The sequence below is a fragment of the Nuphar pumila genome, chromosome 8 (assembly GCF_984573655.1).
Source record: "Nuphar pumila chromosome 8, dmNupPumi1.hap1.1, whole genome shotgun sequence".
NCBI lineage: Eukaryota > Viridiplantae > Streptophyta > Magnoliopsida > Nymphaeales > Nymphaeaceae > Nuphar > Nuphar pumila.
Window position 1 is genome coordinate 13,120,497 of NC_143256.1, and position 129,312 is coordinate 13,249,808.

Here is a 129,312-nt window from a genome sequence, read left to right on the forward strand (position 1 = left end):
TAGCATGCCTGAAGCTCCACCCACTAGATGGTACAATGGCCGAACTAGTGAGTAAGCAAGCCAGGGGCAACAGACACGCTGAAAGTAAGAGAGGGGAAGCAGGTAGGGCTTTGCCCTCCCTTGCCGAGACAATGAGACAGGGAGGGAGCTCGATCCCTCCCTGACGAGAAAGAAAGAACATGTGAGAGTAGAGGATCTCCCCTCCCCCACCTGCTGAAAGCACCATGGCGGCAGGGGCGTCACCCCCTGTCGACTTGTCAGAAAAATTGGCAGGGGCTTTTAGCCCTTGCCGAACAACCATGGTTGTCGAAAAGAAAGACAAGTAGGGTCTTTAGCCCCTGCCGATCGAAAGGAAACTAACAAAAGGAGAAGAAGACACAGGAAAGGAGTTACCTGCGAAGACGGCCAGTGATGGGTTGCTGATGCCAAGGCCACGGTGGCCGAAAGCGCGAGACGAAGGGGCGACGCGGGATGTCAGGCGATCGTTCGAGATCTCAGCAAAGGGGAACGAGGCGAAGTCGACAAGGGTGTCTGCCGAACACAGGGAAGAAGAGGGCGACCAGGGTTGGTGATGCCGACGATAGTTCCGGTGAGGGTTATCGCGACTGAAGGTTGCTGGCATGATCACCGACGGCTTTGGACGTCGATGGCCACAAAGAAAGGGGAGCAGGTAGAGAGGAGGAGAGCGCACGGGTGAGGGCTCCAGCGCACGGGTGAGGGCTCCTCCCTCACCCTTGCGTGCTCTTAAAGGCAGGGGGTTGGTGAGCAAAACGGGAAACCCTCAAAGGGTTTCCCTTTTCTGAAAGGGAGGAAATATGCAGCGGCGCGGGGGAGAGGGTTTAAAAGAAACCCTCGCCCCTGCGAGTTTTAACCCTAATGGGTTATGGGTCCGGGTCGGATCCGACCTGGGTCCGAAAGTGTTTTTTTCTTCAGGAAAAACTTGGGTTTTACATCACATATCTTGGAAGGTGATGTTTTAGGACATTCCAGGACTTTTGGTCTACAATTTGTTATTTTGGTAGTAGTTTGGTTAATCATGATCACCTTATCAATTAGTTCTGCAACTGTGAATTGTTCTGTACATCATCCAAAATATATTATCGTAATACATTAATGTCTATAATCTTATGAACTATGAGCATGGGATGTAATTTAACAGAAACGAGGAATTGAGGACAGGCTTGAGCCCAATTTGCTTGCAAAACGAAGGGATTTAGCTCAACAAACTTTGAGTTTCAATTATGTGCCTAATAGCAATTGTGCATGCTGAAAAATCTTCACTTTTTCTTATCAAATTCCGTGGGCACCATGCAATTAGTGCGAACTACTATGTATCCCCTTACTTTTTGTACGTTATAACTGCCTAAACCTTTTTATTTACCAACCGAGGGATCATCAAATCAATCATTCGTATCCAAGAAAACGTTATCAGAATAGAATCAAATCGGCTTGAATCAGTCGATTTGAATCAAGTCTGTTCACCGATTTTATAGAGAATAGGCTCAATGGGTTTTCCTTTTATTTTTTAGTTTTTTATAATGATTATAATAATCACTGACCATCTGATTGTTTAGGCATCAAATGCACATTTTAGAATTTGATCAGACCCTATAAGTCATCATTTGCTTTATTTCTGAGTTTCATAAAATTTTCTGATTCAGAATTTGATTTATTTCCGAATCGGCTGATTCCCTGAATCTTCTAAAAAAACAATTGGGTAGAGAGGATGGATCTATTGCAGCTAACTAGTGAAATTTTGATGCCTAAGAAAAGTAGTGAAATTTTGATTTTGTTTCATTTTCTTCATAAATTTTTTGAAAAATTCTGATTTGATATACATGTGCACAACTCTTCTTAGGGGTGGACTTGGATGAAATTGAAAATGTAGTAGTGTTTAATAGCATCTAAGAAATGAATTTAATTTTTGGAGCCATTTGTGGTATTTGGAAAAGTGCTACTGGAGTGCTGTGCGATCGTAGAATGCCATTGCGGTTGAAGGGAAAGTTTTATAGGACGACTATTAGACCCGCTTTACTATATGGTACGGAATGTTGGGCTGCCAAGAGACATCATATTCAAAAAATGAGTGTAGCTGAGATGCGGATGCTTAGATGGATGTGTGGAAATACAATAAAAGATAAGATTCGGAACGAAGAGATACGTAAGAAGGTAGGTGTTGCACCCATTGAAAATAAGATGCGAGAGAATCGTTTACGGTGGTTTGGACATATTCGGCGAAGGCCTAATGATGCTCCAGTTAGAAGGTTGGAGAAATGGGAAAATATATTAGTTAAAAGAGGTCGGGGTAGGCCTAGGAAGACTTGGATGGAGATGATAGGAAAGGATATGAATGCTTTGAACCTCACCGAGGACATGGCGTTGGATAGAAATGATTGGAGGAAAAGGATTCATGTGGAAGACCCAAAATGAATTTCTTTTTTGGTTCATATCGCTGACCCCAATTGTTTTGGGATGAAGGCGTAGTTGTTGTTGTTGTTGTTGTATTTGTGGTATTTGGATGCAGGGCCCTGTTTGGGCGCCCAGAATTGGAAAGAATAAATTCAGGAAAGAAAAAGACATCAATGGACGGTGATTCTCAAATATCGCAGAGGATAAATTCAGGAAAGAAAAAGACATCAAGGCATTGTGAATATCTTCCCTGGATTTTTCTACTTTCCTTCTTTTTAATGGCTGCAGCCCACACTCGAGCACTGAAGAGAGCAAGATGAACTATGGACGGTGTGATACAAACCGTCACAGAAAACCATGAAGGATTTTATGGATGTAATGGAGATGGTTGTTACAGGAAAGAGTTGCCAACAACCATTGTATACCACAACCTCCTGGGATTTGGCAGATACAGGACACCAAAAAATGGTGGGAATTGCTGATTCCGTGACCGCCCCAGACTCTATCTGAGTACGGGCTCCCAAACAGAGTTTTTTACATGCAAGAAATCGATTTATCACCTTACCTTACATTGTGAATACAAGCTAAGACATACACATTATATTTTCAGCCATAATGCCTACATACGAGAAACATGACAATCCCATAAAAGAGTCAAAATTCAAATGAAACTACAGTTTTTATATTTTCAACCACGCTTAGATATAAGAAACATGATAATCCGGAGACAGTGCATAGTCAAAATTCACATGGAAACCCGGTGTTAAATTTTCCAGGTCTTTACCACCTACCGAAACGACTCTTAAGACGACTCTAAATCACAAAACTAATAGCCGACCCACGGAAAACATGCAGCTCTTAATCTCCCTTCTTTCTGAAGGAGCAACCTTCAGTGAGGCGAGCTTTCCCCCCTGTTGGCTGGCAGAGAACAGTTTGGCAATTCCCACACACCACCACCGTTTGTGAATGACTGAAGACTGTTGTGCTGCAAAAAAAAATTCTGATAAGCAGTCTTGGAATTCAAAGACATCAACGTCAGGCTGTGAACATGATGATCAATACAGAGTAGATCTACTCTAATTCAACCAACCGCAAGATCCTTAACTCATCTTAGAACAGGTAATACCATTTATATCATATGATCTAGAATCCGTTTGTACATCAAATAAAGATGAGTTGATATGAAAATATAGTAGTCCCCCTTCCCTGATGTAAAATATACATAAAACAAATATAAGGTGTAGATCTATTTCCAAAAATTACAGTGTCTGGGTGCCCGAGTTTGAGTTCAATACTTGCCTCTTATATACACTGGTTCACGTTACTAGATCTATTTCCAACAATTTAAAACATTCATGGATCAGCCGACCAATTTATTGGTGGCTCGCAGCAAATTTGAGCTGAATCCAACCTACTCCCCAACTGAATCAACTTTTACAAAGCCATACCAAGGAAAACAGGAAAATAATCAGGTCAAACCCTAAGGGTGTGTTTGAAACAAGGGCCCAGATTGCGACTTTTCCCCCTTGCTTTTTGGGGGAAACTTCCCCCTGAAACGACAGAAAAGATGGGGGAAGTTTCCCTCGTTTGGCGGGTGTTGTGAGCCCTTCTCGAAAAGGATCCCTAGTGTTGTCAAACGCACCCTAAATCTTGTTCCAGGACCTACTTTCATCCATTCAGGACCGCTAGTGAAATGACCAGAAACAGTTTTTATTACACAATCACTAACATCTTCATAAGGTTCTCACACAGGTAAAACAACCTTTACACTTCCAATGACTTGGAATAAATTCTTATTAAATTTTAATTTTATGCATAGGTTTATTCCTGATTACTGCATAAATTCTTATTAAATTTTAATTTTATGCATAATTTACATTATTTTTTGTCGCATCCAAAATCCAGAAGCATCAAAATTAGTAATTTACTTAGAAAACTGGAAGGTACGGTAACATCTGCATAACAATAAACATCAAAAAAGATAAAAATCTTCCTGTGAGATACCTCCTTGACAAAAATTAACAATGCCTGACTCGGCTTCTCTGTGTATAGCACAATAAATTTTTTACATTTGTTGGACACCACTGGTTTTGACATGAAGAGTCATGCTATGACTTCTATTTTCTAGATCAACAAAAACCACCATATTGCTCTTTCCTTTCTTCAGGTCTTCTACTCCCACTACAGGGGGCTCAGATCTCTCCTTTTCATTTAAAAAAAAAACAAATTTCTAGACGAGATAAAACAAAGATCAATGCACGAAAAAACTGTTTTAGCCAACAGCAGCTGATCTTACCCACACATTTAAGAAGGTAACCAGAATAAATGCTGCATCCCAAGCCACCTGTCCTTGATGGAGTTTGCTGCGAAGCTTTTCCACTATTTTTTGCCAGATCTAAGAATATGTCCTTCCCACATTAAAAAAATCCAAGTATTAACCTTCTCAGATGTTCTGTTCTTTGTTTGTGGTTACTTTAGTTATTCTCCTGACTGATTCTTCCAGTTTTTGTTTTTTTGTGTTATCTCAAAATAAAATATTGAATATTGTGCAACTTACTTACAATGACTCCAAATTACAAAAAATAGAAATAAGCACCCGAGGTCATATGGCCAACATGACTTACCAAGCAATACTAGATAAAAATAGAAAACCTAAGTCAATAACGGTTTTTAAGTCTCTTGATCAACTTCATGGCATTCCTAGATCATGAGGTACTAATGATGAATCATGTCAAGAAGATTTCATCCCAATAAGTAAATACATAAACAAATATAAATATATAAATATATAGAGAGAGAGTATCTTATTTATAAATAAGCATACTTCTGGTTTCTATCTGTGTGTGTGTGTTGCAAGTGACAGGAATTGTGCAACATAAAGGAGAAATAAATTCTCCTCATACGCAAACATGACTAGCGCCGAACCTATTTTGCAGGTTGAAGTTTATGTTGATTAGACTATCCAAAATGCCCATGCAGATAAAAAAGTAGCAAAAACTTACATGTTAAAGCATCCTTGGCACTTCACATCCTGGAAAATAGAACCACCAGTCAGCCGAATTCTATAATCAGGTGGGACATAAAACAATGCCTGGACGGGAGGAAAGAAAAAGAGTGAATACCATGAAAAATGAATTGGGAGATTGAACAAGACGTTTCAACTTGTGCTTTCTCTTCTCCAACTCTGCTGGAGGGTGAAGGAGGTCAATATCATTCGATAAAACCTGCATCCAGGAAACACATAGGATGGAGTACAAAATGAACGATAGTACTATAAAGTTGCATGTGCATGGAGGCCACTATTCATGTAACAGAGATACGAAAAACCAACTTAACACACGGGCATGTGCACACACACACACACACACACACACACACACACACAGGCATGCAGTTTGCAAACGTGTGGATACATGCATGCAAAAACACATACATATCCACGGCCCACACACAACTGAAAAAACTTGTTTTGTTTTAGGTCCCCAAGAAGAAACCCTGGACACATTAATTCCTATGGAAGGTATTGGATCACTTTTTTAGCATGCATTGCTCACATTTTCCTTCTATCATAGACACAATCATATATAAAACCTTAGTTAAAAGTCCCAGAGAGTCACAACTAGATGGATTTCTTAGAAACCTCCAGCAACGAAACAGATGCCGATAGATAAGTGTCTAGCCTCCATCTCCCTAAAGAAAACCTAAATTTCTTTAAAAACCTGATCCAAAAGCAAAGCTGGACCCAGTAAAGGGATTATGTGAAAATCAAACCTAAGTTAACTGGTTATGGTCTCAGAGTGACTCTCCAAACTAAACCACCGACACACAAGAGTCCCTCATTATTGGAATGTCAAAGGAACTATCTTGACAAACCTGATACACAAGCACCAGATGGGTCATTGTAAACCAAATGCCACGCAATTTAACCTGCAATAGGGCTGGTAAATTGAAGCAAGCATCTCGCACCATATTCTATTCAGCTTGTTAACAAACTCACTCAGGCTTAAGTCTTAAGATGCACATATGAAGCTCTACAAGCATGTTCTACGAGCTTGTCATGTTTAACAATCCAAGCCCAAACAAGGGCTACAGGATCAGCTTGGCTCAATAGGCTTCCAAAGTAAAATATATAATTCTTGATGGGACATATGCCACATAACAATGTGGAGAGGAGCTGGTTGCAAAGCATGGCTTATATACAAGAGATGGAAGTCATTTTCTTCTCTTTTTATGCTTCAAATAAGTAATTGTTTCTCCAAAGAAACTTGGAAGTTCTGTTCTTCCTTTCCTCTCTCCCAAAAAATAGAAAAAAAAACTTTTGATTCAGCCAGTTTTGACTTCAGCTCCAAGCTCATCCCTACATGAACCAAGCTTGAACAAGGCAAGCTGAGCTCATTTGGCTTGTTTACCAGCCCTACTCATCAGGTTACAGTTGACAGTTCAACATGACACTAACACTAATATGGAGAGAGGCTATAAGAATTTGGTTTTGCTAATCAGAGGCTGATATACCAAAACGATTAAACTTCAGGTTACATTTCTTCGTAAATGATATGCATTCACCAACTACAGAAATTAGCTTCTTATTTCTTGTATAGATGTCCAATGCACCAAATATTCCAACAATGAAGTTTGAAACAAAACTTCCCTTCCACTACTTAATCAGAACTTACACCTATTTTAGGAACACATTGACCAAGCCATCATTTTCCTCCTATAATTTGCTCATTCCGTTCAAGTGAAGCCAAAAAATTCAGATTCTAATTTGACTTGCTATTTTATAGCAGACCACTCACGTTGCCATAATGTTGTGGTCAACTAATCAAACCCTCTCCACCACCCCCTTTCTTTTTCCCCAAGTTACCAAAAGTCTCTTAGATAGGTAGGGAAGTGTGTTTCTCGAAAACCCACTTCAGAAGCTCCACGCTCCCCGCTTCCAAAACATTATTTAGATCTCAATAATCCCAAGTTCCGTTCATACTTCCCATATGCCCTCCCGCACTTCTTTTCATGATTTCTATATGATTCCGCTCACTTCCCACTCAAATCCCATGTGATTTCTCTAAATTGGTAACCATCATTTTTAAATTTTGACAAAAATGTAATTCTTACACTAAAAAATAATGAAATTTAAAAATTCGTTTTTCTTAGTTTTTATTCACTTCCCATTAGATTCTCACATTGATTCCTTTTTCATTGTTGTTGAGAATAGGTGGTTTTAAGTAAAGCTATTTAACATTAAGATGCTTTTTGTAATTTAGTTCTTTATAATGGGGCTGTATTGTAATTAGGTCTTTAAGCCTCTCTCTATTTAACATAGAGAGAGGCCCTAATATTGATTAAGGTTCTGAGGTTTTTCTAAGCAGCCGTCTCTCTCTATCTCTCTCTCTCTCTATCTCTTCTCTCTCTCTAGGGCCCAGTTCATCTTCTACATGGTATCAGAGCCATACCGACCGTGGGAGCGTGATCGTGGGAGCGTGATCGACCGTGACGTGGGAGCGTGATCGAGTCTGATCAAGGCTCGATCGATCGTGGAGGCCATCGTGATCGTGATTCAATACCTAATCAGATCGTGATCAAGGCCACCAGATCTCTCAACAGATCCAATGAAAAAAAAAATAAATACCTAATCAGGTCAGCAATGTAAAAAAATTTTTTGATCTGTTGACAGATCTGATCACGCTGCTGGTCGTGGATGCTTGCTGTGAGTTCGCAGCTTCTTGTTTTTATCGTTTCATGACTACCTACTGTCTCAGTGGTATTTCCTGCCGTCAGTTTCGTGGCTACCTGTTGGGAGTTGATTGTTGTTGGTATAGTGTGCACTGAACATGTCGTGAGATATTGATATAGTTGTTGTTGGGAGTCTGATTACTGTTGGTGATTCTACATATGGTTGGGGCCCTGTTTTGTTTATCTTGATATCGAGGCTGTGGGGAGTTTAATTGGTGTTGGTACTATTTGCACTGAAAATGTCGTGTTTTCAAGTCGTGACTTCCTGTTTTTTTTTCTTACAACAATCCAACACTTAGTGGTGTTGCTCGTGAAAAAAAAAATGAATGACTTATTGTCAAACTGTATATGTCTGGGGAGCTGCCCCTGTTATGAAAACAAATATTGCTGCATATGCAGAAGTCGTGTTAGTTGTGATTCACTGAAGTGTTGAATTATCTTTCTGTTTGTGGGCTGCTGCTCACTACTGTAGTGGGGGTTTTTTTTGTTGTTCGTGAGTGAACAAATGCCGATTGGAATATCAGTTGGCGTGTGGGAGTAACACGCGGGTTTTTTTTTTCTGTTTAGTGTGGAGACTGTCCAGTTTTTTTTTAACCTGCAGTATGGCTGAAACTTCGAAAGGTGATTCAAAATTGGAACATATTGGAGAATATAAGGCATTTGCCAATCCCTTTTCGTACAGCTCGTCTGTAAGGTTAAATGAAACTAACTATGCCAGGTGGTCCAGAACATTTATGATGTCGGTATCTGGACATCGTAGAAAACATATCTTGTTGGAAGATGGACCCACTGAAAAGGTGGGAAAATATGTTACCTGGGATGAAGATAATGACATAGTCATGTCATGAATTATGAATAGTGTCGAACCCCATATTGCAGATGGTTTAATTTATTATAATACAGCCAAACAGATGTGGGACAATCTTCGAGATACATACTCACAAGAAACTAATGTGAGTCGTATCCTACAAGTCGAACAAGAAATATACAATTTACAGCAGGGAGATCAAACATTGGCCCAGTACTATGCCTCCGTAAAAGCTGCGTTTGAAAGACTTAATGCTCACAGACCTCTCTGTTGTTCGAAACAAAAGGATCATCAAGAGCAAACTATGGTTGCTCGGTTTCTTACAGGTTTATCTTCAGAATTTTCTGTTGCAAAAGTCCAAATGTTGACTGGTTCGGATGTACCTACTCTTGCTGAGGCATATAACCGTCTAAGCAGACTTGCTATATCTCTTCCACATTCTCAGCCTGTGACTCAGTCTTCTGCCTTAGTTGTCTCATCTGGTTATGGACGTGGAAATCTTCAGAACATCAGAGGACGAGGTCGCGGCCGAGGTGTGGGAGGCAAAGGAAAGCTTCAATGTACATTCTGTGGAAAATCTGGACATTTAGAAGATCGTTGTTGGGATAAGCATGGCCGACCAACCTCATCTTCATCAAAGTCATATGCTCCTAGAGCTAATACTACTTCTCTCGAGGCAACAAAGGCACAAGACAATATTTCTGCAAGTGACAGTAGTATAACCCTCAGTCGTGCTGAATATGATGAGCTGATAGCTCTTCGTCCTTTGAGCTCTACCTCTCCTGTTGCTGGTGTTGCCTATTCAACCGGAAATCTTCTTCATCCGACTGACAGTAAGTGGATTATTGATTCTGGTGCATCCAGACATTTGTGTGGAAATTCACTTGTTTTTTCAGATCTAAAGGATATTAAGGCTCAGCTTGGAGTTTCATTAGTCGATGGGAGTACCTCCCCAGTTGTTGGACAGGGAAATATTTCTATATCCTCCTCATTACAGTTGAAAAATGCTCTTCATGCTCCAAAATTTCCTCAAAGTTTACTTTCAGTGAGTTGTCTTGTAAAAGAACAAAACTGTAGAGTAATATTTGATCCAATGGATTGTCATTTTCAGGATTTGCTGACGGGGAAGAAGATTGGTGGAGGCTATGAAGAAAATGGAATCTACTACTTTCATCATCCCATGGGTATTGTTCATGCTGCAGTGGACCATTCATTTAGTCCTGTTCAGTGGCATCGTCGTCTTGGTCATCCTTCATTGTCAAAGCTTCGTTCGGTCTTTCCTCAGATTCCCTCCACCACATCATTTCAGTGTGAAGCATGTCAGCTGGGCAAGCATCATCGAAGTTCGTTTCCTTCGAGTCAGAGTCAGTCTAGTAATAAAGTCTTTGAACTTCTTCATGCAGATGTATGGGGTCCTAGTAAGATTCCTACTAGGACTCAGTGTCGATACTATCTAGTTATTGTTGATGATTTCTCTAAGTTATCATGGGTGTTTTTAATAAAGGAACGATCTGATGTTCCAAATATTATCAAATCTTTAATTCTTGAAATAAAAACTCAGTTTGAATCGAGTGTCAAAATTGTTCGCACTGATAATGCTCTCGAGTTTAAATCAAAAAGTCTGTTACAATTTTACCATGATAGTGGCATCCAACCCCAAACTTCCTGTGCCTATTCATCTCAACAAAATGGGGTGGCTGAGCGAAAACATCGTCACCTACTTGATATTGCCAGGGCCATTATGATCCAATCAAATGTTCCTGCGTTATACTGGGGAGATGCAATTACAATTGCTTGCTATCTGATCAACCGCATGCCTTCCTCTTCTGTGGGTGATCAAATTCCAATTCATATCCTAAAACCAAATACCCCCCTCTTCTCCCTCTCGCCCAAAGTGTTTGGATGTGTTTGTTTTGTACACAAACTTGGCCCTGACCGTGATAAATTAGCTGCTCAAGCTACAAAGTGCATATTTATAGGTTATCCCAAAAATCAAAAGGGATATCGATGTTATGATCCTACTTCTCGCCGAGAGTATGTCAGTGCGGATGTATCTTTCTTGGAATCCACTCCATATTACTCTAATACTGGTTCCCCGCTGCAGGCTGATCCAGCTGAGTCTTGTCCATTACCTATACCTCATTTTCCCTTGGAATACGTGCCCTCATTCCCGAATCACACTTCATCCTCTTCCATTTTTCATAATCCTCCATTGGTATATGTGCGTAGAGATCCACCTCCGCAAGTGCCTCCATCTTCTTCTTCCCCTGAGGTAAGTTCTACTGACAATAATGATCTTCATGATGATGATAACAGGCCGATTGCTCTACGAAAGAGGACATGACAATGTACTTTATATCCCATGTCTCATTTTGTCTCCGAAGCCAGAATTGGAAATCAGATGAAATCTTTTATTTCAGCTTTATCTGCTGAAGTTATTCCTCTGAACTATCAGCAGGCCGAGCTTCATACTCGCTAGAAGAGGGCTATGCAAGAAGAAATGGATGCCTTAATATCTCAGCATACTTGGGATCTAGTTGATTCCCCTGCAGATGCTGACATTGTTGGATGCAAATGGGTATATACGATAAAGTACAAATCTGATGGTTCAATTGAACGGTACAAGGCCAGATTAGTAGCCAAAGGGTATACTCAGACATATGGTATTGATTTCTTTGAAACTTTTTCTCCTGTTGCACGAATGGGTACCATTCGTCTTGTTCTCTCAGTAGTTGTGCAGCATGGTTGGAGCCTGTCCCAATTAGATGTGAAAAATGCATTTTTATATGGGGACCTATCTGAAACTGTTTACATGCAACAACCTCCAGGATTCAAGGTTGAGGGGGAGTGTCAGAAGGTGTGTAGATTGAAAAAGGCAATTTATGACTTGAAACAAAGTCCTCGTGCATGGTTTCAAAAGTTGTTTGAAGTAATGTCAGGTTTTGGCTTTAATAGGTCAACAGCAGATCATACACTATTCATAAAGAAAACTAGCTCTGGCATAGTTGTTATGGTGGTATATGTGGATGACATCATTCTTACAGGTGATGATGTGAAAGCTATTGAAGCCACAAAGGCTCATCTTCAAAAACACTTTGTTACAAAAGACCTTGGTTCACTCAGGTATTTTCTGGGTATAGAAGTTGCCAGAAGCCGTGAAGGGATGGTTTTGTCTCAACAGAAGTATGTTCTTGACTTATTAAAGGAAACATGAATGTTGGGAGCTAAACCAGCAAATATTCCCATGGACCATAAAGTTCAGTTGTTTGAAGAAGGGTCAAAACTGGTTGATAGCAAAAGCTATCGCTCCCTAGTTGGGAAACTACTGTATGTAACTGTGACCAGGCCGGATATTGCTTTAGCAGTGAGTAAAGTCAGTCAGTTTATGGACAAACCAACTGAGGTACACTGGAATGCAGCTATTATGATTCTCAGATATCTAAAATCTTCTCCTGGAAAGGGGTTATTGTTCAAGAAAGGTGGAACTCTTGATATAGTGGCCTATTCTGATGCTGACTATGCAAGATCTGTAGTAAATAGAAAATCTACCATAGGATTTTGTGTGTTCCTGGGAGACAACTTGATCTCTTGGAGAAGTAAGAAGCAAAATGTGGTTTCTAGGTCGAGTGCAAAATCAGAATATCGGGCTATGGCCCAAACAGCTGCTGAATTGATGTGGGTTCGTATTGTTCTTCTTGATCTCCAGGTGAAGGTTTCCTCTCCCATGACCATGATGTGCGATAACAAAGCTGCAACATATATAGCGAACAATCCTATATTTCATGAAAGAACAAAGCACATTGAGGTTGATTGCCACTATGTAAGGGATATGGTTCAAGCAGGTCATATCACTACCCAATATCTAAAGTCGGAAGACCAAGTTGCAAATATGTTCACAAAACCTCTTGCCAGACCAAATTTTTCAAAATGTTGTGACAAGCTGAGCATGATCGATATCTATGCTCCAGCTTGAGGGGGAGTGTTGAGAATAGGTGGTTTTAAGTAAAGCTATTTTACATTAAGATGCTTTTTGTAATTTAGTTCTTTATAATGGGGCTGTATTGTAATTAGGTCTTTAAGCCTCTCTCTATTTAACATAGAGAGAGGCCCTAATATCGATTAAGGTTCTGAGGTTTTTCTAAGCAGCCGTCTCTCTCTATCTCTCTCTCTCTATCTCTTCTCTCTCTCTCTCTTCTCTCTCTCTAGGGCCCAGTTCATCTTCTACAATTGTCATTTCGCTTTTAATAAATTATTCACTTCTCGCTTCTTATAAATTTTAAAATGCCTTCTTTTCTCGCTTCCCGCATCATTTCCCGCTTCCGTTTCCTACTCTAGCAAGCTTGTTTTTTCCTCTTGTTGGTTGGAAGAGTCACCAATTGCAAGACTTCCTTCTCAAATAACAACTGCCTTCCAAAGTGGATACTCCTATCAACTTAAGTGCCCTTCTTAGCAATCAGCATAACTGACAAGTATCAATCAGCCTAATTGACATTGTACTTGCAGGTCACATTGGTTGATTGAGTCTCCAGCATCCTTATAGGGGACAATCTTTTACACCATGTGTTCCTTGCAATCAGTTCAAACAACTTTAGGAACACATCAAGTCCCTCACACTCTCTACAGCCGGCAAGATATCATTTTGCTGGACATTCGCATTGGATCATCGCAATTTTGCAAGCCTTTACTGGCGTCTTTTAGATTATTTTTTCCTAAGAGAAAGCAACCAGTTGCTAGACCTTAAACCAGCCATTGCAGAGAGATGAGATACAGATAGAAGATGATGATATAAGTGGAACTATAGGAGTACTTTGACATGGATAATTAGGACCTACTAACAATATTGCGCGGAACACACGGTATTTTGACTGAAATGAATGTTTCATGGGTGGGCACATATATCCAGATTCTACTGCAACAAATAGCACAATAAGCACCGGATCTCAAAGGTTTACCATGTCATTAAGTCACAGAGACCCCTTGCACCTTTTTTGTTTCTGTTGGTAACTCAAGCATAGCCTAACATTAACCCCATCATGGAGAATATTAAGCTTTTTAGACCTACTTTGTGCCACAGTCGAGTGAAGGAGGCACACGAGGAAGTTGTATCGCATAATCAAGTTGCCAACAGTACTGCAGCCCACGGCACTAAGATTCAGATGGGGGTTTGATTTTACAGTATGCTAATCCAGAAAGAAATAACCTTAGTAGTTCACAGTATACTAATTCAGATGGAACGATTCCTCCGTGCAAAGTAGCCGATGTAAAGCCTCTTGTTATCTTTCCCAACACGTTCCAGAAAACGCTAAACGATCAAAAAACCATAAGAAACCAAATACCCAACAACAACTTGGCGTCTTCCCAACTCACTAAAAAACGAACAATTCAACAGGAACGGAGTACACCAAGATCGAATCACTAGCAAATATTATGACAGCAAGTTCCACGCTTGAAGAGCTATCAAAGTTACCATCCCAATCAATACCCACATGGATTAGGGATTCAGATAACCAGTAAACCAGACATCCATTGATCCATACACTTCGACAAAATCCCCCCGAATATGGCACCGGAAAAACTCCCAACCAATCAAACGCTAAAACAACCCTAAACTCACTATCAAACGATGCGCTCCATCAGAAAAGAAAACTAAAAACCAAAATAGCAACCGCAGCGAACCGATATCCCTTCATACCAACAAAAATCGCCTACATATGACGGTCAGAAGAAAACCCTAAGCCAAGAACCCAAGCTGTAAAGCTATTGCACTATAGAGAAAACAGATTCCCACACATACCATAAGAGAGAGAGAGAGAGAGAGAGATACCATGGCGACGAGGAAAAAGAGTATAGGGAAGCGTTTTCCCGATCGAGAGAAAGGGACTCGAAGCGGCGGGTATGGCAACTCCTATTTTGGTTTGAGAGTGGTGATCAGAAAATGAGAGAGAGGGCAGGTATTTATATACGCGCTCCTCAACAGAAAAGCGACGACCATGAAAAACGATCTCTGACTACACGTCTAGCAGACAAGGCTAGCACCCCACTACGCCAATTACCTTTGGGCAGTATAAAAAAGCTTAAAAAGCCTTATTTACATATGACACAGCGTGCTTAAGTTCATTTTTTCTTTTTCTTTTTTTCAAGGTTTAAAAGCTTAAAAAGCCTTATTCACATATGACACGTCATGCTTGTTTTCTATCCCAAAAAAAGTTCATTTTTTTCTTTCTTTAAGGTAAAAAAAAACTTAAAAAGCCTTATTCAAATCTGACACGTCGTGCTTGCTTTCTATCCCAAAAAGAAAGCCCATTTTTCTTTCTTTTCTTTAGTTTTGAAAAGAACTTAAAAAACCTTGTTCACATATGACACGTAGTGCTTGCTTTAAAAAAAGAAGGCCCTTCTCCTTTTAGGACTCGGACTCGGATCCGGTTTGCCATTATCCGGTTGGGTGCACGGTAAGAAGACTAAGCCGGATCGAGTACCCGACGAAAATCATAACCTAAACCCGACCCGCATATTGGATGGATTGAGTTCAGGTCCATCCGAATTCTAATTGGGTTGACATTTTTTATGCTCATACCCAAGAATTCGGGTTCGGGTCAGATTAGGTACCTGGTATGGTACAAACCCAACCAGTTGACAGCCCTAAGTCAGATTCAGTAAAGGCTTGCACTCGACGTAAATCCGAAATGTTTACATAACAATTTGTTGTGAATTTCCGATTTCTATTTGACCTATAAGCACTTCTCTAACAAGGCTTAATGCAAGGTCAAGTTGCTCTAAGGGTAGGAAACGATCCAAGCTGCTCATGGCTAGGCTTGTAGAGAGCTCACTTTATTCATCAAATAGCATATAACCTTTTGTTTTTTTATTTTTCGTTAACACTCTTATAAGCTTGTTGACTAATAACAAATATATTTTAAAAAAAATTTACATCATAAGTATTATATTAGTGTAGAACAAATCATTGAAGCATTTGCTTGGCAAGCAATAGATTTCTTCTTCTTCTTCTTCTTCTTCTTGTTCTTCTTCGAGTTTTACTCGGAGAAACCGCCCCCAGGTGTAGAGACCTAGCCATGCTGGCTCAGCCTGCCGTACTACGGTCTCTGTTCATGTCGGCGTAAAACTCCAAGGTCTTACCCCTCGACCCCAGGTAGTCACCAAGCTTCGGCTTAAGCAGGGGTTGATGCCCATGGGATTTGAACCTAGTAAAATACTATGTCATTCTCCTTGTAAAATATGCCTATATGAAATAACATATTGCATTTATCTTTCACCTCTTAAAGTTGGTGCCACCAAACAAAAAGAATTTGACAGTTCTTAGTTTGTAAGGATGTAAGCGTGGTCCTGTGCCAAGTTGAAGGCCAGGTTTGAATCCCTCTGCCACATGAGGCTTAAGAGATATCCGGTAGGGGTCTGCCTAACCCCAGCTCCCCTTTCAAAAAGAAAGATATCATAGTAGGATGCACATGGGTCGGATTCAGCATTTGGGTTTTGTCATTTTTGGGTTGTTTCAACCTGATTCAGATCCGACTCTCTCATGTATTTAGTTGTTCTAAGTCCATGCATTTTGGCAAACTTTTGCTGATGAGCTTCACTTGCTTGTGTACCACATTGAACATGATTCAAGTTGTCCAAATATTCCTTCACACTCCTAAGTCTCTAAACTAGATACCAGTTATGCACTTATGTCCTCTTGGTAAACACAGTAAGTGCATGACACAGCGGGAAGATCCTGATACATCGTACCTAACAGATTCAATAGTTATATTAAATCTCCACCACTCATCTCACTTGATGAAGATGTGCTTGGGATCCACAATCACAGTTGGGATGTGATTGCGTTTTCCAGCCACTTATCTCCTTTTCGTAGGGAAGTGGTTGTGTGTTCAAGCCGAAGATTCTTATAAGTCTTGGCAGTTTTAATAGGGGGCAGGAGGGCATTACATTGAGCCCCCTTCTTTAATGGGGGCAGGATGTCCCCTTTTTTTATAGGGTCTGTCAAACGTGTGGACAAAACACGCCCCTCAATATGCAGCCTCGAACACTGAATTTGCTTCCCTCACGGGTAGGGATGCACACCAGCCGAGCTTCAGCTGTTCAAACTCGGCTTGGTTCAAAATTACTTTGTTCAAGCTCGGCTCGAAGCTTGTAAGGCCTTGTCGGAACTCGGCTCAGTTCTGAGGTTGAGCTGAGCCAGGCTTAAACAAGATTTATTACAAAAAAAAATTGCCAAGGAGGGATTTGACCTCCTAACCTTCTTAGCGTTAATCAAGGGACCTATCATTAAAACAAAATATGCCTTTTGATTATTATTACTGAAAAATTATGTACTTACCAAAAATTCTCAAAAAAAAAAAGAAGAAGCATAAGGCAGGATTTGAACCCAACACATTCTTAATAAAGACTAACACCTTAACCATTACAGTATTTTTTTGCCAAGATATTGTATATATGGGGTTCGCAATGAACTGAGCATTATCAAATCTGTCGAGCCTTATCGAGCTCGACAGATTGTTCAAGCTTGACTCGACAGCTCGTCTGAGCTTCATACACTAGTTCAAGCTTGGCTCATTTACCAAGCATATGAGACCGAGCCGAGCTTTAACCAAGCCAAGCCAGCTTGGTTCAGTGTGCATCCCTACTCGCGGGACATGGTTGTGTGTTCAAGTTGAAAACTCTTAGGTGTTATAATGGGGGGAAGTACATTGTGCTCTCTCTTTAATAAGGGGCAGCCATATCTGCCTCCCCCTAGGTGGGCAAAACACGCCCCTACTTTCCCCACGAGATATGATTGTGTGTTTGGGCCGAAGACTCTTATGAGTATTCACCTTGTGCTCCCTCTTTAATAAGAGGGTGACCCATCTTTTATAGGGGCAGCCATGGCTCCTCCTAGGTGAGAAGAACATGCCCTTGAACATGTAACCCCGAACACTAGATTTGTTTCTTTCACAAGACGTGGTTATGTGTTTGGGTCGAAGACTCTTATGAGTCTTCTCCCAATGGGGGTGGCAGTATTTTGTGCCCAGTATTTAATAAATGAGGCAACCCCTTTTTTTAAGGGTAGTCATACGAGGCTCCCCCTAGGTGGGCAGAACACACCCCACCCAAACACTAGATTTGCCTCCCTCATGAGACGTGATTGGGTGTTGGGGCCAGAGATTCTTCTGAGTCTTCACCCTTTTAATAAGGGGCAGTACATGGTCACAGGTTTAAAAGCGAAGGCCCCCGCGACGTAGCTTTGCAGTTTTCCCATGACGATGCAATTCGGAACAGTACACTAAGCCCTCTTTAATAAGGGGGGCGCCCCCATTTTTTTATAAGTTGCAACCATACTTGGGCAAAACACACCACTGAGTACGCAGTTTTGAACACTGAATTGGATTCCCTTATGGAACGTTCATCTGTGTTTGGGCAGATGACTTATGAGTATTAGCGCATTTAACAAGGGGGGTAGTATACTGGGCACCCTTTTTTATTAGGAGGAGACGGGGGACTTTGTTTCTTGGGAGCAACCATATGTGACACCCATTAGGCAGGCAGAACACACCCCAGTATGCAACCTCCAACACTGGATATGCTTTTCATGGAACATGGTTGTGTGTTCGAGTTGAACACTTTTATGAGTCTTTTCCCTTTTAACAAGAGGGGGTTCACTGAGCCCCCATTTTTAACAGGGGGTGCCTCCTTTTTATATGGGGCAGTCAAATGTGATTCCCCATAGGTGGGCAGAAGATGACCTTGAGTAAGCAATCTGAAACATTGACATTGGATATGCTTCCCTCACAGGACATGGTTGTGTGTTCTAGCCAAAGCGTCTTATGAGTCTTTGGTTTTTTAATAGACAGAGGGAGTACTATCAACCCCCTCTTTAATAAGCGGTGTAACCCTTTTTTTTTATAAGGAGGCAAGCATAAGTGACTCCTCATAGGGGGAAGAACACACCCTTGAGTTGTCCTGAACACTAGATTTGTTTCTCTCACAAGACATGGTTGTGTGTTCGAGCTGTCCTTTTAATAGGGGGGAAGCCCCTTTTTTTTATAATGGAGCAGCCATATGTAGCTCTCCCTAGTTGGGCAAAACACGTCCTTGAGTGCGCAATCCTGAACGCTATTTCTTCTTCTGTGTTTGGGTTGAATACTCTTGTGAGCCTTCCTCTTAGGTGTGAAGAACATTCCCCCTGAGTACGCAGCCCTGAACAATGGATCTACTCCCCTCACTGGATATGCTAGTGTGTTAGGGTTGAATATTCTTATGAGTCTTTGTCCTTTTAATATATAGGGTAGTACACTAGGGTCCCTCTATTAACAGGGTGCCTGTTTTTTTTATAGGGTGCAGCTGTCACAAGTTCAAACTTCACCCTTGAAATTTGCATTGCGCCAGCACAAGGGTCATCGCGACCTCGTTCAGCCTCTTAGCAACAAAAGACTTTCTTTTATACAAGCCAAATGTAAAGAACCCCACACTTGTATTATTCACACCTATAATACAATCTCTCAGGTCTAGCTTCTCTTTGCAATGCCCAGACATTACATCTTTATAGATTATAAGAGTCATGCCCTGAAGCATCAATCGTCATTTGGGTCGCACCCCTTGTGAAAAGTGAGTGCCTCCTCGCCCAACGCCATCAACCGTCATTTGGGTCGCACCCCTTGGCGAACGTGGGCACCTCCTTGCCACACGTCGTCAATCGTCCGAACGTCGCGCCTCATTCTGCATGCCACACCTCGCATACTGTGCGCTGCATGTCGAGCACTGCCACGCACTACCGCGCATGTTGCTCATGTCGTGCATGCCACGCATGCTGCCGCGCCTAGTTTATTGAGGGCTTGACAAGCCTTCCCCACCAGATGAATTTGACATCCTCGTTGGGTTGATCTTCTTTAAGTAGGCTTGGATCAAATCCTCAAACTGTCATAAAGTAGTTTCATTCTCCCATGTTGCTTCCTCTATCGGGAGTCATTTCCATTTGACTAGGAAGTAGGTCCTCCGGTTCTTCTTGCTTTGGCCCTCCACCCTTCGGTCCATGATGAACTCAGCTTGCTTCTGAAACTGTGTTCGTATAATTGGTGGAGCACGTTGTTTCACCATCCACGAGGGTTCCTCCAAGTCTTCATGTTACTCCTTGAGAAAACTAACATTGAACACTGGATGTACCTTAATCCTTTCTGAAAGTTCTAGCCTGTAAGTTGAACAGTCAATCTGCTTGGTTACCTTGAAAGGCCCATCATATCGAGGAATGAGTCATTTGTGCGCCGTCTTTCTTAGGATCATTTTCCAAATTTGGGGATAAGTTTCAGACATACTCTTTCCCCAACTTGGAACTCAAGTGGTCGACGTCTCTCGTCTGCCCACTTTTTCATCTGCCTCTTGGCTCTTTCCAAGCAATCTTGCACCTCTTCTATCCTCTCATGTCGCGTTCTTGCGAATCGGTATGCCGCAGAATAGCGACCCTGGTTCTTTTGCTTCACTACCTCATGAGGAGTGAAGGGTTGTTGCCCAGTTGTCAACTCGAAGGGACTCTAACTCGTCGTCGAGGTCTATTGCAGATTATAGCAAAATTAAGCAATGTCCAGCAAATCCACCCAATTTCGCTGGTTGGACAACATGTAATGCCTGGGATATTCCTCCAAGAGAGCATTAATACATTCTATTTGACCATTTGTTTGTGGATGATTGTTTTTCGAGAAGTTGAGCGTAGAGCCCATCATCTTAAACAAGGTAGTCCAAAACTTTCCTGTGAATCGTACGTCACGATCACTCACAATGTTCAGCGGCAATCTCCAATACTTCACAATATGTTTCAGAAACAATTATGCAGCAATCTCTATTGTGCATTCCTTTGGAGCAGGAATGAACGTTGCATACTTTAAAAACATGTCCACCACAACCATAATTGATGTAAAGCCTTCCACCTTGGGCAATTCAGAGATGAAATCCATTGATATACTCTCCCATGGTCTGGTCGGCGTTGGTAGGGGCTCCAGCAACCCAGCAATCTTTTTCCTCTCTGTCTTGTCTTACTGGCATACAAGACAAGTCCTGACATATAAGTCAATGTCTTCTTCCATCCTCGACCAGTAATAACTGGATGATAGGAGAGCCATCGTTCGCTCCTGCCCGGGATGCCTCACCCAAGGGGTGACATGCACCTCCTTTAGTAACAACTTACGCAAGCCGTCACGATTAGGCACATAGGGTCGTCTTCCTTTAGCATAGAAAACACTATCCTCTATCCAAAACCGCCTTGTCACACCCTCCTCCACTTGCTTCAACAAGCGAATAGTGATTGGATCCTTTTGAGTTTCTTCCTTCAACCTCTGCAAGATATCTCCATATACTTGAGTGATTGAAGTGACAACCACCTCAGGTTCCTCCTTATAGCTTAAGGCATCAGCAACCAAATTTTCCTTTCATGGCTTATACTGTAACTCAAAGTCGAACTCTGCCAAGAAGTCTTGTCATCTAGCTTGTTTAGGCGTCAACTTCTTTTGAGTCGCAAAGCAACTTGTAGCAACATTGTCTTTCCGAACTATAAACTTTGAGCCCAACAAGTAGTGCCTTCATGTTTGTAGGCAATGTATTACCACCGTCATCTCTTTCTCATGAACAGAGTACCTCATCTCTGTATCATTGAGTTTTCGACTTTCAAAGGCAATTGGGTGTCCCTCCTGGACCAGCACCCCTCCTGTTGCAAAGTCTGATGCATCGGTGTGGACTTCAAAAGCTTTTCCAAAATTCGGCAACTGAAGGATGGGTTTTGACGTTACCACCCTCTTCAACTTAGTGAATGCCTCCTGGCATTCAACAGACCAATCCTAGGTCTTGTCTTTTTCGAGCAACTCAGTAAGCACCACCGTCTTCTTAGAGTAACTCTTCATGAACTTACGATAATAGTTCGTAAGGCCAAGGAACGACCATAGTTCTGAGACCTTCTTTGGTTCTGGCCAGTTCGTAATGGCCAGAATCTTTCGTGGATCCATCTTTATTGTGCTTTCTTCGATAATGTGTCCAAGGAAATGAATTTCCTTCCTTGCAAACTCATATTTCTCCCGCTTGAGATAGAGTTCATTCTCCCGCAGTTTGGTCAGAATCATTTTCAAGTGCATCTTATGCTCCTCAAGAGACTGGCTATAAACCACAATGTCATCAAGATACACTACTACGCACACATCGAGATACTCCCGAAAGACATTGTTCATTAGAGTGCAGAAACTTGCAGGAGCATTTGTTAGCCCAAAAGACATTACAAGGAACTCAAAAGACACATACTGAGTCACACAGGTGGTCTTTGGTTCGTCACCCTCAGTTATTCTGACTTGATGATATCCCGACCGCAGATCCATCTTTGAGAAGTATCGTGCCTTCCCCAAGAGATCAAACAGATCTTCAACGTTAGGCACTAAATATTTATTTTTGATGGTTACTTTGTTAAGAGCATGATAATCAACACACATTCAAAGGGATCCATCTTGCTTTTTTTGGAACAGCACAGGCGCCCCATACGGTGCCTTGCTTGCCATATAAATCTAGAATCTAGCAACTGATCAAGTTGCCGCCACAACTCAGCCAAATGTGGAGGAGGCATCTTATAAGGCATCTAGGCTGGTAGAAGTGCCCCTGAAACCAGATCAATCAGGTGGTCAATATCTCGCTTTTTTGGGAGCTTCTTTGGCAACTCATCCGGCATCACATCCGCATAGTCCCGCAAAATGCCAACCACCTCTTTTGATTGTTCTACACCATCTGATCCACCGTCTTCTATCAACGTTACAACATAGGTAGGAAGCTCTTTTCGGACTTCATCCCTAAGTTGTAGAGCCGACACCAAGCCCACAACTGGGTTTTCTTCTAAGCCCCGCACAAGACAAGGTATCCCTGTCCCTATGATGAGGATACTTTTTAGATGCGGCATGACTATGACCGCATTTCTTGTCAAGAATTTCATCCTCAATATAACCTGAAAGTCGTCCAATTGCATTGTCATCAGACTGCAACTGCCAACCCATTCCCTAACTTGCAGTTGGACATGGGCAATGCCACCAATCTGCAACGCTTTTGTGTTAACTGCCTTCACTCGACTTCCATCCTTGGACAACAGCAAGCTGAACGCCTTCACCTCTTTTGCAGAAATAAAGTTATGGGTCACCCCAGTATCGACCATAGCCTTTACTAGTTTTCTATTAATATTTGTCTCCACATAGATTAACTCATTTCGCACAGTAAATGTATTGAGAAGTTGGAGAGGATTCATACAGACTTGCTCTGTGGGTCCTTCCTCACTCACCAAAGCATTTAGTTTTTTCTTCTTTGGGCAGTTTCGAGCAAAGTGAGGCCCTTCACAAATGTAGCAACCAGAAGCCTTCTTTCCACCCTTATCCATCTTTTTGAAGCCCCCAGCTTCTTTGGGCTTCTTTTCAAACTTGCCCTTACCTTTGCCTTTTTCCTTGGACTTGCCCTTGGCATCTTAGTCATTTGAACCAGACGATACATCCTTATAGTCGACGAGTGCATCAGCCGCCGCTACTGCTGCCTGGAGATCTTTCTCCCTTTGTCTCCTCAACTCAGTCTGAGCTCATCCCTGCAGTCCAGACATGAAGTTGAAAAGTTTGTCCTCCTCGAACATGTTCTTGACGTCAAGCATGAGCCAAGAGAATTGCTTGACATATTCTCGAACAGAACCAGCATGCTTCAAGTTCCTCAAAGAGTTCCTCACCACCCATGCCGTATTGCTAGGCAGGAACTGTTTCTTTATTTTTCGAACAAGGTCCTCCCATGAGGCTATTGTTGGTCAGTCAGTTTCCCCAAACCGAGTACGCCACCAAAGCTTGGCATCCTCAGTCAGGTACATACTAGTGATAGCAACCTTCTCAGCATCCGGTGTCTTGATGTTCTTGAAGTAATGGTCCATGTCCCACAAGAAATTCTCCAACTCTTTGGCATTATGCACACCCATGAATGCCTTGGGTTCTGACTCCTTGATCTTCCTCATCTCAATGCTTGCTGAATTACTGAGTAGAGCTAGTTTTAAAAGGCCTACTCCTTCCCCCATGGACTTGACATCATTCTAAATCATGGTAAGAAATGGAGTCTCCCCGTGAGACTTCACGAATCTTTCTTCCCAAGACTTCATGCAGTCATCAATTTCAGTCATTCGGGTCTCCAAAACCGTCAACCGAGTGCCTAATGCATCCAGTCATTCCTACAAGATATCTACCCTTTCTGCAGTCTTATTCAACATGGCAGGCAAAACCTAGCTCTGAGTTCACTTATCACAAGTTCAAACTTTACCCTTGAAATTTGCCTTGCACCGGCACGAGGGTCGTTGCGACCTCGTTCAGCCTTTTAGCAACAAAAGACTTTCTTTTACACAAGCCAAATGTAAAGAACCCCACACTTGTATTATTCACACCTATAATACAATCTCTCAAGTTTGGCTTCTCTTTGCAATGCCCAAACATTACATCTTTATAGATTATAAGGGTCATGCCCTGAAGCATCAACCGTCATTTGGGTCACACCCCTTGGAAAATATGAGTGCCTCCTCGGCCAACTCCATCAACCGCCATTAGGGTCGCACCCCTTGGCGAACGTGGGCGCCTCCTCGCCACACACCGTCAACCGTCCGAACGTCGTGCCTCATTCCGCATGCCACACCTCACATGTTGCACCTCGCATGCTGCTCCTCGCATGTTGTGTGCTACGTGATGCGCAAGCCGCACACTGCCACGCACTGCCGCAGACTACCACGCATGTCGCTCGTGCCGCTCATGTCGTGCATGCCATGCATGCTGTCACGCCTGGCTTATTGAGGGTCTGACAGCAGCCATAGTGGCTCCCACTAAATAGGTAGAACATGCTCCCAAGTATGTAGTCTCATACACCGGATCTGCTTCCCTCGTGGGATGTGATTGTTTGTTCAGGCCAAAGACCCTTATGAGTCCTAGCCCTTTTAATGGGAGGGGAAGACAGTACACTAGGACCCTCTCTTTTATTGGGTAGTGGCCCTTTTTTTCATACGAGGCAGCCATACAAGGCTCCCATTAGGTGGGCAAAACATGCCCCTGAGTATGCAGCCCCAAACACTGGATCCACTTACCCCACGGGACGTGGTTATGTGTTTGGTTTAAAGACTCTTATGAGTCTTCACCCTTTTTATAAGGGTGCAACCGTGGGTGGTTGGCTCCATAGTGACAAAAGTTTTTATCGGCAATTTCTTATTTTTCAAAAACTCGTGAGAAATTGAAAAAATTCCATAAATCTCGCATTTCTTTCGGCAATAAAAAATATAAAAAATATTTTTATAAGAAAATATTAAAAAAAACATTTAAAAATAAAAATATAGGATTCTTTTCATGATAAATAGTTGTTTAAAACGTAAATATCGTGTTTAAATCACAGTATTTATGTTTTTTCATAAATCTCACTATATTTTGAAAATCTCGCGAAAAATTGCCGCTTTAAACTTTTAGGCAATTTCTTGTGATATTATCATGATATTTTCATAAATCTCGCGATATTTGTCACACTGGTTGGCTCCCCTTAGGTGGGCAGAACACATCCCTAAGTACGCAGCCCCAAACACTGAAAATCTGATGTGAGGATTGAGTATAACAATCAGTTATATACAGTATAACATCTGCCTGGGTGCAACACATGGGGCTTTGGTCATGTTGTCATTTTTTGATCGCCTACAATAATCCACTAAAATCCAGTAGGTAGATACCGAAAAATGCCATTGTGCATAGTTAGCAACATGTGAAACAACAAAAAAACATTCAATATTGTGTACGCAATCTAAAAGGTTTTGCAATAAAAAAGCTGGATATAAAATAGTATAAAAAATAAGCAGAAAATGAATGTATTGTATGGGTAATTTAACAGGATTCCCTAAAAGCCTTATAATGCTTGATATTCTCCTGATGTCCAAAATCGCAAATATCTGACACCGTTGGAACACTTTTACGCTTTGCAATTGTGAATTTAGGTATTTTTGCAATAAAATTGTACTGCCTGTCGGATATGTCCAACACCCACTTAAATCCATAATCACATGTCTTTTTATGTGAATTTAGACCTTATGAACTCGTATAAATTTATTTTCAAAAGTAGGTGAATCATGCTCTTTAACATATATTTCATGAAATTACAAAAATATATATGTGAAACTCCACTTACCACTTACCACTAAATTCACAAATATCATACTTTTTTGCATATACTTTCTAATAATGAACAAATTTAAGTGTGAAACTACACTTACGACCTACCACCAAATTCGCAAATATCTTACTTATTTGCATATACCACACAATATCACATAAATGCTCAGAAAAATGAAGTTGTAGATGAAATATGAAGCTACTATTACTTGATCTCTGGCTATTCGCAAATATCTTACTTGACCTATTAGCTGGCTATGAGGTTGTTGCTAACCTCAATGCCCAGAAAAATGAAGTTTTAGATGTAATATCACGTATGTTCATACTTAGTCATTTTCAATTTTTTTGGAAATTTGGTTGTCTGAGAAAAAAATTGTTTGAACCTCGATATTAAACCAATACTTTTAAGTCTGGGCTTGGCCTAGGTCTCATCAGCTAGGTCTAAATGAGTCATTTAAAATGTAAGAAATAAATTTATTTTTGACCTTTAAATTTGAGCAAAATTCAATCAAAATTCAAGATATTTTCAGGCAGAATTCAGAATTTATATTCATGTAATATACCGTCAGATGCGTCTCAGAATGTCAAGCACAACAATATGTTACTTTTTCGAATTCGAGTTCTAGTTGGCCCAGAAATCACATTTTTTTCAAAAAAAGTGCAATTTGTCGGTTTGGATCTAGAGTTGGATCAGACTGGATCTGATGGATTTGATCCAAATTAATATAGATCTGGACCATATCCAAGACCCATATTAATCTAGATTTTGTCCATTCTAAAATTTATTTGGATTTTTAGAAATAGATTTGGATCTTGGATCCGAATTCATATCCAAATCTTTGTCCAACAATTTTATAGCTTTAAATTCATTTAGGAGATTTAAATTTGAGTTAATTAAGGTTAAAAAGTCTCTCTAATTAATTTGGCTATTTTTAAAAAATTTAATAATTATTAATTATTTACTACTAAATAATTAATTAAATAATTAATAAATTATGCTTAATTCTAAATTTTTATTGTTATGATTGTTTAGGACTTCTAAATGGAGTCCTTAAACATACCTAAGAAAACTAAGGAAGGTTAGAGAAGAGACTTAAAAATTTAGAAACTTTAAAAAAGTTAATTTTTAAAAGAATTGGAAAATTTTGGTAAGGGAGAGAGAGAGAGTCCTCAAAAGAGAAAACTCTCCTTCTCCAGCCCATCTAGAGAGGAGAGGGTCACATTCCTTTTACTCTATTTAAGATAAAAAAAAAGAGGAAAGAAAGAAAAGAAAAGAAAAAAGAGAGAAGGAGAGGAAGAAGAAGAAGGAGGAGCCTTCTTCTCCAACCGTCCAACATTTTCACCATTCAATCCATATTTTCTTTCAATCTTTACATAAGGTATGGGTTTTTTCTCTTGAATCAAGTAAAAAATTGATTATAGATTGGATTTTCATGCAATATTTTGATGGAAATCTATAGAAAAAACACTTATATATATGTTTTCTCAAAAATACACGGAGGGTGATCCATGGATCTTCCTCCATGAATGTATTCTTGGTTCTTACTATCTTTTCAATGAAATAAAATTTTGTACATGCTAAAACAGAATTTTTATTGGTGGTAAAAGTGTTTATTAAAGGTTTCTTTTGATAGATATTAATTTTCATGGATGATATATGTATATATATATATATATATATAATGAACTGTTATATGCATGTATTTATGTGACAGAATGGTTCATATGCATGCATTCATCACAAAAAGAAATTGTATAATGGTGAATCTGAAAATACACATTGTAACTTTTGTAAGCTTCTGCCCATATTTGGATATGTGTTCTTACTTATGTTAGTTCTCATGATTTTAGAAAGTTAAAAACATGCTTATTATGATTTGATAATTTAGTTGTTTTGACTTCGGTGTGTGTGTATAGTATTTCAAATACTTGCAAACCTGTGTTTGTTCTCCTCCACTTATGATTTTCCCCTGCAGTATGCACTTTATTGCACATATTGGATTCCTACACTATACACCTTACTGCACATAGTGGGTTCCTGCAATAGGTACTGTGAATTGTAATTCCTGCAGATTTCTGCACGTTGGCGCACTTCTGAAATTTCATATGTTGGAACATCTAGAAAATTTTTCTAAGTGATTTATTGTTCGCTTCAGGGCTTCATGGTTTGACTGGTAGACCAGTCGAGCTTTGCTCGGCTGGCCAGACCAAGGCCATTGTGTTGCAGTCTCGTCAGGCATGTTCGTTACAGGCTTGACTCGAGCCTGCAAGGTCCCAACCGAGTGGGCTCAGTTGGGCAGCGAGTTGAACAAAAAAAAAAGACTAGCGAGTCAACAGTCTGGCCGAAACTATGACTCACTGTCACGACTCTTGCTGGGCCTTACCAGGCTGGCAAAACTGAGCCCAGTTGGTTGGTTCTGTCAGACCTGTTGGGCAGCAGGATTCTTTAAAAAAAAAACAATTAAATAAAAGTTTTAAGTAAAATATTTGAAAACCAATAAGGGTTCGATATGGCTGGCAGCCAACCGAGTGGGTCTCGACTGACTGCCAGACCTTGGCAATCTGTGACGGGGAATGCCCAGGCCCAATCTCAGCCATGTGGCACCCTGTCAGGCCCAGTCGACTAGGTCGGCTGGGTGTTGACCTGTTTGTTTTATAGCGTAACAAAAAAAAAAGTATATAATATATATATATATATATGCAACAAAATTTCTAAAGCTGGATTTTCGTCGGGTGACAAGTGGGTGGTTTGTTGCACCTAGCTGATTGGGATCAGCTGGATTGGGTTTTGAACCACAGCCAACAGGGTCGGCTAGGTTCAGGTGCCTTTTTGTGAAACAAAAATATAGGTATATTTTTACACTCTTGGGTTGGTTCAGATCTGAAATTGGAATGTGTAATGCATGTACATTTTCATGCTCTTGTTGATAAGTGTATGTATTTGATTTTAATACATGTTAAGAATAGAATTTCTCGTCTGCTTTGACTTGATATGACATGCTTTTATAATAGATTGTTTCAAAGTTGTATCAAGTGCACATGCATACATAAAATGAGTGTGCTCAGTTATGAAGTATAATGTCCAAAATTTGTTATTTGTTTATGATAATAACATTGACCCTATGCGTGCTAAGCGCGAAGTTTCTACCCGATAGATTTGAGTATGTCATGCCTAATTCAAAGTGTAGTTGCAAAGTTGTGTCAACTGCATGCGCATACATGTGATGGATATGGTTTGCATATGAAAAATCGCATGCATGACCCCATATTTAATGAGAATGATCCATGCATGAGATTTTACACATGTTCCTGTTTAACAAAACATACTTGCTCCTATTCTAAATGAGTTTGATTATCATATGCATACAGAAAATTATGTGTCTACAATATGTGCTTACGTGAGAGTGTGTTCTCATGCTTGCTTGATAAATGAAAATATGTGAAGGACATGAATCCGTGGATGCATGCATATGGATGTTTAGTTATGCACATTGTTAAATTGGCATATATGAATGTGCATGGGAAGTATGTTGACATTATTGCGTATATGGCATGTTGTTATGATTTTTGCATTTGATGCATCGATGATCAAAATGTATCATTGTACGCCTAGTGAGCTTTGAGCTTAGGTTTGCTTCTTCTCTACTTGTTTATGCATTTCAAAAGTCATATTGGCTATTGTGGTTTTAATTGCATTGTTCTATTGTTGTCATGGGTGATAGACTGTGAAGAGTTGTGCATGCTGATTTGCAAGCTTATGTTGCATGTTGATTTGCAAATTTATGGAATTGTTATTAATAACAAGATGAAAAAGAGAACAGTGTAATTAATGTTTTCTTGATGTTCTTTCTACGGAAAGGTAATCTTGGGCTTAACAGTTTGAGGACTGTGAGTATACAAAAACTTTGTGTGTGTTGTTATGCCCCTCAACCCAATATTGAGGTTCTTTTCCTAGCCACAATTTTAAAGAGTTTTCGCCACTTTGCCTGGAGGTGGTGTGTAGACACAGCTGTTGTTTTAGTATACCAAGAAAAGTGGCACTTGTGGATGGGTGGTCCCTGGTGTCACGACATTAGATAGGTAGTCTAATATTTCGAAGGCTATTTTGGTCAAGAACTAAGTTTGAAACTCAGTAATAAAATACAACTTATGTGCAAAGTTACCCTAGAAACCCTACTTGACCTTGAGAATTCTTACCTGTTTTGAGTATTCATGGGCAATGGTAATAATAAAAAGTAGAATTTAAATGTGTGTGCATTCTAATAGGGATATGCATATGAAAGAGAACTTGATTAAAGATAATAAATTATTCATGCATGTGCACTGAGATCGTGCATTTTCCTGTTATGCATTAGATCATGCATATATATTTACTTCTTTACTTGTCATGTATATTAATTGCATGATATTGCATCTTGTTGCATGATGAATATTCTTACTGCTTATTTGTCATTGTGCAATTATTTTAGTATCATCCTTCTTAATTATTGCATGAATCCTATTTGTATTCTTTATGCTTATTTTTTCATTAGAGGGATTTGTACGCAGAATTCATTAGATTTTGACGCCCAACTTTTGGTGTTTTCCGTAACCTCAGATGCTCAGTGAGGCGACTTGCTCATGAGAAGAACTACGAGGGGATCACATGACTGTTTGGCAGCCTTCTATGAACAGTGGGGCTCTTTCTTTTTATTTTCCTTTTTGCACTTTGATGTTCTTATTTATTTGTCTCATAACTCTATCATTTCTTAATTAATAAAGTTGATTCAGTTTGGGTTTGGATTGAAAGATGGAGTGTAAAATTCTTTGTGGTGTATCAAGTTTTCTAGTTGTGGTGGAACTTTAAACGCCTTGGGTCTCTAGAAAGATTTATGTAATTAATTTTTTTTTAAAAATCTGCACTTTTTCTTGGGTATGAGTTGAGGTCGTTACAGTAGATGCGGCCACCTGTAGTGGCAATGGTGAAAAAGTGGAGGAAGAACCTGACCAAGGGGCTAAGATTAATGTGGACCCTCCTTAAGAAGTAGATGATAGTGAGGGTCATGTGGTTGGGTCAGATGCGAACATCGCTTGTGAGTTCGATAATGTTCTCCATGCGCAAGAGAATGTGCATGCTCCGACGAAAAGATCGCAATGGAGAAGAAGGTCTGGTGCTCATGGATAAGTAAAAATTCATTGCAATTGACTGATTTTATTGATTAAGTTGATATATATATATAATATTCTTTCTATAATACATTAATGCAATTGATTGGGTTGTCATGTATATGTGCAATATATTATATATATTGTTACTATTCATTTTAATTGACTAAATTCATTGATTAAATTGATATATATATATATATATATATATATATATATATATATATATATATATATATATATGTTGCAACTATACATTAATGCAATTGATTAGTTTGTCATGTATGTGTTCAAAATGTATAATTTATTATAATTGACTAATTTCATTGATTCAATTGAGATATGTATATATATATATATCAATTTAAATTGCTAATATACATGAATGCAATTAATTAGTTTGTCATGTATGCATGCAAAATATAGAAATTCATTATAATTAACTGATTTCATTAATTAAATTGATATATATATTGCTACTGATTAGTTTGTCATGTATGTGTTCAAAATGTATACATTTATTGCAATTGACTAATTTCATTGATTCAATTGATTATATATATATATATGAATGCAATTGATTAGTTTGTTATGTATATGTTTAAAATGTATAAATTTATTGCAATTGACTAATTTCATTGATTCAATTGATATATATATATATGTATATATATCAATTTAAATTGCTACTATACATGAATGCAATTAATTAGTTTGTCATATATGCATGCAAAATATAGAAATTCATTACAATTAACTGATTTTATTGATTAAATTGATATATATATATATATATTGCTACTATACATGAATGTAATTGATTAGTTTGTCATGTATGTGTGAAAAATATAAAAATTCATTCTAATTGGCTGATTTAATTAATTAAATATATATATATATATGTGTGTGTGTGTGTGTGTGTGTGTGTGTGAATGCAATTGATTAGTTTGTCATGTATGTGTGCAAATTTTAAAATTCATTCTAATTGATTGATTTTATTAATTAAATTAAGATATATATATATATGGTTACTATACATGAATGCAATTGATTACTTTGTCATGTATATGTTCAAAATATAAAAATTCATTCTAATTAACTAATTCCATTGATTATATTGCTACTATACATGAATTCAATTGATTAGTTTGTTATGTATGTGTGAAAAATATAGAAATTTATTGAAATTGACTCATTTGAGTAAAATTGATTTGGATTGTAGGATTCTTAGTTAATTGATTCAGAAGAGCCAACATCTTGCATATAATGGCCCCATATGCGTAAATGTTGCCCATGAATTTTTACGTGTTGCAATATGGAGTCGATTATTGAACAAAGAGGGCTGAGATCAAAGATTGGTGGGTCCTCGAGTGTCATGGGACGACTACGCTGCATCACTTCGCAGGCTGACTAAGGAAAACGTAAGTATTGTTGTTGATATTTTGTATGTTTTTTAAATAAATGCATATTTATAGGTCTAACCATAAATGAAATGTAGGTAAAAATGGTGCCCCTAGCACATTCGAGGAGGAGGAGAATGTTGATATAGTTGTGGGGAAGAACAACGTTAGGAAGGACATTTAGATGCACAACATGAATGAAATTGAGTGCCAAATGGCCAGCTGGATCATTCGGTAGTTTGAGTTTGTTCAACAACCAACCAGTCGCCATCACGTAGTTAGCAGATTTTTATTGCATGACACGAAGGTTTGAATGAAGAATTACCCCGTGATATTTCTCTTTGAACTTCAAGACTGGCATGAGAGAGGCGAAGACATCGGTTTGTCATCAATAGAACACATCACCAATGACGATTTGTAGCCATACAACATGTTGCATGTTCTTCAACGGTAAAGAGAACCTTTCAGGGAGAGAAGAAAGTTGGAGAGAAGCAGAGAAAGACAGTAAGTAAATCGGAGGGAGAGTTGGCTCTTGCACTTGAAGAAATTTGCATGTTGAAGAATATGTTATGTATTCAAGAGAATATGATATGTACTCAAGCTGGCCTTCTGTAGAATTCAAATAAGGTCATCGAGGAACTACTATCGCAACAATTACAACATTCTCAATCGTAGAAATTCTTTTGATTGTTTTTTGTTTTTTTGTATATATTCGAAGATCAACATTGTAACGCATTGACTAAATCATTGATTTGTATATAATGTCATTTGAATATTTTTGTGAATGAATTTTGTTACATAAAGTTGTTTGTTTGTCATTCATTTGTATATAATGTCAATGATTGAATGTTTAAACGATTTGAATATAAAATTGAAACCATTGTTGAATGTTTAAATAATTTGAATGTTCAAACTAAAAGCATTGTTGAATGATTTGTATATAACATCATTGTTTATATGTTTTCAAATCATTTGAATATTTAAATGATTTGAATGTCTATTTGCTTACATTCATTGTTATTTAGTTTGTTACATGTAAAAATCTACAACGAGTTTATATATGATTCAAAATATTCATAAAAAGTATTTTTTTTTGTATATTTATTATAATTTTGTAAATATGTAAGTACGATATTTGTGATATCTGAAGATTTACAAATAACTTCATGTGAGAGCGTTCAATATAATGTGAAAAGTAATTTATTTGCAAAATTAGTGGTAAGAGTTTCACAAATGTATTTATGTGAAATATGAAATATATGCAAAAGAGTATAATGTTTACGAAAAAGTATGATGTATGTGAAAGAGTATGATATTTGTGATTTTGGTGGTTTCAATTTCACTGAGATTTCACAAATAAATTTGTGCGAGTTCATGAGGTCTAAATTCGCATAAAAAACCTGTGATTCTAGATTTAATTAGGTGTTGGACGAGAGCAGATCCCGTAAAATGCTAGGTGAGATTAGCAATCTCACCCAATGTTTACAGCCACAAACCCCACCCCTCTACAATATAAGTGGGGCCAGATACAATGAGAGGCCCCGTGTTATCGAATATGCTGAAACATATATTTGAATTTTCATGAAGAAAAGTTAAACCATAGGTTAGACTCAAATTCCTAACTTTTTGTTTATCTAATTTGGACCCAGATTCACATAGAACTGACCACATATGATCTCTCTCTCATATATATATATATATATATATATATATATATATATATATATATATATATATATATATGGGTGCTTCTTTGGTGGTACATACTTATTTATATAGATCTAAGCTCCAAATGCAAAATCTAACGATTGGATCATGTTTAGCATATTATATTTATTATTTTCATGTGTTGTGTTAAAGTTGACTCAAATATAACATTTTATACCAGTTTTAAACTACCCTTATTTTCATGAATTGTGAGCTGTTGAATTTTACTGTCTCAAAAATGAATCTTGTGGTGTATTAAATATGATAAAACCTTTTAATATAATAAATAAATCATGCTAAATATAGTTGTACGGTTAGATTTACAATTCGGTGGCTAGATCTATGCAACCAAGAGTGTGTACCACCATATGATAACAGTTTATTTACACTATTTTTATTATTTTTCAAAAATGTTTAAACATCAAGATTTTTCTGAAATTTATCAACTAAACCTATATTATTGCGAGAAACTGGCTTTGTTGAGACTGATATTTGTGACTATAGTTCAAACATAAACCAAACATCTTGTTGATTAGGTAAAATTCAAGCTGTGACATTGCTTAGGAGACTGAGGCATCAGTATCCTATTTCATTTCGTGCTGGTGCCTGCATGTAAAAGAACTAAAGAGATCATGACTAGAAAACTCCGAAAAAATCCAGATGTATCTAGAATTGATTGTGTATATTAGTCACTCGTAGAAGGTGATGATTGCAGGTAATACTTTATTGATTAAACCTTGTACATATTTTTGAGATTATTTGTTTTGGTAAGAAAAAATCTCTGAAACCAGTTGTCTACAGGAACTGGTTTTTGTTTTTATTGCTGTGAATTTCTGGTCTATTGTGGAATGTTAATTCCTGATCAAATTTAGAAGACCGTCTTCACATCAAACCCTCGTAATCTAATACATGTTTTTTTTAACGGCTAAAAAGAATAGTGATCTGCATGGTCAGATCCACAAAAAATTCAATGCAAACAATAGAAAATCAATTGAGGACAAAAGATATTACAATACCCCCGAGTGTAAGTAAAGCCAAGTCCCTTAATATACAAGAAAATCTTAATCTCAATAGCTAGGTCACAAACAATCGGATTGATCCATATTACAACTAGCTGAAGCATAATTACATAAGCAAGCAAAATAAGGGGAAAAAAACACGATCATGTAATCTGAACTATACTTGAAGAGCTTTGACACGTGCAGTCAGTTCTCTAACTTGATTCTTTAAACGTTCAGGATTACAAAAGAAATCCACAAAAACTTGTCTTTCTCTTCCAACCTCATGTGGATGATGTTTCACAATCTGCATCAAATCAGACATGCCATGAAACTTATGCAGCAATACTTGTCCATATGTCAAGAATACAGGCATTAAACACCAGAATGGATTCAAGCAAGCCTCTGAATACATTGAGGAAAAAAAACGCATGGATCAGGAGCATTTTTTTTCCATGAGGAACAAAGAAACCACCCCAAGAGTAAGAGACCTGTTCACGCTGGTCAGTGCCTGCCAACCTACGGTTGCTTCTCCGTGGCGTAAAACTGTGGCACACCCCTTGCCCCCAGGGAGTCGCCTCATTTCCGCATAATAACACAAGGGGTGACGTCCATGGAAATGGAACCTTGACCGCCTGTCCAGCGGCCTAGGCCCAATCCCACTGTGCCAAACCCCTTTGGGGCTGGATCAGGAGCATTAGCAGATAAATTTCATAAAACAGAAGAAAGGATGAACCTTTTTCAGGTTAAGCTCATAGTTTTGGGGGACTATTTTAAGGGCTAAAAGATAATACAACTTCACTCCCAGCAGATTTAGCCCAAATTTAGATATAAGCCACATTCAGATCATGGTGGCCCTTAGCTAACCTATGTTGAGTGCTTTCCAGCGTAATATAGGTACTTCTACCAGCCCTTTGTATCCTTATCATACCACTCTGGTACTTGGGTACTTTGGGTATGGGTCAACTAAGTTTTTGACGACTGGATTTATCCATTTAGTGACCCAATCGACATGTAGATAACACTTGGGATAAAAAAAGCTCACTGTTAACTATCTATGCTTTGATTATTAGTTATTAAATTGTACATCTTTAACATGTTTTACACTTTTTGCTTGTATTCACAGTACAACATTGTAGAGCATTTTGTAAAATATAGTAAGTCGTGCATTTTTTTTTTGTGTGCGTGTGTATATATGAATCACTAGAAAATGATATACATACATACATATATATATATGAATCACCAGAATATAAGAACTGATGTGTGAACCGCTATTTTCATGGATTTTTTGTTCTTTTTCATGGATTTTTTGTTCTTTTCTCTTGAATCTAACCGTACGCATGTGATCTACATGCTTGGATTTATAAGAACCCACTCTTGAATCATCCGATTTTGATACTTGATTTTTTTAAGGTTTTAAAATCAATGGCTCATGATCTTCATAAATATTCAAGCATTCAAAAATCACATTTTTTCATCGAAAATACATGATCCAATGGTTGATTCCTAGCAAATTCACCATGCCAAGCACATCCACATGGATTTGCAAAAAAAAAAAAGTGTTGGAAATACCCATATTTCTAATTCTCATATTATAGTTACTATATATATATATGACTGTAACCCTGTACCCATCCTTTTAGAAATTCCCGTGTTGCACCACTTACCGCACCCCCTATCTGTGTGACATAGGTGCTTTCCCTCGCTGAGAATGAACAAAACAGAAGCAATATTGTGGATGATCAACCATAGCATCCTCATCTACAGTTCTAAAAGTGGTAGCATGCAAAGGCGTTTAAACTCCTGCTTACACAAACTGTGGAGACAACAAAATTGCAGACGGAATCTATTTATGTTCCCGGTATTCATAAGCGGAAGCAGTGAACTGAAGTTTATGGCCCTTTTAAGATCCAAGGAAGACCAAAATACGTGATACAAAAATTAAATGAAATGCACAAAGTTGTGATATCTAATGATTAATGCTGAGCTATTTCCAGAAGAATGAACAGATATCAGCCAGGATCACCACCCCAACCCAACTCTGCCTTTAAAACCCACACACACACAAACACGGAATGTGCAATAAATAACCAGATATCAGATACACAACTATTAATAATACCTCAGCCTTCTCACGATGTTCACGTGTCACATCTTCAACTGCAGCTGAGAGTTGGGAGTTGACCTTCTCCATTTCTGCAAGTTCTTTCATCAGGGGCTGCAGCAGTCCAACAACACATGGAGAGGATACGAAGTCATCACCTTGCAAGAGGTAACTCAAAAGGGAAAAAATGAAAAAGTGAAAAAGAAAAGTGGCATATAAGGGATCAATCCTTCATTTAATTTCACACATATGATACCTGCTCATGAAAAGCATACCCAAGATATTGTAGAAAACAGTGTGGCCTTATGGGCCTATTTGTGATAAAGCATTCATCAATTTCCATTTTTCTTATGCATTTAGAATGTATACGTTATATTTATGTTACTTTTTAATCACATCGGTTGTCTAAATATTACTGGCTATGGTCATGAATGCTTTCTGGCAATATCAGTACACAAGAACCCAGGCTAAATTACACAGGGTTCATTAAGATTCCGACTTAAGTGGCAGCACAAGAACCCTTGCTAATTACAGTTGACAATAAGACCATGCAGTGGGTTGCTAGGCACACTGGTGTACAAGGGATTCAAACAAGTTAAGTGGGATATAAAAGTATAAGCTAAATATGGTAAAATAAGAAAAGGAAAACTAAAAATGATTAATGATATTTTTTCCTAAACAATATAAAAGCAGAAATAAGGGTAGATGTTGCCAAAAAAATTGATTGTTTACAACTTTACTAAAATGACACTTTTGATGTGCTACTTACATGGCTCCTTATGTTGCATTTTTTATACATTTTCAGATGAAAATTTTTCCAATCTGAAAGTCTGACTAAACTACTGCAGAGATCCTTAATTTGGCACCAACCACATTTCTGCTAAATTACTGCAGAGATCCTTAACATGGTGCCAAACATATTTCAGTTACTTATTCTAAAACACCACACACACACACACACACACACAATGAATACTCAACAATTTTTTTATCTTCCTTTTAACATAAGATATTCACAAGCATTTTGCTCATAAAATGCAAATGTGGGGAAAATAGGCAACTCTACTGCACCAGTGTGGAAAACAGTTACTTTCAATTAGAGTAGCTTAGCAGTTCTATTATGGATTGGCATGATATGTAAATGAAATTCTTCAAATAAAAGACCAAAAGAACACAAATATGCAGTAAAGAGAGAATGTTTTAGAAATTCATATAGAACTATTATCAAGTAGTTACCCAAGGGGTCAATATCGGCTGTGCAGTTGTCGAGGATGCAAAAAGCAGCTGCTGCATGCCTTGAATCAGAGTGCACCTAATAAATGACAGGGAAAATGCAAATATTTCATTCCAGACTGTGAAACTTGACCATACCATAAAATCCAGTAAAAAACCCTCAAGTGATTGAGAACAAGATAACCCAAGTCAGGACATACATGTCAACCAAACTTGTCATAGTTGATGAACCAAACAAGGTCAACACAAAATCTCACCACATAAATATGAATTAAACAATGCCACTTAATAACATAACGATATATATGAACAATGTTAAGAATCACTGGAGAGGCTCGCATACAAGTGGAGGTACTGGTACGAGTGCAAGACATTTAGGTCAAAAGGAAAGCAGTTATCATTTAACCCATGGATCTTGTACGAGTACATTTATGTCCAAACTTAAGATCTTATCCATGACAGCCATATGCAAATGGTGAGCAGTCTATGGCCCAAGCATAATTTCAGTCCTGATTGCACAATGACTTATTGTGAATATTTTAATCATGGGATGCTTTTTGTAAAACTTTTCATTAAGAATAGTAAGAGGACATGACACGAGAGAAAATTGGAGTATTCCTGTGATATAGTATACAATGGGCAATAAAAACTAACTCCTACATTAGACAACATGTGCAAACACTGGATAGCCATAAAGATACAAAATCAAAAGCCAAGATGATAGGCATGTTGACAGCTCACAAGAAGTAAATATTTCAGCCGTGAATGATCTTAATTTATTAGTACAGAAAGAGAAGACATGAACAGTTAAGGCATTAGAAATTAATCGAAGACATGCACAAAGAAATGCAGTTTTACATAAATACAACTACAGAATAATCAAATAGAAATTTGAAATTATTTTAATAAGGTTGGTGGCAGCACCAAAGATCACTCATATTGTTCAATACATTTATAAAAAGAAAAGAAAATACATAAAAATCTATATCCATGGAATATCAATCCATTCATCAGCTGAAATACATCTCAGGCAGGCAAGAAACAGCGTAAAGGAGTGGCTTCTCTTTTAGATCGGACATAAGCGTCATTGGCTAACTTACATATCATTAATGCATCCATTTCTATCCTCCGGAAGAGTATTCTCAAGATCAGACTGTAGATACATCAAGTCAGAATGCAATTCTTTAATATGATGAATGATGCCAGGTGCTGAAACATAGGCTGGCGAAACCCCCTGAGAATCTACAGAGAAGAATTAACTGGGCTACAGTTTCAAGACCATAAAAATAAGTATATATAGAAAACTTTTAATAAGTAAATAAAGGATGCAGAATGAGTTGCATGTTTACTTGTATAAAGACTCAATAAATCCCTCACGCTATGCAGAAATGAATCACGATCATCAACTGCCCCTTGCTCATGTGCTTCAGATGCAATTTGAATTAATGATAAGCATCGGTCCTTGAATTGAAAAATAAAAAAGAATTAATAGAATACAAAGAAGACAACACCATCCAAGTGAGAGATGGAACAACAAATCTTTCCATGATGGCATGATGGCCTTCATGGAAAAGGAGAAAAAAAAATGATAGATCATAATAGCTGTTGAAGGTTAGCACTAACCAAACTAGAAGAACTGTATAAAACAACATAATAAGAAGCCCATAAGCATTTATGTTAATCCAGAATAACAAGAAAGGAGCAAAGGATGCTTACAACTCGGCCACTGGTTGCCACAATGTAGCCATCCAATTCTGACTCAACCACCCTTAGTAATTCATATGCTTTGAGAATGGTCTTCCGCTCAAGATGGCAAGCAAACTTGAGAAACTGATGCCTAGCTAATTGATTAACTAAGTGATTTATAAACTGCCAAAAGAAATTTTCCATTTAGTTTCATGATTTTATTGCAGAACAATAAATTTTAATTACTATTAGTAATTAAATTTCACAACTACCTACATATCTAATAAGCACTGCAAACAATTTTGGTAAATCACAGAACTTTTTTCTTTTGAGAAAAAAGAAAATTTATAGCATGAAAGAAAAAGGAAACAAGTCACTAATGCACAATGTTAGTTTTACGTAATAGGGTCAGTCTTTGAAGGACAAATCCTGTTAAAGTATTATATATATACTCAGTTATGTGTATGTACATATATAAACCTATGTCACATGGGTGCGGGTGCGACACGGGTGTGGCGCGATTTTAAAATTTTTGGACACGAGGACTCGGCTATATATATATATATATTATTTTTTAAAAAAGTGCACAGACACAACACAGTCTGTGACAGTGCACAGTCAACAGCAGCACAGTCCACTGTGCACAGCATTGTGCACTGTGACTCTTTTTATATTTTTTTTAAATAAAAAATATAAAAAAATCAATTTTTAGGGACAAATGGACATTTTTGGACTCGGTCAAAGTTGACCGAGTCCAAAATGTGGACGGACTCGGCCTCAACTCATTGACCGAGTCTGACTCGACGTTGATCGAGTCCAGGCCGAGTCCGAAGCCTCACCCGTGTCGGGGCGTGTCGACTCGGGTGCGGCACCTCCCTAGCCGAGTCCGTGTGACTTAGATATAAACATATTAATATGTGTGTGTGTGTGTGTGTATGTATATATATATAATACACACACACACACAAACATATTAATATGTTTATATCTAAGTCACATGGACTCGGCTAGGGCGTTAACCGAGTCCAGGCCGAGTCTGAAGCCGCACCCGTGTTGGGGCGTGTCGACTCGGGTGCGGCACCTCCCTAGCTGAGTCCGTGTGACTTAGATATAAACATATTAATGTGTGTGTATGTATATAAATATAGGTAATACTCGTTAGGGGTATTTTAGTCTTTTCATTGCATGTAATTAGTTTTGCTCATTAGGGGCACTTTGGGTCTTTTTATTAAATCTGTATTTTTCCTTTTTATCTTGGGAATTATAGACTTTATAACGCCCTTGAAATAGAGCTGTTGGGAGTGCTCCCAAAAGCTATATTTCTAGGTGTTGGGAGTGTACTCCAAATGGCCTTAGTGGTCCACTTTGTGTACAACTAGGGTTGAACCCCATCTCATTTGTAAGCTTGTTTTCAAGCATTTCAACCCTCAATAATACCTATATTTTTACTCATGTTTTAGCCCTTAAGTGGGTTGTGAGGTTGTGCTTTTGTATTGTGTATGTTCTTGTGTTCTTTTATGCCCATAAGAGGCACCCACTTGTACCCTTTTCCATTTTCATTACATCGTATCAGAGCAATGGTGCTCTTGGATTGTAACTTGTACGTGAAGATCAAGAGGAGGATCATGAAAGTGTTGGTTCATTGGTTTGTTGCCTTCGAAAGTGTGCCATCATAGACAAGTTTAGAATTACATATGAGAAAAGGGTGGATACTCCTGAAGTGATAAATGTAAAACTGAAGATAGATGATGACACCTTATTGGCTCTCACATACTTGACGATCACCAAACCTGATATCTCACATTGCAATTCAAACAGCGAGTCAATTTCAATATTCTTCTACCACTGTGCACATGAGGGATGTTATGTGTATCATTAGATATTTACAAAATTTTGTTTCTAAAGGGATTGTTTTGTCTTCTTCCTCCCCACTTGAATCAATTGTTTATACTCACTCTGATTGGGGAGAAAATCCTAATGATAGATACTCAACTACAGGTTTATTTGTCTTTGTAGGTGACTCATTGGTGTCCTGAAAATGCAAGAAGCAGCAGAAAGTGTCATTATCGTCAACCGAAGTTGAGTACCGAGTCATGGATACTACAATATTTGAAATTGTGTGGTTGAGAAGATTATTGAAAGACATGGGGGTACATATGCAATCACCCTCAAGGTTATGTTGTGATAATAAAAATGACATCTACATAGTTGGCAATCACATGTTTCATGAGTGCACCAAACATATTGAGATGGATTGTCACTATGTTCGTAAAGAGTACTTGAAGAAGACCATTATCCTACCGTATGTAGCATCAGAAATTCAGTTGGCCGACTTCTTTACGAAAGCTCTTCCTTCTCCCCGGTTTCATTTATTGCTTGACAAACTTTCGATGATTACACCTTAAGTTTGAGGGGGTGTAATGAAATAAGAACAAAAGCAAAACAAGTGTCTCTTATGAACTTACAATAACACAATCAACCAATAAGAACACTAATTGATTGACCCAACCACCCACACAAGGGTAAAAAATAAATGCTTTTGTATTCCACAATATGCTTAGACAACAATACATTTTACAAGGGCTTGAAGCCCCAACAACTAGTTGGAGTTGTCCCATTCAAAAGTACCAAAGCAAAAAATAAAACAACAAAAATAATAATTACACAGTCATCCCCTAATAGGCTGACTTTTATTACAGATTGTAATGACAAAAATACCCCTAATGGGGTATTTCGGTTTACATAACATGGACATACATATATATTAATATATACATATAGATATATATGTATATATCTATATATACATATAAATATATATTAGAAGCTTGTCTTAACACCTCTCAAACTCACAGCGTAACAACCGAGAGTTTGCCAAGTAGAAATTGAAATCTAGGTGACGAGAGCGATTTAGTAAAGAAATCTATTAGTTGATACTCATATAGAATATAAGATAACGTGATGGTCTTCTTTAGAAATTCTTCGTAGACGTAGTGGCAATCCATTTCAATGTGTTTGGTTCTTTCATGGAATGTATGATGGTTTGCAATGTATATTGTGCTCTTGTTGTCACAACATAATCTCGAGGGTTTTGTAATATGGACTCCCAAATTTTCTAATAATTGTCTCAACCATACTAACTCAGACGTAATTGTCGCCATGGCACGATACTTTGCTTTAGTGGAAGAGAGAGACACTTTTTGTTGCTTCTTGCATCTCCATTAAATTAGAGAATCTCCTATAAAAACACAGGAACTAGTGGTTGAGCGTCTATCATTCACATCCCCTCTTCAGTCAGAATCAGAATATGCAATAACCTCTAACGAGGAAGATGATGAAAAAATAACTCTTAATTAATAGAATTTCTAATATATCTAATAGTTCTCATTACAGCACTCATATGTACTATAGTGGAAGCATGCTGAAATTGACTAACGAAATGAATAGCATAAGAAACATTAGTATGAGTAATAGAGAGATAAGACAAAGCTTCAATCATTTGTCTATATAGAGTTGGATTCTTCAGAAGTTCTCCAGCATCTTTCTTTATCTTTGCATTGATGACCTCTGAAGTATCAACTCATTTTTCATCTGAAAGTCCTGACCATTCAATGATCTTTGTTGCATACTTTGTAATAACAAATAACCACGAGGTGAGTAAGCCACTTTTATTCCAAGAAAATACTAAAAAAAATCAAGACTTAACAAATAATACAGTGACAGTATAACAAGATTTAAAGTGTTGTGTCATGACACTACTAAATCGATCATACCATACCTTGGGGGCTTACTTTAGAATATACAATGTTTTTTGTAACCAAAGAATTTTTTCATGTGCTAAATTTATACTTGGCGGGAGATACATGTAAACTTCATCATTGAGATTATCATTCAAAAATGCATTTTTTACATCCATTTGAAATATTGGTCATTTTTTAATTGATGCTATAAAAATAAGGGTTCTAACAGTAATCATTCGAGCTACTAGAGCAAATGTCTCATCATAGTCTATTATGTATTCTTGACTATATTATTTGGCTACCAATCTAGCTTTATATCTTTCTAATGTCCCATCACTTTTAGTTTTTATCTTATAGACCCATCTACATCTTATAGTTTTTTTTTCTTTAGGTAATGTTTGAATTTCCCAAGTTTTTGCCTTTTCTAAAGTTTTTAATTCATCATTCATTGTTTTAATCCATTCTTGATGGTTTTTAGCATCATGATAAGATGATGGTTCTACATATGAGTGTATAGCCATTAGACAAGCTCTATATTTAGGTTCAAAAGAGTCATGGGATATGAATCTACTAAGAGCCTTTTAAATTCTCATAGATTTTCTAATACTAGAGGAGTCTATATCTTGATTTTAAAAATATCTTTCTAAAGCACATGGTGGATGGTCTCCGGTACATCGAGTATAGGTTTGAATTTCATTATGAGATAGATTTGTATTATCAAGATCCTCATTCGCATTCTCATGTACATCATGAGTGTCCTCATTGTCACTCTCATGCATATCATGAATGTTATCAATCTTTTATGCTCGTTGATAAGGTCGAAGAGAAATAAATAGTCACAATGCTCTTGGATTTTCTCTTTACCAAATTCATTTTTGTTTTCAAGAAAAGTAACATTTCTCGAAACATATAATTTGTTCCTTTTAATTTCATAACATCTATATCTCCTTTGATTTTCGGCATAGCCTAAAAAAACACAAAGAATTGCTTTTGGGGAAAGTTTATCGTTTTTTTGGTAAGAACAAAGCATTTACAACCAAAGACTCAACTTTTTATAATCGGGAGATGTTTTAAATAATTTTTCAATAAGAGAAATATTTTCAATGGTTTTTTAAGGCAACCTATTTATCAAATAAACCGCCGTATGAGCGGCTTCGACCCAAAACATTTTTAGAACATTTCTTGATATAAGAAGTGTTCTAGTAGTCTCAACAATGTTTGCTTCCTTTCGGTTAGTCCATTTTGTTGAGGAATATAAAGATATGATTTTTGATGAATAATCTCATGTGAGTCAAACTCCGCCTGTGTATAACTGTTTAGTTATACACTGCCGGTCCCAAGCCCGGATAAAGGAGGAGGGTTGTGGTAGGCCTGTGACAGCCAGCATAAAAACTTTGTCATATCTTATGAAAATGAACCAATATGAGAATTTCGTTGGGGCGTTCCCTACTGAGCGACGCGCTGTACTCTCTAGGCCCGGAGGCAGTGATAAATGGGCAAGGGTTGCTAGGTCGTCGCCCAGAAGCGACGCGTCACACCGGCGCCCGGGTGTGGTGTCAAATAGGCAAGGGTTCCCTCACTTTGTTGGACGGGTGGGGGTAAAGAAGTTAGTCCAAGACCATAAAATTAGGTTAGCCACTTGGAACATAGGGTCTTTAACTGGTAAGTTGGTAGAGTTAGTAGATGTTATGTGTAGGAGAAAGATTGATATTTTATGTCTTCAAGAGACCAAATGGGTAGGTGAGAAAGCTAAAGTGATAGAACCTTGGGGATATAAGATTTGGTATATAGGAATAAATAGAAAAATGAATGGAGTAGGGATTGTTATGAGTCGTCAGTTTATAGATAATGTAGTTGAGGTCCGTAGGAAGGGTGATAGAATTTTACTTATTAAATTAGTATTAGGTACGGATATTATTAATATTATTAGTGTTTATGCACCTCAACTAGGTTTAGATGATTCCATTAAGCATCAATTTTGGGAAGATTTAGATGGAGTAGTACAAGGGATATCTTATGGAGAAAAGCTTTTCATCGGCGGTGACCTTAATGGACATGTAGGCATTAGTAGGGATGGATTTGAGAGTATCCATGGAGGCTATGGTATAGGAGAAAGAAATGAAAGTGGAGAAAGGATTTTAGATTTTTGTTTGTCCTATGATATGATCTTAGCAAACACTTGGTTTAGGAAGAGGGAGTCTCACTTAGTAACATTTAAAAGTGGGGTTAATACGAGTCAGATAGATTTTTTCCTACTTAGAAAGAGAGATAGGGGTTGTTGCATCGATTGTAAGGTTATACCAGGAGAAAGTGTAACTACACAACATAGAGTCTTAATTTTAGATCTTAGAATTAGACAATGCCGCAAAAGAGATAGACATAGGATAGATCCTAGAATTAAGTGGTGGACACTGAAAGGATCTAAACAAGAAATGTTTGTAGAGCAGGTAGTTAAAGAAGTTGATTGGTGTCTCGAGGAGGATTCAGAATCAATGTGGAATAAGATAGCGGGTGGCATGAGAAAAGTGGCTAAGGAGGTATTGGGTGAGTCTAAAGGCGGTGCACCACTAGGTAAGGATACATCATGGTGGAACGAGGATGTCAAATTAGCTATTAAGGTTAAAAGAGAGTGTTATAGAAATCTAAGTAAGAGTCGTGATAATGAGAATTTGGAGAAGTATATGATAGCAAAGAAGGAAGCTAAAAAAGTTGTTCGAAACGCGAGGGCTAAGGTATATAAGGAGGTTTATGACAAGTTGGATACCAAAGAAGGCGAGAAGGATATTTATAGGCTTGCAAAGATGAGAGATAGGAAATCGAAGGATTTGGGTAGGGTTAGATGTATCAAAGATGAAACGCAAAGGGTTTTAGTCAAAGATGAGGAGATTAAGGAGAGATGGAAAGATTATTTTGATAAGCTTTTTAATGATAGTCATGCTCAAGATCTTGGAGACTTCTCCATTCCTTTTCATGAGATAAATCGTGACTTCATGCGCAAGATTCAAAAGAAAGAAATTGCAGATGCTTCGAAGAAAATGAAATCAAGAAGGGCAGTTGGCCCAGATGGTATACCTATCGAGGCTTGGAAATGCTTGGGAGAGAAAGGTTTAGAATGGTTGACAAATCTTTTTAACTTGATTTGGCGAACAAATAAGATGCCTAATGAGTGGAGGAAGAGTACTTTGGTGCCTTTATATAAGAATAAGGGTGATATACAAGATTGCACAAACTATCGTGGTATAAAACTCATGAGTCATACTATGAAACTTTGGGAGAGGGTGATTGAGTCTAGGTTGAGGAAGGTTGTCATGATATCGGAGAATCAGTTTGGTTTTATGCCTGGAAGATCAACTATGGAAGCTATACATCTTCTTAGACAACTTATTGAAAGATATAGAGAGAGGAACAAAGATTTGCATATGGTTTTTATTGATTTAGAGAAGGCTTACGATAGAGTACCTAGGGACGTTCTCTGGTGGACAATGATGAAGAAAGGTGTTTCTCTCAAGTACATTAGTATAATTAAAGATATGTATGAAGGAGTAGTAACCAATGTCCGCACTTGTGGAGGGGTGACAACCAATTTTTCGATAACGGTTGGGTTACATCAAGGATCTGTTTTAAGCCCTTTCCTATTTGCGATAGTGATGGATGAGCTTACGAGATCAATTCAAGAAAATGTACCGTGGTGTATGTTGTTTGCTGATGATATTGTTTTGATTGATGAGTCTAGAGCTGGGGTTATGAAATGAAATGGGGATCTTCGAAACACGAGCTTTGATTAACAAGAGCAAGTGTCAAGAATGACACTAAAGCATAACCCTTAAAAAGGGTATAACTGGAAACAAAATAAAAATAAAAAATGTATTCTTTATTGATATGAAAAACCAATTGCTTAAGAAGCATTGGAGTAAAATACAAGAGGGGCTGCACCCCTTTATATACACAGCTGAAAGAGGACTCAATAGAGCTGTTGGGCACAGTCCAACAGCTCTATTTAGAGCTGTTGGAATGTGTCAGTCCAACAGCTCTATTAAGAGCTGTTGGACTGTGTCAGTCCAACAGCTCTATTGCTAGTCAAGTCTGGACAGGACTTGACTAGCAACAGTCATTCTAGTTCAAACTGAACTAGATGACATAAAAACAAAAAATAAAAATAAAGGAAAAAAATACAGAAAAGAAAGAAATTAAAAATGTATTTATATATATATATATAATAATATAATATTATTATATATACATATATGTACAGTTTTACATTTTAACACTCCCCCTCAAACTTACGGTACAATGAGCGAAAGTTTGTCTAAGAGAAAGTGAAATCGGGGAGCAGCGAAAGGCTTTGTAAAGAAGTCTGCTAACTGATATTCTGAAGTGACATATGGCAGATCAATTATCCCGTGTAGATATTCCTCTCTGACGTAGTGACAATCCATTTCGATGTGTTTGGTGCGTTCGTGGAATGTTCTGTTACTGGCAATGTAGATCGCACTTTTGTTGTCACAACACATTTGTGAAGCCTTTGTTGCTTCAACTCCCATGTCAGCAAGCAGTCGTCGGAGCCAAACTACTTCCATGGTCGTGGTTGCCATGGCTCTGTATTCAGCTTCGGTGGATGAGAGAGATACCTTCTGCTGCTTTTTACACCTCCACGAGATTAATGATTCCCCTAAAAAGACACAAAAGCCAGTGGTTGAGTGTCTGTTATTGGGATCACCTCCCCAATCAGCATCAGTATATGCAATTAAATCAAGAGAAGAGGAGGAAGATAAGAAAAGTCCTCGTGAAAGAGAGGACTTGATGTATCTGATAATACGCATGACTGCTCCCATATGAACAGAAGTAGGAGCATGTTGAAATTGACTTGCTGTATGAACAGCATGTGCTATATCTGGTCTGGTAATGGATAGATAGGAAAGTGCCCCGACAAGCTGTCTGTAAGGAGTAGGGTCTGCAAGAAGTTCTCCATCATCAATCTTCATTTTAACATTAACAACTTCTGGAGTGTCAACTTTCTTATCATCAGTAATACCAGACCTGAAAACAATATCAAAAGCAAATTTAGTCTGAGATAATAAATATCCTCTAGGAGAATAAGCAACTTCAATGCCTAAAAAATATCTCAACAAGCCCAAATCAGTCATTTCAAAATGAGATTTAAGAAGTGTTTTGATTGTTGCAACTCCCTGTTTATCGCTTCCGGTGATGATCATATCATCCACATAGAGAAGAAGCACAATGATCCCTGCATCAGAATTCTTAATAAACAAAGCAGTGTCAGTTAAACAGAATTGAAAACCAATATCAATCATAACATGACTAAACCTATCATACCAAGCTTTTGGTGCTTGTTTAAGTCCATAAAGAGCTTTTTCTAAGCGAAGGACTTTACCCTTAGGAATACTTAGACCAGGAGGGGGTTCCATATATACTTCTTCAACTAGCTTTCCATTTAAAAAAGCATTTTTGACATCCATTTGAAAAATAGACCATTTTTTGATAGAAGCTAAGGCAATTAAGGTTCGGACAGTAGTCATACGAGCCACCGGAGCAAAGGTTTCTTCATAATCAATCCCATATTCTTGGGCATAACCTTTGGCTACTAAACGGGCTTTATATCTTTCAAGAGTACCATCACTCTTGGTTTTAATTTTATAAACCCATCGACATCCTATAGTTTTCTTCCCTGGAGGAAGATCTTGAATATTCCATGTAGAAGCCTTTTCAAGTGCATCTAATTCAGCTTTCATGGCTTCTATCCATTTGATATCATTTTTTGCTTGAAAATATGTGGATGGTTCTTCATATGAGTGAATTAATGCAATAACTGCCCTATATGTGGGTGAGAAAGACTCGTATGATACAAACTTTTCTGGAGGCCTCGAGATTCGGGATGATTGTCTAGTTGGAATGTTAGAATATTTCTCAAGTGCACATGGAGTATTAGACTCTTGTCGCCTGGAATATTGAATACTAGTATCTCTATGAACTTCTTCATTTTCAACATTAAGATCAATAATTCTGTGATCATCATCAAAGTTACAATCAAGGTCATATTCATCAGATGTTGATGTTAGATCTAGCAAAAAGGAGTACTCAGTGACGTCTTTTAATTTTCTAAAATCAAAGAAGCTCTCCTTTTCAAGAAAGGAAACATTTCTAGACACATATAGTTTCTTATTTTTGAAGTCAAAACATCTATAACCTTTCTGGTTTTCAGCATATCCTAAAAAGGCACAGGGAATCGCACGAGGGGAAAGTTTATCATTTTTGTCAGTAAATATGAAACATTTGCACCCAAATATTCTTAATCTAGAGTAGTCTGGAGAAATGTTCATAAGTTTTTCAATGGGAGTGATATTTTGTAACGAAGAAGATGGCATCCTATTAATGAGATAGGTGGCAGTTAAGGCAGCTTCTGCCCAAAAGTCTTTAGGGACTTGATTTGCTATTAATAAAGTTCTAGTGGTTTCTATAATATGGCGATGTTTTCGTTCTGCCAGTCCATTTTGTTGAGGTGTATAAGGACAAGATCTTTGATGTGTGATGCCATGCAATTTAAGATAATTTTGAAAATCTGTGGATAAAAACTCTCCCCCTGAATCTGTGCGAAAAATAGTAATATCATTTTGAAACTTGTTTTTAACCATATTATGAAAAGTTTGAAAGTATGAAAATACTTCAGACTTATGTTTGAGAAAGTACATCCACGTATGTCGGGAGAAATCATCGACAAAAATAACATAGTAAACAAATCCTCCTTTAGAAATTACTGGTGCAGGACCCCAAACATCCGAGTGTATTAATTCAAGTGGTCTTGAAGAGAAAAAGGTTCTGTTCTGAAATGGTAATTTTTTCATTTTGCCGAGAATACAATCTTTACAATCAAATGATTCAGAGTTACAAAATTTCCCTAGATTTGGAAAATGTTGGATTTTGGCTATATGTGGGTGACCAAGTCTCTTATGCCACAGTTCCAACTCTATTTTTTGAATATTATAACAAAAAGCTTTCTTCGGCATTTCCAAAAAATCCATGTAATAGAGCCCTCCTTCTCTATGGCCTTCCCCAATCAGCTTGCCTGACTGGCGATCCTGTACCCAACAACCATGAGAAGAAAAAGAAATATTACACCCATAATCAGAAATTTGAGATACAGATAAAAGATTTAAATTTAATTTGGGAACATGTCTAATTTCTGGAATAAAAAAATTTTTTGTTTTATAAATTTTTTCAAAATTTCCTATTCCTTCTATTTCAAGAGAAGTCCCATCAGCAGTAAAGACCTTTGACACACTTGTTTTATTTTTAACACATTTGGATAGACTTTGATTATTTGGGGTCATATGAAAAGATGCACCAGAGTCAAGAAGCCAAGAAATTTTACCTAAATCAGAAAAAGATGAGGCTGCTGCGCCGGTTGAAGCTTCAGATGAGGAAGAGGCACCTTTGATGAGAGGCTGAAGAATCTCCATTAGTTGGGCAAGGGAAACTGGTGCATCCTGATCTTTAGGCTCCGATCCAGCAATTGCAGCTCTTTTTTCTCTCAGTTCCTTAAGTTTGGGACATTGTGGCCTGTAGTGTCCCGGTTCATGACAGTGATGACAAATAACTTTCTTCTTATCATAGTCACCATTTTGTCGGTTAAAGTGAGGAGGCCTATATGATCGAACATGATTCCCTGGTCTAGACACGGCTAAAACGGAATCATCTTCAATTTTTAAAGAACTTTTCCGGAGACGATTTTCTTCCATTGTTAACTCTTCAATAGTTTCAACAATAGAAAGAATTTTTCCCCTGTGAAGTAGGGCCGATTTAGTGGTTTCAAATTCCGGCCTTAATCCAGTGATAAACTGGTAAAAATGTTCAGCATCGAGTTGTTTCTGACGAAGCTCGATGTCTTCGGCACAATGCCACTTTGGTTCTAAAAGGGAAAGTTCTTCCCAAAGTTCGGACAACCCATTGTAATATTCACGAATAGTTTTGTCTCCTTGTGTCATCATTCGAACTTTTTCTTGGAGGTTGCACACGTGTGCAATATCTTTAAGGGAATACATATTCTTAAGGTATTCCCATGCCTTATCGGCATGATCAAATTTGGCAAGACTTGAGCATTTTTTAATGTCAACGCTATTGATAAGCCATGACATTATCTTCGCATGAGATATTCTCCATTCTTTCCATTTCTTCTCGTATGAGGCAATAGCCTTGATTTTCTCTTCTTCCGATAGAGGGACCTCTTTATCTCCCTCCTTTTTAGTAAGAGATAGCTTAGGTTCCGAATCGGAACCATCCACAATCCCCCATAAGCCTTTTCCCCATATATGGTGCTTCATGATTGAAGCCCATGTTACATAGTTCGTATCGCTTAGTTTCATAGGCATGATGGTGACTTTATCATTGTCATCCATCGATTACAAGGAGAGAAAGAATAGGGATAGAAGAGAAACAAGAAGAAAAATGAGAAAGAAAGAAAAAAAAAAAAAAAAAAAAACAATACAACAAGATGTGAAATCTTCTCCAATGAAGTGATAAAACACTTCTCTTCAAGTGGCGAACACTTTTGCAAACGGGCACGGAAACCGAGGCAGCTTTTCCTCAAGATTTAGTACTTCCGCGGCTCTGATACCATGAAATGAAATGGGGATCTTCGAAACACGAGCTTTGATTAACAAGAGCAAGTGTCAAGAATGACACTAAAGCATAACCCTTAAAAAGGGTATAACTGGAAACAAAATAAAAATAAAAAATGTATTCTTTATTGATATGAAAAACCAATTGCTTAAGAAGCATTGGAGTAAAATACAAGAGGGGCTGCACCCCTTTATATACACAGCTGAAAGAGGACTCAATAGAGCTGTTGGGCACAGTCCAACAGCTCTATTTAGAGCTGTTGGAATGTGTCAGTCCAACAGCTCTATTAAGAGCTGTTGGACTGTGTCAGTCCAACAGCTCTATTGCTAGTCAAGTCTGGACAGGACTTGACTAGCAACAGTCATTCTAGTTCAAACTGAACTAGATGACATAAAAACAAAAAATAAAAATAAAGGAAAAAAATACAGAAAAGAAAGAAATTAAAAATGTATTTATATATATATATAATAATATAATATTATTATATATACATATATGTACAGTTTTACATTTTAACAAATGCTAAGTTAGAATTATGGAGACAGACATTGGAAGCTAGAGGTTTTAAGTTGAGTAAGAGTAAGACTGAATATATGGAATGTCGGTTTAGTAAGCAACGAAGTAGTGATGGGAGTGTAGTGAAGCTTGGTGAGCAAGAAATACCGATGAATGATTATTTCAAATATTTGGGATCCATCATTCAAAAGTAAGGAGAAATTGATGGAGATGTAAATCATAGGATAAAGGTTGGGTGGATGAAATGGAAAAGTGCAACTGGAGTGTTGTGCGATCGTAGAATGCCATTGCGGTTGAAGGGAAAGTTTTATAGGACGACTATTAGACCCGCTTTACTATATGGTACGGAATGTTGGACTGCCAAGAGACATCATATTCAAAAAATGAGTGTAGCTGAGATGCGGATGCTTAGATGGATGTGCGGAAATACAATAAAAGATAAGATTCGGAACGAGGAGATACGTAAGAAGGTAGGTGTTGCACCCATTGAAAATAAGATGCGAGAGAATCGTTTACGGTGGTTTGGACATATTCGGCGAAGGCCTAATGATGCTCCAGTTAGAAGGTTGGAGAAATGGGAAAATATATTAGTTAAAAGAGGTCGGGGTAGGCCTAGGAAGACTTGGATGGAGATGATAGGAAAGGATATGAATGCTTTGAACCTCACCGAGGACATGGCATTGGATAGAAATGATTGGAGGAAAAGGATTCATGTGGAAGACCCAAAATGAATTTCTTTTTTGGTTCATATCGCTGACCCCAATTGTTTTGGGATGAAGGCGTAGTTGTTGTTGTTGTTTTGTTGTAATCTCATGTGAGTCAAGATAATTTTTGAACTTCTTTAACACAAATTCTCCTTCGGAATCGATTCTAAAGATTTTAATATTAGTTTTAAATTGAGTCTGTGTATAGCAATGAAATTTTTTGAAACAATAAAATACATCGGATTTGTGTTTAAAAAAATATATCCAACAGTGTCTACAATAATCATCCACAAACACATCATAATAAGATACTCCTCCTTTGAATATATAACTGGAGTTGGTCCCCATACATCCGAATGTACCAACTCAAATGGATTTTTAGATATGAAATGACTAAGCCCAAAGGGTAAGGATTTTATTTTACCAAGGATGAAATCTTCGCAAACAAAATCCATTTATTTATAACTTTGGAAAATAAATCCAAAGGTAAGGAGATCTTCAAGAAACATAAGGGTTACCATCTTTTGTTGAGTGATGTAATACTCCTGCCTCATCAGCTTCAAATCATAATCTCCTATAAGCAAAAAATTATAGTCAAAACCAAATTGCTTGCGTACAAAAAAATCTTTACTAATGACGAGACACAGAGTCGTTATGAGATACCTTGCAATATGTATGTGTCTTGAAGTTGAGCAAGCTCCCAGCAAAGAGAAGGAATTGTCTAGAGAGAGAGAGAGAGAGATTCAAAATCCTTAGTCCTAGATATTGTACAAAAAAGAAACAGTTGGCTAAAAGTATAGAGGTGCAGTTATAATGCCAAGTGCAAAGGAATAAGAAATGCAAAACCTAATTATTTCTTATTGCATAATGCAAAAATCACACGGTGACAATCCATGCAGAAATAAAATGACAGAATTAAGCCCCTTCATGCAACACAAAAAGAAAACCTAAAAGTAGGTGCATATTTAATTAATCACTCACTAAATTTCATGAATAAAAATCAGAACAAAATTTGCTGCAGAGATCACAGAAATATACTAACCAACAAATAATAAACCAAGTGAAAAAGACAACTTCATCTCATTTCACTGTCTTTGATAGTGCTAGATCACGAATACTGTTCCTCTTAAAAGTATCACAAATATTGAAGTAACCACATGATCCATGCATGGTTTTGTTCAAAAGAATCAATTTTAGAAAACCAAATTACTATTCTTGAAATTAGTGTCACTAATGGAAGCATGGTTAACATTTTATTTTGCGCATGTGTGTGTGTGTGAGAGAGAGAGAGTGTGTGTGTGTGTGCACGTGCGTGTGTGCAATTACTAAAAATAGATTTGTGGTATACCATTTGTGAGTAAAGTTGAAGGAATCTCCTGAAGAAAGCAATTAGTTCTCTTATGTGAATACATATAGTGCATTATGAGCCACCATTGATCCATGGTACCCAAGTCTCTGTCTAAAAGAAATTGACTTATGGTTATGGTCTGCAACTATTGGTTATTTTAGAGATCTGGCTTGGGTACTCAAGCTAAAAACAAACTTGAACTAAACTCAATCCTGGCTAACCAAACGCAGGCCAAGCTCAAGGTTAAGGACCTAACCTCTAACAAGCAAGAGTTTGGCTCGTGCAGCATACTTTATCACTGGACCTAACCTAATCATTCACTTGGCTACCTTGTTTAGCCTATTCCAAAAGAAATATAACCACAACGATCACTTCTGATGCATGTAAGTCAAAGCCTATGTTCCCCTAGCATCCACTGGAAAAAGATTAATTAGTCAGGTATTTAAAACATTGTTTTAGTAACACAAACCAGTTTAATTAAGTCTTGGATTAGAGCAAGCTAAAACCCCTGAGCAAAAGTTAAATGGCATTTTCGGATAATCTGCAACAAATAACAGCTGATAGTATTAGGCCATTAGGAATTTTCTAACCTTAAGATCAGAAAGAGGATAACCATATCCTAATATGTCGAAACAAAATCATAAAGTATAACTGCCTATCTCCTAATGTCCATCATTTTTCTCATCAAGCACCCCTTATAGGAGTTCCTCAGGGTTCTGATCTGCCTCTTTCAATCGTTCATCATATTAAAAGGATAGTATGTTTTTAATTCATTGATATTCCAAGTCTTACATTGTTCTTGAAGGAAAAGATGTTTTTCATGCTAGAACAAAGTTCTTTAGTGGATGAACATTCTTAACAAGTGTTCGCTTAATGGGGACATTGTCATATGCAGCCTTCGGCAAACAAAACACCATGCAGCAAAAAAAAATTTAATCGTAATGGCATTAAGCATGTTCCAAACCTCAGATAGCAACTTCTGCTCTTTCATGTAAAGATTTGAAAGCTCTCCTGTTAGCTCAGAATGCTTCCGCCTGAACAGAACCCAGGATATCAAGCAACCAGTCCAATCCAAACAGACAATTTTCAAGTCAGATAGTTCAGGTAGTGGGTAGATAGACACAGACAGAAACAGGATTAGGCCATGTTTAGACAAACAACCTCTTTTGAATAACCAGAATTATTTTTTCAAACCACACTCAAATAGATATTGGATCATATATGCAACTTGTTTCCAACAAAAAACACTGAATAGATTGCAGGACTAGAAGTCCACTGCAGCATAACAAAGCATTAAAAAGACTAGGAAAGAAGGAAAAGAATAAAAAAAGTATACAAGATACCGGAGAGAATGAAGATCAAGATGGATATGAGCTTCATCAGAGGAGATTTGAGACTTAAGTGCCAAAAGAACAGCTTGCTGCTTTGCACTTTCAACTTGAGCTTCGACCCACTGCCTCTCACTTGTGCCAAAACTATTTAAGTATCAAACAAAACAAAGCACATTAGCATATAAAGCAATAGAACCACAGCAAACTATGCAGGCATTGCATAAGTTTGCTCCGTCATGTAAGTACCAACTACCAAGGCATACCATTTCATGAAGTAGAAAATGTTTTAAAAATAGTATAAATATAATCAATAGCTGGCATATAGTTTCCATTATTCAAGAAATTAATTTTTCAATAACAAGAAGAGACTTGTTCTCCCCTCAAAACAAAATATGAGAAATATTTGAAACCATTCTAAAGCAAGTTCAACATGGCAACAGTTTTTACATAAAAAAACAAAAAAGAAAAACAAATAATAGAGATTGAACAACAACTGTGACAACAAAAAATGTTCTATACAAGTAAACTATAAAGGAGATATCAACAAAGACAGCAAATATAAAAAATGAACGCCATTAGCTTGTTCATTTGTTACTGCAAATACTCACATGGAACGAAGCCTTTGTAGCTCAGTTACACGATGATGATAGGATTTCTCCATATCTCCTATAACCACCAAAAAATGAAAACAATCATAAACACCGATTGACAAATAAAAAAAAATTGAATCAAGAAGCCACTTTACATATCTAGTGCTCAAAGAAGGGAAAGGGTAATTCAAAGATAGCATACCCCTTAGAACATATTAATTGATGGCATTGTTGTCATATGTAAATGCAACTATCTATTTTGGACATCCAGCCTGGTGGCTTATGCAGATATTTCATTATATTTGTATTATTTTATGGGCACCCTAATTAGGGTTTTCTGTACATTAAAGGAAGCTTTAGGTGTTTCCCCTCAATCAATATGAAAAGGGGCCAAGGCTTGTCTCCTTTTCTCTTTTTCATTGCTCTCTCATATAATATTCTTCCTCTTCTATTGGTATAAAGAATTTTCATGGTACCAGAGCTGAATCCCCTGTAGCATCAGAGGACACACAATTTGTAGAGCATTATATGCCTGAAGTACTGTTTATTGATTGATCTTTCTTTCATTTAATTTTTTTCCTTTCAGTGTTCATCTTGAATTCCACAGTTTTATTGACTTACTCCATCTTGTTTAATCTTTCTATACTTCCTATTTTCAAAGTTTCCTTCAAATACCCTTTTTTCTGCATAGTTTCTTTTCTTCCTCTCTTGCTTTTCTGTTTCCTTGCTCATATAGGTCGATCTGATAAGGTGGTTGATCAGATTGTGAAATTATATGTTTGTTGTGTCTAGGGATACATTTGGCATTTTATTATTGCTTTGTATCATATGGTATATTTTGAGCATTCTTTGTTTAGTTAAGGGTTATTGCAGCCATTTTATTTGTTTTGTATCTCTAACAGAGAGGGTAGATGTAAAACCCACGTAAAAACGGACCCGGGTCGGGTCAGGACCCGACCCAGGCCCGCCCTCGTTAGAGTTTTAAAACCGACGCAGGGTGAGGGTTTTAAAACAAAACCCTCCCCTATGTGCCGCGCCCTGCCCATGCCGCTCCACCCCTTTGACAAGATAAGGGAAACCCTTGAGGGTTTCCCCGATTGTCGCGCCCCCCCCCCCCCCCCCCCCCCGAGCCCTTTAAGAGTATCGCAGGAGGGGAGGGGGGATGCGGCTCCCTTCTCTGCTCCTCCTCCTCCCCTCCCTCTCGAGTCTCCTCGTGCCCTACGCACGACAGCACCGCGGACGCCTCCTCCCCTCTGATCCGATCGCCGCCGCCGCTGCCACCATCGTCGTCGATCCTCTCCCAGGTGGCGAGTTCCTGTCAGAGAGCGCTGCAGCCAACCCTCGTCTCTCTCTCTCTCTCTCGTTGCGATTTCTGGCAACCCCAACCGACACCTCCCCTCGCTCCCTCTTCTCTCGTCAACCTGCCGAAGCCCGATGTCGGTGGCTTCCCCCGTGCCGCCTCGCTCCTCTCCTTGTGAGGCTCCCCTGCTATTCCTGTGTTGCTTGGCAGAGGGTTTCACCCCTGCCTCTTATTAGTTTTCCTGGCAGGGGCCGATCTCCCTCCCATCTTTTCCTGTTTTAGCAGAAGGGTGCTCTGGCACTCTCTCTTACTCGCGCAAGGCGGACGGTCGGCAAGCAGGGAAACACTCTGCTCCCTGCCTCTTCTTTAGTCAATTTCATACTAACATTGGGTTTCCTGCAGATTCCGCGACGGATTTCCACTCATGCCCCAAGCCCCTGCATCGCCTACACTCTCAAAAACTCGCAGTGACGCAACCTCACGAGGTAGGGTAAAGTCGCACAAAGGGCAATAGATGAACCTAATTAAGTTTGAAATAATTAAGATGCCCATGCTAGACATGCTTAGAGTTATATTGCTTCTGTATTGCGTATTTTCTTGTTTGCTTGCTCATGGGTCGATGTACAATTTCATTCTTCGATTATCATTTTGCGTAGTTGTTTATGAGTTTGAGGTGTGGTTTCGTACTCCTTGAAATACATATGCCCTTGTTTGCTTGCATACATTTTTTGCATGCACGTTATCTTTGAGTGAGGTACGACTTAATGTCTCATGTATTACTTATGACCTTATGTGTTTGCCTATCTAAGTGGCCAAGGTATAGTTTTGGTACCTCGTGTATTACTTATGTGATTTTCCCTCGATGTGCGACATCGCAAGGCGAGAGTTGCTTGTTGTCATGTTATAACCTGCATATGCTCGCATTTATGGTAAATATGTACTTACATAAATGTAGTCTTGTGCCTATCCTGATTTCACTTATTTTCAAAACACTAGAAGTTGTGATTGTGCATTGCAGTTCTTTAAAAGAGGGTTTCCTTCTGCGAACCCAGTGCTCTTCAAATTGCACAGCTTTTGCAAAGTTAAGTTTTAAGCCTCGCAGGATTGCGAAGTCACGTTTGAGCCCTCCCAAGTCCGCACACTTAGGAGAAATGTTTTGTAACCTTGATTCAAGTTGCGACCCAATTCGAATAACCCCGATCAGGGGCATGAGCCTATGAGTGAGTGGGGTTCTGTTGAAGAACTCATTCTTCATTTATCAATCTAGTGTCGTGTGTCATGCGAATCATGTTGATACTAAGATAAATTTTGGATGCAAGATCGATAGTGATGTGCCTTGTGTGAATGACTCAATGTGGCATTATGGCTTTTAGGGATGTATTGTGCCAAATGAGCATTCTTATATTCTTTGGATCGTTATGAAGTTGTGTGTTGGGTGTTCCTTTTGAGAAGCCTACGCACCTCCCTTTTTCACTGTAGCGTACTTTTAGACATGCACGACATGTTAAGTACTTTGTTGATCGCACACGACCTTGTATCATGAAATATGCAAAATATTGTTGAAATGAATTCAAGACTTATCTTGCCTACTTGTGTTATGTTACTTCTTTTGCAAATAATATCTGTTGGGGTTTCTTTGGTGAAACCATATCCCTTTTGTGAAAACATGTGAGAGAGAGAGAGAAAGAGAGAGAACCTTTCTTGAGAAGTCGGCAGCCTTCAAGCCTCTCGATTGCTGCCCTAGTGCCTTCATTAATATAGGGTTACAATTATCTTTCACAGGGACAAAATTGCCCCTTATAAGTGACTCATGTTACATAATAATACAACTAAAGCAAAACTCGTGATTGGATATGGATCCGATATCGGATCCATATCCAATCCATATTCCACATTCTAATACCCTCCCTCAAGTTGTGCATGGGGTTGAACCATGTGCAACTTGTTCTTCAGATACCAGAAGCGATGACTGGTAAGACCTTTTGTAAACATATCGACAACTTGGTCTTCTGAAGGCACATAAACTGGTTCAATCTCTTTGTCGGCTATCTTTGTCTGATGAAATGTTGATCGATTTCAATATGTTTAGTCTGACTGTGATGAACAGGATTGAATGCAATTTGTATAGCACTTCTATTATCACACATAAGTGTCGAATTTGAGATATCATCTCCCATCTCTGTAAGAAGATGCCTAATCCAGGTCACTTCTGCTGTGGTAGCTGTTAAGACATATGTAATAATATGTAATAATACATCTATATATGTAAATATAGATGTATTTACCATAATACCCGATAGGGGTATTATGGTATTTTCACAAGTACCCAATAGGGGTACTTGTTTTATTTCTTTTATTTTGCTTTTTTTTATTTTTGTTTTTTATTTTTTTTAAATGTATTTTGGGATACCGAAAAGGGGCCCCACAATGGAGTCGTTGGGGCCCCCAACGGTCACAATTGTGACCGTTAGAGGCTCCCAACGACTCTATTGGGAGCCCCCTTTGGTCTCCCTTCTCCTATAAATAGGGGGAACCCCCTTGTATTTTGCATGGCTCTTAGAGAGCTCCTCTTCAATAAAAGAAATATTCTTTTATGTGTGTAGCCTTATTATAAGGCCCTTCGTATATCCCTTGGTGGTTTTTCTCTCTTGTGCTTGTTTCATTTGTCCGTGTTGGACATTGTGAATGCTTGGCATTCTTAATTTCTTCTGCATACTTCATTACATGGTATCAGAGCCAATCGATCTTCTAAGGTAAAATTGTGTCTCTCTCTACTTCCTTTTCTTTCTCACATCTTCATTTTGTAGCAATGGAAGTCAAGATCGATCTATCTTTCAAACTCAATGGGAAAAATTACATGATGTGGGCATCCGCAATGGAGAATAATCTCAAAGGCAAAAAGCTTTGGGGTTATCTAATGGGAACCGTTCCGGAACCCCAACTTAAGCTCACAAAGATGGAAGGAGATCAAGAGAAAGCACTTGAAGGCGATGCTCGTCTCAAGGCCATTCAAGATTATAATCACCAAATGGAAGATTGGGAGAGCAACCATGCAAAAATCCTAGCATGGTTTATGAATAATGTCGAACTCAAGGTATGTGCAAATATTGTAAAAATTCCGCCGGGCAAATGAAGCTTGGTTTTTTATGAAGGGTATGTTTACCCAAAAGGATCTTGCAAGAGCTTATTTTTTGCAAGAAAAAGTTAGAACCACAAAACAAGGTGACATGAGCATACAAGATTATTATAGTGCTCTAAATCCTTTGTGGGATGGATTGGCTCTTTTGGAGCCTAAATGGGTGGCTATAGAGGATGTGATACTAAGACAAAAACAAATGGAACAAGATAGATTGTTTCAATTTTTATTTGGGCTTCGTCCCGAATTTGAACAAGTGAGATCCTCACTTCTCCATAGACCTACGTTTCCTCCCTTAGAAGAGGTTATTGCCGAGATTACTCAAGAAGAGACTAGGCATAGCATGGGTAAAAGCATAGATGAAGTTCTTGCCGTATCTAAACCCGGCAATCATGTTAAAACATACAAACCACCTCATTTTGGTAAGCAAGGGAGTGGAGGAAGAAAAATGATTATATGTCATCATTGTTATGAGCCGGGACATATTAAACCCGTTTGCCCAAAGCTAAATGGGGCATTCAAGCCAAAGGTGGCTTCCGTTGAAGAATCATCCACCAAAGAAGATGACGGCAAGAACGGGGATCTCAAAGATACTCTTGGACAAATCTCCTTGGCTCTCCAACAAATTCTAAAGGCTACTTCTTCCACCTCCGGTGCCGCCATTGGCTCATCATCACCTCCCGGTACGTACTCTTGGATTTTAGATTCCGGAGCCTCTTTTCACATGACTCCTCATGAAAATGCATTAACCAATGTGCACACCAATTCAAAAATGTCTTGTGTCTCTACGACCGATGGAACTTTTCTCAAAATAAATGGTATTGGAACTCTTGATTCTAAAAATGTTTAAAATTTTCTTGTTCCAAAAGTTAGAAAAGTTCCTAAATTAAATCTTAACCTCTTTTCCGTTTCTCAAATAGCCGACCATGGATGTGAAATATCTTTCTCATCCCAAGGGTGCTTTGTGCAGGATCTCCGGTCCGGAAAGCGGATTGGGCAAGGCCATAGGAAGGGAGACCTTTATTTTATGGATAACATAATACTTCCAAATAGCTCATTTTGTACTTATGTCCAAGACAAAAATATTAAAACTTGGCATAAAAGGCTTGGACATCCAAGTTACTCTAAAATGTATCTTTTTCCTTTTGGAAACAAGTTTTGTAAAGAAAAAGATATCAATTGCAAAGATTGCATTTTTGAAAAAATGAAGTCTACTCCTTTTCCTATTAGAACTTTTGTAACAACAAGACCTTTTGAATTGGTGCATTCCGATGTATGGGGACCATCTCCGGTTCTATCCAAAGGTGGTTATTCGTATTATGTTACTTTTATTGATGATTATACTAGATATGTATGGATTTATTTTCTTAACTTTAAATCGGAAGTTTTTAACTTCTTCAAAGAATTTCATGCAAAAGTTCAAAATCAATTTCAAAGTCAAATATCCATTCTTAGATCCGATTCGGGTGGAGAGTACTTATCAAATGATTTTCAATCATATCTAAAACAACATGACATTTGTCATCAAAAATCTTGCCCAAGAACTCCTCAACAAAACGGTCTAGCGGAAAGAAAACATAGACATATTTTAGAAACCACTAGATCCTTACTCATTTCTAAAAATATTCCTAAAAGTTTTTGGGCCGAAGCCGTGTTAACCTCCACCTATTTAATCAATAGGATGCCATCTTCAAAATTGAACAACATCTCTCCTTATGAAAAACTTTTTAATATAACACCCGACTACAATCGTCTTCGTATTTTTGGGTGTAAATGCTTTGTTCTTTTACATAAAAGAGATAAATTATCACCTAAAGCAATAGAATGTGTATTTTTAGGATATGGTTAAAATCAAAAGGGCTATAGATGCTTTGACTATAAGAACAATAAATTATTTGTCTCCAAAGATGTGACCTTTTTAGAAGATGAAAATGGATTTGAAATTTTGGAAAAAAACAAATGAAATTGATTATATGTTTATCAATGATCTTTTTAGAAGACTCAAATGATGACCTTTTGAGTCATCCGGAATCTTTAGAAAATACTCTTGATAATGATGTTTCACCAACTAATGGTGACAATCTTCAAGTATACACTCGGTGTGAGGAAGCTCAACCTATTAGTGCTTTAGAAAAATTCTTGTGCTCAACCTATTAGTGCTTTATTATAAGGCCCTTCGTATATCCCTTGGTGGTTTTTCCCTCTTGTGCTTGTTTCATTTGTCCGTGTTGGACATTGTGAATGCTTGGCATTCTTAATTTCTTCCGCATACTTCATTACAGTAGCTGCCACAGATCTATACTCTGCCTCTGTGCTAGATCTTGCCACAGCCTTCTGTTTTCTGCTACTCCATGAGACAAGATTTCTCCCAATGAAAACACAGTATCCTGAAACAGACCTCTCATCTGGATCCCCTGCCCAGTCTGCATCTGTATAGACAAGTATGTCACGTTTCGGTGATTTCCATGAAGATTGAGTATATGTTAGTCCATCACCCACCGTTCCTTTTAGATAGCGAAGGATGCGTTTGACAGCATCCATGTGACCAGTCTTTGGTTCATGCATGAATTGAGATACTTGATTGACAGAATACACAATGTCTGGTCTAGTGAAGGTAAGGTATTGTAACATACCTACTAAACTCCGATACTTGACTGCATCAGGATATAACTCACCATCACAAATATTGAGCCTTTGGTTAACAACACTGGGTGTGGGTAGAGGTTTACAATCTATCATTCCTGCTTTAGCTAGAAGATCAAGAGTGTATTTATGTTGAGTTAATGACATTTTATCACCTTGTCTATCTACCTCTACTCCAAGAAAATATCTCAGCTCCCCAAGGTCTTTCATTTTGAACCGCATACTCAATAGAACTTTAATTTGCTGAATGTGGTCTGGAGCATTACCAGTGATAACAATATCATCAACGTATATGAGTAAGAAAACCACAGTGATACCATTCCTATATATGAACAGGGAATGATCAAGTTGGGAACGAAAGAAACCATGTTTATGGATTTCTAAGGAAAAACTTTCAAACCATGACCTAGAAGCTTGCTTAAGTCCATACAAAGCTCTGGTTAACTTGCATACATATTCTTTTGTGCTTCCCTCTGCATAACCTTGAGGCTGCTCCATATAGACTTCTTCCTTTAAGTCCCCATGAAGGAATGCATTCTTAACATCAAGCTGACTGAGGATCCACCCATGTTCAATTGCCAGGCCAAGTATAATGTGAATAGTTCTCATTCTCACCACTGAGCTGAATGTCTCATCATAATCTTGACCATATTCTTGAGTGAAACCCTTGGCCACAAGACGCGCCTTGTACCGTTCAATGCTACCATCTGGTTTATATTTAATTTTATAAACCCATTTGGAACCAACAACATTTTTGTCTGGAGGACGGCCAACTATCTCCCATGTTCGACATTCATAAAGTGCCTCGATCTCCTCATTCATCGCTTCAATCCATTTGTTGGATTGGATAGCTTGATTAAACCCAAGTGGTTCATCGTGTTTTTCAATCTGGGATAGAAAGATCTGAAAGTCCATAGAAAAGTTGTCATGACTAACCCACTTTTTAATAGGATGCCTTATCCTGCCTGATCTTCTTGGTGCTTCTCTGTCATTAGACGATGCAATGTGTTCTTCAGTAGGTACATTCGTTTGCTCTCTAGATCTCTTGGTATACACATTTCCTTTGTATCTTAGACACTCTGCTTGTGATGCATCATCCGAAACTGTCTCACCATGTATGCTTTCAGGAGACAGAATAGTATGCTCGGCAACAGGTGAAATAAGTTCAGCACTAAGCCATGGATCATACCAATTAGCAACTGAACCAGTAGGTTTATGATTGGCATCTGTTTCTTTTCCCGGAAAATTATTTTCATCAAAAACAACATTTCTGGAAATTCTAATCTTCTTATTGACAGGATCATAGCATCTGTAACCCTTGTGTTCATCTGCATAACCTACAAATTGGCATATAGAGGCTGTCTTGGAATTTAGTTCTCATGGATTTGTCAATATGAACATAACATGTGCATCCAAAAACTCGTAACTTATTATAATCGGGATGTGCACCAAAGAAAACATAATAGGGAGATTGATTTTCAAGAATAGGCATGGGCAGACGGTTTATCACATGAGTGGCAGTGTGAAAGGCTTCAGACCAAATACTAATGGGTAAGTTACTCCCATGCATCATACTCATTGCACTTTCCACAATATGTTTGTGTTTACGTTCAGCAATTCCATTTTGTTGTGGAGTGTACGGGCAAGAAACTCTACGATGCATCCCATTATCTTGGAGAAAATCTAAAAATTCTTTAGAGGAATACTCACCACCTCCATCACATTGGAGAATTTGGATATTTTGAGAGAATTGATTTTTAACATAGGCATGAAAGTGACAGAAAATGGAAAAAACCTCTGATTTGTGTTTCATAAAGAATATCCAGGTAAAACGAGAGAAACTGTCAATAAAGGATACATAATATTTACTTCCAAAAGAGGAAGGATTAGGAGTTGGGCCCCAAACATCTGAACATATTATTTCAAAAGGTATAGAAGCTCTTTTATTTATTTGATGAAAGGGAAGTACATGACTTTTGCAGACCCAACAACTGGGACATATTTTATTCCTCAATAAAGGTGAAACAGACTCCGAAAGAAGACCATTGGACACTAACTTTTCAATAAAGACTTGACCACAATGACCAAGACAAGAATGCCAGAGATCTGACTTATTACATTTGGATGTACTTAGGACACTTTTGAAGACGAGGTCAGACTGGGGCTTCAGGACACTGGAGGCTGGATCTTCATTAAAGACATACATGTCTCCACGTCGCTCTCCTTTAGCGAACATCTCCTTCGTTTGAAGATCCTTGACAAAGACAGAAGTAGGAGTAAATTCCACAGAAGAATTGGTAGAATCAACAAGCTTGGAAACAGATACAATATTTTTCTTTATATTTGGTACATGAACAACATCAGATAAAGGAATGGATGACTTAGACAAAGGAATGACGACATTGCCTATGTTCGAAATAGGGTAGTGAGTCCCATCTCCGGTGACAATATTAGATTTTCCAAAATAGGGAGTCATAGTAGAGAACTTACCTGCATTACCAGTGACATGAGTTGCTGCCCCAGAGTCAACATACCATATTCCATCATCATTTTGCTTTAGATTCAAGTTGGCCATAGCAGATAGAAGGAGATCCTTAGCATCTTCACTGACTCGGAGCATACCTGCAGTTCCTGATGTACCAACATTTCTGGTGTTTTGCATTCTATTCCGATTTTGTGGATTGAACCAGCAGTTGGCCTTGATATGGCCTCGCTTGTTGCACTGATAGCATGTGGGAACATTCTTTGAAAAATTGGCATTAGAATTTGGTGTAGGTAGTATCCCACGTCCACCCTGAATTGGATTTCCCTTGCCTCTGCCACGCCCTCCCCGTGTACGATCAGCAAACATCCCTGTGACAAGAATCTCATGCGTAGATGATTGCCCTGCTGAAACATCAGATATGTTTTTCAAAGACATCTCGTATTGGAAGAGTTTAGCACGTAATTCCTCAAAACTGGGCAACGAAGGCAAGCATAATAAAGAAGTGACAAGTACATGATACTCTGATCCCAGGGCATTCAGTGTTTGTTGCACCTTTTCTTTATCGGACACTGGATATCCAACAAGGGCTAATTGATCTGTGATGCTTTTGACTTGATTTAAAAATTCAATAATGGTCATTGCTCCCTTCTTTAAAAGCTGAAATTCACGCTTGAGAAACAACACCTTAGCCTCTGATATCTGAGATTAGGTTTGAGCTAAAGTTTCCCACAATACTTTAGATGTGCAATCATCAGGGATAGAAACCAAAACTTTTTGCTACAGTGTGGAAGTGATATATGCGACGAGAGCCTGATCACGTTTCATCCAAGCAGTAAATACAGGATTGCGAATGGTGCTTGACCTTGCTCTATCCCCTTTTTCTTTGATGGTGACAAATTCCGGAGGTATTTGAGTGGAGCCATCCAAATGACCTGAAAGATCTTGACTGCGAATAAAAGGGGTAATCTGCCTTTTCCAAGTCAAATAGTTATTTGTATTCAGTTTTTCCGAAACCAGTTGCCCCAAGAAGTTGGAGGAAAGACTAGAATTGCATGAAGAATCCATTTGTAGGCTTATGACAGGAATGTGGTTGAACAAAGAATAGAGTGACGCAGCTTATGAAAGAAATTGGTAGCAAAAGAAACGAATTCAGCCTTTTTGTGTAAATTGTAAATGAATGAAGAAGAAGAAGAAGGGACCTGCAGTTGCTGTGTGAATAAAGAATAGAAGTGCAGTTGTTGTGTATGAATTAATAGAAGTGCAGTTGTTGTGTAGATTAAGGGGAATAAAAAAAACAACTACAGCAGTTACTGTGTATGAATTAAGAGGAATAAGGAAAACAAAAAAAAAATGAAATCACGAGGGATAAGAAGAACTTTGCAGTTGTTGTGTGAATTAAGAAGAATAATAAAGACTAAAGCAGTTGCTGTGTGTGGATTAAGAGAAACAAAAAAAAACTACAGCAGTTGTTGTGTATGAATTCAGAGGAATAAGAAGAACTATAAGAAAAGAAGATGAAATCACGGTGAAATCACGAGGAATAAGCAGAATAAATCACGGTGAATAGGAAGAATAAGAACTCAGAAGGAGACAAACAAATCAGGTAGCAGACGCTGACAGAAAGGAATAGGGGAATATTAGAAGAGAACCTGATTATCGTGAACTGATTCACGTTGCTGAGGAAGCCAGATTCACAAGGTCTGATTGTCGTGAACTGATTCACGTTGTTGAGGAAGACAGATTCACGAGGTTTGAAAGGGACGAGGTGAACTCGGCTTTTGCTGCAGCCGATCTTGGCGTGTGCACGTGAACTGATGTCGAGGAATGGGATTTGGCTGTTCACGTCGCTGAGGAAGATCCTCTTTCACCCAGGAATACAACGTGCTCTGATACCATGTGAAAACACATGAGAGAGAGAGAGAGAAAGAGAGAGAACCTTTCTTGAGAAGTCGGCAGCCTTCAAGCCTCTCGATTGTTGCCCTAGTGCCTTCATTAATATAGGGTTACAATTATCTTTTACACGGACAAAATTGCCCCTTATAAGTGACTCATGTTATATAATAATACAACTAAAGCAAAACTCGTGATTGGATATGGATCCGATATCGGATCCATATCCAATCCATATTCCACATTCTAATACCTTTCATCGTAGTCGTACTTTTGACAAGTACGTTCATACTTTTTGACAAGTATGTCTTCTTACGTTGCGATGATTGGATGAATAAGTTGTGCCAACATCGATCAGTGCAAATAACAAAATGCTGAGATCACCTAAATAAGTGATGATTCCGCCATCACCGGCAAGATGCTCGAGTTGGGTCAAAAGACCAGAATATATAGAATGGGTCTTCAGTTAACTAACCCTGATGTACTCATTCGAACCGCTGACTCCCGTCAAGAGAGAAGGCGAGAAGGTACAAAATCTCCAATTGACAGGTCATTAATGGCAGTTATGAGCAAAAGACTCGGCTTTCCCAATCATCGGAGTTACGGGAAGAGGACTACAATAATTATCCTAGGTGTTAGCCCTCCATGTTTAAGATGCATCCATCGTTTATGCTGCTTTAGGGACTTCTCTCTTGGTCACCGACCGTCCCCTTAGGTACGGACTCAGTCAGCTATCCGGGTTATCATAAAATACATAGCATAATAAACCCCCGAATCAGTCTAGGCTGTTTCTAGAGTCGTGCCTTGTGCATACCCACTTGGCCAGTTAATATCGGAATATAATTTAAATCTGATCACACAATGTGTTGAGTTATGCACGTATGAGAGTTATAGTATGTAACGGGTTTCAATACTTATGGAATTGTGTGTGTGGTTGAAGTAAATTGCTTATGCAGTTCTTTGCTTATAATAGTTAGCCTACTGGTGCCAGTGAAATGCTTGTAGTAATTTTAGCATTGTGCTAATGATAGTTGCTTCATAAATCTGTTGAAATTAAATTGCTATATAATTGTCTGTCTACTTGACATATTAAATTATTCTGCTTAACTATGTTTTACATCATCCTGTATGTGCACCTACCAGTTTTTAGTGAAACTGACACATTTTATGGGCAGGTGATGGATAGGTAATACAGTCTGCGATGGCACGATGGCATGATGATATCAAGATAGAGCTTTTTCCCTGACATTTCGCTCCTGAGGACATGTTGGTAAATTTGGTAGAAAGTGTATTTCAAAATTTCTCTTTTAATTAAACCTTGAGTTACTAAAACTGTTTTAGTAAACTTCTTTTTTGTTTCAACAAACAAATTCTCAATCATTGAAATTGCATTTTATAACCATTTGATTTCAATAGTTGTGTGGAATTCAACAAATGAAGGTTTACACTGTAATATGCTCAAGGTCCATTGACTTGTGGTTTTAAAAATATCATTTTCCGCAGAAGTACTATTTAAACTCTGATAATCGGATGATTTCAAAGCTTGCTAAATTGTTCTAACAGTTACAAGTCCTGGATTTTTGGGGCGTTACAGTAGACACATTGTATTCATATACTACTAAATAGGAAGTGGAGAGTTTTAGCCCTCCACTCTATCGTGCCCTATGTGTATGCCTCGCACATCGATCCTTTGAAGAAGATTAACCTCCTGGTAGATATTCTGGAACTGAAATTTGCCGATGTCATCTATTCCCCTATTTGAATACAGTGTGTCTTTGAGGCCACATTGTTTTGAGTGCCACCTTCAAAATAATCATGACAGGCTGAATATTAACCAGATCTGATCATATTTTACCTGAAAGTACACTTTCCCTGAGAATTTAATTATCTATGGCTGACAGGAACCACCCTTGGTTCATTTCAATTTGCATCCCAGCATTGAAGGCACTATAAATCATGTATTTTTTCCGCTGCTAACTGTTTCAGCACCTTTGCACTTTTTATCCCAGCAACAAATAAAAAAAAAATTTAAAAAAATGTGAAGTCTTCCATTATTATTTAAAGCTGCAACTTCTTTAAACTTCCTCTATTTCTAAACACTTGCATTACTTTGCCCTTATGTCATTGAAGTTTTCCCGAGGAATCTTCTTCGTTATCCATGTCATCCTGTCCCACTAGTCTCTCTTTCCCAAAAGTTTTTCTTTTTTTGAGGGAAAGACTCTCCTTCCCAAAAGTTAATCAAGCACTTTGATGCAATGAATGTAACAATCCAACAGTGGAAGCAGCTGCTTTGATAAGGCGAGCACCATCAAATAGGGTCCACCATTGAGAGATCATGGATTATCATTAGCTCACAGACATACGCATAAATACATACATACATACATATATATATATAGTTATAATGCTATGTCACATGGGTGCGGGTGCGGCACAATTTTAAAATTTTTGGACACGGGGACTCGGCAAAGAAATATATATATATATATATATATATATATATATATATATATATATATATATATATAATTTTATTTTATTTTTAAAATGCCACAGCACAGTCTGTGTGACTGTGCACAGGCACAGTCCACAGCACTGTGACAGATACAGTCACAGACTGTGCACAGTCACAGACTGTGCACAGTCACAGACTGTGCGACTGTGCACTGTGCACTGTGCACACTGCACAGTCTGTGACTGTGCATAGTCACAGTCTGTGACTGCAGCACAGTCACAGTCTGTGACTGCACTGTGCACAGTCACACAGTCACAGACTGTGCACAATTTATATATTTTTTTTTAAATAAAAAATATAAAAATTTGATTTTTTAGGGACATTTTTGGACTCGATCAAAGTTGACCGAGTCCAAAATGTGGACGGACTCGGCCTGGACTCGTTGACCGAGTCCGACTCGGTGTTGACCGAGTCCGAAGCCGCACCCGTGTCGGGGCGTGTCGACTCGGGTGCGGCACCTCCTTAGTCGAGTCCGTGTGACATAGTTATAATGTTATATGGAAAAATATAAAAGATAAAAAAACAAATATTAGTGTATCACTGTATCTGTGAACATAATAGCACGCACGAAGAATAAATGACAACACAAGAACAAGTACCCCTAATTAATGTACAAGCAAAAGAATCTTTGATATCTTTGAGCATTGACCCCTATGTCACATGGGTACGGGTGCGGGCGCGGGTGCGGGTGTGGGGATTCGGCACTTCTAAAAAACCCGGGTGCGGGGGTGAGGCAGGGGCAAAAATGTAAATATATATATAAGGGGTTTGTTTTTCTGACTGCTGACAGCAGCTGGCTGTCAGCTGCTCAGCAGACTTTTAAAAAAAAAAAAATCGTTGCTTCCCCCAGGTCAACAGAAATTTTTTTAAAACAAAGCCTTGACAGACAGCAGCTGTCAGCCCTGACAGCTGCTGTCACCAGAAATTTTTTTTTTTTAAAAATCGCAGCCCATTTCATAGGGCAAATTTTAAAAAAATAAAAATAAAAAAAGGACCTAAATGATCCTGGGTGCGGTCAACGCACCCAGGATCGGGTTGACCGCACCCGGTGCCGCACCCGCGTCGAGTCGCGTCGACGCGGCACCCTGCTAGCCGAATCCCTGTGACATAGATTGACCCAATATATGGGAATGAGAAGGGAACTCTCGTTTGCATGGAGAGGCAAAGAGAGATCTGTCCCAACAAGGGAATCCCCCTGCCATGTTTCTTATTGGTACACATTCCTGTTGAAATGGTTACTTGCATCCCTTAAGTTCTGATTCTCCATTAGTGTTTCATGTAACACAGCAGCACAGGCTGCAACATTATTTTCGCTAGAATTTTCTTGAAGACAAGCAGTATCGATGACACCATGATAGGTAAGGCTCCATCAGCATTTCAGCCACTTCTCTTCAGATATTTGTTTAATAACTATTACGGATGAAAAAGTGCCAGGTGGAAATATGACCAACTAATTGAGTAATTTCCCAAATACAGCTAAAACAAAAGGTCCTTAGAAGATAATAATAAGACAATCTGGAATCAACAGATTAACATAAAACAAGAAAGAAGTGAAATCAGAAAGGTCCAAAAGATTACCTCGCATGAAGCAATTTGTAATATCATCAAGACTCACCCAAGAACATTTAGATTTACCATCTTCCACAACCAGGCGGAAAGGACCCTACAAAAGGAACTATTCAGCAACAAAATGACTATACTATCACAATAAGAATGAGAAATAATGAGAAAACTGTCCAAGCAGGAACAGATGGTATTAACCAAGAGAAAATATACATGGAGAATAAAGTATGTGTGCCTTGAAAATTGATCAAAATGAAAATGAAAATATTTTCTATAGTTGCACAAAATACAGACTTCTAAAAGGGAAATGCACCCGTGTTGCACCCGCGTCAGTGTGGGTGCGACACTTGGACATGGCTTCTGCAGTGTTAGGTGCAGTCGACCACACTGGGGTCTGTTTCTATCTGAAACTAGACTTGGTTAACCCTAACCAAGTCTAGGGTCATCTATATTATATACATAAATATGTACATGCACACACACATACACAGGATATATATATTGGCACCTCCGTGAGCACATTTTTTAAACTGCCGTGTCACACCTGCACCAACATCCACACTTATGTGACAAAGACGAAAACTAGTCATGTTGCCCAGCCATACCCCCAGTAAGGGTCCATCTCAGTTATTTGATCTAAATCCAACATGTCATGAAAGTAGGATCTGAATGTAGTACAGTATTCGGTATACACTCGAATCTGATTTAGGCTTGTTCATATCAGATTTTATTTCTGATACAGCGTCTACAGGAAACAGGGCGAGAGAGAGAGAAAGAGAAACCAATGGCTGGGGCGGCTCACACAGCTCGACCACCAAGCCCTAACCATTTAATATAAACAGCAAATATACAACTATCCTTGTAATATCAGAGATATTACAAGGGTGCCATTAATGATAGTAAAACAGCATGTGCTTCATTAACATACCATGCGTATGGATCTGGATTCAGATCCATACACAAGCTATATTTTAACACCCTCCCTCAAGTTGTACGTGATTTTGGATCATGTACAACTTGTTCTTCAATAGCCAAAATTGACGTCCTGTTAATCCCTTGGTAAATAAGTTTGCCACTTGATCTTTTGTTCGAACATGACATAGTTCTATCTCCTTCATCTCGACTTTCTGCCGTATGAAATGTTGGTCAATCTCAATGTGCTTCGTTCTGCTATGCTGGATAGGATTACATGCAATGTTTATTGCGCTTTGATTATCACATAGAAGAAAAGATCGAATAGTTGTCTCCCCAAGATCACTCAATAAGTGTCTAATCCATGTGGCTTCTGTCGTGCCTACAGCCATCGATCTGTATTCAGCCTCTGTACTCGATCGTGCCACTGCCTTTTGTTTTCTGCTGCTCCAGGACACTAAATTGTGTCCAATATATACAGAATATCCAGAGACAGATCGTCTCTCATCTGGATCCCCTGCCCAATCTGCGTCTGTATAAGTGATGAGTTCATGTCCTCTATGCAAATTATCGTTCTTGCGATAAACAAGTTTGTCTCCTATAGTTCCTTTTAAATAACGTAGAATGTGTTTCACAGCTTCCATATGACCCTCCGTTGGAGCATGCATAAACTGGGATACCTGATTGACAGCATACACTATATCAGGTCTGGTAAAGGTCAAGTACAGTAACATTCCCACGAGACTTCTATACATTATAGGGTTGACACAAAGATGACCATCTTCAGAGCTCAGCCTTTGATGTAATACACTAGGAGTACTGACTGGTTTGCAATTCGTCATCTCGGCTCTTTCCAGAAGGTCAAGAGTGTATTTTTGTTGCATGAGTGTCAATGTGTCTTGTTGTCTGTCAACTTCCACACCAAGAAAGTACCTTAACTCCCCTAAATCTTTTATTTTGAAAGTTTTCATTAAAAATTGTTTCACATCTTGCACATGATTATCTGAACTCCCAGTGATCACAATGTCATCAACATATATAAGAAGAAGTATAACAATGTCTGCCTTTTGGCAAATAAAGAGTGAGTGATCCAGAGAGCATCTTCTAAAACCATAACTTTGAATTTGCATAGAGAAACTTTCAAACCAGGAACGGGACGCCTGTTTCAACCCATACAGAGATTTCCTTAGTTTGCACACCCAGGCAGTAGGATCCTTCTCGGCATAACCAGGAGGTTGCTCCATATACACTTCTTCCTTCAAAGTTCCATGCAAAAATGCATTTTTAACATCCATCTGGCTAAGGCTCCAACCTCGATCGACTGCTAGGGATATAATGACACGAATAGTACCCATTTTGACTACCGGACTAAAAGTTTCATCGTAGTCTTCACCATATTGTTGTGTGAATCCTCGAGCAACAATTTGTGCCTTATATCTGTCAATGCTTCTTTCAGGCTTATACTTTGTTTTATAAACCCATTTTGAGCCAACTACATTCTTTCCTTCTGGCCGAGGGACTATTTCCCAAGTCTGGCATTCATGAAGGGCTTCCATTTCTTCATTCATAGCTTCAGTCCAATGACGGGATTGAAGAGCTTGATTAAAACAAGTGGGTTCAGCCTGTTTTGTGAGTTGAGACATAAACAACTGGAAATCAAGAGAGAAGGTCTCATAACTCACCCATCGTTGAATAGGATGCTTAATGTGTGACGGCCTTTGAGCCGGATCATTGGCGATGCTTTCCACATTCCTCGTCTCTGTATTTTTGTCCTGTCTAGTGTATACCTGCCTAGAGAAGCGTTCTACTGGGGGTGGCTCAACTGGAGATGATTCAACATGTATTTGTGAGTCATTCAACTCCCTACTCAAGCCGAAGGAAGGACAAGTAGTCTGACATGTTTCTCCTGTATTAGCAAAAAGATTTGCGTTCATCCATGGATCATATACTTCTAATTCTCGAGATGGCAACGCTGCAGAGTCATTGACCTGAAAATTTTGTTCGTCAAAAACAACATTTCTGGCGGTCCTAATACGTTTTGTAGTAGGATCATAGCATCGATAACCTTTATATTCATCTGCATACCCAACAAATCTGCACTTGACAGCCTTGTCCTGAAACTTATTTCGCAGAGATGAATCAACATGTACATAACATACACAACCAAAAACACGCAGCTCATCGTAAGAGGGATGATGCCCGAATAAAATATAATAGGGAGATTTCTTATCCAAAAGTGCCATAGGAAGACGATTTATGATATGAACAGATGTGTGAAAAACTTCTATCCAGAGACTAACGGGCACATTGCTATCATGTAACATGCTCATCGCGCTCTCAACAATATGCCTGTGTTTCCTCTCTGCAACCCCATTTTGTTGAGGAGTATGAGGGCAAGAAACTTGTCGACTTATTCCTTTATCCCGAAGAAAGGCAATAAACTCGTTCGATGAATACTCTCCTCCACCATCACATTGTAAATGCACAATATCACAAGCAAACTTTGTTTTGACCATCGAATGGAATTCCCGAAATATTTGAAAAACTTCATGCTTGTGTTTTAAGAAATATATCCAAGTATAACGGGAATAGGAATCAATAAGGATAACATAGTAACGACTGCCCGAAAGAGAAGGAATAGGTGCGGGTCCTCAAACATCAGAACAAATAATCTCAAATGGCTTTGAAGCTCTTTTATTTATAATATGAAAAGGAAGAACATGACTCTTGCAGAGTTCGCATGAGGAACATTTATTATTATTATCAGAAAATGAACATAAACTAGACTCTGGAAGGAGACCATCAGATACAAGGTTTTCAACGAAACCTCAATTACAATGTCCCAAACGACTATGCCAAATATCTGGCTTATTACAATGAGATGAATTAAATACTGCCAATAAAGGAAAAAGCAAAGACTCTGAAGGTGAAGACACTGAAGAATGCTTGAACGACTTCAACTGGAGGACTGGGACTGAAGACGAAGATACTGAAGGGATCTCCTTGAAGACGTACATGTTTCCTTGTCGCTCCCCCTTAACGAACGTCTCCATCGTTTGTAGATCCTTAACATAAACAGAAGAGGGAGTAAATTCGACGGAAGAATTCATATCGTCAACAAGTTTAGCTACAGAAACAATGTTCTTTTTAATATTAGGAGCAAGAAGAACATTGGACAAGTGAAGTGAGGACGTTGACATAGGGATATGTGCATTGCCAGTATGACTAATGGAGTGATAAGTTTCATCTCTCGTAACTATACTACCCTTTTCAAAATAAGGCAATAAGTGAGATAACTTACCCGCATTACCCGTAACATGTGTGGCGGCACCTGAATCAACATACCATTCGCCTTGTTCATTTTGCTTGATCGTCATCAGTGACAATGCTGATAACAAAAGTTGTTGTACATCTGTGGATGGCCCTTTTGTGTCCACAGCAGTAGCGGATTTATTTTCAATTTTGTTTATTTTTCCTCTATTCTGTAGATTGAACCAGCAATCAGCTTTCACATGTCCTCTTTTGTTACATAAGAAACAAGTGGGCACTCTCCTCTGATTCCCTGTGTTAAAACCCCCTGAAATATTGGGTGTAGGCAAGATACCACGTCCTCCCTGCCCAAAACGTCTGCGGCCTCTGCCTCCTTGATGCCCTCCATTCCATCGTCCAAAACCTACAGAAGTGTCCATGGCCAAAACTGAATGAGGACGAGCTGATTCATTTCCTTCTGCCCTTTGCTTCATAATCATCTCATGCTGGAGAAGTTTCGCTTGGAGGTCGTCAAAAGTGGGCAAGTGAGGAAGACATGATAAAGCTGTGGTAAACATGTCAAAGTCAGGACCCAATCCATTGAGTTGTTGAACTTTATCTTTATCTGCAATAGCACTTCCAACAACAGCCAATTGATCAGTAATACTCTTCAAGCGGCCTATGTATTCCATGACTGTCATGGATCCTTTCTTCAAACTTTGAAATTCATTTTTTAAGAACATAACTCGGGATTCTGATATCTGAGAGTAAGTCTGTGACAGCTTACTCCACAGATCTGCCGCAGTGCAATCATCTGAAATAGTAACCAACACTTCTTGAGAGAGTGTTGACGTAATATAAGCAACTAAAGACTGATCTCGCTTCCTCAAAACTGTATACTCTGGATTCTTAATGGAAATGGTAATTGTGTCACCTTTCTCATCCTTGGTTTCCTGCAAAATAAGCCGTGGTGGTATAGGAACTAAACCATCCAAATGTTCATCGAGATCCTGACTCCGTATAAAATGAAGGATTTGCCTTTTCCACGTCAAAAAATTAGAATGAGTAAGTTTTTCTGTAACAAGCTGACTCAAGAAATTGGCAGAGGGACCGGATGATGAAGACGAAGAGTAATCCATATCAGTAGAATAATGAATAAGCAAACAAGATGAATGAAAAGAAATAAACAGATTTGGGATCACTTAATCAATCAGTAAAAACTGTAACAAGGCAGATACTTGTACGACCAAAAATGCTGCACAAAGAACACTAAAACAGCAACGAAGAAAGGAAAGGAAACTTGTGGAATCAAAACTGGTTTGAAATAAAAAGGAAACACAGATGATAGAGAAACATAAAAGAGAGAACTTAGGATGAACACAGTCGATGAGTACGCTGAAGGAGGAACACGCTGAAAGGAGGATACGCTGTGAAGATACGTTGTTTCAGAAGGTGGAAATCTGTTGTTTTATATCAAGTACGCTGAAAGTACCAACTTTTAGAAGGAGGAACTGGTACGCTGAAAGTACCAACTTTCAGAAGGGGAAAATCTGTTGTTTCAGAACTTCTTCACGAACAGGGAGTTCTGCTGTTCACGCTGACCCCATCTCGATGAACACGCTGAAGAAGGATACGTTGTTTCAGAAAAGGGAGATCTGCTGCCACTTTAACACAGGGAGTTCTGCTGTTCACGAAGGAGGATACGCTGTTTCAGAAAAGGGAGATCTGCTGCCACTTTAACACAGGGAGTTCTGTTGTTCATGAAGGAGGATACGCTGTTTCAGAAAAGGGAGATCTGTTCACGCTTCAAGATACACTGAAGGAGGATGCTCTCAGATTTTATTTCTGATACAGCGTCTACAGGAAACAGGGCAAGAGAGAGGGAGAGAGAGAGAAAGAGAAACCAATGGCTGGGGCAGCTCACACAGCTCGACCACCAAGCCCTAACCATTTAATATAAACAGCAAATATACAACTATCCTTGTAATATCAGAGATATTACAAGGATGCCATTAATGATAGTAAAACAGCATGTGCTTCATTAACATACCATGCGTATGGATCTGGATCCATACGCAAGCTATATTTTAACAGTTCAGTCATATTATTCTTTTGGATTTAGATCGAATTTCAATAAGTGTTTTAGGATGGATCTAATCTAGATTCAAATTACAATGCAATCCAATTGCATGTAAGGAATAAGATTATATATGAATATATATTACGATTCAAAATTCATTCCTAGTTCCTCAGATGGTTTTTAACTGTCTGTTTCATACTCAACTTCTTTATGTTTGATCTAAGTGATTCTACATAATCTGTACCCAAACCTGAACATGTCTTGGACTGAATGCATGGTTCGGACAGGCCATAGTCTCGAACCCGATGTATTGGACTGAACACATCGTTCGAACAGACCCTACTTTTGAACACGATGTATTGGCCTGAACGCATTGTTCGAACAGACCCACCTTGAACTTGATGTATGCTCAAAGGATCAAGTAGGAAACAGTGCGTTATGATTTGTGAATCCATCATGAGCTCAACTTACTTACATTTATATATTTCAATTCAAAATTCATTCCTAGTTCATCAGATGGTTTTTAACTGAATCTGTTTCATACTCAACTTCTTTATGTTCGATCTAAGTGATTCAACGCAATCTGTACCCAAACCTGAACATGTTTTGGACTGAATGCATGGTTCGGACAAGCCATAGTTTAGAACCCGATGTATTGGATTGAACGCATTGTTCGAACAGACCCTACTTTTGAACACGATCTATTGGCCTGAATGGATTGTTCGAACAGACCCACCTTGAACTCGATGCATGCTCAAAGAATCAAGTAGGAAACCGTGCATTGATTTGTGAATCCATCATGGGCCCAACTTACTTACATTCCATTGGATTTTGTTAAGCAGCTTTTGGACTGCCGTACTGGTCAGACCTGTGACATAATTGGGTTGTCCAGACTCAGGTCCACCATTGAGGTACTAATTCCAGGTCCGGATCCAAGTATCACCAGACTTAACATAGACAGAATAATATCTGCATTCATATATAGATGACATGTACCAAACTTGTTAAAATCTTATTGTAAGTATATGTATACATTTTCACTCTCTGTTGGAACCACAGCTAGATACAACTAGATTCCATCTTTTACCATTAATTATGCAGACTACATGGAATGCGCTTAAATTGATACTTGTACAGCTTAAAACATGGGCTTAATTCCACTCTCGCTCCAACTCTATGGAAAACATTTGGTGTATGAAGAAATTGGGCTTCAATCCTTCATGTGACATCTTTCTGTACAAATATCAATCTGCTGTCATATTATGCTGTGCAAAGTATATCTGAATTCATATCCATACATTTGACATTATGCCAATCCAGATCAGATTTGGGTGAATGGTTTAACTTGTTTCTATGTTGGATCCAAAATTTAACACATGTTTGGGTCTAGGTTAATCTGATCTCATCAGATCCAGATTTGGATGTAATAATTAATCTTATATCAATTAACCAGCAACAGCAAAACAGCCTATTAATAATTAGCAAAATAGCAAACTTGAGGGAAATGACAGAAATTGGTTCAAAACAGATTTCTCAACCCTCTTCTCAAGCGGGAAAGATAAAATCCTGGAGAAAAAAAGGAAAGAGAAGTTGTGAATGTTGCTCAGCTACCCCCAACTCAGAGAGAGAGAGAGAGTTCTTAAAGACAGGGTGTGGAGCCCACTTGAGTAGTAAAAGAAAACTAAAAGTAAACACAGAGACTCACGATGGGTCTAACTTCACAAAAAAAAAAAGAGCAAACTATGGGCTTTTAGCGTAAGCATAGGAAAACAGGCAGGAATGGTCATTTATTTATCATTATTCTTTTTGTTGGGATGTAGTATTGGACTTCCTCCGGTGGTATCAGACAAGAACACTGAGAATTAAAAACTGTGTAAGGTATATATTTATATATATATAAGAACATGTTAAACATGATTCAACAGTTAGATTTTGCATTTAAAGCTTATTTTTATAAAAATCAAGTGTGCACCATCATAAGTTATGGTGGTACAGTAACACCATAGAAGCACCCATATATATATATATATATATATATATATATATATATATATATATATATATATATATATATATATATATAGATAGATAGATAGATAGATAGATAGATAGATAGATATAGATATATATAATCTAACATTAACCTAGTTGTGTTTAACATTAGATGGCTTCACCCTCATTAAAATGAATAAAATACCCTTGAAAGAATTGTATTTTTTAAAATGTACAGTTACTTTTTTAGGCATTATAGGTCTTTTGAACTGGGAGAGAATTGAAAAGTCAAACACATCCAGCAGATTTTGATCTAAGGCACTGATGCAGCCTTCCAATTTTGTAAACATTGCGGTATACAAGGTCTCAGGCAGATTCCTATCGAGCACCAAAAGATGCATCAGATCGAGTCACTCTTTCTATTTTATACGCTATTTGCAGTGAAGTTTTTTGCCTTAACTTCACACCAACCGAAAATCGATTCAAGTAGAAGCACGGAAAGTACATCAATCAACCCAGATACCTTGCTACGCACCTCTATTCTATTTAGTGCTCGTCTAGTCAAACATAGATTCAAACATTCCTTGTTCATTAACTCCCATGTCATCCTCACCCTCCTTGCCCTGGCCTTAGCCAATTCAATACCTTCGCCTGCTGAAAATCTCTCCTCCGCGAACTTTGATTCTTGATCCCTCTTTCCCTTTCATATACACTAATTAATGTCAAACCTGAAACTTGCTAACATCAGGGGATTCCCCAACTGCAGCAGGGTGTTAAGCTTTTGATTAACGCGTTTCTGCTTTCATTCCTGGCATTTGTCCCGGGGGGGCTTTGGCAAAAGGAAAAACCCGGGCTATCAATTGACTATGAACAATAAATAATAGGATTTAACTAATCTTTCAAACTTCCTATTAGGTCGTTACTACCGAAGATTTGTGAAGGATAATGGATACCATGTGACACCTCTCACAGCCCTACTCAAGAAGGAAGCTTTCAAGTGGTCACCCAAAGCCGAAGAAGCATTTGCCAAGATCTTACATCCCCACTCAAGAAGGCAGCCACAAATCCAATTCTCGATCAGTGGCACATCCGTCAAAGGAAGGAAAGCAAATGAGGTGACCCACCACCCGAGATTGATAAGTTGGAAGGGAATATTCATTCCCTTCCCACAGAGAGGAACGGACCCTGCCCACGGAAAGCGTAGACGGCATGCCCTAATATATATATATATATATATATATATATATATATATATATATATATATATATATATCATAGTCACAGATATCAGTATCGGCTATATCTCGGCGAGGCTATTTCTCAAGATATTATAGGTTTGGTGATAAATCTTAGAAAAAACTCGGGGCTTAAAAATATAAAAAATAACAAAAATAAGTAAGAAAATATCATGTTTAGACAAAAAAAAAAGTAAAGAATGTAAAAGAAAAAAAACATATTTAAAATGTAAAAAATAAATAAAAACAGTAAAACTAATTGATAATATCACAAGAATATTGTGATTTTCTCATGATAATATCGTGATATTATCAAATTGGTGATATTTTCAAAATATCATGATATTTTCAAAATATCATGATATTTTACCTATATTATCGTTTTCTCAATTTACAGCGATAATATCGTGATATTTTGAAAATATTGCTGATATATGTGACTATGATATATATATATATATATATATATATATATTGTTATTCAGATATAGCCTGGAAATATCACATGCTCACACAAACTTCATGGTAATGGTCTTTATTCTATCCCAGGATGATCAAAATGTTTAAAAAGAGCAACAATGGGCCACATTACAAGAATAAGCATGAAAAAATTCATACTCTAAATTGTGTGCTATGTCACATGGACACTCCATTTTGCCCTCCGTACCCATGTTGACACGTGTGTCTCCATGTTGACACGCGTGTCTCCATGTTGACACACGTCAACACCTGGACACGCCATTTTACCGTCCAAACATACAAGTTTGTATTCAATTTATAATTATATTTTAAGTTTATAACTTTATATTTTTAGTATATAATATATATTTTAGATATAGCATATATATTTAGATTATATTCAGTTTATTTTAAATTTATTTTGTATTTATATGATATTTAATTTATATAGTTGTGTCCCCATACTCGCATTTTTTAAATTGCCGTGTCCTACCCTCAATACTCATACATGTACCCATACCCGCACCCGTACCCATGTGACATAGACTGTGGAATAAGAATTCTAAAAATCCAAGATGGGCCACATAGGCTCAAGCACGGATGCACACACACACACACACACACACACACACACACACACACACACACACACACACACACACACACATTAATGAGGTCTGGAGTTCTGCTGAGAATTAGAAAACCCACCAGGGGTACCATTGTCATTCAAGTTAGAACCTCATTAAAGGATAGCATCTTTGTAATATTATGTATTATATGTTTCTATTAATTGTATGAAAGTTGTTTTATAATACATTTCTAATGTGTATCCATCTAAGTCACAGGGATTCGGCCAACTGGGTGTCGCACCCGCGTCGACGCGACGCAACGTGGGTGCGTGTGCGGCACCCGATGCAGTCAACCAGACCCTGGGTGTGGTCAACACACCCAGGGTCATTTGTGTCTAATTTTTTGACCCAAAAAATGCCCGATGAAAAGGGCTGAGGGGAGGAGGATTAGGGCAAAAAAAAATTTGCCCTAATTGTTTCGAGTTTGCTTCCTTTAGCTGACGCCGACTCCTTCCGGCCGCTCCTCAGTTATCAGGTACGTCTCTCTCTCTCTCTCTCTCTCTCTCTCTCTCTCTCTCTCTCTCTCTCTCTCTCTCTCTCTCACTCTCACAGTCTCTCTTCTCTCTCTCATTGTCTCTCTCTCTCTCTCTCTCTCTCTCTCTCACACATTCAGTCGCTCTCTTTCTCACAACCTGCCACCAACCTCCATGTGCCTCTGCATCTTGTACGCTTTGTCGAAGGCCACCCTATGCCCAGGGTGCCCCCGGTTCGACTGGGACTGAGCTCGACTCAGTCGAGCCCTCCAACCACTGACCCCCCCCCCCCCTTTTTTGCACATTTTTTCAAAAACAGGGCAGGTCGGAAGCCCGCCTTCTCCTTCTACTTCCTTTCGGCGAGACACTAACAACTCCGCTGTTCGCCATTCTTTGTGGGTTTCGACTCAACCGAGTCAGTCTCGGTTCAATTGAGATGAGCCTAGCTCGGTTATCCCAACCGAGCCTAGCTTGGTTAAGACCCCAACTGAGCCTGCTCGGTTCAGTCAAGCTGAGCCCGGCTTGGTTAAGACTCTAATCAAGACAACTTGGTTTTTTATTTCATTAGTGTTAATGTTGTTAATTGTTAAAACTTAAAAATTATATATACATATATATATATATTGCCGCACCCCCGCACCCAAGTTTTTTGAAAGTGCCGCACCCCCGCACCCGCACCCATGTGACATAGGTATCCATTTATTAGAAACCCTAATGAGGGTCGACTACAAATTGATTAAGAAGGGTGTTCCCCACACCTTAGAAGTGAATTCCTGAGGTAACATCAGCCTGTGTTTATATGCTCTTCATCTCCTTCTCTTCTCTTCTCTTCTAACCAAGGCTTGTTAACATGGTATCAGAACAGAGGTTCTTTATTAACAAGGTATATATGTTGTGCTTAAGCCAAAAAAATTGCATAACTTTTGTTTTAGCATGCAAAAATGAATGGAACAAAATATGACATCAATCAGAGCTTCCTAATATTGAAGAAAATGCACTGGCATCAGGCTGCAATGCATGAATTGAAGATATCAATATTAATTATATCTACCAAATAAATGAACGAAGCTACCCGCAGGAAGCTCTGCTTGACTTTGCTGACCTGCTTGTTGAAGCTACAAAAGTAGGATTGTGAACTAAGAAATTCACAAGCTCAAGCAAGCCTAGAATCAGTCATGTTCTCACACACTATTTTTGTATTTACATGTAGAGGTTTCTCAAATCTAGGTGTTGGGATACTTCATACACAATGTCAGTTCAAAACCCTCTACCTTGTCATGTTGCTTATGAACTGAGGAGTCTATTTTTAAGCATTGTGCTCTCATGCCCTTTCTTTACCCCCATTTCATTTTGCTTATGACAGATACAGGTCTGATATCAACTATGCAAGTTAAAATAAAGGAATAATTGACAAGTATTCCGTGGTTTTCTTGTCTAGCCCAAGACTTTTTCCTTAAGTTATGCAAGTGCAAATACAACATGAACACACAATAGGAGTAGAGTACAGGAGAAACATCATGTGTGTTTTAAGTCTGCATGCATGTGCATAGATTTGCACATAGCACCTGAACATGCACAAAACATGTGTTTCTGTGCATGCCCATTCACTGTGGCAGATTGTGCTTGCCTCCCTGTGGATAGCCATGAATATGTGCTGAAAAATCTGTATGGGCCAACTAAATCTTAAGTGACAACTGCTGCTCAAATTCAATTAGTCAAAACCAACCATTAGCTAAATCGAACAAGTGTAAAGCACATCATGTGGTGGTGAACATAATTTTTTCATATTATATAGTATAGAGAAGGACATACGGGTTAAAAAATTTAGAGAAAATACCGTGTCAAACTGTTTAACAAACCATTGGTCAAGCTCCTTTCTGCAAGCCGAGTCTCCAAGCAAGTATGAACCAAAATCGATATAAGTCAAATAAATACCTTCTTCTGCTCAAGGGTATACAAGAACAATGTCAAAAGAAGCAGAAAAAATTAATTAAATTAAGCAAATAATATGCAAGGAAAAGTAATAAGAAGACAAATATATAAATACTCAGAAGGCAAGCAGAAAAAAAACCACTAAGAGATTATGCTTTCCTTAAGATTCATGAACTCATTATATGATGCAAAAAGTGAATTTTAAGGAGTTCATGAAATAAAAATTTAGGCCATCAAGCTAGAATCACATGTAAATAGGGGGATGAAGAATACCATCTCCTGAATGATATTGGGATAGCTCTTTTGCTGAGGAAGCAATTTTTTCAAGAACTTCGTTCATCTAAAAAAAGGAAAATGAGTCTCAACTAATTGAACAAAGCTTTCATAGTAAAAATATGAAAATCTACTTAAAGCTAGAGAGATATGATCACATCATGCAATTCTAGAAAGATGAAGCCAAAAGTAGTCTCTAGTTCATGAAAAGTCTTGGAAACATATATAATCTGAGCAATTTACATTGGATGTAAAGCAACATGATTCAGTAACACCATAACACAGGGCCTTTGTCTCTTCTTTGGCGAAGGATCATGTTGCAAGAAGTTATTTAATAGGGTTCCATTAAAATGCAATGCAATGTTGCAACATAAGTATAACCAATGAATTTATTCAATTGCATACACCAAGAGGGAAGAGCACCATGATGGAGAGCAGGAACCAGGACAAAAACTTGATTTTTTCATGAGACATCCCTGAAGATACTCATGATGTACCTGAACTACAACTTGCAACTGGAGAGAATCTCAAATGGTACGGGTACACACAACCACATGGCTAATCTATCGCCTTTAATTAGATTCTAAGGGAATGGTGGCACATCGCAACTCATTATTTCTTTCTATGGGCATCATCAAAATTGTGCATTGTTAAAATCTGTGAGATGTCTTTCCTTCTCTGTATTTTCCATTCATTCTCAGCATCCTCTTTAATGAGTTCCAGAATCTACTACTCCTTTATGAACTATGGTTTGCGTTATCCGGCAATATACCAAGCCAGGTTAGGTAACCAAGTTCAACAGCCCATTCACAGAGAAGAAACTATAGCAAAAAACATGTAATCAACAAATTCTGGTAAAACCAGTGCAAAGTTTCAAAATGGCACAACCATAAGATGCAACCGTAAAGCATAAACGTTCAGGTTCAACAAGTCCAGCAGGAACTTTCATAAAGACACAACCATATGATGCATATATCGACTTTCTAAGGTTGGACAAGATTCAAAGAGAGAGAAGAGAGAAATGGAGAGGAAACACTTTGGCTTTTCCTTTCTGTCGAGCAAAACAAAGAGCATTGCAATATCGTGGGGGTCTACCCCTCTATATACATACAAGGCAAATAAAAGAAAAAGTAATAAGGTCAAAAATGTCCCCAATATAAATGCTATATACAAATGAAACTATACACTAAAAGGGGCAGTACCCAAATTGTAATACAGTATATTACATAACTCTTAACACTCCCCATCAAACTTGGGATGTTGTTGTTAAGATTACTCTATCACTTTTTATATATATAATATATTATATTATATTCATTGTAAAGTCAACTAAAGTTGACTTTACACTAGTTGTTGGGAACTCAGCCCAACTGCTAGATTTGTGTTGGAAACTCAGCCCAACAACAAGAATTGTGTTAGGAACTAAACCCAACAACTAGATTTCTAGTCACATGGCTAGAGAGGACTTTCTCTCTCATCTCTTTACTCTATCTCTTCCTCTCTTTTCTCTCTATATATATGAGGTGTGTGTGCCTACTGTGTATGAGAAAGTGACGGGTAATTTTAGACTTTTTTTGTGTTTTTGAGTGTATTGTAGTCAGGATCTTATGTATTTATTTCTTTTATGTATTTCATTATTCATTATGAATGAAATCATTTATTCATACAACTTGTATCAAGTTTGTATATTGTTAGTATTCAAATACATTTTGATTGAAATTTGGCCTACCATTTGGAGTGCCTTGGATTTTGTTAATATATATATATATATATATATATATATATATATATATATATATATATATATATATATATATATATATATATACATCCATATATATAAGTATATGTATACATATATGTATATATATACATATTTTATTCTATTGAAATACCCGATAGGGGTATTCTTGTAATTCAGTCAATGTACTTTTTTATTTTTATTTTTTATCTTTTTTCTTTTTTCCTTTTTTTGTTTTTTATTTTCTTTCTTTAGGATGACCACAAGGGGCCCCACTCTTGTAGTCGTTGGGGCCCCAACAGTCAGATTTCTGACCGTTGGAGCTCCCAACGACTACAAGGGAGCCCCCTTGTAGTCTCTTCTTTAGTGCCTCTCTCCTCTATAAATAGAGGAGGTGTTCTCCTTCTTATGTATGGGTTTTATACCCCTCTCTTCCTTTCTTCAATAATATCCAACTTATGACTTTAAGTCATTTCCATATTTGAGAGTTTTTGTGTGTGCACATTCGGTGTTTGTGTTTTTGGCTCTAGTGGTCACTCTTAAAGAGTGACACTTGCTCTATTGGTGCTTCTGCCTCTTTTCATTACATGGTATCAGAGCTCGGTTGGTGATTGGCCTTTTTCTTGGAACGTGTGACTCATTTCTTTTAAAGAAAGGAAGGACTTGGTGCCGATGGAACGTGACTCTAAAGTGGAACTTTCTTTTAAGCTAAATGGGTCCAACTATCTCATGTGGGCCTCCGCTATGGAAAATCATCTTAGAGGTAAGAAACTTTGGGGTTTTGTTATGGGAACTACTCCTGAACCCTCTCTTGTTCTCACCAAGATCGAAAATGATGTTGAAAAGGCTTTAGATGGCGATGAGCGCATCAAAGCTATTAATGATCATCAATCCAAAATTGAGGATTAGGAAAGTAACCATGCCAAAATCTTGGCATGGTTTATGAACAATGTTGACCTTAAAAATTGTGCTAATATAGCCAAATTTAGAAGGGCCAATGAGGCTTGGTTTTTCCTTAAGGGTATGTATACCCAAAAGGATCTTGCTCGACAATTTTTTTGTCAAGAAAAAATCTGTTCCACCAAACAAATGGACATGAGTGTCCGGGACTATTTTAGCTCTTTAACTCCCCTTTGGGATGAACTTGCTCTTCTTGAGCCTAAGTGGGTGGCTCCGGAAGATATTGAATTAAGGAGGGAACAAATTGAAAAAGAACATTTCTTTCAATTTCTTCATGGTCTTCGCCCGGAGTTTGAACAAGGGCATCTCTTCTCCATAGAAGCAAAGCCCTACCTATTGAAGATGCCCTCACCGAGATATGTCAAGAAGAAACTCGACTTGGCTTAAGCATCAAGAGTGATGAAGTTTTGGCCGTTACTAGGCCCGCAAATATTAAAGCATATAGACCTCCCCATTTTAACAAAAATATTAATGGGCCTAGAAGGGGAATAATATGCCATTATTGTAATGAACCGGGTCACATTAGACCGGCTTGTCCAAAACTCAAAGGAAAGGTTGCCGCGGTTGGGGAAACTTCTCCGAAGAAGGAAGAAAGTACCAAAGAAGGAGATATCAAAGAAACTCTAAATCACATCTCCGAAGTTCTCCAACATCTTCTCAAGACTTCTCCTTCAACATCCGGGGCCGCCATTGCCTACTCTTCATCTCCTCTAGGTATGTGGATACTAGACTCTGGTGCTTCTTTTCATATGACATCTCATAAAAATTATCTTTCAAACATTTTTTCCAAACCTATATCTTCTTGTGTGTCAACGGCCGATGGTACATCACTAAAAATTGAAAGTATTGGATCACTTGATTTTAAAAAAAAAATTGTTCTTAAAGTAAGAATCGTTCCTAAAATAAATTTAAATTTTTTTTCCGTATTTCAAATCACCGATCATGGATGCCAAGTCTCTTTCTCACCTAAGGATTGCACCGTGCAGGATCTTCAGTCAGGAAAGCTGATTGGGCAAGGCCATAGAAGGGATGACCTCTACTTTATGGATTTTTTGACTCTTCCATCTAAGCCATCGTACAATCTTGTAAAAGACAAAAGTATTGGAATATGGCATGAGAGACTTGGCCATCCAAATTTTGTAAAAATGTCTCTTTTTTCGTTTTTGAACAATACTTGTAAAGACAATCACATGACTTGTAAAGATTGCATTTTTTGGAAATCTAAAGCTATTCCATTTCCACAAAGAAGTTACTTTACCACTCGACCATTTGAACTTATTCATTCCGATGTGTGGGGACCTTCCCCTATTTTGTCTAAAGGAGGTTTCTCGTATTATGTGGTATTTATTGATGATTTTACTCGATTCACGTGGATTTACTTCCTAAGTCGCAAATCTGAAGTTTTCTCCTTCTTTAAAGAATTTCATGCAATGGTCAAAAACCAATTTTTGGGAAATCTATCTATTCTTAGATCTGATTCGGGAGGCGAATATATGTCCAATGATTTTCAAAACTATTTGAAAGAAAATGGAATTTTCCACCAACGTTCTTGCCCCAACACTCTGCAACAAAATGGACTTGCGGAAAGAAAGCATAGGCACATAATAGAGACTACAAGAACGTTATTAATCTCAAGAAACATTCCAAAATCCTTTTGGGCCGAAGCGGTTCTAACTTCTACATATCTTATCAATAGAACTCCTTCGTCCTCTTTGAAAAATCTCTCTCCATTTGAAAAACTTTACAATATGTCTCCCGATTATAAAAGACTAAGAATTTTTTGATGTAAATGTTTTGTTTTAACTCACAAGAATGATAAACTTTCCCCTAGGGCTATTGAATGTATTTTTTTAGGATATAGCGAAAAACAAAAGGGTATCGATGTTTTGACATTCTTAAAAACAAGCTTTATATCTCTAAAGATGTCACATTCCTTGAAGAGGAAAGTGGTTTTTCGCACCAACCGAATGAAAATATTGATTATTCATTCTTATTTTACTTATTACCTAAAGAAAACATCATAGATGATCATATTGATCCTAATGAATTCCTTAGTGAAGATCTTGTTAAACATCCAAGCGATGATCAAAACTTAGAAGAAAATGTTTCAAGACAAATTCAAGTCTACTCTAGAAGGAATGAAAGGAATCCTCCTTGTGCCCTTGAAAAATTTTCCCAAAATGAGTCCATCGAAGAGACTTCTCAAAGAAGATCAAATCGGATTTCCAAAATACCAAATAGATTTGTTTCTTATGATTCTTTTTCACCTAACTTTCGAGCATGCCTACTTGTTCTTCACTCTTTTCATGAACCATCTCATTACAATGATGCTAAGCAATATGCTCATTGGAATGAAGCTATGCAACTTGAGCTTAATGCTCTTAAAAGGGCACAAACTTGGGAAATCATTGATCCTCCCAATGGCAAGAAACCCATTGGATGTAGATGGGTTTTTAAAGTAAAAACGAAGAGTGATGGTTCATTGGAAAGATATAAGGCTAGGTTGGTAGCCAAGAGATATGCCCAAGAGTATGGGGTAGATTATGATGAAACCTTTGCCCCCGTTGCTCGAATGACTAGTGTTCGAGCCCTTATTGCTATAGCCGCAGTTTAAAAGTGGCCAATCTTTCAACTTGATGTCAAAAATGCCTTTTTGAATGGTAATTTAAATGAAGAAATGTATATGGAACCGCCTCCAGGTATGGATTTAAATGGAAAAATTTTGAAATTAAAAAAGGCTTTATATGGTCTTAAGCAAGCACCTAAAGCTTGGTATGATAGGTTTAGTAATGTATTAATAAATTTAGGATTTTCGTCTTGTTATACTGCTCTTTTTGTTAAAAGGACAGGTGACTCCATTATTATGCTTCTGCTGTATGTTGATGATATGATCATTACTGGGAATGACAAAAAGGGAGTAAATGATGTAAAGTCCATGTTAAAAGAAACTTTTGATATGTCTGACCTTGGTTATTTGAGATATTTTTTAGGGATTGAAGTGGCTTATTCCCCGCGAGGATACATCTTATCTCAGATGAAATTAGCTGCAGAAATTTGTGCCAAATCAGGAATATCTGATGAAAAGAAATTTGAGACTCCCGAAGTCATTAATGCAAAACTGAGACTTGAAGATGGTGTTCTTCTTGAGGATCCAACCCCCTACCGTCAATTAATCGGATCTCTCACCTATCTATCCATCACACGTCCAGACATAGCTCATGCGGTTCATGCAGTAAGCCAGTTTCAGCATGCACCTACTTCGGTTCATATGGCAGCCGTATTGAGAATTGTCAGATATATCAAAAATACTATATCAAAGGGACTCTTCTTATCCTCTTCCTTCTCTCTTGACTTAACTGCTTTTACTGATGCTGACTGGGGAGGAAATCCCAATGATCGTATCTCAATAACGGGTCTTTGTATTTTTTTAGGTGAATCCCTCATTTCGTGGAGATGCAAGAAGCAGCAGAAGATTTCACTGTCATCCACTGAAGCTGAATATCGGGCCATGGCAATGACAACTATGGAAATCGTATGGCTCAAAAGTCTCCTTGCTGACATGGGCGTCCCCATTTCCAATCCCACCAAGCTCTGCTGTGACAACAAAAGTGCGATTTACATTGCTAGTAATCACACCTTTCATGAGCGGACCAAGCATATTGAAATGGACTGCCATTATGTTCGGGATGAATACCTCAGAGGGACTATCTCATTACCATATGTTACTTCAGAGCATCAACTAGCTGACTTCTTCACCAAGGCGCTCCCAACTCCACGATTCATGTTTCTCCTTAGCAAACTTTCGGTCTTCTCCCCGTAAAGTTTGAGGGGGCGTGTTAAAATATATATATATACATATTCTATTTTATTGAAATACCCGATAGGGGTATTCTTGTAATTCAGTCAATGTACTTTTTTATTTTTCTTTTTTATCTTTTTTCTTTTTCCCTTTTACTTTTTCTTTTTTTTGTTTTTTATTTTCTTTCTTTAGGATAACCACAAGGGGCCCCACTCTTGTAGTCGTTGGGGCCCCAACGGTCAGACCCAACGGTCAGATTTCTGACCGTTGGAGCTCCCAACGACTACAAGGGAGCCCCCTTGTAGTCTCTTCTTTAGTGCCTCCCTCCTCTATAAATAGAGGAGGTGTTCTCCTTCTTATGTATGGGTTTTATACCCCTCTCTTCCTTTCTTCAATAATATCCAACTTATGACTTTAAGTCATTTCCATATTTGAGAGTTTTTGTGTGTGCACATTCGGTGTTTGTGTTCTTGGCTCTAGTGGTCACTCTTAAAGAGTGACACTTGCTCTATTGGTGCTTCCGCCTCTTTTCATTACAGGATTTCGCACCACTTTGTGACATGGTATCAGAGCAAGGCATCATGGTCTTGGAGTCTTGTTTGTGATCATGCTTCAAAGAAAAAAATTATGACTTATTAAATAGATTGGATTCAAGACTCTCTCATTCCAGTATATACAGTATGACTTTATGGTATATGTTTTTAAAATGAATATGTTTTTCGTAAATCCATTGAAAGTAGAACTTGTAAAAATTATTGTATCTTGACATATGGTTTTGCGTAAACATAAAATATATATATTTGATTATAGATAAGTGTATTTTGCAAAAAGTATGTGGTTTTTAAAAAAAAATCTTATATGTTTTTCATGTTTTGCAAAATACTCAATTTTATGATATGTGCTCCCATGTAAGACGTTTAATAAGTGTGTATTCACATGAATCTTCTTGTGATTTTTACTATGATGTTTTGATGAATTTTAGCTTGTGATATGAATGATATTTTGAATATATTATTGTGCTCCTTAATATTGTATGCTTTTCGTCATCGTGTGAATATGTTTACATGATTTTTGAGTTCAAAGCATGATTCTTGATATATTGTGTGAATTTTCTATGTCAAAAAATATGCTTTAAACTTTTGAATGATTTATTTATTGATCCTTAGAGGCTATAAATTGGTTAAAAATATCATAAATGTTTTATAGGCTCTCATGAGATTGCGCTATTATGTTTAACTTTGAGTTGATGCTATATTTAAAACCATCTTACAACAACAACAACAACTACGCCTTCATCCCAAAACAATTGGGGTCAGCGATATGAACCAAAAAAGAAATTCATTTTGGGTCTTCCACATGAATCCTTTTCCTCCAATCATTTCTATCCAACGCCATGTCCTCGGTGAGGTTCAAAGCATTCATATCCTTTCCTATCATCTCCATCCAAGTCTTCCTAGGCCTACCCCGACCTCTTTTAACTAATATATTTTCCCATTTCTCCAACCTTCTAACTGGAGCATCATTAGGCCTTCGCCGAATATGTCCAAACCACCGTAAACGATTCTCTCGCATCTTATTTTCAATGGGTGCAACACCTACCTTCTTACGTATCTCTTCGTTCCGAATCTTATCTTTTATTGTATTTCCACACATCCATCTAAGCATCCGCATCTCAGCTACACTCATTTTTTGAATATGATGTCTCTTGGCAGCCCAACATTCCGTACCATATAGTAAAGCGGGTCTAATAGTCGTCCTATAAAACTTTCCCTTCAACCGCAATGGCATTCTACGATCGCACAGCACTCCAGTAGCACTTTTCCATTTCATCCACCCTACCTTTATCCTATGATTTACATCTCCATCAATTTCTCCATACTTTTGAATGATGGATCCCAAATATTTGAAATAATCATTCACCGGTATATCTTGCTCACCAAGCTTCACTACACTCCCATCACTACTTCGTTGCTTACTAAACCGACATTCCATATATTCAGTCTTACTCTTACTCAACTTAAAACCTCTAGCTTCCAATGTCTGTCTCCATAATTCTAACTTAGCATTAACCCCAGCTCTAGACTCATCAATCAAAACAATATCATCAGCAAACAACATACACCACGGTACATTTTCTTGAATTGATCTCGTAAGCTCATCCATCACTATTGCAAATAGGAAAGGGCTTAAAGCAGATCCTTGATGTAACCCAACCGTTATCGGGAAATTGGTTGTCACCCCTCCACAAGTGCGGACATTGGTTACTACTCCTTCATACATATCTTTAATTATACTAATGTACTTGAGAGAAACACCTTTCTTCATCATTGTCCACCAGAGAACGTCCCTAGGTACTCTATCGTATGCCTTCTCTAAATCAATAAAAACCATATGCAAATCTTTGTTCCTCTCTCTATATCTTTCAATAAGTTGTCTAAGAAGATGTATAGCTTCCATAGTTGATCTTCCAGGCATAAAACCAAATTGATTCTCCGATATCATGACAACCTTCCTCAACCTAGACTCAATCACCCTCTCCCAAAGTTTCATAGTATGACTCATGAGTTTTATACCACGATAGTTTGTGCAATCTTGTATATCACCCTTATTCTTATATAAAGGCACCAAAGTACTCTTCCTCCACTCATTAGGCATCTTATTTGTTCGCCAAATCAAGTTAAAAAGATTTGTCAACCATTCTAAACCTTTCTCTCCCAAGCATTTCCAAGCCTCGATAGGTATACCATCTGGGCCAACTGCCCTTCTTGATTTCATTTTCTTCAAAGCCTCTGCAATTTCTTTCTTTTGAATCTTGCGCATGAAGTCACGATTTATCTCATGAAAAGGAATGGAGAAGTCTCCAAGATCTTGAGCATGACTATCATTAAATAGCTTATCAAAATAATCTTTTCATCTCTCCTTAATCTCCTCATCTTTGACTAAAACCCTTTGCGTTTCATCTTTGATACATCTAACCATACTAAAATCCTTCGATTTCCTATCTCTCATCTTTGCAAGCCTATAAATATCCTTCTCGCCTTCTTTGGTATCCAACTTGTCATAAACCTCCTTATATACCTTAGCTCTCGCGTTTCGAACAACTTTTTTAGCTTCCTTCTTTGCTATCATATACTTCTCCAAATTCTCATTATCACGACTCTTACTTAGATTTCTATAACACTCTCTTTTAACCTTAATAGCTAATTTGACATCCTCGTTCCACCATGATGTATCCTTACCTAGTGGTGCACCGCCTTTAGACTCACCCAATACCTCCTTAGCTACTTTTCTCATACCACCCGCTATCTTATTCCACATTGATTCTGAATCCTCCTCGAGACACCAATCAACTTCCTTAACTACCTGCTCTACAAACATTCCTTGTTTAGCTCCTTTCAGTGCCCACCACTTAATTCTAGGATCTATCCTATGTCTATCCCTTTTGCGGCATTGTCTAATTCTAAGATCTAAAATTAAGACTCTATGTTGTGTAGCTACACTTTCTCCTGGTATAACCTTACAATCGATGCAACAACCCCTATCTCTCTTTCTAAGTAGGAAAAAATTTATCTGACTCGTATTAACCCCACTTTTAAATGTTACTAGGTGAGACTCCCTCTTCCTAAACCAAGTGTTTGCTAAGATCATATCATAGGACAAACAAAAATCTAAAATCCTTTCTCCACTTTCATTTCTTTCTCCTATACCATAGCCTCCATGGATATTCTCAAATCCATCCCTACTAATGCCTACATGTCCATTAAGGTCACCGCCGATGAAAAGCTTTTCTCCATAAGATGTCTCTTGTACTACTCCATCTAAATCTTCCCAAAATTGATGCTTAATGGAATCATCTAAACCTACTTGAGGTGCATAAACACTAATAATATTAATAATATCCGTACCTAATACTAATTTAATAAGTAAAATTCTATCACCCTTCCTACGGACCTCAACTACATTATCTATAAACTGACGACTCATAACAATCCCTACTCCATTCCTATTCCTATTTATTCCTGTATACCAAATCTTATATCCCCAAGGTTCTATCACTTTAGCTTTCTCACCTACCCATTTGGTCTCTTGAAGACATAAAATATCAATCTTTCTCCTACACATAACATCTACTAACTCTACCAACTTACCATTTAAAGACCCTATGTTCCAAGTGGCTAACCTAATTTTATGGTCTTGGACTAACTTCTTTACCCCCACCCGTCCAACAAAGTGAGGGAACCCTTGCCTATTTGACACCACACCCGGGCGCCGGTGTGACGCGTCGCTTCTGGGCGACGACCTAGCAACCCTTGCACATTTATCACTGCCTCCGGGCCTAGAGAGTACAGCGCGTCGCTCAGTAGGGAACGCCCCAACGAAATTCTCATATTGGTTCATTTTCATAGGATATGACAAAGTTTTTATGCTGGCTGTCACAGGCCTACCGCAACCCTCCTCCTTTATTCGGGCTTGGGACCGGCAGTGTATAACTACACAGGCGGAGTTATATTTAAAACCATCTTATTGTGCAAAATTATTTTGTAAAGGTTTAATGATTGATTGATTATGATCTTCGATGTTTTAAATTTATGAGATTAAGGAGTGATTTTTTGTATTTGATGGAATATTATATCTTACTTTATATTCTTGGGTATATGCCATGAATAGCCTATGTGATTGTTATATCAACTTATATTGGATTGCATAAGCAAGCTTTATTATCATGTACTTGAATGCATTCTTTTACATATTTTATATAATCTCTTTGTAAGCATTCATGATGTTTTCTTAATGAGTCCCTATATGTGTATATGCCTCTTTGTTAGGCTTTTTTGCTTATAAAAAGCTACCACATTTTCATGTTTTGAGCTCTTGTGCCTCTTAGTGATTGGTGGTACTTGGAATCTTTGTGTTGGTGCTTCTGCTACTTTTACTTTATTATTTTTTTTTTTTTGGTCTTTTAGTGGACTTATGATCTAAGGTAAGCTAGCTCCTTGGTTATTCCCTATTGTTTTTTATATAATCTTGATTGTCTTTGCTTGCATAAGATTTATGATATATTGACAATTGACTCCTTGTTTGCATGTGATTACATCACCTTTATTGAAACTGATTTGAAGTAATGATTTTGAAGTCACTTGTTGTATTCGAACTCACATTATTTAAAATTTATTGTCATGAATTTTTTTGATGTCATGTTATGGCATTTGTTTAGTCCATCACAAAACTTGTTTAGTCCATCACAAGAGGACAGAGGCATTCATGGAAGAGATCAGAGATGTCACTATTCCCAAAGTAAAATGGTTCTCAAATTTAGGACCGTCTTTTTAATCATGTTTAGTATGACTTGGATGTGAATTTAATATTGTTAAGGCCTCAATAGTGTTCAATGACATATTTATTGTTTATTGCTTATTGTTGATTGATTTTATGTTGTATACATGTTTCTTATTAATTTTAGTAGTTTGTTTACATATTTTGTATGTTTTTTTTTGTTTTTGTTTTTTTTTTAGGGTACCGCCTAGGCCGCGCCTAGGCCTTTTTAGGGGCTCACCACCTAGGCTCCGCCTAGCGCCTATGACAACTAAGATATTTGCAGAAAAGTTATTAATAGTATTTTACACCTAAAAGCAATTCAATTTTCTAACAAACATACCTTGCAACAGTATTTATCCATTAATGCACAGTTTCAGATACAACTAAAAGTCAATTTAAGCACATGAGCATAACAACTTGGAAAAAAAGAAAAGAAAGTGAAGTATTGTGCATTAAGTTGTTAGATGAGGAATGTGTATGAGATGATTAAAGTAACAAGGTTCTCAAGCTCACTACAAATGGGTTGCAGTAGAGGCTCAAGCTCATGAAGAGAAGTTTGAGCTTGGGTAAAGCAAAATCAAGGTTAGTTTTCAGATGAAAGTAGAAAGCAGATTTGAATGAACCACATTCTAAAGTGATAGAAACGTGAAAGTGTTTTCTTTTATTTTCCTTTAGGCAAGGATGATGAAAGATGTTCACATAAACGACAGGAAAAAGATGGAAATCGGATGATTTGAACCAAAATCTTTTCATCAGAAAAGAGTATCTTAACAAAGAGGATAAGATGATGTGATCCCAGCAGTCAGCACAGACACACAGTTGTGTGATCCCTCTCCCCCCATCCCCCCCTCTCACACACACACACGCAACTTGGACTTGAATGAATCATGTGTGGGGCTGCTTATGCCCAGCTAATTCTAACCATCATGCTTGTGAACTATGCTGGAGCATAGTTCAGAGGCTAACTATTGAGATTGAGAAACCTGTATATGAGCCGAGTACTAGCTAATATTGACTATTGTTGACCAAGATAATCAAATCTCTGATATGCTACTGCTAAATAACTTGCAATGAAGATTGTTTATCTGGCATACACTTTCGATTCTAGTGCACTATGTAAAAATTCATCATCAGAAGCAAACTTTATCTAAATATTTGAACGAAAAGCAACACAAACCACTTTGGCAAGAAAGCAATGTCATATTAAAGTGTGCTAAGTTCAAACTCTCAAACACAACACACTTTATGTAGGGTTCCTAGCTACTAATTGCTTTCCGCTCACATGCTAATATAAAAGTACCTCCAAGTTTCTCGCAGAAAGTTTTTCCTCTAATGAAACAAGTTGACTATTTGTTGCAGATGAAGATGATATCCGTGATCTTCTTCCTTGAATCAAAGATGAAGATTGGCCTGTAAGCAAATCAAACTGAGACTGCAAATGTCTAAGCTGTTTTTGCATCTCCAAAGCTTCTGCCTTATAGGCCAATGTAGTTTCCCTGCAAAAAGTTCAGGTTATATTGAAAAAAAAGGAAACCAGAGACAACAGTACAGTAACAAGCAACACATGGAAAATAAAAAGTGCTTCAGCTGTAACACAGGCACCTTGAGATTACAAAAAACTTAAGCATTTTCATTTGCAAGTGGCAACTAGCCCATGCATAGCCTACAAGCTATGTCACAGGGACTCGGCAAAACAGATGCCGCACCCGCGTCGACGTGACGCGACGCGGGGGCGGCACCGGGGGCGGTCAACACGACCCTGGGTACGGTCAACGCACCCAGGGTCATTTTCGTCGATTGTTTGGGCGTTAAAAAAAAATTCCCCGATGAAAGGAGGATTAGGGCAAAAAAAAACTTGCCCTAATCTCTCCTCTCCTCTCCCCCTGAGCTCGAGCTCTCTCCCATCGCCGCCCCAGCTCCGCCTCCCAGGCTCCTCCTCTCCTTTCGCAGGTATGTACCCTCTCTCACTCTCTTCTTGGGTCAGCAGGGGAGGGGCCGAGCACCCCCTTCCCTTCTCGCTCTCTTGTTGGGTCGACAGGGAAAGGGCCAAGCCCTCCCCCCCCCCCTCTGGCTCTTTTTTTGGGTCGACAGCGGAGGGGCCGAGCCCCTCCCCCATCTGGCTTTTTTTTTTTGGGTCGACAAGGGAGGGGCCAAGCCCCTCCCCCATCTGGCTTTTTTTTTGGGTCGACAGAGGAGGGGCCGAGCCCCTCCCCCCTCTGGCTCTTTTTTTGGGTCAACAGGGTAGGGGTCGAGCCCCTCCCCCCTTTGGCTCTCTTTTTGGGTCGGCAGGGTAGGGGCTGAGCCCCCCCCCCCCCTGCTCCCTCTGTTTTCAGCAGGGGAGGGGCCGAGCCCCCCTCGCTCTCGCTCTCGCTCTCTTGTTGGGTTGGCAGGGGAGGGGCTGAGCCCCCCCCTTCTCCCTGTGTTTTCGACGGGGGGAGAGGGTCGAGTATAATTGATTTGAAAAATTTAATGTATTTTTTTGTGTGTTTTCAGGATAAAAATGACGGATAAAGGGAAAGGACTTGTGTCATTCTCATCCCAACATGTGAGTTTTGCTGCTAGTTTTGCTGATAGTGGTAGTGGGATTGATGATGTGGGGCCACTATGGATATATGTAGATAAACTTGCAAAAACTGGAGAAGGAGGTGGTGGAAACAAGAGATTTTGATGCAAGCTATGTGAAAGAGATTTTGTTGGGTCTTACACAATAATGAAGGCTCATTTGTTGAAGATACCAGGACAAGGCATTTCAGCTTGCAGAAAAGTTGATGAGGCAATGCGAAGACAATACAAGAAAATACAAGAATAATATGAGAAGAAAAATGCAATGGCCGATTCTTCTGCAATCAGTGTGCCATTTGCAAGCCACCAAGAAGATGCTGGAAAAAAAAAGTCAACGTAGGAGGTAGAGGAACGATACAAGCAGCATTCAATACATATGGAAGAGAAGAATTGGATAGAAAAGTTGGGAGGTATTTTTATTCTGGTTCACTCCTATTTTATGCGGCTAGAAATCCTTATTGGAAGGATTTAGTAACATCCTTGGCAAATTATAATTTGAGTGGTTATGTGCCTCCAAGTTTAGAAAAAATACGAACCACACTTCTTGCAGAAAAGAGGGCAAATGTGGAGAGGTTGCTAGAGATTAAAAAATATTCATGGAAGCAAAATGGAGTTTCTATTGTGTCTGATGGATGGACAGATATTCAAAAACGTCCATTAATCAATTTCATTGCTTGTTCGCTTAGTGGCCAAATATTCTTGAAAGCAGTTGATGCATCTGGAGAATATAAAAATGCATAGTATTTAAAGGGATTGTTTATAGAAGTGATAAAAGAAGTGGGTGATCAGAAAATGGTACAAATCATTACAGATAATGCTCCAACTTGTAAAAGTGCAGCGTTAAGTTTAGAGAGTGAGTACCCTCATATTTTTTGGACTCCCTATGTAGCACACAGCTTAAATCTAACCCTAAAGAGCATCTACAACCCCAAAAAAGAAGAAAATTCACAAGCATATGCTTTATGTTCATGGATTGAAGATTTAGAAAGAAATGTCAAAAGCATTAGGAATTTTGTTGTTAACCACCATCGTGCTAATGCTATATTTAATAGGCATTCTGATTTGAAATTGTTGAAGGTCGCTGAAACACGTTTTGCGTCCATCATTGTGATGATAAAGAGGATTAAAAGAGTGAAGAATGCTTTGATTAACATAGTGACTGATGAAAATTGGACATTCTATCGTGTTGATGATGATATCAAGGCTCAAAAATTAAGAAATCCATTCTTGATGATAAGTTTTGGGACAGAGTGGTATACTTCCTTCAATTTACGCAACCTATTTGGGAAATGTTAAGAGAAGTTGATAAGGATGAGCCCATGCTTCACAGAGTTTATGAAATATGGGATAATATGATTGAAAAAATACAAGCTATAGTTTTCATGCATGAAAAAAAAAATCTGCATTGGATGATTCAGATTTTTTTAATCATATTCATTCAATTTTAGTCAGAAGATTGGATAAGAGCAACACTCATTTGCATTGCATGGCACATTCTCTTAATCCAAAATATTATGCAAATAAGTGGCGGGCTGGTGGTATTGGTCATGTCCCTCCAAATTTAGACCCAGAGCTATCAAGACATAGAAATATGTGTATGACAAGACTTTTTTCAGAAGCATATCTTCTACATCAAGTCACACAAGAGTTTGGAAAATTTTCGTCTTCGAGATTATATGGACCGGCATTATTCACGAGAGAAGAAGATAATATAGATCCTATCACATGGTGGTCAACATTTGGATCAGAAACACCTCTTCTCCAACGTCTTGCATTAAGATTGTTATCGCAACCTGCTAGTTCATCTTGTTGTGAAAGAAATTAGAGCACATATTCTCAAATCCACAACATGAAGAGAAACAAACTCACCAACAAGCGCGCAGAAGATTTAGTATATGTTCATTCAAATCTTCGATTACTTTCGCGAAGCAATGATGAATACAGGTACTAATTTGCTCTCTTAGTTATTTGATTATTTCTTAGTTTTCATTTAAATATACTTGTATTGTATTTATCATTTTCAAATTGGGTTTATAACGCAGACAAGGAAGATCCAAATTTGAGGATGTAAACCCAGAAGAGTGACTTCGAGGGAGAACATGATTTCAACATAACAAACATGGATTTAGCTGAGCCCAGTATTCCTTCTAATGATGCATTTGATGATGAAGAAGAAAATTATTAACATCCATTACTTCATCAGGATATACTTTGGTATGTAATTTAGTTCTTTTATACTTTACTTATTTGATTGATATTTAGGTCGATTTATGTAATTGCTTTACTTATTTGATTGATAATTTGATATTTAGGTTGATATACTGCATGCATGATGAATCATATTATGACAATGTTTACTCTTAAATGTTAAATTGTTAAAACTTCAAAATTATATATATATATATATAATTTTTTTTTACATTTTTGCCCCTGTCGCACCCGGGTTTTTTGGAAGTGCCGCATCCACGCACCCGCACCCATGTGGCATAGCCTACAAGATAAGGATATATATGGGAAAGATAACACCACGAAATAGAAAAGGATATAATCATTTCTATTTCAGCATTGTGATCACAAATATGGAAGAGATACAAAAGGTAAGATGATTGTTAAGCACTTAATCAATTTAGTTTGACAATGTTCATGCCCTGACAAACATTAAAGACATTACCCATAGCAATACTTAAATGGAGACAAAAGGCATCCACAATAAGAATATGCTCTCAAGACTTTGACATTACAGCAGTATGGTCTCAGATTTAATGTTTCCAACAATATATGTATGTCATCACCAATAACAATCGCGTCATTCCCATAAAGTAAAGAGATGGATAGTGCATTCCTAGAATAAAAGACAAAATGGCAAGTAGATCATGATAACTGAAAGCCAAACTATGTCAAAACTCAAAACTATAAGCCATTTTTCTTTTAAATAGATGCTAGAACCATGCCAAACTCAAAACGGTTGACAATCCCACTCACTTGAATACAACCCATTTATTCCTCCTGGTTTCTACTGAAGATCAGATTTTTCACATCAAGCTATTGTAGGTTCCACTATGTAGGGAATTCTTAGAACTGTTAGAAGTGAGAGTAGGCATGACTGAATGGCACCCAGTTCCAACCAAAAGCACATCTACACACACATAGATACTTATATACATTTAGGTATAAATGTATAAGTAGGGGTGTGTGTGTGTAAATGTGACAGTGAGTGAATTTTGCACTTATGCATGACGCTGATGGAGTCTTGCAATCAATTTTTTTAGGAGTTACCGTTAAACAATTTAAATGATTGAGATAATATGTAAGATAGGGAAGACACTGAGATCAGTCCACACTACATTAACATGAAAATTTGATGGCAACCTGATCTCTTTTATTCCTTCTTCAGCTCCTATAACAGCCTCCTGGTTGTTTCTCCTATTTGAAAATGCTGAAATGCTATTGTAAGCAAAATCCAAGTCCTCACCCTGTCAGAAAATTTCAAAAGCTAAACAGTATAACAAGGTGGTGACAAACCATAATATTTGATGCTGTTGAATTTGAACATACAATGATAATGCTGTGAAACTAAGAAAATGTCAGTTCATATCGTTTGAGAATTAAAATCCCAGATTTTGTTACAAGTTGGTGAAAGCTACCCTACTATCAGTCAACTCAATCATTTTCCAGTTCAGGAAACAGAAGCATAAAAGTAACTTAACTCTCCAATGCCATAGACACTGGCTATTGGCTCAAAAACCTTCTTTATTATTTCTGTGTCAGAAACAACTTTAAAGTCTACAATGGACAAGAAATTTATACATTCTTCAAATCAATAAAGCACAGCCCTCTTTTACTACAACTCACAAATCTTTTGAAACTTGCTGATAGCTCAACCACATTGGATGATCGTCATAAATGAGTTCTCAAGAAAATTTGTACATAAGTACAACTTCCATCCGTGTGGGCCTAACAAAATTTTCACTCTGCAATCTCCTGTTGTAGTATCATGCATAGGCTTACGTAAGTTTGAATATCTGGGTATTTATAGCATGTTTCCCAAAACTAAAAAGTAGTATGGTTAGATAACACTCTGATGAGCCTTAGTGAAGTTCGGAGTTTCTTCTGAATCCCGTGTTTGAGTGACTGAATCCGTGGTGGTTCGGGTGCATGAATAGAGCCCCCTATCGTAGGTTGTGACAGTTGCCAACTAGTTTGTCAGAAAGTTCAAAAAATCCATAGACACCCGTAGAGTAGGCCAAAAATTGTGAATCATAGCTCGCTGAAAAGGTCTGGATCTGACCTACATTTCCTCCGTTGAGAGTTTTCGCAAACTCTGTCGTCTGAGAGGTCAAAAACCCCTTCGAACAGATTGTCTGCTGAGCCCGAGAGTCTGTCGCAGACTTGTCTATCAGCCCCAGTTCCGAGCCCATGGATCGGACACTTCTGATCCGAATCCGGTGATTTCAGATTCGTTGGAAAGGTGTGTGAGTCACGCACAAGTTTCCTTGGGACCGCCTCTGTCGAAACAGAGTGCACGGGTTCCAAAAACTTCGTTTCCCCAAGCCCTGTTCGGATTCATCCTGTGAAACGCTTCTGCATGTATCGAGATCTGTTTTGATCTTGGATCATACATCAGTGCTTACCGAGTCAACATCATAACCGTATCAGGCGCCCCACTAGGCTGGGCGTGACCCCTCTGAACCTCTCATGGATCCTGATTTGAGTCCAAAACACCGCTTAGCCAACTTAGACTCTCGAATTTTGCCAAAATAAAAAATCGATTTTAACATGAATTTAAAAGTTAAAATTAAAGCAATATCGTAGATGTTACATTCTAACCCCCTTAAAGAAATTTTGTGCGCAAAAATTGTACTTGCTCGAATAGGTAAGAGTATTTCTCCTTTATGCTGGGCTCAGGCTCCCATGTATACTCCTCAATATTGTGGTGTTACCAATGCACCTTTACTAAGGGAAGAGTCTTTGATCTCAACACTTTCTCCTTACGGTCCATGATCTCTACTAGATGCTCCTTTGTAATCAAGTTTTTTCAAAACTCAACATCCTCATAATGAATCATGTGTGACGGGATTAATATTGACACATGAAACACATCATAGATCTTCTCGTACTGGGGTGGTAACTCCACCCTATATGTTGTTGCGCCTACCTTCTCTAAAACCTTAAATTGTCCTATAAATCTGGGATTGAGCTTCCCTTTCTTTCTAAACCTGAACACATTCTTGTTGGGAGAAACCCGCACAAAGATCTATCATCACTCCACAAGTTGTAGAGCTCATTTAAATTAACAACCCCGTTACATTTATAGATTTATTCATTCTTTTGATTTCTTAATAAAAATAAATGAATGATGGTGTCAACAAGGTGAATAGGTATGGAAATAGGCAGACAAGCAAAGACCAACACTACAAACTTAATGATATATAAAAACAGCAAGAATCTGGTTAGTGGCAACAAGTAAACCTATTAAAACATACCTATGATGCCATTGAGAATTGAGGGAGAAGAGTGAATGCAATCCTTATTAGTTAGCAGCAGTGTTATCAAAAACGTGCCTTGAGGCGCAAAAGGCGTGCCTCGCCTTGAGGCGCGGCCCTCTGTGCCTCAAGGCGCAAGCCTGAGGCGCAAAAAAAAATATGTTTTTTTTACAACAAGATTTCTGAGACATAATCAACAAAGTTTTGTAGGTTAATCTCATATATCTTCCAGTTATTTCACTTATGTAATAAGTTTCTTAGTATATTACTATATTTTAACTTTTGTTGGTTAATCTCTTATATTTCAGAGTTATTTCAATCATGTAATTAGTTTCTTAATATATTTTAACTTTTGTTGGTTAATCTCATATATTTTCCAGTTATGTAATCGGTTTCTTAGTATATTTTATCTTTTGTTGGTTAATCTCATATATTTTTCAGTTATGTAATCATTTTTTTAGTTAATTTTATATGTTAATCTCATATTTTTTAGAATAATCTCATATATTTTAACTTTTGTAGGTTAATCTCATATATTTTTCAGTTATTTCAGTTATGTAATCAGTTTCTTAGTATATTTTAACTTTTTTTGGTTAATCTCATATATTTTCCAGTTATATAATCAGTTTTTAGTTACTTTTATATGTTAATCTCATATTTTTTAGTACTTATTTCAGATTTTCTATTTTTTATTGGTTGTTATTTCATCAATAAAGCATTTCTTTATTTATTTGTATTTTTAGATATTTTTTATAATTTTTTTAAAGTTTTCAAAAAAATTTGAGGCATACGCTTTACGCCTCGAGGCTTACGCCTCGCCTCGGTTTTTGGTGGAGCGCCTCGCTACGCCTCAACGCTTTTCACAACACTGGTTAGCAGAAAAGAGAGTTGAAAAAACAACAAAACTAATTAAAAAATGGCTACTCTACCTGAGTCTAACAAAGAATAAAGACATGAGAGAGAGAGAGAGAGAGAGAGTTACACAAAGTGATACTATCATAATAACAGTAATGATGGCTGGTGTAATGTAGTGACAAAAGCTGGCAACAGTTGCATCCATCTTTGAACTAACACTTTGAGATTAATTCAGATATTTATGGTCATCATACAAAACCAAAAAAGGCAATTGGTTTTGGTTCCCTTTAGTTTAGATAATTGGAAGGGGAGAAAGGATGAATGGTAGAAAGTTTCATCTCTAAAAAAAATTATTGTGTTTATGATCCATAATTCAAATATGGAAATCATCTTAAATTCAAACTAGAAACAACACATTCTGCTGAGAAAATGGTATTATACATTTATCCTACAATATTCAAACATAATAATAATTTTAGGCAATCTAGACTAGAGATTTTAAGCCTGAAATGGTTTTATTCTCTAATATATCATAACCAACAAATCAGCATGATTATTTTACATTAAGAAACCGTCTAAATTGATTATAATCGTTTTCAATGTTGAGAATAACATAGTATATAAGTTTTCATCTGCTAAAAGCCAAAAAAATGTTACAAAAGAAGGAAGACTAAATGGGAAAGCTGTGTTTGCACTGAATCTAGACCATAAAAAGAAAATTGATTGAACAAATGAAACTTTCATTTGTGACAAGCTATAATAATACCTCCAACAGATTCCTTTCTTGTAGAAAATGTTCATACCTGCCAAGAACATTTTTAATGGTTAAGAGAAATTATACACAAGATATTAAAAATTATCGTGAGATCACTGACATACTATGCTTCAAAAGTGTCCTTACGGATCATAAATACAGTTCGTATTGTCATGATCATATAGAAAACATTGAGCATTCGGAGAACAAAATAGATTCTTTAAATAATACATTAGGTAACATTAATAAAATATACCTGACCGTAATATAAGAACGCAAATAAGTATCCCATGAAACAGAGAATTAAAACGTGAATACTTTGAAGGGATAAAAGGACAATAATCCCAGGAAAGAATATGACACATGGGACCTCCAAGAAGCTAAATAAATTCAAGAAGCAAAAGCAAGAATCTGACATTCTACGAAGAGCAAAGTGCAAGGAATAAAAATAAAGAATATTGTCCAGAAGTGCAAGCCAAGTACAAAAGTATTAGGTTTAAGATAATAATAGACTTATATGAAATACAGCACAACACTAGGAAAGAAAGTAATTTGGACAAGTCATTTAGTGACATCACATTGCGTGCATTAGTATGATGCCTTCAAGTATTAAACCTTGAAAGCATAATGTGAGATTCACAAACTCCTTGATGCTTCAAATAAAGAAATTTTCACAGATTTTTTTCTTTTGAAAGAATATACTAGCTCCCCTGCAAACATGCACATAGGAAGCCTATAATACTAACAAAGATCAAGACATGTTGTTGTCACTTATCTCCATTAATTTTATCTAAAATCACAAAACTGAGACACTCAAACACTCCGAAGCATCAAAACATGCTATTATGGTGTTAACTTGATATGCTTGCCCTTGTACAAACGCTGACAACTACAAAGAGCAAGGGGAAATGTCAAGACCCTCCTATTCCTTGCCAATTTGGTTCATAACAAGCCTGTCCTGTTTTTTATAGAACTATACTCATATGACTCGCGGTTCTGATTCTGAATAAGTTACAAAAGGTTTTTCTCAACCACATAAAAATTGCAGCAGAAAATATCAATAAAACCTGACAGACGAGAGCCATCAGAACCCAATCAATCTCTCAAGCAGTCCTTCTATTCAAAGAAGCAGCAACACAATGCTATTACATGGAGTATGGAAACACTTATCGCAATGATTCTTTTATACGCTATCAATGCATCTGATTTTATCATTCTCGATCATTGAGTAGCTGCTCGATAGCTCCTTGCAGTGTAATCCGTAACATAAGTCTACTAAAAAATAGGTTGTTTTTTCTTCTTTGTGGCTCCCAACCGGCCACATTGGGTTCCATGACAAAAGGATAAATTGGCAACTGGATTATCTCCTCGCTCGCTAACGGTGTTCTATCAAAAGAGCATTTCTTATGTACCTCAGTACCACTAAACCTTTCTCATGGAACTCCACAGACAAGTAGTCGCATTGGCATCCGAATTATCACAAGGTACTTATCCCTAGCAACAAGAATTGCTTCTCTCAGATCCAAAACAACCCTTTCTGAACATTTTGCACATCCATCAAGAAGACTATCGTTCAGCATGAATATGGCAAGGGGGAAAAACAAATCGAAATTTGAAGGCTAAAAAATGCTATGCATTTCTCATTCCATTCAAATTTCCACGCAATTGTCTATAATTGCGACGCTAAACAATGAATCACCAAAAGAAAAGGGGATGCAGAAAGAAGACAAAAGAGGAATGAAGATGAGGAGGAGGGGCTTACTGCGAGACCTCGGCAGGGGATAAGACGTTGGAGGGGCGAAGGCTCGAGCAGATCCAGTGAAGCAGATGCCGCGCCTCTTCGTGCTGGAAGGGCCACTCGAAGCTGTCGGGGTCGAGGCTGTCGCTCCCCTCGTACCCCAATTCCGCCAACAAGCTACACAGCTTACCGCCGCTCATCCCTTCCCCGCTCTCTCTTTCTGTCTTCCTCTCTGGATGCTGGAAAGAAAGGGGAAAGAGAACCAACAGAGGGAGCCCTAGAACCTTAATAAGGGCGGTAGGATCCTGGAATTGTGGCATTCATTTTGAGGGAAAGAGAATGTGGAACGATTCGTGCTTTGAATTTCCTTCTTCGAATGAGGGGAGATGAGGATCTGCGTAGCAGCGGAGGGAAAAGTGGAAGGGAAGAAAATTGAAGTCGGAGGAGATCGTTCTTTTTGCCGCCACTCGCAAGGGTTCCTTGTTTTTTTTGGCTTATTTGTGTTGCGTTTTTATACTCGGTCTCGTTTTAGACGATCGAATTTGGTTTTCGGTCGCTGTCTTGGCGCGCTGATAAACCCCATTTAGTTTTACGCTTCATCACAATGACATTGGACACGAGGACGCGTGACACGGTATCTGGCTCGTAAGTTCGACATTTTTTGGAAAATAGAACATGCTAACACGAAAAATTTTAAATTTTTAATTCATAAAAACTAAATTTTTGATATTTTATCGATAAAACTATATTTTTGATTGAACTAAAACTTTAAAATATTAAAATAGTATATTTATGTGTTAGTTTCGGTGTCTACGTGTCTAAGCATGTCTGCTCGTGTTGTCACAGGGACACCAAAATACCGTGAGAGGTCCTTTGGATGCTATTGAGCTCAAGATGAATGGCATCCAAACATTCGTGGAGATGATGCCCATCACTTGGATGGGCCCCATGTTTTTTCCGATGTCATTCTAGTCCCGGATGAACGACATCTGAATGGTATCGTTTGTTCAGGATGAACGGCATCTGAATGGTTTAAAATGAATGGCTCACAATGAGCTTTATTCATTGTTTGAGGGTTGCCGTTCATTTTCAAGATGAACGGCATCCAAGGAGCCTCTGACAGTGTTACCGTCAGAGGTGCCTCCTGACCTTATCCTCTCTTGTTTTAAGACCTCTCCATTTTGTCACAGGATTTTCAAAAACCAATGTAACTCCAAGAGAAGCACGATAGTTATTCTTTTTTTGTGGTATTATCACATTATTATTGTGAGTATTTATATTTGTATACTTTTTTATATTGTAAATGTTTTTCTATATTTTTTGAGTCACTAAAATATAAGAACTGAAAATATGAGAACTACCATGTTAACTGCTATTTTAATAGTTTTTTTATTATTTTCTATTAAATCTAACCCTATGGATATGATCTACATGCTTTGTTTTATAAAGACCAGCTCTTAATCACCCGATTATGATATATAAACAAGATCTTTTAAGGCTTTAAAATCAATGGCTTATAATCTTCATAGACATTCAAGCATCAAAAAATCTTATTTTTAATTGAAAACGTACGATCCAACAATTTTGATTTTATCAGAATGTCTCCGAAGAGACACAAGACATGGTTGTGTTGTCCAAAAAAGTGTTGAAAATTCACACATGGTAGTTCTTATGTCTTTAGTTCTCATATTTAAGTGACTCTATTTTCTAATGTATTTTTGAATTTTGAATATACATGTTTTTTTCAAGATGTTACTAAAAAATAATAATTTGTCCTAAATTTTTTCGCATAGAAATCCTAAGAGTGAGGTTTATGATTATATTGAAAAAAATAGGAAATAGAAGTGCATAACATTAATGAAATTGAGCTCTAAATGGCAAATAGAGTGGTCTTACAGTTTGGGATTGTTCATTAACCACCCTAATACCCTCACACAATTAGCAAAATCATTTTGTACACAATAAAGGAATGGACCAAGGATTACCATGCAACATTTGATCTCTGGATTTGAAGATTGAAGCGAAAGCAACGAAGACATCAGCATGTCATCCATGGTACATTCCTACGAGGACGAAGATGTAGTTGCTGACAACTTGAAGTTTGCAAGCAGCCCCTCTCCAAGAGGAGCATTGAGGAGTAAGAGAAAATTTAGGTGATAAGTCTAAAGCACAACAGGGCTGCAAGCAGAGTGTGTGCAGAGTTGGCACTTGCATTGGCTGAAAACCACATATTGAAGGAGCTCCATCAAACAAAGGAGTTTATTATATGGACTCAAGTTGCTCTTATCGATAACAAAAATAAAGTCATCGAGGAGCTACAAGTAAGCTTCACGCATCCACAACTGTTGTGACTTCTATTTTTTTTTTATTAATCATTATAATGAATAAAACAATGTTTTGTAAAATGAAGTTGTAATTGATTGTGTTCAATAGTTTAAATTTATACCAAAGTTGAATTGTATATACATGTGATTGTAATAACTTAACTTTGAATTGTGAATGAAAGTATATAGTTTTATACTTCAATACTTACAATAGGGGAATTATGTATCTGGTATAAATTTGAATATTGTAGGAGAATTTAAATGTTACTTTGAATGTTTTCATATATAAATTTGAACATTACAGGTAATTTTGAATATTATATATGAATTGTGTATCTGCTGAATTATAAATTTGAATGTTACATATAACTTTGCACACTATGGCTTAAGTTATGTAACTTTGCATAATGAGGTAAGCGAATAATGACCAAGATTTGTGAGGATCATTTAGTCCCCCAAAAAATATTACAAACAACGACCAATGTGTGGAACATAAGACATTCAGGACATCCATAAAAAAATATGTGATTTTTCTAATAAATATGTGATTTTTCTCATAATGTGATTTCAACAAAAAAACATTTGAATTCCTCCTAAATATGTGATTTTCTTCTAAATATGTCATTTCCTCTTAAATATGTGATTCTCATCTTAAATATGCGTTTTTTCTCCCACATATGCAAAATTTTCCCAAAATATGTGATTTCCTCTTAAATACATGGTTTTTCTCATAAATATGTAATTTTTTATAAAATATGTGTTTTTTTATTAAATATGTGATTTTCTCCTAAATATGTGATTTTCTCTTAAATATGTAAATTTTGACCAAAATATATGTTTTCCTCTTAAATATATGTTTTTTTCCTAAATATGTTATTTTTTTATGTTTTGTGCATATCTTTGTTACAAAATGTTAAACATATACAAAAATTGCAAAACTTTTGTTTGTTTAAAAAATATCCAAAACTTACAAAACATATTTTGCAGAACATTGAATATTTAAAGAACATCCAAAATTTAAACTCATAATCTACAGAATAATTTTATCAAATTTACATCCAATGTTTGACAATTTTGTCAATTTTACATTGAATATTTTACAATAATAATCAATGTATACTTCTTAGAATTTTCAATAGCTCAACTTCTAATATCTTGCCATTTCACACCTTCTTGTCGGATGTTTTGCCATCTGGCACCCCATTGTCTGATGTCTTCTAATTTGTCGCCGTTTATTTGCACTTTGGACCCTTTGTGTTCTACTGCGATCCTTTTTTGCTCTTTGCATCCTCCTCAGCCTTATTTTTTGCACCCTCAAGAGTCGTCTTCTCCCTCATACGTTTATAAAAATTTTTCATATGCTTCTTGTAGCGTGTTACATCACTTTGAAATATGGGTTATTAGCAAACAAATAAGTGTAACTTATGTAAACCCTGCAACTTTTCAATACTTTATGAGAAATAATAGTAAATTAAGGTTAAAGTCATATTTGAAATTAAGTTAAAAATTTAATTATAATTCAAGTATCAATTTAGATTCAGCATAAATTTTAAGTTGAAAATTTATTCTGAATCAGGGTTTTGATTTTTTCATCGGATCATAATTTGAGTTTTAAATATTAGACGGAATTCGAACTAAGTGTGTATTTTAAATTTGAAGTTTTATTGAATTTTGATTTCAATTTCTGAAGTGTTATCAATATGAATTCCGATTCAAAAATTCAAATTCGGATCATATTTAAATTTGAATTACGAGTCTTATTGAATTTCGATTTTAGTTTCTAGAGCTTATCAAAAGTGGATTTCAATTTATGAATTTAGGTCGGATCTTGATTTGAATTTAGATGTAATTCCTGAGAATTTCAACGCTTTTTCTAAAATTCTTAAATTTCAATTATAATTCTTAAGTTCTAGCCAAAAAATGCACTAGAGGGTTTATGGGGTTTAGAAGAAATTAAAAATGTTGAAAAAGAACTACACGCCCCAGGGTCTCATCGACCCCATTGAGTTTTGAATTTTTCAGAAACTATTTCTGAATAATTTGAATTAACCCTTAAGAAATATAAATAATTTATATAAATGGATGTTTATAATTAAATTTGTAAAGGTTTGAATTTGAATTTAATTGAAATTCAAAGTTAATTTAGGCTTAAATGACATTTAGAATTTAAGTACAATTTAAGGTGAATTTGGAATTTTGAATCATATTTTTTTACAAAATTCAGAGTTAGCCTTAGTGGAATTAAATAAAAAAATAAATGATTTTAAATGTTTAAAACTTTGAAAATATATTAATAAAATTTATTTATGCTTGAATTTAATTAAAATACATGTATTAGCATTTCATGTGAATTTCGAATTAATTTATGAAATATTTTAATTTAGTTTGAAAATAATTTGACTTGAATTTCATTAAATAAATTTTAAAAATTAACTAGAATTTATAAATTGGTTGGAGTCCATAGATGGGCCATCATATCCTATATGGCATCCTAATTTAAAGTTTAACATGTTAAAAATAAAAAATAAACTTGAAAATGAGGTTAAAATCAAAGTTACAAAAAAAAAACAAAGCAAGGGTTGAAAAAGTCAAGACTTTCTATTTTTTTAAAATAGACCCCATAAGAGGGTGGCACCATTTTTTGGAAGACCCTAGAAGGGTCCAGCAAGGGCTGGACCCATTAAGGGATTTAGAAAGTAAAGAGTTAAGGAAAGAAAAAAAAAGTTGAATTAGTCAACTTGCTTGCCAAGCAAGCAAGTTGCTATGTTTTGCAAAAAGGAAAGAGAGGGTTCCATAGGGATGTCGACCAGAGCTATGGAGACTCTCTATGTGATATAATATAGTATAATATAGTATATATATATATACCGATTCGTCTGGTGTCCAAATATGTGAATCATTTACTAAAGCTACCAGACCAAAAATTTATGACGTTCCAAAAAAAATGATAGATCCAATGTTGCACTCAGTAAAGATTTATGATACATGTATAGGGTGTACCCAATGCGTACGAGTGTGTCCTGGAAATGATACCCTGAGACAAATGTAAAGCTAAGCAAATTGCTTCCGCACCAAGAACGGAGGACTGTGTAGGTTGTAAGAGATGTGAATCTGCTTGTCCAACGGATTTCTTAAGTATACGGGTTTATTTATGGCATGAGAGTATGAAGTATATAGTATACTAAGCTATGAAAAATAAATAAATAAATAATATACAAAAAGAGAGAGGAGGAATTAACAAAGGTAAGTATCTTGTTACAAGACTTAGAAATTTTCTTCAGATTAGATCAAGGGCCAGGAATGAACCCAACCCTTGACCTAATTAAAAATCCTATAAAAGAGGAGAGGGTGTCATGCCCCCCTATTTTGCCTCTTTGGATTTTTCTAAGTTCTTTCTCTTAAGCCCTCTTTTTTTCTCAAATCTTTGTCCTCTCTCCTTCTTTCCCCTACACAAGTAGAAGAGTTTTCTCTCTTGGGTTTACAAGCGAGTCTCCCACGGTGTTCAAGGAGACTTGGAAGGTTATTTTCAAGTTCGTAGCATGCATGGATCGGCCGGATCTTGTGAAAAGACCCACTGGCTTGCATAGGAGCAATTTTTTTTTTTAACAAAAAGGTAGGTGGTCTATACTCCTCTTGTGAAACAGAAACCGTGATACAAATTTTATGGGTTTTTCATAAGCATAGACCCTAAACAAACCCTCACATACATGGGTTTGGTTTAGAGCTATCAAATTATGAAAAAAAATGTATTTTCAAGAGAAAACTCTTTTGAAAATGTGTTTTGCTTAAAAACATATTTCTCAAAAAAGAAATCTGCAAATTTTGAAAATAAGTAAATTATGCCATGATTTTCTTGCAAGTATTGATTTGGATTAGTAGAGCAAGTTGTTGTAGTTATTTTATAAAAATTTGGTGAATTTTCATGATCAAAATTTCGAGATATCATGATTTTAGTCATATCAGTTTTTTTAGAAAAGAAATTAGTAAATTTAGGAAAATCATGAATTTCGTAATTAGACCCATGCAATATTTAATTGTAGTTGGTAGATCATGTTTATGTATATATCCTGTGATTTTTGTAGATTTTTCTGAATTTTAATTTCATGTAAATTCCATAAATTAGTTAATTAATTGTGTATTTTACCAAAATAATTTTTGAGGAAATAAGGCATGTGTGAGATGGGTGTATTTTTTCGACCAAATGGCCGAGGAAAAATATGATTTATCCTATTTAGAGTATATCAAACTTAAATATGTATTTTTATTTTAGTTTTTAAATAATTTTTTGTCAAATAAATATGGGTATATGGATTCGGGTGACCCGGTTTGGGTCCACTCGAATGCATAGACCCGAAATTACAGTTGTTTGATCAGACATTGAACCAGTAAAATGCTTATAACTCTCTCGTCCGAAGAAGTTTTGATGAGCAGTTTATTGTGTTGGGAAGCTAACAAAATTTTCTACCTTATGTGAAATTTTGGGCTCTGTTCATAGAAAAAGCACGATTTTGTGATAATCGGAACAAAATATAATATGCCTGAAGTAAAATATTTGTAATTCCCTCATACAGAGGAATTTTTATGAACGGTTTGCGGCTATGAAAAGTTGACAAAATTTTCTACAGTTTTTGAAAATCTCAACTCTATTCATCAACTGCAAATTTTTCTGTTAACTCTATAACAATTGGTCAAAGTTGAGTATTTCGCAAATTGGGGCCGGTCTAATGGATCGAATGCCGACCTTTGCGTAATAGGCATATGTTTCATATAATTTTCCTTATGATTAGCATGCAGAACATGAATGTATATATAGGTCTGATTTTATGCAGGGCATGATATGTCTACCCTAAGGCATGATTGGATGTTGAAATGACTAGGCATGATGCCAAAAAGGGGCCTATACTTTAAATTAAGTGACCAAAAGTCCAAAAATGCAAAGCATATTGTTTATTTGCAAATATTGTTTTGGTTGTATGTCTGATCATGTTATGATGATGATGTTGATAATGATGATGTTGTAAATATGTGGATGTATGAAAGATGTGTTTCTTTATCGCATTACCCATGTACATGCATATGTGTTAGCCAAAGCATGAAAATGAATAAGATTCTTATTTATGCATGTGCACATGTTTATGTTTAAAAGCATGAATGAATTAATGTTTCAATGCTTTATAAGTGCATCATTTGCCCTATAAGAGGTTAAATCCTTTTGATGGATTCAATCATGATTTCATGTAAGACATTTAATAATCAAGTAAAATAATGCAACATCACAAGTAAAAGATATTTGCTGGGAGAGTGACAAATTGTACAAAACTTTGTGGGTTAAGTAAGTTTCAAGCACGAAAGATTGCTCCTCCCCTCCCATGATTTTATAGGAAAACCTCTGCAATAGACTGCAGTGTAGAGAATAAGACACTCATGAGTAAAAATCTGATGCATCAGGATTAAGGTATTGAGAATCTCTCTCGAATTATCGTCTCTCACCCTATCCCTGGTGAAAGGTGCCTAGGCAAGTCAAAGCCATCCTTATGTATGAAAATACCCTCTGATCCAGGTTTTCAAGTTTGTGTCGGACCAATAGGGCTAAGAAGTGAAACCTAATATATATGCACTTTAGTTAAGCATAGCATACATCATTTAAGAAAGTGAATATAATTAAAGACAAAAATCGATTCATGCAACGAAGGACTTCTGCATATGGTAAGTTCACGCATGTTAACTGTTCTTGCATTTTATTTGATTTGGATGAATGAACTGGTGTACAGTTGTTTAATTTAGCGATTTGAATACGCATGTCAATTGTGCAAGTATTTCAGTTACTTTTAATTTATTTATATAAAAAATCTGCTGAAATTCCTACTTTGTATTTTGTTTTACAAGTCCAATATATTTCACTCTACTAAGACATGTTATGTCTGGCGCTATGTGGTTTAATATTTTTAGGTGATGAGTAGAAGCGATGAGGACTGAGCCTACCTTTCCTTTGCCTTCGAAGATTTTGGACTCTAATTATTTTTTATTTTCATTCAAAGGACAAGTATAATTGATTATGATAGTTGTAGGCATTTGGATTTTTTTATTGTATAGATATTTTATTTTATTTTAATTCCACAATTATATGATACGAATGATTGTGAAAGTAGCACACCAAGTTTTAGACCCGATGAGTTTTTTCATTGTATTTATTAAAGTATTTAAGAAAAAAAATCCACCATTTTTCGGGTTATAGAAATTAGGGTGTTACAACTTACACCCCCAAAACATGGCATATAAACACTTACTTGAATTTCAATTATGTGTCTATGCCCAAGTACTGTATGTACAATAAAACAAATATATCATAATCATACTTGTAACAATCATATATCAAATCAAGCACATATATATAGATTAAGTTAACAAACTTATGCAAAGTCATTACTTATTTTCTTGTTGAGTAATATCATCCATGGGACAAATCATTCAATAAACCACCCTAAAAGAAATGAACCTGGAATACAACATTAAACCTATTGAGTATGAGAAAATAATAAGCACATTATTGAATAAGTTATATTATCGTACTATTTATTTGATATTCTTAGCTGCAATAGTTGTGGACCCTGTGAAATTGTACAGCTTGAACTTTCTCATATTCATATCCATCTTTCAAATAACACAGTGTTGGTTGCCCCAATTGACAAGAATTAAGATCTACAACATAAATTGAGTTTAAGGTCGTTATGTTCATGTAAATTTATGTTTTGTAAGTATGAAAAGTTGTCCAATGAATACCTTAACATATTTAAAGAAAGGATACAACAATACGCCATTTTCCAAGCATCCATGAAACCCATCTTCCATCCCTTTAGATTCAACTATTTGTTGTGAACAATTAATGTTTACAAGTTAGCTTTTATTAGTCAGTAAAAAAATAACAAAAAACATCACTTTTGATACTCAAAAAAATACGAGATAAGATAAATGGTCTTCAGAAGTTTCACTCCTATTGTCATGTCTTGGTTGTGGGAAGATTAAAATCTTTATATAAATTTTGCTAGATGCTAGATAATAAAATATAACATACATTCATATTAGATTCAAATGAGTTTATATACAAATATAACAAAAGAACAAACTAACTAATGTGCAAACCTAACACTTACATATCTTGTCAACATAATTTATTCATAAAATTCATGCACTTTTGGCTCTTTTGGCTCTTTTGGTCGCTACGTATCTTTTTTTTTTCTCATTAACCTATTCTCGTCACCAATTGAAGTTGAATATAAACTAATACATGTCAATACCACTAGTTGTATACACACATGACTTTGGACATTCATTGTACCTCGGGTACCACAATTGGGTCCTTACTTGGGGGTGGGGGTTTGGTTCTATTTATGCCACCACATTTTCCTTTATGTGTTTAAGTATTCATCATTAAATACCTAAGATATAAATAGAAGACATAAGATATTTGAACAATTTATTAAAAAATAATAGATAAATACAATGAAGTTATTCATTAAATAACTCTTAACAAATATACATTTTATAAAACATAGGTACTCAAATATATTGTTATTCATGGTTCCATCTGTAGTGGTCACCCCCATCATATACACTGCACTTATATGACATAACATCCTTTTTTTATTTTGTTCTTCATCTTTTCATCTTATGTTGCTTTGCTTTACGAGCCACTTTTAGTAAATAAACAACAACAAAGATTATGGGGTCAAGAGGTCAGATCTCAAGAACCAAGTCAATATTGTTAACCATGAAAAAGACAAAGGACAATTCGGGTCTTCTCAAAGCCAAAACCATCAGAAGCCTCAGGGACATTGCATATTGCAGGGGGATCACAAGAAGGAAACAACCAACAAAAACCAAGAATATGAGGATCTACACTAATCTTTTTCTTAATTATGAGCAAACAAACAATCTAGAGGCAGTTGAATCTCCAGATCACATGGAATAACCACAATAGTCGCCATACCATAGACAATCTTATATCATGATAATTCTTAAGGTCAGTGTCTGCCAAGAGAACAAAAACTACTTCTAAACTACCTCAAAATAGACCATCGTGTCAGTGGTTAAGGTGAGTCAGACTATGCAGAAGAAACTGAAAAATCGATAAGAGGTGAATGTTGTGCACATGGACCAGTCTAAGGGGAAAATTTTTAAGCCATTCAAACAAGATAGTAGCCAACAAAATGATTCAAAGGCACTACCTTCTATCACCATTTCGCTGGATTGGGCCCCAATAAGAGTGGTCGACTATATCATATGATCTGGGAGAATCTACCAACCAAAGCACCTACGGAAGGGTGTTCCTCTCCTTGTCCACCAAATAAGATCTCATTCACGATCCACACCAGATGCAGAATTCAAGGCTGCCCTCACTAGGGCAGATTTTGCAAAGAAAGGACAATATGACATCAAGGGTCATATATTCAAACTCATAACATCTATCTTTATACTGGAACTGATCAGTGTGTCAATTGAGCACCAAAAAGCACTTGAAGACATCCTGAACAAAGTCAAAGTTCCTTTAGAACTAAACAGTTTGGCAGTAGTGGTGTCTCAAATCCTGCCCTATGCCCACTACATTTCGAAAGATGACTCGCCTAAGTTGGTGCTCTCTCACACCAATGCCTTACATATCACTATTCAAGTCAAGAGATTCTCTATTCCTAACTTACAGTGAATGATGGTAGGGGTTTGAAAATTTATCCCTATATAATCAATGGGAAGCTTGACATCGCTATATCAGAATTTGGAGATCATGGTATTGTTACAATGGCTCTAGAGCCATAATATTGGATGTGAAAATCAGTCCGATTTTCCATAAAACCTCATTATGCATGGTTGATAATCCAGCCTCTTATAATTTACTCCTGAAACGGCCATGGTTGCACGACCTCAAAGTGGTCACATTTACTTATCACCAGTGTGTCAAAAATTCATGGGGAAACCATATTATTATTGTATTGAAGATGATCCAATCATCAGGGTTTCTCAGTCCATGCTCCCTAGGTTATCATTTTCATTTGGAAAAAAGCATAAACTTCATCTTCAATAATAGAATCTGCTCTGGGTAAGCCATCCAAGGTGGCCACTATTGATTTCTCAAAAAAGGCCCAAGTTCCTCAAGTTCCCTGGCATAATTGATGACTCAACATTCAAAAAGTATAAAAGATATGTTGAATTTGCCAAAATTATTAAGGGTTGACTAGTGCTTCTGAGAATGAGATATATGCCCGCCAAAGGCTTAGGAAAAGAAGACCAAGGCATCTAGGCTCTGACCTAAACTTGAAAGACTAATTAAGGAGAAGGCCTAAGATATGACAAAAAAGGTACAAGGAAGGTGACAACCAAACATATTATGGAACCACCCTTAGGTTTGTTCGATGAGAAACAATTCACCCTAAAGTTATCTTAGAACCTATTTCTAAAGAAGAGGAAGAGATAGAAAGTGGAGATGTCATACAAGAACCACCCAAGTCCCTACAAGAGCTAGGCCTTAAAGGTCTAACTATGTTGTTCCAAGATGTCAGCCTTTAAGACAATATGATAGCCACACTGAGTCAAGGAAACATGAGGGATCCAGAAGAAAATCTCACTCAGATGAACCTGAATCCTCATGAAGTAGAATAAGAAGAACAAAGCCCATTGCCAATATATTAAGAAGTTCTCCTCCTTGCAAAAAGGACATGATATGGTGCATGGAGACAAAATTTAGTGCTCTGCGCAACAATCAAGTCAACTTTTTATCAATGGGCGAACTTTGTCTGAAATGGTTTTAAAAGAAGTGTACCCCAAGAATCATGGGAGCACTATTATCAATGGAGGTTGTAGTTGTTTACCCTGGGATAATTCCAAGGCACAACAAAACCGCCACACATAAATGGACAATACCCTAAAGTGACAATTAAAATATATGCCCAATGGATAAGGTATCCCAAGTGGTTGGATGTTCCAGATAATAAGCACTTGTTGGAGTTTGACTACTTGTACTGAGAAAGTCTGTTAAAATATCAATACCTATTGAAGCTTGTTGATTATTGCTAGAAGTATTTCTTATCGGTAGCCATATGCAAAATGAAATCTGAAACTAAAAATGCTGTCACTAACTCTCAAACCCCAATTGATCAGTCATCATCCTAGAACCAAGAGAAGAGTTATGTCATAGCCCTATTGGCACCAATTGAGAACAATGTGTTTTATGACCAAGAGGCATTGGGTGATTCAAATTTAGAGTTAGATTCTTGGGAACAATTTGATGAACCTGACTACTCTGTGCCACCAACTTTGCATGAAATCTGCTTCGGGAATAATCTTGGTTATCAGAATTAGATCGAGCAATATGACTTGGAATGTGAGGTAAAAACAAAGGTTCCATAAATGGGTCAAGAAAGTTAAGGAGGATTTCCAATATGATCTCTCGGGAAAGACCTGTGAAAAATACCTCTAGCAATACCTAAATCAGTTGGCCCAAGGAGGAGAGGAGTGGATAAGTCACCAAAAAGAAAGGCCTAGAATCAGATAGGAGGAAAGGATATGTGCAAACTTATTAGGCTACCCATTGGATTGGCTACCTAGAGCGCCAAGCCTTTGTAGAATCAAACTATGGCCAATAGAAATAAAAAGTAAGAGTTCAATTTGAGGATGATCCCAATGCCATAGAATGGGAGTCATTCCTATGTAATGCAGTTAGTGGCCTAAGGTTAAAGGAGGATTTAGAAAATGAGCAATACCTCTCTGAAAACTCTACACATGCAAATCAACAAGAAGATGTAAACAACTCGATGTACCCAGAATAACAAACTCCAGGGATTGGATAGAAAGAACTGAAGCAACCCACATCAATAAACATGGAAGGACCAGATGTGCCAGGATAAAGTGTGAGGCCAAAGGTCAGAATCATTGCCAACCACCTCAGCTACACTCATTGGGAAAGTGACCCCAAGTAAGAAGATATAGTTAACCAGAACTATAATGAATGGAAAAGCCAATAAAGAGCATGTTGGTCGTGAAGTCCTATGAGATGTAACTGGAGGCACTTCCTAGATTGAGCCCTTGATGGACTCTGATATGAACGACTCTAGTATGAATCACCTTAACTCTTTCAACAAGAGTTATATAGGTAGAAAAGGTGGGTGAAATCTTGCCAAAGGGATTGTCATCTTGATATTGGTTTTGGATCTTCATTAGAGAATCCATATCCTACGAAAATTGAAGGAACCCTTAGATGATACACCAAATAAAGAGGAATGAGAGGAAAAATTCCAAGGTCTCACATTTGAACCTCATCCCCTCTCCAACAAGGCCAATGTCTGGGTATAAACAAATAGCATGCTTATGAGATGACTTGTTACCTGGATATGGCAATCTAGATTGAGACTGAATAGAATAATATGAGTCAAAGAACAAAGGGCACAATTTTTTATGAAGGCAGAAACTTTAGAGCATATCTAGAGAGAACTGAATCACATGGGCGAGGAAAACAAGAAAAATTTTCTCCCTTCTAATCCAGATGATTTCTGGTTAAAGTGGAAGCCTCCAAGACCCAAAGATCCCTATCTTGCATACTTGGAAACACAGGGATGGTGCTGGCGACATATGCTTAAGACAAGTTTGAATCTAGAAGAAGATCTTCAAAGACTGATAACAACAATTGAGTGTTGGCAAGAATGCATCGGGTTCAGTGAGATATTGTTGTACCAGTAGTATACACTCTTTGAAGAACCACTATTCAATAGGTTCTTCCATCCTAATTCCTACAAGAGGCAATGGCAAAACCAACATGACCCTTTGACTTGGAGAAGTGAATTTGGATTGCAAGACCTCTTCCAAATTTCTATGGATCTAATCCACATCCCCCAAAGAAGATTTAAGAGATTTCTCCGAAGGATGGGATCTATCATACGATTCCAGTGATTTCTCCGAAGGATGGGATCTATCTCTACTCCACCTGAATCCTCCAACGAAACATATCACAACCCCATGGTAACTGAGGAACCTTTAGTCCCAGAATCCCAAGGAGAAACTATGGGTATGGACTCAGGTTTTAAAACCATAGAATTAGATTTTTTGTTCTCTAGCATGTTTTTTGATACATGTTATCCTGTAGCCAGAGAGAAACCTCCCACTAAGGAAGACAACTATGAGTTTGATAAAGAACTGGGTAGTAATACCCAAACATTAGGTATGTGATCCTTGTTGAGAAACTCGGTTTTGATGTCCCATAATATGATACACTGTCTTATTTGATTTTGTATGATATGATAACATGTTCTCTTGAAATAATGTTATATTATGACTAAATATGTTTTGCCTTAAATCTAACGAGTATTTGATGCAAGGATATCTCACCCAATAAGGATGGAGACTTCCTGTTCAAGTACAACTATGGTGCAATCATACTCCTTGAAGAAAAAGCTTGATGAGCCATGCTTTCCTAAAGTTCAAATGAAGAAATCGGCTACCTCAAGTTGAAGATTTTTTCTTCTTTAGAGTCATATGTAACAGAACCTTCAGGAACTTGCATATTGCATATTACATACTCATTCATACATACTATATCATAAAAGTATACGATAGTTTCAAAAAGGTTCTTTTTTGAAAACCAACAAGTGTACCTTCTTACAACCTTTTTATGAAAAAGATATTTTGTCATATAATAATTGCACCTTCTTACAACCTTTTATGAAAAAGATATTTTGTCATATAATAATTGTACCTTCTTACAACCTTTTATGAAAAAGACATTTTGTCATTATACCTTACACTATATACAAGACAACACAAAATCGGCTACATAAGAAGAACAAATAAAATATGTTTTTGAAAAGACTTAAGATATCTTCTTTAAAATATTTTTTAATACAAGAAGAAGACAAAAACATAAATCGGCTACACAAAAAAAAATAAAATATGTTTTTGAAAAGACTTAAGATATCTTCTTTAAAATATTTCTTAATACAAGAAGAAGACAAAAACATAAATCGGCTACACAAAAGAAAAACAAATAAAATATGTTTTTTAAAGGACTCTAGTTACTTTTTCTCATAACTATAGAATGTCGACTTACTTGAAGTCATCATTCTCTTTACAAAGCATTAAATACCTTCTGTAACAAATCCCTTCTAAATATCCTTCCCAAAGAATGTCGACCTTCTTTTTGGATCCTCATTCTCTCTGGAGACTTTAAAATACACTACATAAAGAACATACTTGACATGACTATGTACAAATAAATATCTCAAAGCACTCATAGTACTTACACTCATTTAAAGTAAAAAAGTACTAATGTACCTCAAATCATTAATTAGAATAAAAACAAAACTACAACCCAACGTTCAAATGTACTATTGTAAGAAATAGACTTTCTTACATAAAATATGTATTACCTAAAACACTACAACGACTAGTGTACCCTCTATCTTACTCTTCTAGAAAAAGGCATTCTCGATCTTCTCTAAAAGATATTTTTAAAAAAAGACATAATATTTCATATTTCAAAAAGTTACAATTCCAAAATGTAACGACTACTTTTTATGAGCTATATAAACACACACACATAAACTATTCAAACAAGAGGAATGAAATAGACGTGTGAGCTTACAAAGAGAAAAATATTCTATTCGTGATTTGAAAAAGAGAGCCTTGAAAAAGAAAGAGAAAAAGAGAAAGAAAAAGAAAAAGAAAGAAAAGAGAAAAAGTCAAGTCCAGCTCTTTGACAAAGAGTATCCTCTGAGTGACAAAACAGAACATTCTTAGAATCCTTCATTCGTGCATTCATATCATTCTGAAGGTTCTATAGGAAGTATTGTAACTCTGTTATTCACTGTATTCCTTCTTTGTTTAAAGAAGTAGACCTCTGTGAAAGAGGGTGTTGCCCTTCTCTGTTGGGAGAAGAAGACCTCTTGGGAAGAGGGTGTGCCCCTTCTCTGTTGAGAGAAGAAGACCTCTTGGGAAGAGGGTGTTGTACTATTTATCCGGTAACTCGGATGTTATAGTGGAATCTCAAGTGGTTTGCTTGGGGACTGGATGTAGGTCTGGATATTGACCGAACCAGTATAACTTCTGTGTTTTATGTGTTGTGCCTTATTGCTTAATTATTTTATTTTATCGATCATAATCATATTTCACTATTCACCCCCCCTCTAGTGGAATTTCATTTGGTATCAGAGCAGGTTTGCTGGTTTCGACGTAACAAGTCTCCCAGCACAAATGGCATCTACCTCTTATGCTCGTGATATTGAAGGTCAACACGCATCTCGTCCTCCCTTCTTCAATGGCTCCAACTATGGATATTGGAAGTGCAGAATGGCTATCTTTCTCAAATCCATAGACTTTGCTGTATGGAAAATTGTTGAGCATCCATACACATCTCCATCCGCAGACTATAACTTATGGTCTGATGAAGAAAAGAAAATGGCAAACTTAAATGCAAAGGCTATGAATGCCTTATATTGTGCCATTGATCAAAATGAATTCAACAGAATATCTATATGTGAATCTGCATATGACATTTGGCATTCTTTGGAGGTGATTCATGAAGGAACCAACAAAGTTAAAGAAGCCAAAATATCATCTCTTGTTAGAAAATATGAGTTGTTCAAAATGAACAAAGATGAACTCATCACAGAGATGTTTACCAGATTCACCAACATCACCAACGATCTCAAATCTCTGGGTGTAACATATTCCCAGACTGAAAAGGTGAAGAAAATCTTGAGATCTCTCACAACTGATTGGGAGAGAAAGACCACTGCTATTGAAGAAGCTCAAGATTTATCTAAGCTTACATTGGACGACTTAATAGGCAATCTTATGGCCTATGAAGTCCACATGAAAGAAAGAAGGGAAGAAGAGCAACCAGTAAAGAAAACTCTAGCTTTCCCAGCCCTATCTGAGAATGAAGACTCAGATAAAGAATCAGAAATTGCGCTGCTTACCAGAAAATTCCAGCGCTTCATGAGAAGGAACCGACTTCCAAATAGGCACAAGGAAAGAAAAGATCTTAAAGAAGATCCCATGTGCTTTCAGTGTAATAAGCCAGGGCACTTAAAACGTGACTGTCCCCTTCTCAAAAGAAAGTCCAAGACTGAGGAACCAAAGAAGAGGTTCTTCAAGAAAAAGGCTCTGCATGCTCAATGGGATGATTCAGAACCATCCACTAGTGAAGAGTCAAGTGATGATGAAGCCGAAACTGCAAATATGTGCTTCATGGCAAACGAAAGTTCGATGGATACTAGATAGTGGATGTTCAAAGCACATGACAGGACATCCAGACCTTTTTGCTGTTCTTCATCATAAAGAAGGAGGAACCGTCACCTTTGGAGATAACAACAAAGGTTTGATAATTGGTATTGGAAATATTGGTAACATAGACAAACCTCTTATCAAAGATGTTCTCCTTGTTAAAGGCTTAAAACATAACCTACTAAGTATCAGTCAAATGTGTGACACAGGTTATAATGTTAGCTTTAATCATGATGCATGCCTCATAGCTGACACAAATGAAAACATCATCTTAAAAGGTATAAGAAAGAATAATATATACGAACTATACCTAGAAAACATCACAGAACATTGTCTTATAGCTAATAATGACACTCAACATCTATGGCACATGAGAATGGGCCATGTCAATTCAAAATACATGTCCAAACTAGCTAAAAATAAATTAGTACGTGGGTTACCCAACATATCTTTTAAAAAGGATTATTTTTGTGATGCATGTCAATTAGGAAAATTGTCAAAATCTCCTTTCAAATCAAAAAATGTCATCTCAAGTAAAAGACCTTTAGAGCTTCTCCACCTGGACCTTTTTGGTCCTTCTAGGGTAGCTAGCCTTAATCATAATAGATATGTTTTTGTCATTGTAGATGATTACTCAAGATTTACTTGGGTAATATTTTTGAAAAACAAAAGTGACACGTTTTGTAAGTTTGAAATCTTATGTAAAAAATTACAAAACGAAAAATCATGTTCTATTGTTAAAATCCGTAGTGACCATGGAGGAGAATTTGAAAATGAACTCTTTGAAAATTTTTGTAACTTGCATGGTATTTCTCATAACTTTGCCTTCCCTAGAGCTGCACCTCAAAATGGTGTAGTAGAAAGAAAGAATAGAACCCTTCAGGAATCTGCCAGGACTATGCTCCAACAAAATAATCTTGTAAAATCTTTTTGGGCAGAAGCTGTTAATACTGCATGCTATATAACAAATAGAGTTCTCATTAGACCCTTATTAAATAAAACTCCCTATGAACTATTCTATGACAGAACTCCAAGAATAGACTACTTCAAAGTCTTTGGATGTAAATGCTTTATCCTAAACACAAAAGATAGCCTGGATAAGTTTGATGCTAAATCTGTTGAAGGCATATTCTTAGGATATTCAAGTCATAGTAAAGCATACAGAGTTTTCAATAAGTGTCATAATACTATTGAAGAATCTATGCATGTTAGTTTTTGTGAATCTATTGATCAATCTGTTCATATACAAACTAATGATGATGTTGAAAGTACAGATTTATTTTTAGATAACACAGCTAAGTCTAATGAAGATGATCACCAAAGAACCTTTGTCGATATCAAAGATCATCCTCAAAAGCAGATTTTGGGAGAACTAACAAAGGGGGTTCAAACTAGAGCTCAGCTAGAACGGATTGCAAACATGGCATTCATTTCTCAACTTGAACCAAAGAAGATTGATGAAGCCATCATTGATGAGTTCTGGATGCTAGCCATGACTGAAGAACTGAATCAATTCCAAAGAAATGACGTTTGGGATCTTGTGCCGAGACCAAAGGATCATCCAATCATTGGGACAAGATGGATCTTCAGAAACAAGCTAGACGAAACAGGTAATGTTATAAGAAACAAGGCCAGACTAGTAGCTCAAGGATACAACCAGGAGGAAGGTATTGACTTTGATGAAACATTTGCTCCTGTTGCTAGACTTGAATCTATTAGAATGCTCTTAGCATATGCAAGCTATATGGATTTCAAATTATTTCAAATGGATGTTAAAAGTGCTTTCTTAAATGGTTTTATAAATGAAGAAGTCTATGTAAAACAACCTCCAGGATTTGAAAATGAACAATACCCAGATCATGTTTTTAAACTCAAACGTGCTTTGTATGGTTTGAAACAAGCACCTCGTGCTTGGTACGAAAGACTTAAAACCTTTTTATTAAAAACTGGTTTTTCTGTTGGCAAAGCAGATTCTACACTATTTGTCAAAGTAGTGGATAATCATACCCTAATTGTTCAAATCTATGTCGACGACATCATCTTTGGATCTTCTAACAGCACTCTCTGTGAAGATTTTTCTAAGTCCATGCAGAAGGAATTCGAAATGAGTCTGATGGGAGAACTCACCTACTTTCTTGGACTGCATATTAAGCAAACCAAGGATGGAGTTTTCATCAACCAATCTAAGTATGCTCATGAACTTCTGAAGAGGTTCAACATGAACTCAACTGTTTCAAAATCCACTCCTATGAGCACTACTACTGTGTTGGACAAAGATGAAGATGGTAAGACTGTTGATACAAAGGTATACCGAGGTATGATAGGATCACTTCTTTATTTAACTGCTAGCCGTCCAGATATAATGTTTAGTGTTTGCTTGTGTGCTAGATTCCAGTCAAACCCAAAAGAATCACATCTTAAAGCTGTAAAAAGAATAATGAGATATTTAAAAGACACAGTTGATTTTGGATTATTCTATTCAAAATCCTCTACATTTGATCTAATCTC

At 37.4% G+C, this 129,312-nt stretch overlaps 2 protein-coding genes across 2 annotated transcripts; both read right to left on the reverse strand.

Moving 5' to 3' along the window:
- Window positions 1-3,034: 3,034 nt before the first annotated feature.
- Window positions 3,035-14,877, reverse strand: LOC149829636 (small ribosomal subunit protein eS27y). Its single transcript, XM_090016048.1, has 4 exons — window positions 14,772-14,877; window positions 5,532-5,633; window positions 5,412-5,440; window positions 3,035-3,394 (listed from the first exon to the last, which is right to left on the reverse strand). Exons 1-4 carry the CDS (start codon window positions 14,772-14,774, stop codon window positions 3,268-3,270), a joined length of 261 nt encoding a protein of 86 aa, XP_089872174.1. The 5' UTR covers window positions 14,775-14,877; the 3' UTR covers window positions 3,035-3,267.
- A 20,444-nt stretch (window positions 14,878-35,321) lies between these two features.
- On the reverse strand, window positions 35,322-109,662 carry AUG3 (HAUS augmin-like complex subunit). The gene is made up of 18 exons (XM_090016053.1): window positions 109,241-109,662; window positions 107,491-107,527; window positions 103,756-103,859; window positions 99,125-99,320; window positions 86,009-86,075; window positions 85,641-85,744; window positions 72,790-72,874; window positions 57,261-57,318; window positions 56,665-56,796; window positions 56,286-56,355; window positions 54,637-54,694; window positions 54,492-54,547; window positions 40,410-40,562; window positions 40,043-40,154; window positions 39,794-39,935; window positions 38,697-38,772; window positions 37,479-37,574; window positions 35,322-35,660 (listed from the first exon to the last, which is right to left on the reverse strand). Exons 1-18 carry the CDS (start codon window positions 109,534-109,536, stop codon window positions 35,532-35,534), a joined length of 1,971 nt encoding a protein of 656 aa, XP_089872179.1. The 5' UTR covers window positions 109,537-109,662; the 3' UTR covers window positions 35,322-35,531.
- Window positions 109,663-129,312: the final 19,650 nt, after the last annotated feature.

Bases quoted from the DNA above. Each gene is read 5' to 3' on its own strand.
- AUG3 (XM_090016053.1), bottom strand. From the start codon at position 109,536: ATGCCACAATTCCAGGATCCTACCGCCCTTATTAAGGTTCTAGGGCTC. The intron at 99,321-103,755 runs GTTGCCATCAAA...AACTTTTTGCAG, and splicing joins GAAGGAATAAAAGAGATCAG to GGAAACTACATTGGCCTATA. The intron at 56,356-56,664 runs GTATCTTGTATA...GGTTCTGTTCAG, and splicing joins CTTGATCTTCATTCTCTCCG to GCGGAAGCATTCTGAGCTAA.
- LOC149829636 (XM_090016048.1), bottom strand. The intron at 5,441-5,531 runs GTATTCACTCTT...TCTATTTTCCAG, and splicing joins CTCCCAATTCATTTTTCATG to GATGTGAAGTGCCAAGGATG. The intron at 3,395-5,411 runs GTAAGTTTTTGC...TTTTTTTTGCAG, and splicing joins TGCCAAGGATGCTTTAACAT to CACAACAGTCTTCAGTCATT.